Source organism: Cherax quadricarinatus, chromosome 8 (genome assembly GCF_038502225.1).
Source record: "Cherax quadricarinatus isolate ZL_2023a chromosome 8, ASM3850222v1, whole genome shotgun sequence".
In the NCBI taxonomy this organism is placed as follows: Eukaryota; Metazoa; Arthropoda; class Malacostraca; order Decapoda; family Parastacidae; genus Cherax; species Cherax quadricarinatus.
The window spans coordinates 46,453,275-46,576,737 of NC_091299.1; the positions used below are offsets into that span (position 1 = coordinate 46,453,275).

Sequence of the window (123,463 nt, forward strand, 5' to 3'; positions counted from 1 at the left end):
TGTTCTCAAAGAGCTGTCGTAATCATTGTGCCACACCTGATTCCATTTGTCCAGGAAGCTCACCAGTCTATTGTAACTCTTGTGTAGTTCTTCCTTGATGGGGGGACCATCTGGCCCATAATAATCCTACTCCTTGGAAAACTGGCTCAAAATTGCGGGGAAGGGCTCAATCCTCCTTCCAAACAGCATGTGATTGGGGGTGAGAGCTTCCTGCTCATCAGTCCCCTTTTGCACGTAGATCAGGGGCCTGTTATTGACTCTTGCCTCTATCTCGGCTAACACTGTCCTCAATTCATCAATGCTCACTCTCTTGCCGTGCAAGACCTTCCAAATGCACCTTTTGACTGTGCCCACCATGCGTTCATAGAAACCCCCTTGCCAAGGCATTCTGGGAACTATGAGCTTCCACTCGCACTCTGTTCTCTTCAGATATTCTTGTACCTCTCCGTTGTCCATAAGATTCCTGAAGACTTTATCGGCCGCTCTGAAGCTCGTGCCATTGTCTGAGATAATCAATCGCGGGCATGAGAATCTGGCTATAAACCTCCTGAACAACTTCACAAAAGTCTCTGTCGACATATCTTCTGCCAACTCCAAATGTACGGCTCGAGTAGTTGTACAAGTAAACAGGCAGACATATACCTTCTGTGGGCCTACCCTATCGTCTCCTGGGTTCTTCAATGTGATAGCCCAGGTATAGTCTATTCCCACAGTCTCAAAGGGCCTCTCACTATGTACCCGCTCCTGAGGCAGCGGTGAGGGACCTGGGTATGGTAGGGTCCTCCCATCGTACCGCCGGCAGATGGTGCAACTCTTTATCACCCTTTTGACGGCAGCTCGGCCTTTCAGCACCCAGTAATTCTGACAAAGGCTGGTAAGGGTATCTCCAAACCCCCCATGCATGGTCCTCTGATGAGCATCATGTATCAATAACTCTGACACCCACCCCTCCTTTCCTAGTAACACAGGATGCTTGGCCCCATAACTGAGCTCAGAGTTTTGTAGCCTTCCCCTGCATCTTATCAGCCTGGCATGATCTAGGAACAGTCCCAATGAGCGGACCAATTTACTGTTCCTGGAGCCGCAGTTGGGCCCCAGACCCGACGACATATCCTGCTGCCCTGCCACCAGTACCTTCAGAACTCCTGGAAACCTCTCCCTTTGGTACTGACGTATCCAATACTCTCTTGAAGGCTCTTGACTCATATAATGACTCCAATAACATGCTCATTGGAGAATCCAGGTATAGATACTCAAAAATAAGGGACAAAGGAATTAATGTACAGTTGCTATGGATCCCATCACACATTGGATTACTCCTTCATGATAAAGTTGATATGGTAGCCAAGAAGAGTACCCAGAAGGAGAATGTAGAATATAACTTTGGTATAACTGTGTCTAGCATTAGGAATAATATTAGGAGAGAATTAAATAATGAAAATGATTGTTATAGGACTGCAATTAGAAGCCTGAGTAGATCTATAACCCACTATGATAACATGAACGTAGATAAGTATGTTTATGGAGCAACGTGCAATGAGAACAGACTGACTGATGTTGTAGTAGCCAGGCTTAGGCTTGGTTACAAGTGCTTCTGGCGGTTTGGGAGACACACAGATGATGATCAAACTAAATGTAAATTATGTGATCAGGTATATAGTCACTGTCTTGAACACTATGCGCTTAATTGTCCACTTATTGAGGAATACAGAGACAGACAGTATAATAACCTATGTGACATGTCAAGATATCTTATTAATGAAAATAAGATACCAGATATACTAAGCAAATTTCCTAAATTTGCTTGTAACAGATAAGTGAACTATAAATATGTAGATATAAATCCATATGTATTCCTGTTAACCCTTTGGGGCCTAGTTCCTGAGCCGTTTGTGTATCCATATGCTCTTGCGCTACCGTCCACAGGATGGATATGGGGTGCACAATAAACTAGCCACTTCGGTGGCAAAATCTAAAAATCTATATCTTACCATCCTCAACAGAACACATGACCATAACACAAGGCACAGATCACTCTTTGATGTTCCTCGTGTCCATCTCACTCTATGCAAAAACTCAATGCACATAAAAGGCCCTAAAATCTGGAATTCATTACCTGTGAATATAAAAGAAACACTGTCTGTTTATAAATTCAAGTCTCTTCTCAAAAATCACTTACTCTCCCACAACTAAATAAATACTGAATAATTGTATCTCATAAATTGTATCTCATAAATGTTTCTCATTATTGTATCTCATAAATGTCTAACCTGTGACCCAATCAAACTTTTTTTTTTAAATACATTACCTAACAGAATACTCCATTCTATTGAATACTCAGCAACACAGTAAATGACCACATGACCTGTCTTTGTAATATTCATTTGTGCTTAATTGTTATCTGTTTACAATAATGTTTTTACCACTGAATATATCATTGCTTAGTTAATCTTAAGTTAATTTTAAGCCTGCCCATAATGCTCTGCATACAAGGGGCTTCGGCATGTTGCACTGTAATAACTTGTATTCCTTTGTACTTCACTGTATCATGTTCAAATTAATAAATATATAAATAAATAAAAAATAAATAGTTTGTTCTTCCTTAGCCACTGATATAAATAGGTATTTAATCCTTGCCCAAACTAATGTAACAAAGTTGGTGTTTAAATTTCTAAACAAAATGAATATCTCATATAATTTTCTGCATCCTCTGAAATACTGGCTATAGAGGGTACAGGAAAAAATCTATGGAGATTATATTAAATTAATGATGGAAGGAAAAATTGTGAAGGGCTCAATAATAGAGAAACTGGGGTTGTATTTAGAGGATGATGTAATTAGGTGCAGACGTAGGTTACAAAATGCTGAATTGGGTGAATATGCTAAACACCGTATCTTACTGCCCAAAACTCATCATCTGACAATTCTGATTGTTTTAAATACCCACATAAAATGTAATGCATGGTGGGATACAAGATACTTTAAATTATATTAGGGAAACTTTCTGGATTCTCCAGGTAAACTCCAGGATTCCACAAGGACGGCGAAGTGTAAAAAGGGTTATTAAATCTTGTGTAATATGTCGCCGTGTGGACGCCAGATCCTATATGTACGCAGGTTCTCCACCATCGCCAAAGGAGTGTGTACAATTGGTAAAACTATTTGATGTAACAGTTGTGGACTATAGTGGTCCAATCAATTTTAACGGGTACTTCAGATGGTGTTCCCCTGAAAGTGTATGTATGCTTGTTCACTGCTACCAGGGCAGTTCATTTAGAAGTGCCTCAGGACTTGTCTGCAGAACAGTTCATACAGCTGTTTTGGAAGTATGCAGCTAGGAGATCCTGTCCGAAATTGATGATTTCAGATAATGCCACCAATTTTGTAGTGGGTGCTCAACACTTTATGGAATTAAATAAGAGTAATGATGTACAATCTCTGTTAACCCAGTGAGGGTGTACCTGGAAGTTTATTACTCCCAGAGCCCCTTGGCAGGGGGAGGGGCTGTATGAAAGACTGATAGGCACAGTGAAGAGGTGTCTCTGTAAAGTGCGACACAAGAAAATAATTAATTTGGAGGAATTCCACGCATTGTTGGTGGAGGCGGAGAATCGGATAAATAATCGCCCTCTCTCATACATGAGTGATACTCTGGATGCAGATGTATTAACACCTCACCTAATATGTGGACGGAAATTGGAAGCTACACCTATCTATAGAGATAATCCTGAGGAAAGTGATGAAGATTACAGGGATGCGGCGGTATTGGGTGATAAATTCAATGCACCATAAATAAATTCAATGCACCATAAATATGTTCACTATGTGAACATATTTATGGTGCATCAGAGGCAGTAAATCGACAGAACATTCAACCAGGTGACACTGTGTTAATTAATGCTGAACAACATCGAACATTGTGGCCTCTGGGCAAGGTATTAACATTATACCCAGATGCAGAAGGTGTTATCAGGAATGTCAGTGTTGTGTCGTCGTCAGGAAAGTTTGCGCACAATTAGTAAATTAATTCCCTTGGAATTAAATGGCATTCAGTCAAATGTAAATGAAAATGTAAGGGAAAGTGACAGGAGTGATATTGAAGATAGCACTGACGAAGTGATACAAGAGGATGAAATTGTAATAAGGCCTAGTAGGAGAACAGCCACTCAAGCTAGAGCTGGCTGGACTTGTCTCCTGGAGGAAGGAGCAATTTAAGTCGTTTAGCAATGAACTCTGCCCAGATGCAGTGTAGAAAATTTTGAATTTTCTACAACCATAAAGCATAAATTTAGCAGGTAATTCAATGAAATGCAATGTTGTTGGTTAAAATTAATTTGGGAATTAAAAAGGGAACCAGCAAACATCTAGCGTCGGGTAGAGAGAGGATGCCATATTTGAATTTGAGGAACAAGACGACACTGAATTCGAAGGAATTCTTCAGAGGCTCCAGAGGCTAAATGGGGTTAAAGCCTTCCAAATAGGAGCAAGAAGAATCAGAGTTACAGTCCTGCAGAATGTGTGAAACCAGTGACTTGGCAGGACTTGGAAATTAGATGGTAAAAGGGGATTATTAGGAGCCATCAGCATCCACAGCTAAGTATATTTCACTTTATATGTTGAACTTCTGGCCAGTTAGGTTCCTCATATCTAGGCAGGGGTTGTGGGTGATCTACCTGCACCAGGCGACCCCCAGACAAATTTGGTGAGTGGTGGTAACGTATAAACATTTTTCTCATATGATGTATAAACATGTTTCCCCCCCCCCTCCCCCTTCCTTCCGTCAGTCTACCTAATGATACAGTCCACATAATTTTAATGTAAATATTATTACCAGAATTACGGGTTGTGTTTATTAAATTTGAGGTTAATATTTATAGGTCCAGAGTAGATGTGAAAATATATGAGTGTAGTGGGTGTCGAAGGGAGACATTCTCCTGGTGACCTAGGGTGTCTCAAAATGTTCCTACATGCCTCAGAGTTGTAACAATTGGTAGGAAATAGTTATCTTTGTTGCCTTCCTTAAATTACTGGTATGAATGTAATGAGGTTCATGCAGGTAATTTAATCCCCACATATAGTGTGATATGTAAACTATTGTTTGGGGACCATGAAATTGACTCGTGTGAGGGGTGTGCAGCAGGGGGGCCCTCACCCCCTTTCTGTTCTGTCTGGTCATCAAGGAAGTCACAGAAGCACTCTCCAGTGAGCTCAATATCTGGTTCTTGGATGACGGTATCCTAGCTGGCATTACAGAATCTCTCTTAGAGGACATCAGAAAAAATTAAAGACATGGGAGAGAGCTTGGGCCTATCTTTAAATTCCACCAAATGTGAAATAGTTTCTACCAATCGACAGTTGATCCAGAATATTAGTGCTGTTTTACCAAGTGCACGAGCCACTGATCCAGCCAACAGCACTCTCCTTGGTGCTCCTCTTAGGCCCAGTGCCATCAATCTGATCCTAGAAAAAAAAAATTGCAGACCTCAGGATAATGGAAGGCAGAATGAAAGACATCAATATACATGATGCCTTCTACCTACTCACCAGGTGCCTGTCAATTCCAAAACTTGCCTACTTCCTGAGACCATGCTAGAGAGTGTATTGAATCTTTCCCTCGAAGATGGACAGTGGTCGCAAGCCTCATTTTCAGTCAGGCTTGGGGGGCTGGGAGTACACAAATCCTCCCAGATTGCCCTACCAGCTTTCCTATCCTCTTCCATACCTGGAGTTTACCTGCATCAAATGAGTTAATAAAACAAATTCTTCTGGACAACCTCAGTGACTCAGCAGGAATACAAGATCCTAGCTATGCCAGTGTCATCACTGAATAGGAGACTCTTGCTGCTCCAGCACCAAAACCTAGTGCAGCACTGGCCTACAAACACTCAATTTGGGATGGCCCCATCACTGAAAAGGTGCTTGCCAACACGTTTAGGGCTATAATATCAGACAGGGAGATTGCCCCTCTCCAAGTTGTGAATGCACCTCACTCAAGGGACTTCCTCCAAACAGTTCCCATTTCGGCAATGGGAACACGCCTCAACCCTAAGACTCTCCGTATTGCAGTGGCTCTGTGCCTTGCTGCCCCAGTTCACACAGAATATATGTGTATTTGCAGCGATGCACAAGCTGACCAATATGGTCTACATGGTTTTAACTGTTCCAAAACCAAGGGCTGGCATGTAAAACACATTCAAGTCAAAGACATCATAAAGAGAATGCTTGCTACAGCTGGATGCCCAGCCGAGAGCCCCAATCACTGGCAGCCAACACTACCCACAACCCAGCAAACCACCCTGATGGGATCACCATCTATCTCTGGAAGAATGGCAAGCTCTTAGCATGAGACTATACCTGTATGTCAACGCTGGTTGACACCTACATCTATCACAGTGTTGGGCGACAGGGAGGAGCTGCTGATCACAGGGAGGAGTACAAGATCAGCAAGTACAGGAACATAAGCCAACAGTATCAATTTGTCCCAGTGGGATCAGAGACCTTGGGATCATGGGGAAAAAATACCACACGTTTCCTTAAAGAACTGGGTTCCAGACTCATCGACACCACCAGGGACCCAAGGGCAGCCACTTTTATGTTCCAACACCTCGGCATGGCCATCCAGAGGGGAAATGCTTGCTGCATACTTGGCTTGCATCTGGCGTCGGAGAAGCTGGAGGAGATTCATAATCTTTGATATATTGTACCAATGTATTCATGTTTGTGTTTTCTGTCAATGTATTCTGACAACGAAATATGGATCCCAGGTTACAACCTATATAGATGTGACAGAGTGAACAGGCAAAAGGGGGGGGGGGTTGGCCTGTACATTACAGAGTCACTTGTTTGCACAGAACTGCTTAATGCCTCAAATGACGTAGTGGAAGTTTTAGCAGTAAAGGTCGAGAACCAAAACCTAGTCATTGTGGTAGCTGCCTCCGGATGCAACATCCCAGCAATTCCAGGAACAGCTGTTAAAAATTGACCACTGTCTGGAAAATCTTCCAGCTCCTGCACCCAACATCTTGCTCCTGGGGGATTTCAACTTAAGGCACCTAAAATGGAGGAATATAGCAAATAATATTGTTGCAGTAATAACACCAGGAGGCAGCTCTGATGAAAACTCACACTCACACGAGCTTTTAAATCTCTGCACAAAATTCAATTTAAACCAGCAAATAATAGAGCCTACTAGACTGGAGAATACACTAGACCTCATCTTCACTAACAATGATGATCTGATAAGAAATGTCACCATATCAAAAACAATATACTCAGATCACAACATAATTGAGGTTCAGACATGTATGCGTGGAGCCCCAGACCGACAAAATGAGACTAGTCACGAGGGAGCATTCACCAAATTCAACTTCAATAACAAAAACATAAAGTGGGACCAAGTAAACCAAGTCCTAACCGATATAAGCTGGGAAGATATACTAAGCAACACAGACCCAAACTTATGCCTAGAACAGATTAACTCGGTGGCACTCGATGTATGCACAAGACTTATTCCTCTAAGAAAAAGGAGGAGTAGATGTAAAATAGAAAGAGACAGGCGCTCCCTTTACAGGCGACGGAAAAGAATAACAGAGCGGCTAAAAGAGGTCAATATATCTGAAATGCGCAGGGAGACACTGGTCAGAGAAATAGCAAGCATCGAACTTAAGCTAAAAGAATCCTATAGGAGTCAGGAATCGCGGGAAGAACTAAAAGCTATAAATGAAATCGAAACAAACCCAAAGTATTTCTTCTCCTATGCCAAATCAAAATCGAGAACAACGTCCAGTATTGGGCCCCTACTTAAACAAGATGGGTCCTACACAGATGACAGCAAGGAAATGAGTGAGCTACTCAAGTCCCAATATGACTCAGTTTTTAGCAAGCCGCTAACCAGACTGAGAGTCGAAGATCAAAATGAATTTTTTATGAGAGAGCCACAAAATTTGATTAACACAAGCCTATCCGATGTTATCCTGACGCCAAATGACTTCGAACAGGCGATAAATGACATGCCCATGCACTCATGGAACTCTGTGTTCATCAAGAACTGCAAGAAGCCCCTATCACGAGCCTTTTCCATCCTATGGAGAGGGAGCATGGACACGGGGGTCGTCCCTCAGTTACTAAAAACAACAGACATAGCCCCACTCCACAAAGGGGGCAGTAAAGCAACAGCAAAGAACTACAGACCAATAGCACTAACATCCCATATCATAAAAATCTTTGAAAGGGTCCTAAGAAGCAAGATCACCACCCATCTAGAATCCCATCAGTTACACAACCCAGGGCAACATGGGTTTAGAACAGGTCGCTCCTGTCTGTCTCAACTACTGGATCACTACGACAAGGTCCTAAATGCACTAGAAGACAAAAAGAATGCAGATGTAATATATACAGACTTTGCAAAAGCCTTCGACAAGTGTGACCATGGCGTAATAGCGCACAAAATGCGCGCTAAAGGAATAACAGGAAAAGTCGGTCGATGGATCTATAATTTCCTCACTAACAGAACACAGAGAGTAGTCGTCAACAGAGTAAAGTCCGAGGCAGCTACGGTGAAAAGCTCTGTTCCACAAGGCACAGTACTAGCTCCCATTTTGTTCCTCATCCTCATATCCGACATAGACAAGGATGTCAGCCACAGCACCGTGTCTTCCTTTGCGGATGACACCCGAATCTGCATGACAGTGTCTTCCATTGCAGACACTGCAAGGCTCCAGGCGGACATCAACCAAATCTTTCAGTGGGCTGCAGAAAACAATATGAAGTTCAACGATGAGAAATTTCAATTACTCAGATATGGTAAACATGAGGAAATTAAATCTTCATCAGAGTACAAAACAAATTCTGGCCACAAAATAGAGCGAAACACCAACGTCAAAGACCTGGGAGTGATTATGTCGGAGGATCTCACCTTCAAGGACCATAACATTGTATCAATCGCATCTGCTAGAAAAATGACAGGATGGATAATGAGAACCTTCAAAACTAGGGAGGCCAAGCCCATGATGACACTCTTCAGGTCACTTGTTCTATCTAGGCTGGAATATTGCTGCACTCTAACAGCACCTTTCAAGGCAGGTGAAATTGCCGACCTAGAAAATGTACAGAGAACTTTCACGGCGCGCATAACGGAGATAAAACACCTCAATTACTGGGAGCGCTTGAGGTTCCTAAACCTGTATTCCCTGGAACGCAGGAGGGAGAGATACATGATTATATACACCTGGAAAATCCTAGAGGGACTAGTACCGAACTTGCACACGAAAATCACTCACTACGAAAGCAAAAGACTTGGCAGACGATGCACCATCCCCCCAATGAAAAGCAGGGGTGTCACTAGCACGTTAAGAGACCATACAATAAGTGTCAGGGGCCCGAGACTGTTCAACTGCCTCCCAGCACACATAAGGGGGATTACCAACAGACCCCTGCCAGTCTTCAAGCTGGCACTGGACAAGCACCTAAAGTCAGTTCCTGATCAGCCGGGCTGTGGCTCGTACGTTGGTTTGCGTGCAGCCAGCAGCAACAGCCTGGTTGATCAGGCGCTGATCCACCAGGAGGCCTGGTCACAGACCGGGCCGCGGGGGCGTTGACCCCCGAAACTCTCTCCAGGTAAACTCCAGGTATGTATTCTGTCTATTAATAAAATTTCATATAGAATATAAAATATAGAGGGTGGTAGGAGAAGAAAATATTCAAACAGTTCCGGAGAGAACCTTGAGTTTTCCCTGAGGTTTACGTATTTGTAGTCTAGAGTTCATAGATGAAGAAATATCCAAAATTTATGAAATAACTAATGATCTAAAATACCCAAGAAATGTAATTGATAAATCTTTTAAATTTGCTAGAAATACTTTTTATGATCCAAAAAGGGACAGTCAACCTCATTCAACTAAAAATATATTGGTTCTCCCTTACTATGAAAACTTGGTTGATATGCCTTCTCTTCTTAAGACTTTTAATATCAAAGTTGTATTTAAAAATCTTGATAGTTATAAAACTTTTGATAAGGAATTCCCCCCAAAATGCTGATGGATGTGTCTATAAGATTCCTTGTAAAATTTGTGATGAAGTTTATTACAGTCAAACTGGTAAAAATCTCGAACTAAGATTAAAACAACATAAATATAACATTAGAACTGGACAAGATTCCAATGCTCTATTTATTTACATGAGAGATTTTTAACCATCCAATTGATTTTTAAAAGGCTGAGAAAGTTGTATCAAGCAAGTCCATGGTTGACAGGAATATAATTGATTCATGTTTCATAAAAAGCAGTTTTGAAAATAATATGAATATTTCCGTTGGTTTATATAAATTGGATTCATTTATAATTAATATAATTTATAAGAATTTAATAATACATTGGACAAATAATAAATTTTATAATTCTTAATTCTTGGGTAGAATAATTTGTTGGTGGGCTGTGTGAAAGACCTGTATAGTTGGGCCAGCAGGCCTGCTGCAGTGTTCCCTTTCTTATGAGTCGCGTGACAGGTGTTGCTTTGTTGTGGGATGTGATAGTGAGGTGTGGGCTAGACCCTTTATATGCCTTCCTTTGATGCATTACTTTTATTGTTCCTTGATAATGTGAGTAGTCACGAAAGCGCTTGGAATTTCTCTATTCTTTCACAGTGGTTGTTTTGTATGTAAATATATATATATATATATATATATATATATATATATATATATATATATATATATATATATATATATATATATATATATATATATATCTAGATATATATATATCGTGCCGAATAAGTTAAACTTGCAATTTTGGCTTAAATAGCAATGCTCTTCTTGCCGAATAATACAAGCAAAAAATTTGCATTTGCAATAATTTAGCAAAAATAATTCATAACTTAATAAAAAAAAAGTATATTTAATTATGTGAACACTTAACTCCAAGACTGAGGGACTGATTACCTCATCTTTTGTATATAGTTCTACTGTCTTCTAATTATGTTCTAGAATTTGTATTGATAAAGCCACTGGATGGCGAAACGTCTACAATAAAGATATCCAGATGTTGCACATGTGTCTTAACTTTCATGTTGTCGGTATTGTATACCTTTCTTGCACAAGACAGTGATGACAAAAGCTTTTCTTTTTCGAGCCACCCTGCCTTGGTGGGAGACCGCCGATGGGTTAATAATATATATTTATGCTTAACAATTTGCAAACAGGCAAAATTATTTACAAACATTATCTCTTAGTCCACAGCACTTTTTGAACCTACACACACTGCATCAGAGTACATAGTACCTTCTCCACTCATCCAGATCCCAGATCTGTGATACTGCTATATTTCTTAGCAAGGCTGAGCCGAGGTTCAATAGCGACTTCTAGCATGTAAATTAAATAATATAAAAAACGTAATGTTTCTATTATTGTAACTAGATGAGAAATGCTTCATCCAAGAGCTGGTTTAACAACTTTAACACTCACCCCATACCCATCCTGTGGGAACAATTTTGCAAAAGCTACAGAATTTTTACTTAGTTTTGGAGGTAAGACTAGCGAGTGCCTAATGATTCACGAAATCGTAATAACACGACTGCAAATGAACCACAGAATGGTGGCATTTGAACCTAAGGCAAGTACGTAATTAATGAAGCTTAAAAAAGGCAGGGCAGTTGTGTTTTATTTTCTTACAGGGAATGATACTTGTATAATGAAAGAGCCAAGAATGCAGTTGATAGTGTCAATGGCATGTCAAATATTTGGGCTATAATGTAGACCTACTGTCTTAATGACGGTTTATTTTCTCACAGAATAAAGTGATATAACAGCATACATTACCGACAAGTTGAAGAATTAGAGACGTTTGCAACATATAAGTATCTTCATTTTGTGAACGTTTCACCATCCAGTGGCTATTAATATAATACAGGGGCATAAACAGAAGACTGTGGAAGAGGTAATCAGTCCCTTAGCCTTGCAGAATTATCTACAGAAGAACAGTATAAGTTGAGGTAATCAGCCCTTCAGTCTAAGAGCAGGTGTCGAGCATCGCAGCAGGAAGATAGATGCTCCTAGGATGAGGGACTGATTATCTCTTCTATTATGTCATCCATTATGTCCCTGAAGTGTATTGATAAAATGCACTGAATGGCAAAACGTCTACAGACTATATATAAGATATACAGATATTGCACGTTTCTAGTTCATCATGACACATAGTGGCGCTGCCCAATAATATATGTTGGTATACTCACTCACAGGATGAATGACGCTGCCCAGTACTGTTTATGATGGTATGTTCACTAACTGGACCACTATGACAATGCAGATGTAGTATACAGAGACTTTGCAAAAGCCTTTGATAAGTGTGACCATGGTGTAACCATGGAATAACAGGAAAAGTAAGTATATGGATCTATAATTTCCCAACAAACAGAACACAAAGAGTAATAGTAAACAAAGTAAAGTCTGAGGCAGCTACGGTGAAAAGCTCTGTTCCACAAGGCACAGTACTCGCCCCCATCCTGTTCCTCATCCTCATATCTGACATAGACAAGGATGTAAACCACAGCACTGTGTCTTCCTCTGCAGGTGACACCCGAATTTGCATGACAGCGTCCTCCATTGAAGACACTGCAAGACTCCAGGTGGACATCAACCAAATCCTTAAATGGGCCACAGAAAACTATATGAAGTTCAGTGATGAGAAATTTCAATTACTCCGACATAGAAAATGTGAGGAAATTAAAACTATATTGGAGTATAAAACAAATACCATCTACACAATAGAGCGAAAAACTAATGTAAAAGACCAGGGAGTGATAATGTCAGAGGATCTCACCTTCAAAAACCACAACATTGTATCAATAGCATCTCCTAGAAAAATGACAGGATGGATAATGAGAACCTTCAAAACTAGGGATGCCAAGCCCATGATGACACTCTTCAGGTCGCTTGTTATATCTAGGCTGGAATATTGCTGCACACTAACAACACTTTTCAAGGCAGGTGAAATTGCTGACCTATAAAATGTACAGAGAACCTTCACGGCACATATAACTGCGATAAAACACCTCAATTACTGGGAACGCTTGAAGTCCATTAACCTGTACTTCCTAGAATGCAGGCAGGAGAGATACATGATTATACACACTTGGAAAATCCTAGAAGAGTTAGTACCAAACTTGCACATGACAATCACTCCCTATGAAAGCAAAAGATTCAGCAGACGATGCAACATCCCCCTAGTGAAAAGCAGGGGCGCCACCAGCACGATAAGAGAACACAATAAGTGTCAGGGACCCCAAGACTGTTCAACTGCCTCCCAGCATACATAAGGGAGATTACCAATAGACCCCTGGCTGTCTTCAAGAAGGCACTGGACAGGAACCTATATTCAGTTCCTGACCAGCTGGGCTGTCTTTCCTATGTTGGGTGCATGTGGCCAACAGTAACAGCCTGGATGATCAGGCCCTGATGCACCACGAGGCCTGGTCACAGACTGGGCCCCGGGGGCATTGACTCCCAAAACCCACTCCAGGTATACAGGATGAGGTTGCCCAGTGTTTATGATGATATGCTCACTCACAGGGTGAATGATGTTGCCTAGTACTGCTTTTGTTAGTATATTCACTCACAGGACGAATGGCGCTGCCCAGTACTGTTTATGATGGTACGTTCACTCACAGGGTGAATGATGCTGCCTAGTACTGCTTTTGTTGGTATATTCACTCACAGGACGAATGGTGCTGCCCAGTACTGTTTATGATGGTACGTTCACTCACATGATGAATGATGCTGCCTAGTACTGCTTTTGTTGGTATATTCACTTACAGGACGAATGGCGCTGCCCAGTACTGTTTATGATGGTACGTTCACTCACAGGAATGATGCTGGCTGGTTTTCATGGTGATATATTCATTTAGTGTAACTGGTGCTAACCGATAAAATTACCTAGCTGGGTAATTACCATAATCAAGTTAAGTGCTAACCCGACAGGGTCATACAGTATTGCAGGGAGGAATGTCAAAGTAGGAACATGCCAAGGGTAGGAATGAGCGAGGGGGCAGGGATGTGCGCGGGTAGAAATGAGTTTGGGGCAGGGATGTACGAGGGTAGAAATAAGTGAGGGGTAGGGATGTGCAAGGGTACAGGATGATGGAGGTAGGGGAGAGTAAAATTTGAATAAAAAATAAGATTTCATTCGGATTTTTAACCCTGGAAGGTTAGTCACCCAGGATAATCCAAGAAAGGCAGTGTGCCATTGATGGACTGTCTTACTTCCAGTGGAGTCCTTAATCTTGTTCCCCAAGATGCGACCCACACCAGTCGACTAACACCCAGGTACCTACTTGCTTGCTATGTGAATGGGACAACAGGTGTAACAAAACACACCCAATGTTTCCACCTTTGCCTGGAATCAAACGACTGACACTCAATGCCTACTAGACCACAGGCCACCATAGGTGGCCTGGTAGGCCAAAGTAAACAATAATAAACATTTCTTAACCTCGTAAAAATGGTATGTATATCATGGTAACTGATGACTTGAAGCCTCACAAGTTAGTTTTATTAAATTATGGTTAATAATAAAGTAATTTTGCTTCCATATGAGCAGGTTCCAATAAATCTAAAGTAAACACTGCTTGCACAGATAATTCAGTCTATGAGACGATTCATTATGTTACATATATCAGAGTTCACCATTAACATTGGCAACTGAGTACAGTATTATATTCAAGGCTTCGCCCCAAGAGTCCTCTTTGTGTGGACTGCCTAGTTTCACTGTCAGTCCGCCATGTCTTATCACATTGTCCTGTTGATCAGAGGGCTCATAGGATTCATTTCCAGCGTTTCGTCCTCTCGAAGCACTCTGACGTCCTCTCTGAAAGTACTACCTTTGATGCAGACTAACAGAAGCCGACCAGGCCATGGGCCACCATAGATGGCCCATGGCATGGTCGACTTCTGTCTCTTAGACTTCATAGTCTCTTCGACTATGAGTTATCTGGGCGGGCGGTGTTTACCTCATATTTATTTGAACCTGCTCATACCTGGAGTTTACCTGGAGAGAGTTCCGGGGGTCAACGCCCCCGCGGCCCGGTCTGTGACCAGGCCTCCTGGTGGATCAGAGCCTGATCAACCAGGCTGTTGCTGCTGGCTGCACGCAAACCAACGTACGAGCCACAGCCCGGCTGGTCAGGAACCGACTTTAGGTGCTTGTCCAGTGCCAGCTTGAAGGCTGCCAGGGGTCTGTTGGTAATCCCCCTTATGTATGCTGGGAGGCAGTTGAACAGTCTCGGGCCCCTGACACTTATTGTGTTGTCTCTTAACGTGCTAGTGACACCCCTGCTTTTCATTGGGGGGATGGTGCATCGTCTGCCAAGTCTTTTGCTTTTGTAGTGAGTGATTTTCGTGTGCAAGTTCGGTACTAGTCCCTCTAGGATTTTCCAGGTGTATATAATCATGTATCTCTCCCGCCTGCGTTCCAGGGAATACACGTTTAGGAACCTCAAGCGCTCCCAGTAATTGAGGTGTTTTATCTCCGTTATGCGCGCTGTGAAGGTTCTCTGTACATTTTCTAGGTCAGCAATTTCACCTGCCTTGAAAGGTGCTGTTAGTGTGCAGCAATATTCCAGCCTAGATAGAACAAGTGACCTGAAGAGTGTCATCATGGGCTTGGCCTCCCTAGTTTTGAAGGTTCTCATTATCCATCCTGTCATTTTTCTAGCAGATGCGATTGATACAATGTTATGGTCCTTGAAGGTGAGATCCTCCGACATGATCACTCCCAGGTCTTTGACGTTGGTGTTTCGCTCTATTTCGTGGCCAGAATTTGTTTTGTACTCTGATGAAGATTTAATTTCCTCGTGTTTACCATATCTGAGTAATTGAAATTTCTCATCGTTGAACTTCATATTGTTTTCTGCAGCCCACTGAAAGATTTGGTTGATGTCCGCCTGGAGCCTTGCAGTGTCTGCAATGGAAGACACTGTCATGCAGATTCGGGTGTCACTTGCAAAGGAAGACACGGTGCTGTGGCTGACGTCCTTGTCTATGTCGGATATGAGGATGAGGAACAAGATGGGAGCGAGTACTGTGCCTTGTGGAACAGAGCTTTTCACCGTAGCTGCCTCGGACTTTACTCTGTTGATGACTACTCTCTGTGTTCTGTTAGTGAGGAAATTATAGATCCATCGACCGACTTTTCCTGTTATTCCTTTAGCACGCATTTTGTGCGCTATTACGCCATGGTCACACTTGTCGAAGGCTTTTGCAAAGTCTGTATATATTACATCTACATTCTTTTTGTCTTCTAGTGCATTTAGGACCTTGTCGTAGTGATCCAATAGTTGAGACAGACAGGAGCGACCTGTTCTAAACCCATGTTGCCCTGGGTTGTGTAACTGATGGGTTTCTAGATGGGTGGTGATCTTGCTTCTTAGGACCCTTTCAAAGATTTTTATGATATGGGATGTTAGTGCTATCGGTCTGTAGTTCTTTGCTGTTGCTTTAAGAACATAAGAACATAAGAACGAAGGAACACTGCAGAAGGCCTACTGGCCCATGCGAGGCAGGTCCAAGTCTCCTACCGGCTTAAGCCAATGCACCCAACCTAGTCAGGTCAGGTCACATTGACTTAAGGGAGGAACACGGCAACCGACCTGTTAGCACAAGCTATCAGGTCTAACTCACACCCACCCACATCTACTCATGTATTTATCCAACCTATTTTTAAAGCTACACAACGTTCTGGCCTCTATAACGGTACTTGGGAGTTTGTTCCACTCATCCACAACTCTATTACCAAACCAGTACTTTCCTATATCCTTCCTGAATCTGAATTTTTCCAACTTAAAACCATTGCTGCGAGTCCTGTCTAGGCTAGATATTTTCAGCACACTATTTACATCCCCTTTATTTATTCCTGTCTTCCATTTATACACCTCAATCATATCCCCCCTAATTCTACGTCTTTCTAGAGAGTGCAGTTTCAGGGCCCTTAGTCTATCCTCATAGGGAAGGTTTCTGATACATGGGATCATCTTTGTCATCCTCCTTTGTACATTTTCCAGAGAATTTATATCCATTCTGTAATACGGTGACCAAAACTGTGCAGCATAATCTAAATGAGGCCTAACCAAGGATGTATAGAGTTGAAGAACAACCTGAGGACTCCTATTATTTATGCTTCTTGATACGAAGCCAAGGATTCTATTAGCTTTATTGCGAACACTTATGCACTGTTGTCTTGGTTTCAGATTACTGCTAACCAGAACTCCTAAATCTTTTTCGCAATCCGTAATATTAAGATCTACATTATTTAGTTTATATGTGGCATGGTTATTGTCCTGTCCAACATTTAGAACTTTGCATTTGTCTATATTAAACTGCATCTGCCACTTCTCCGACCACTGCATCAGTCTATTCAAATCTTCCTGGAGTGCTCGAATGTCCTCGTCAGAATGAATTCGACGGCCTATTTTGGTGTCATCGGCAAACTTGCCGATGTCGCTCTTTATGCCCTCATCTATGTCGTTTATGTAGATTGTGAACAGCAGGGGGCCCAACACTGACCCCTGTGGAACACCGCTCGTGACGCTTCCCCACTCTGATTTCTCCCCATTTATGCAAACTCTCTGCTGCCTATTTGTCAACCATGCCTCTATCCAGGAAAAAATTTCTCCTCCTATTCCATGTGCTTTAATTTTCCTCAATAGTCTCTGATGTGGGACCCTGTCAAAAGCCTTACTGAAGTCCATATACACAATATCATATTCATTACCATGATCTACCTCCTCAAATACCTTAGTGAAAAAAGTTAATAAATTCGTAAGGCAGGAACGCCCCTTTGTAAAACCATGCTGAGATTCGTTGATTAATTTATGCTTTTCAAGATGGCTACGAACTGCCTCGGCAATTATTGATTCCATAAATTTTCCCACTATGGAGGTTAGGCTTATTGGTCTATAGTTCGAAGCTAAGGACCTGTCACCTGTTTTGAAAATAGGTATCACATCTGCCATTTTCCACTTATCTGGCACCATGCCAGTTTGTAGTGATATGTTGAAAAGATTAGCCAAAGGTGTGCTAAGCTCCTCTTTACATTCCTTTAGAACCCTTGCATACAGTTCATCAGGGCCTGGGGATTTGTTAGGTTTTAATTTATCTATTTGCCTAAGGACCATGTCACTTGTGACCCTAATAGTGCACAGTTTATTATCGTCCTGTTCTACATAATTTATCATTACTGGAATATCGCTGGTATCCTCCTGTGTAAAAACTGAGAGGAAGTATGTGTTAAAAATTCTACACATTTCCTTATCACTGTCAGTGAGCTGACCCGAGGAACTTTTGAGTGGGCCTATCTTGTCCCTGATCTTACTTCTGTATACCTGAAAGAATCCTTTTGGGTTAGTCTTCGATTCTTTTGCAACTTTAACCTCATAATCTCTTTTTGCTTTTCTAATTCCCTTTTTTATTTCTCTCTTTAACTGAATATATCGATTTCTCAATTGCCCCTCTCCTCTTTTGATTTGCCTATATATGCCTCTCTTTTGACCAATCAGATATTTTAATCTATTGTTCATCCATTTAGGATCATTTTTGTTTGATCTGATTTCCCTATTTGGAACATAATTTGACTGAGCAGCTAGAACTATGCCCTGGAAAGCATCATATCGGCAACCATCACCACCTACCTGACCCTTAGTCAGGTCATTCCAGTTCAGCCCACCTAAGTAATTTTTCAGTCCTATGAAATCAGCCAAGCGAAAGTCAGGGATGGAGGCTTGATTGCCATTATTAGGGGAATTCCATGATATATTAAAACTGAGTGATTTGTGATCACTCTCCCCAAGCTCATCATTAACCTCAAGATTATTAATTAGTGTTTCCCTACTGGCAAGAACCAAGTCAAGGAGGTTATTTCCCCTAGTTGGGTCTGTCACAAACTGTTTTAAAAAACAATCCTGGATCGTATCAAGAAAGTCACCCGACTCTAAATTTCCTGTCAAATTGCTCCAGTCAATCTGTCTATAGTTGAAATCTCCCATTAGCACAACATTTTCGTATGTAGATGCCTTACGAATTTCGTCCCATAGAAGTTTACTGCACTCCCTATCAAGATTTGGGGCCCTGTAAATCACACCCAAAATTAGTTTTTCTCGGCCCTCGAGAAGCTGTAACCAAACAGATTCAGTGGCTGACGCTTCTAATTTAATATCTTGTCTAACACAACAATTTAAATTGTCTCTGACATACATCGCTACTCCACCACCTTTCCTGTTGACCCTGTCAGTGTGGAATAATTTATAGCCTTGTATGTGACATTCAGAGGGCATCTCTCTATCTTTCAGATTGAGCCAGGTCTCTGTTATAGCAATAATATCTATGTTTCCTGCACTTGCAATTAATCTTAGCTCATCTATCTTATTTCTAACACTCCTGCTATTAGTATAGTAAACCTTAAGGGAGCTAGTCCCTTGCTGCCCTCTGCTGTCCCCCTTTGTTTGCTGACCTGTTCTATTGTCTTTATTTATAACTTCATGCTGAATGCCTTTTATACATTTACTGTTTCCAACCCTAGTGTTGCAACCTGCTTGTTTCCCACACACACCCATACCTCTATCTTCCATCAGTTTAAAATCATAGGCATTTCACCAATGGCCTTCTCAATCGAGTCTGCAAGTGCTACCACCCCTGACCCAGAGAGATGTACCCCATCCCTTGCATACATATCATGTTTGCCATAAAAGTTGTTCCAGTTGTCAATGAATGGGATTGCAAGTTCCTTGCAGTATCTGTCTAGCCAGCAATTTACACCAATTGCCCTAGACAACCATTCATTTCCTACTCCCCTTCTAGGCAAGATGCTACATATGATTGGGATCCCTCCCTTAGACTTAATGAAATCTATAGCTGACCTGTACTTATCTAGCAGCTCTTCTCTCCTACCCTTCCCAATATCATTTCCACCAGCACTGAGACAGATAATGGGCTTGTTCCCATTACCTGACATGATATTATCCAGCCTGTTGACAATGTCCCCAACACCAGCTCCAGGGAAGCACACTCTATCTCTCATCTTCTTATTCCTATTACAAAAAGCACGGTCAATATATCTTACCTGAGAGTCACCAACCACAAGAATGCGCTTACCTTCATTAGCAGGGGCAGTAGTACCCTTACCTTCACTGGCCACTGAAGTACATTCATCCTGGAGAACAGAGAAGCGATTTCCTACCTTCAGATCTTCACTCTTAACTTTCCTTATTCTGATGCGCCTCCCATTACTGTGAACAACTCGCCACTTGTAGCAGGTGCTGGGCTGCACCTCACTGCTGGTAGCCATTGCTACCTCCCCAACTACAGCCTCCTTACAGCGAGAGACAGACTGCACCTCACTGCTAGAAGTCTCATTCCCCACAACTCCAGCCACCTCACACTCTCTCCCAGACCCATTGAGGTGGACCTTCAGCCTCCTAATCTCCTCCTGGAGAAGCAAGACCTCCTCCTTCAACTCTCCAACCTCAGTTTTTAAAACACTGCAGAAGCAAGCCATGCTTTGTAACCGTCCACGCTAATCCCCAAAGCAGCTCAGGGTCTGTGATCTCACGTGACGACTGACCACTGACCACTGACGACTGACCACTGACCACTCAACGACTGACCACTGACCACTGACGACTGACCACTGACCACTGTCGACTGACCACTGACCACCCCCTTTGTGGAGTGGGGCTATGTCTGTTGTTTTTAGTAACTGTCGGACGACCCCCGTGTCCATGCTCCCTCTCCATAGGATGGAAAAGGCTCGTGATAGGGGCTTCTTGCAGTTCTTGATGAACACGGAGTTCTATGAGTCTGGCCCTGGGGCAGAGTGCATGGGCATGTCATTTATCGCCTGTTCGAAGTCATTTGGCGTCATATGAAAGCAAAATTATATTAACCATAACTTAATAAAGCTTCATTGTGAAGCTACCAGTCATCAGCTAACCATGATCTACATGACATTTTTACAATGTTAAGAGTCGTTTACCTAACATCCTGTGACACAGGATGGTTTTCCTTACTCCATACAGGAAAACTTTCCTCTCACGCTTCACACAGGCAGACTTTCTCTCAGACTCCATCCAACAGGAAGACCTTCCTCTACCACACAGTATGGTTTCCCTGTCTCATGCCATCATATAGGAAGGATTTCATCTATGTGAAAATGTCAACCAGAACTGTGATTATAATCAAAACCAAGCACTAAACCCATCCGGGACTGTGAACCATCAGTAGGGCAATAAGAGTATTATCAAACATTCCTTTATAGGGTCATAGCACCAGCAGCTTTAAAGCTTTCTTTCTAGTATAGAGGGGAGCGCTAAACCCATATTATCAAAATCAAAACTAGGCACTAAACCCGCAGAGGACATGCAGCAGGATGGTCTAACTACAGGCTCATAAGCACTAATACTAGGTTACTAGAATGACAGTGTTACAGTAGAGTGAGAATCCAACTCCATGACCATTCTGTTCTGTTGTAGATTCGCTGGTACTGTCAGCCTAGGTCTCTTCCAGATGGTGACCCGGCCTCAGCTCCCAGGAATGGTTGTGTCTTGAAGGGCATGCCAGCTGCACAGCAGCTGGAGATGCGAGGAAAGCTGTACTAGCTGCACAGCAGCAGGCAGTGTCAGGCAGGGCCGAGAAAGCAGCAATTACAGGGTCCCTTGGAGCCACGCCCCAGCTTTAGACTGCAGCCTGAGTGCTAGGGACACTCACTTCATGCTGATTGGTGGATGAATTTATGGCTGGCCATGGATGGAGCCATTTTTAATGGATTTTAATTTTGTTCTGGAGACTCGGATCACCTGGATCTTTCTGACTGTGTTGTTTACATGCTTTTCCGTGTCTTCCATCAGTATTTGATTTGTCAGGGTTGTCAACACCAGTGGTAAACTTTACAGCCCCATCTTGTAGTCGAGAGCGTAATTCTCTGCAGTACATTACATTACTGTGAGGGGCAGTTGTGTAGAGCAACACACCTGGCCAACTTGTGTAGCCAGGCCTGCTGAACTTTTCGTCGTCGGACTGTTCTTCAACTGGTTGTGTTGTTTTGGGTATGGTGCCTGTTGATTGGTTATCTTGTGGTGAGGTTGTTGATCAGTCCGTTACCATGGTGGCTTCTCATTGATGGGCTTGGGAGTTGCCTCAACACCCGTAAGTGGTGGTGGTGGCAGCAGCGGTGGAGCTGCTAGGGACGAACTTTCTTGTGGTATGACAATAATGCTGTTGGAGGTGAGCTTGAGTATGTCAGCAGAAGGTGGACAATCCGGGAATGCGAAACTAGGCATGTTGTTTAGCCTGAAGATTTCGTTGATAACTGTTGAAGTATCCTGGTTTTGCTATGTTGTGCATGTGGGCATACATCATGCAGTAGTGGTTTTTTGTGGGTTCACCGTCTGGTATGGGAGGTAGCACCTTGCTGGTGGAGGGTAAGGATTGTGTGGTCTTAAGTATTTTAGTGGTGTCTGCTTGCAGTTTCATGATTGCAGCATATGTTGGAGACCTTGTAGTTGTTTTCTGTTGTTCTCCTTGGGTTTTCTTGAGTACTTCTCTTTTTGTAGGACACTTGGCAGCTAGGATGTGGTGCTGATTCTTGCAGTTTCGGCATTTTGGTGGTGGTGGAGGTACAGGCCATAAAATAATGTCCTTCACTGCTGCAGGTCGAGCAAAATATTTTATCCTTGGTAGGGCAATCCTTGGTGGTATGCAAGTAACAGTAGCAATTGCAACGTTGCGTGATGTGGTGGAACCTTTCAGCTTCAGTGAAATTTGGGTTGATGTGGAAGTAGTGGATTGCCATTCCATCAGCAAGAGCTTGGCTAGCCATGTTGACATCAGTGAAGGTGATCTTAAGCATAGAAGCATTGGAGATCTTGGTAATATATTCCAGAGTAGCCCAGGGGTTCTGGTCTTCTATTGACTTCTTGATGTCTTCGATGGGTTGGGTAGTGATGAGTTTGTCCAGTCATTTAAGGAACACAGTTATCTTGGCCCTCAAAGCTGGGGAAGATGAGACTTGAAATTGTCGTGCAGCAAGAGTGGTTATAGCTGTAGTCGTGATCAGTTTATCAACCTCAATGTCGTCTGTGCAGACTACAATAAAAGCATCCTTGGGCGATAGAATCACATTGAATTTACCATGCAAGCTGCTGCTAACAATAGCTTCATGGGCTAGTTTGGACGAGTCATTTACTGTCCCATTTCTCAGCTTGATTTTCACACGATTTGAATAGTGCATCGTGGAAGAGCGTTTACAATGATAGTGCAGAAGTAAAAGTTTCCCCTCCCCAATGGGGATTGCAGGGATACGAGGTCACTCCAGGACTATGATTACTACAGAGCAGAGACGTGTTTTGTACGTGTCATGCCCCACAGCCAACTCCACAGTATGGGATGCATCAGTCTGCCTCTGGGCTATAGCTGTCACATTGTGTCTCTAACACTACCCTTCACAATGAGCAGAGGCAAAGAAAGTAAGTTTGAGGTGAACAGTGTGTTTAATATGAAACGGGAGGAAGAAATTATTTTCAGAGAAAATAATGGAAAACCATTGTGTCTCGTGTGTCAACAGTTTCTGTGATGAAAGAACATAATGTTAGGTGGCACTGAGACACATTGCACAGCACACAGTCAGGGCCGGATTAAGAAGTCTCCGGGCCCTAGGCTATTCAGATTGGCGGGGCCCCTTTGACTTACGGGTAAGCGAAGCGACCCCTTCCAGCTTGGGGGTGGGGGGGTCGGTGTGAGCCTGTTTAAGGTCTAATTAAATACATTCTGGCTATTTAGATTAAATTTAATAGGGAAAGTACATCAAGACAACCAAAACCATTTACCAACAGCCATTATAACTATCTTGTTAAATCATACATTTTAAAGAGAATAAACTCAAGACAACATAGTATTACTAGATTAGGCTATTAAAGTAGTGACATCATGTACCTATTATATTCAGCATAACCACTACAGCACTATTATTCCCTTTATAAATCACTGACCATTATTGTTATCATTGCATCATGCATAAGAAAGTAAAGAATTGTTTATATTCCCAGGCACTTCTTAAATAAACTTTTTTCTGGATTTCATATTGGCAAAATCATCAATTATATTCTGAAAATCAATATTTCTTGTTAGATCAGACTCAATGGTCAACAAGGCTAGGTTACACAATTTGTCTTGGCTCATTGTTGAACGGCGCTGGATTTTCATTCTTTTCAAAACAGAAAATGAACGTTCTCCTTCACAGTTAGTAGCTGGAAGTGTTAGGTAAAGGCGATACACTATGTCAACATTAGGGAAGGTTTCTGAGATACCTGCATTTCTTAAATGTTTCAAAGCAGCTGAGGGCGCACATTTTTTCAGGTGGAGCTTTAATCTGATTCATATACCCAGAAAAATAAACTATTTCTTCAACAAATGTGTCCTGAACATCTGCTGAAAGGTGTTGTTGCAACTTTAATGCAGATTCTCTTAATTCTGCATCTGGCATAGTAGTAATTTTGAACAGAAATCCAAACTTGTCATTGAGATTCTGGTAGATTCTTTTCTTTTCACCAATTCTGTAATCAGTGAATCCAGAATGACGAAGTATGTAGCTGTCTTACATTTCTGCCTTGGTAGCAACACAATTTCATTGTCTAGCTCTTCAAAATTACGTTTCCTCTTCCTTGACCGCTGATGATCAGCCCGGTAACTGTAGTCTTTCACCAGCAGTTTAGCTTTCTCTTCAAACATTTCAAAAGCTTCATCATTGCGAAGTGAGCTTACAAATTCCACTAAGCCTGCATAGAGGTTAGCACAAGTAGCCATTTCAATTTCAATTTTCTGAAGTGTCTTGTTCGTGGCATTTAACCGTTCCAGTATACAGTCCCAAAGCACACAGAGTAAGGAGATTAGATTTTAGATTTTGCCACCGAAGTGGCTAGTTTATTGTGCACCCCATATCCATCCTGTGGACGGTAGCGCGAGAGCATATGGATACACAAAAGGCCTAGGAACTAGGCCCCAAAGGGTTAACAGGAATACATATGGATTTATATCTACATATCTATAGTTCACTTATCTGTTGCAAGCAAATTTAGGAAATTAGCTTAGTATGTCTGGTATCTTATTTTCATTAATAAGATATCTTGACATGTCACATAGGTTATTATACTGTCTGTCTCTGTATTCCTCAATAAGTGGACAATTAAGCACATAGTGTTCAAGAGAGTGACCATATGCCTGATCACATAATTTACATTTAGTTTGATCATCATCTGTGTGTCTCCCAAACTGCCAGAAGTACTTGTAACCAAGCCTAAGCCTGGCCACTACAACATCAGTCAGTCTGCTCACATTGCAAGTTGCTCCATAAACATACTTATTTACGTTCATGTTATCATAGTGGGTTATAGATCTACTCAGGCTTCTAACTGCATTCCTATAACAATCATTTTCATTATTTGCTTCTCTCCTAATATTATTCCTAATGCTAGACACAGTTATACCAAAGTTATATTCTACATTCTCCTTCTGGGTACTCTTCTTGGCTAACATATCAACTTTATCATGAAGGAGTAATCCAATGTGTGATGGGATCCATAGCAATTGTACATTAATTCCTTTGTCCCTAATTTTTGAGTATCTATACCTGGCTTCTCCAATGAGCATGTTGTTGGAGTCATTATATGAGTCAAGAGTCTTCAATGATGGCATAGAATCAGTAATGATGATAGAGTCAAGCTCAGTGTCATAGGTTAGCTTTAGCGCCATTAGGATTGCAAACAATTCAGTTTGCAGTGTAGACGCCCAGTTGTTAATTCTTATGCCTAACTCAACAAATTTATTATCGTTCTTAACTAGGGAGGTGGCAACAAGAGCAGATGCAGCCCTGCCAGAAGACTCCTGTTTAGATCCATCAGTGTATATAACTTGTGATAACTTATTACTACCAGCTAGGTGAGAAATTTTCTTCTTGAGCAGTTGCTCTAACAAGATTTAAGGAAGGGATTACTAGCAATAAGCTTCTTGGGAGGGATGAACATCAAAATGGTATACAATACCGACAGGTTGTTAGGTAAGACACACATGCAACAGTTAGACAACTTTATTCCGAAACGTTTCGCCTACACAGTAGGCTTCTTCAGTCGAATACAGAAAGTAGGCAGGAACAGTAGAGATGTGAAGACGATGTAATCAGTCCATCACCCTTAAAGTCGTAGAATTTGAGGTTGTCAGTCCCTCGGCCTGGAGAAGTTCAGTTCCATAGTCAGGAACTATCTGAAGATCAAGCGACAGTGCGGAGACTTAAATACTGTCGGAAGGAGAGGTGCAGGGTAGTAGTAGTAGTAGTAGTAGTAGTGATAGGCCACTGAGAGGTCATGTTCCTCTCAGATCCAACACTTCTCACTTGAAAAGCTTGTCCAAGGTGTTTTCTGTACCAAGATGCCACGTGTTGCAGTGTCTGACAAGATGAACATCAAAATGGTATACAATACCGACAGGTTGTTAGGTAAGACACATATGCAACAGTTAGACAACTTTATTCCGAAACGTTTCGTCTACACAGTAGGCTTCTTCAGTCGAATACAGAAAGTAGGCAGGAACAGTAGAGATGTGAAGACGATGTAATCAGTCCATCACCCTTAAAGTCGTAGAATTTGAGGTTGTCAGTCCCTCGGCCTGGAGAAGTTCAGTTCCATAGTCAGGAACTATCTGAAGATCAAGCGACAGTGCGGAGACTTAAATACTGTCGGAAGGAGAGGTGCAGGGTAGTAGTAGTAGTAGTAGTAGTAGTAGTGAGAGGCCACTGAGAGGTCATGTCCCTCTCAGATCCAACACTTCTCACTTGAAAAGCTTGTCCAAGGTGTTTTCTGTACCAAGATGCCACGTGTTGCAGTGTCTGACAAGATGAACATCAAAATGGTATACAATACCGACAGGTTGTTAGGTAAGACACACATGCAACAGTTAGACAACTTTATTCCGAAACGTTTCGCCTACACAGTAGGCTTCTTCAGTCGAATACAGAAAGTAGCCAGGAACAGTAGAGATGTGAAGATGATGTAATCAGTCCATCACCCTTAAAGTCGTAGAATTTGAGGTTGTCAGTCCCTCGGCCTGGAGAAGTTCAGTTCCATAGTCAGGAACTATCTGAAGATCAAGCGACAGTGCGGAGACTTAAATACTGTCGGAAGGAGAGGTGCAGGGTAGTAGTAGTAGTAGTAGTAGTAGTAGTAGTAGTAGTAGTAGTGAGAGGCCACTGAGAGGTCATGTCCCTCTCAGATCCAACACTTCTCACTTGAAAAGCTTGTCCAAGGTGTTTTCTGTACCAAGATGCCACGTGTTGCAGTGTCTGACAAGATGAACATCAAAATAGTATACAATACCGACAGGTTGTTAGGTAAGACACATATGCAACAGTTAGACAACTTTATTCCGAAACGTTTCGCCTACACAGTAGGCTTCTTCAGTCGAATACAGAAAGTAGGCAGGAACAGTAGAGATGTGAAGACGATGTAATCAGTCCATCACCCTTAAAGTCGTATTCGACTGAAGAAGCCTACTGTGTAGGCGAAACGTTTCGGAATAAAGTTGTCTAACTGTTGCATATGTGTCTTACCTAACAACCTGTCGGTATTGTATACCATTTTGATGTTCATCTTGTCAGACACTGCAACACGTGGCATCTTGGTACAGAAAACACCTTGGACAAGCTTTTCAAGTGAGAAGTGTTGGATCTGAGAGGGACATGAACTCTCAGTGGCCTCTCACTACTACTACTACTACTACCCTGCACCTCTCCTTCCGACAGTATTTAAGTCTCCGCACTGTCGCTTGATCTTCAGATAGTTCCTGACTATGGAACTGAACTTCTCCAGGCCGAGGGACTGACAACCTCAAATTCTACGACTTTAAGGGTGATGGACTGATTACATCGTCTTCACATCTCTACTGTTCCTGCCTACTTTCTGTATTCGACTGAAGAAGCCTACTGTGTAGACGAAACGTTTCGGAATAAAGTTGTCTAACTGTTGCATATGTGTCTTACCTAACAACCTGTCGGTATTGTATACCATTTTGATGTTCATCTTGTCAGACACTGCAACACGTGGCATCTTGGTACAGAAAACACCTTGGACAAGCTTTTCAAGTGAGAAGTGTTGGATCTGAGAGGGACATGACCTCTCAGTGGCCTCTCACTACTACTACTACTACTACTACCCTGCACCTCTCCTTCCGACAGTATTTAAGTCTCCGCACTGTCGCTTGATCTTCAGATAGTTCCTGACTATGGAACTGAACTTCTCCAGGCCAAGGGACTGACAACCTCAAATTCTACGACTTTAAGGGTAATGGACTGATTACATCTTCACATCTCTACTGTTCCTGCCTACTTTCTGTATTCGACTGAAGAAGCCTACTGTGTAGGCGAAACGTTTCGGAATAAAGTTGTCTAACTGTTGCATATGTGTCTTACCTAACAACCTGTCGGTATTGTATACCATTTTGATGTTCATCTTGTCAGACACTGCAACACGTGGCATCTTGGTACAGAAAACACCTTGGACAAGCTTTTCAAGTGAGAAGTGTTGGATCTGAGAGGGACATGACCTCTCAGTGGCCTCTCACTACTACTACTACTACTACCCTGCACCTCTCCTTCCGACAGTATTTAAGTCTCCGCACTGTCGCTTGATCTTCAGATAATTCCTGACTATGGAACTGAACTTCTCCAGGCCGAGGGACTGACAACCTCAAATTCTACGACTTTAAGGGTGATGGACTGATTACATCGTCTTCACATCTCTACTGTTCCTGCCTACTTTCTGTATTCGACTGAAGAAGCCTACTGTGTAGGCGAAACGTTTTGGAATAAAGTTGTCTAACTGTTGCATATGTGTCTTACCTTCTTGGGAGGGACTTGTAGGTATGTGATATTAAATGAACACATCTTCCATGGAGGGGTAAAATGCTCTTGTTGCCTACAGTGATACAGTTCATGCAGGTTATAAAACTTAATGCAATTGCACGTTTTCACAATCCATTTAGATTTGTGTATTTACCTCTAGACACTTGGTAAGATTCACTGTGACAGTGTCTGGTTCGTTTCTCAACATTCTAATACCGAGTACAGTGTTAATTTCAACAATCCTATCACTGATACTAGAAATACCAAGCTCCTTCCTCATGTTAAGAACTTTTGTAGATCTGGGACAGCCAAGAATAATCCTGAGAGCTTCATTTTGCATTAACTCCAAGGGTCGGAGAGAACTTTCTCTAGCTAATATCAACATGGGAGCAGCATAATCAATTAAGGACCTAACATAGGCTATGTACATCATTCTCACGATTCTCACATTAGCACCATAGTTGGGATTGTAGCCAGCAACAGCTTTGAGATCATTTAGCCTAGCTTTGCATTTCTTGTTTAGTTGTGGTATAGTGGATTTGTTAAAGGGTACATCTACACCAAGATATCTGTAAGTTTTAACGTAGCTAATGATTTCACCCTGCAAATAGATGGGTGGGGGATGTCGTTTGCTTGTTAATATCTTTGTTTTAGAGGAAGATATTATGAGGCCTAGTCGATTACAAATTGCTTGAACTTCATTAAGAATGGTATTCATCTTCTTATGCCCTGTTGTATGGATCATGATATCATCAGCATAGCTTATAGCTATATGTTTAGGTGAGGCAGGTAGAGCATTTAGGAGAGCATTAATCAGAATATTAAATAGCATGGGACTAAGAACTCCTCCCTGCGGTGTACCTAAAGACGTTTCTTTAGAATCACTTCTGAAGCCTTGGTAAAGGACAGAGGATACTCTATTTGACAGGTATCCTATTATCCAGCAGAGTAAGCTACCACCAATATTCATTTTGGCTAGTTCATGTAGTATAACGGTTCTGTTCGCAATATCAAATGCAGATTTTAGATCAAGAAAAGTGGTACAACTAGTAGAGGTGTGTGCAGTGAGAAAGGTGGAAATACAGTTCTGCACACTTTTACCTTTCATGAACCCATAGAGGTAGGGGGAAAGTTGGTGTCTGATTCTGTAGTACAGTCTGTTAAGCATCATTCTTTCAAAAGTTTTACAAAGACTATTAAAATAGGTCCACCCCTTTGAGTTTGGCTTGGAAAGGTATAAATAAAATAACCAGGAAAAAGACTGGCAATGTTGCTCATCCCTTTCCTCTTGAAAAAGCAAATGACCTCATAAATGACTGGTTCAAAACATCCAGGCATGAAAACCTTCCATCTCATATTAGAAAAAATTTAGAGAGTACTTCTGAAGAAATGTTGAAACTGATTAATTTTATGAGCCAAAATACTGATGAGAGTGATTGCCTCTTTACCAAGTATGAATTAGATAATGCATTAACCAAAGATCGATCAACTGCTCCTGGAGAGGATGGTATAACCTATGATATTCTCAGAACTCTAAGGCACAGAGTAAGGCCAATTCAAAATCTTCCAATTTTGATGCTAAGCTGGCTGCTTCGCTTCTTGTAGTTGCTGTCTGGTCTTCATCCTCTGCTATTTGGATCAAAGCAGAACGTATTTCAGCAAAGCTCTCTTTCAAAGCATGTGTTGCATCATGCTGCACTGACCACCTTGTTGTTGATAATGATTTGATGACATCTCCATGAATGGTTGACTTGAGTATACTCCACCGATGCGTTGAAGCAGAGAAAAAATTAAAGAGTGCTTGTAAAAGTCCAAAAAATGAAACTGCAGCGACACAACACTCCGCAGCACATGACCCAACAAGATTAAGAGAATGTGCTGAGCAGGGCACATATTCAGCAAGTGGGTTGATTTGCTTGATACGGGCTTGCAATCCATTATATTTACCCGACATGTTACTCGCATTGTCGTAGCTCTGGCCACGGCAATCCATAATAGAGAGATCATGTTCAAGCAGAGTATCCAGTACTACATTCATCATTGTTTCTCCATCATGGCTTGAAAGAGGAATGAATTTTATAAAGCGCTCTACAGGCTTACCACTGGAGTCGACAAAGCGAACAATGAATGTCAATTGATCTGTATGTGAAATATCTGGTGTTGAATCTACACTTATTGCAAAGTATTTTGCAGTTTTCACAGCTGCTATGATGTTATTGAGGACCTTCTTAGTCATCAGTTCAATAAATTCATTGCATATAGTAGATGACATGTAAGATACAGTGCCTCTTCCTGCATTCCCAAGGCGTGACACATGATTTGCTAAGAATGGATCGAATTGTGCTAACAGTTCTATGATCCCTAGGAAATTGCCATTGTTTTCTGAACCAAAAACCTCATTTTCTCCACGGAAAGCAAGTCCTCTTACCTGGAGAGAGTTCCGGGGGTCAACGCCCCCGCGGCCCGGTCTGTGACCAGGCCTCCTTAGGTCAGTGTCCCAGGATGCGACCCACACCAGTCGACTAACACCCAGGTACCCATTTTACTGATGGGGAACATAGACAACAGGTGGAAAGAAACACGTCCAATGTTTCTACTCTGGCTGGGAATCGAACCCAGGCCCTCACCGTGTGAAGCGAGAGCGTTAACCACCAGGCCACCAGAGCTAAGAATTTTACAACAGCAACAACTCTTTCTAGAACTTTTCTCCAATAAGTGCACTCTTTTTCAGTTTGATTTTCCAAATGAGAATCCAATAAGCCTTTTTTCTGTGCACGAAATACACTGGCTAAAATGCAGCTTCTGTGAGTGGTACTGTTTTCATGTTCCTCGAAACGCTTGGAATTTTTCCAGTCATTGAACCCCTGTGTGAAGGTATTTTCTTCGGTAGAAAATAGCTTGCATGCTAAACAGTACACTTTTCCTGAGCTTTCAGAGTATACCATCCATGATCTTTTCACAGTTTCTGAATTTGCAAGCTTCCTATAAAACATAGATGACTTTAAACGACGACAACTTCCATTATCATAAATCCTTGCTGATTTCCTAAAGTCAATGTTCAGAGTTTGACTGAAGTTTTCTGCAATGAAAGCATTACGTAGAGAATCTGGGATTACATTTGGCCATGAGGCAGGATCTTTTAAGACAAATCCTGTGGATGAAATGTCCATCGAGACATTGAGAGGAGACACAAAAGAAGTAGATGCTGGCTGAGAAATAATGGAGGGAGGGCTTCCTGTATGATCTGACGTATCTGCAGATTCAACTGTACTGGTAACATCAGAAACTGTTTTCGTGAGCATGTCTGTGATCTTTCTGCAGCTTCCTACATCTTTCTTTTTCTGTTCTTCTCTTGAATTTTCTTCTTTCTTTTCTGTGACCCACTCGCATAAGAACGTCCAACATCACATTCACGAGATGCCATAATGAGGATGTATCACTGTCTGTAATCATGCAAATACAAATTTTTCATTATCAATTATTAATTTTTTAATTAAATTTTTTTTGTCAATTGGGGGGATATGGCCCTTGTAGCCCCCTTTCCTCTGGCTGCGCATCTAAAAATTCAAAACGTTACCAGAAAGGAGTCATATACAGAACTTTTACCATAGATTAGGTTAGTGATTTGGGCTACGAATATTTTACTAATTCATCCTCCTTGATCTCCAATTTACTTAAACAGAAATCATACCAAGTCCAAGAACAATGCACAATGGTATTTATATTACCATTTTCATAACTAAACTAATCATTATGTTTTGCATGATATATGGCCTACCACCATAGATAAGGACATGAGAATTAAAGAATGCAGGGACAATTTTCAGTTTCACCCAACCAACGATTTTCTTATGTTCTACATCACTTCTGTCGCAACTTGAAAACTAAGCATTTGCGACGGAAGTGACGTAGAACATCAATCAATTGAGATCTGTAATTGAAATGATAAAGACTTAAAGACTGGACAAAGTGCTTTTAAAACCTACAAACGGAAGTCAATTTGCGTTTTTAGGTTTTTCTTTATAGTATTTTTACCAAAAATGCATCTTTACTGGTCCATGTGTCTTTACTGGTCAAGTAACCCTATCAGGTACCTCCCTTAACATTTAGAGGTGAAAACAAACATTTATCCATACACATCAATGTCTATCAACAACACTTCAGTTAATTTGTCACAGTACAAGTCTAGATAACGTGTAATTACTACAGAAAATTGGAGAGGAATCTCCCATACTCACCCATTAGCGGGAAAACACAGCTGTTCTGATGTAAACAAAGGCGTGTTGAGTGTTGCCATCTATGGTTAGGTTTATTTATTTTTTTATTTTATTTTATTTCATTATTTATTTTTGTTTTGATTAATTTTTAAAAATCAATTTTACTCTCCAAACACTTGAACTTTTTAAGGGGTCCCCCCTTTGCACTTGCACCATGTGTGCAGTCTTGGATGAGCCCCTGAACCCCTTGGACCGCGGGGCCCCCAAATGCGCGGGGCCCTAGGCAAATGCCTAGTTTGCCTATGCGGTAATCCGGCCCTGCACACAGTATGTCCAGTATATGGGAAAATCCCAGTGATAGTGTCATGAACCTAAAGAGCAAACATCATAAATAGGAGATACAAAATAATTTTGGGAAACCTCAGAGAGTCTTGCAGCATCATATGAAGTTATGATTCTTGTGAAAAATGGGAAATCATAGAGGAATGAAGAATTTATAAAACAGTGTGCAGTGAAAACAGCACAAGAATTTGAGGAAGAATTATTATAATCAAAACTAAGCACTAAACCCACAAGTCATACAGCCCAGGTACTCAAGGCCTGTTCTCTTGGGTGTAAAGGGAGCAAAATAAACACAGCAGAAAAACTGAATATTATCCTTCAAGTATAAACAGAAGTATGTACACTATATACATTATGTACAGCAATAGGTATTAGTGCACGCCACGGTAATCAAGGCAAAACAGCGGCCAAGAGAGCAGACCACCGTGCTTCAACCAACGCTGGAATGAAAATGACAAGGGTGAAAAGGCGAGTGGTAACCACGTCACCTTCACAATAGCCAGATCCATATGTGATTGGCTGAACCTAGATACTGATCTGACGATGGGACCCCATTGGATCATCAGACCCTTAGCATCTGGTTCGCTGGTTGGTGATGTGGAAAATAATGTATTTTCCAGAAAAAAAAGTGTATTTTTTATGTAAATTAGTGTAATACATTGTATTTAATAAAATTTGTTATAAAAAATGGGAAACTCTGCGCCTGCGCAGAAGAGACTTGCCATGTTTGAACTAGTCAACACAAACGTTAGTGAATAATTGGAAGAATTTTCGTTGCACTGAAGGTTAAATTGGGCTTAAAACTTCTCAAATAGGAGCCAAAATTGTTGGATGTGCATTCCTGCATAACTTGAGACATCAGACAACTGGACAAGACATCTCCAGGAACCTCAGATAAGCTATCTAGATTTGTTATAATTCTGGCCAGCATTTTCATAAATTTAGTTAGAATGTGTTTTTTTTTTTTTTTTTTTTTTTTTTTTTTGAGTATGACACACATTAATCTCCAGTCAAATTGGTGAGTGATATTAAGATATACTCTCCTTCTGTTATATAAATGTGTATGTTAATCATTTATTAATTTTAATATACAGTCCACAAATTTATATATTTACCAGAATTCCTGGTGATGCATATTTCATTTGTAATTAATAGGTCTAGAGCAACTTGTGGATATGACAGTGGTAGGTATCGAAGGAGGACATTTTTTGTGACCTAGGTGTCCCAAATTCCTACTTGTCTATGTAACTTTGATAAATAATAATTATCTTTGTTACCATTTACTGGTATGTACCTTACGAGTTACATCCAGATAAATGCAATTTTCCACAGGCGAGGCAGCCTGTGTGTTAACATGCACCGAATAAAGATTACATACTCTTTGCATGCAACACAGTACATCAGTGTGGGGTGGGCAAACTGTGTAATATGCTTGATCTGAAACTAGCAAGGGCAGAGAGCATAACAAAGGTACAGTTAGTAAGGGTAGTAAGAAGTGCTAAAGGAAGTACAATTAAAAGCTGTGTAATAAATCTGTTGTCAAAAAGTCACAATGTGTGTCAAAGGTGAAGCCGTCAGCTAGGAGGGAAGGTAAAGTAGGGTGGAAAAGTTTGAAGAAAAACTCGCTAACAGATTTGAAATGGTTGCAAGAAGAGTAAATGAATTTAATGAACAAGTTTCTTTAAAACTGAAATTATACTCCTAACTAAGCGTTAAACCCACAAGTCATACAACGCAGCAGGGTAGGGCCTCTTTAAAGAGGACAAGAGGTCCATTATTATTATAATAAAAAAAGAAGCGCTAAACCACAAGGGCTATACAGCGCTGCAGGGCAGGAAGGAAGCGAGGGTATCAGGTGGCAAAAGGGAGATGGAAGAGTAGTAGGTTACGGAGAACAACGGGGCAGTGGATAGTGAAAGGGTCGAGGGCAGCAAGAGATTCAGGTAGAACAGGCCGAGGAGAGTGCAAAAGATAGCATCATCAGAGTTTGTGGAGTAAATCAGTCGTTGTCAAGAAGTCAATGAGAGAGTCAGGATTAACCCTTAAACTGTCCAAACGTAGATTTACGTTTTTAACATTTGAAAACGTGTAAAAAAAAACTTTGATTTTTTTTTTTTTTGTTATATTTGAAAATATGTAAAAAACGTAGATCTACTTTTGGAGCACTACGCATGTGAATGTAGATCTGCTTGGACAGTTTAAGGGTTAAAGAAGGGTCCATCAGCAAGAAGGGAAGGTAAAGAGAGAGTAGTAGAGCGGAGACGATGACTGAGGCAAATTCTGCGCGCTCGTTGATAGAGAGAGCAGTCTAACAATGTGGCTAATCGATACTGGAACTTGACACTTCTCACAGAGAAGAACAGGGTGCCTCTCCACGAGATACCCATGAGTAAGACGAGTGTGGCCAATGCGAAGGCGGGAGAGAGTAGTCTCCCAACCTCGGCACTGATGACTAGAAGACGGCTAGTAACCTATGCTCGGTTTAATAGAATGAAGTTTGTTACCGAGTAGAGTTGACCAACGTTGTTGCCAACGGGTGTGAAGGTGGGTAGCTATTACAGCAAAATAGTCCAGAAATGGAACCTCTATATGAAATTGGTAGGTCATGTACTGCTGACCTCACAGCAGTGTCTGCCTGTTCATTGCCTTGTACGTCAACATGACCAGGGACCCAACAAAAAACAATATCTTTATGCTTGGTAGAGATATGGCATAGCCAAAGTTGGATACGGAGAACTAGGGGGAAAGGTGTATAAAATTTCCGTATAGCCTGTAGAGCACTAAGGGAGTCTGAGACAACCACAAATGATGACACAGGCATAGATGTGATACGAATAAGTGCTGCAAGAATGGCATACAATTCAGCAGTAAGAATGACAGCCGAAGATAGCAAATGCCCTTGCACGACGCTGTCCGGAAACACTGCTGCGAATCCGACGCCGTCATAAGACTTAGAGCCATCTATGTACACTGTGATGGCATGAGAAAGAGTGGAAGTGGTCAAGAAAAAGAGCGGGAAGCCACTGTAGGCAGTTGGGCTTTCGAGCAAAGGAGTGAGAAAGAACAGACCCGAACACAGCTGGAGCTTCCCAGGGGGGCAGGGAAAAGTGAGATGCTACATGTACATATAAAGGTGGTAACTGAAGAGAAGACGAGCGAATGTAGGTGAAGAGAGAAGGGACTGAGTAAATAGGGGCGGCAAACAAATAAAGAATGTCTACCAATATCGGTGACCATTCTATAAATGGAAGGATTGCGGAGATCGTGAGAGCGTATATAGTAGCGAAGGCAATAGGCATCACGGCGATCAGACAAGGATGGAACATTCGCTTCAGCATAGAGGCTCTCAACAGGGAAAGAGCTTAAAACACCAAGGTATAAACTTAATCCTTGGTGATGGATGGGGTTAAGGCTAGAGAGAGTAGGAAGAGAGGCCGCCGAATAGATCTGGTCACCATAATCGAGCTTTGACAAAATGAATGAGGGCTGAATGTAGGCGAAGGAGAGTTCAACGATCAGCTCCCCATGAAAGATGAGCAAGGGTTTTAAAGGTCCCATCTGAGAAAGGATCTGAAGAATACAATAAATTATAGCCTGAGATAGGTTGGAAAACAGCCGAGTGTAATTTTGGTTCTTGTAAGCAAACACCAACAGGGGGAAAACCTGGAAAGGAACATCTGAAGCTCACCTCGATTACCCCGGAGGCTGCGGATATTCCAAGGAAAATAGGCCGTGATTGGCAATGAGGAAAATACCAGGAATCTGTAGGGAAGGGCACCTACGGACTAGAGGGGTTAGAAAAGTCTACGTGCAGTGGCATCGAAAGACGTTCAAGCAGCGAAGGAACGGAGCATTGCAAAGAATGGAGTTGTGGAGATGAAGGAGAGGGAAGAGAAGGAAGAAGGAAGAGGTGGATGATCAGTGTCCATTGAAGGTTTAGTCTCTGCAATATATTCTGAAACAGCGTCAAGTGTTTCTGAATTCAAAGACGTTGTATGGGAGACAATATTGGGGATAGGAGGAGGAAGGCGAGTGAAGATTGGGACAGTAATGGACTGTACTAAAGTAGGGGGGAGACGAAAGCGTGTTGGGAACTGGAGAAGTGTGGGAGGGGGACAGAAGAGGCAAAAACCTGGGAGGTGGCAGAATAGGGAGAGACTTGGGAGGGGGCAGGGGAGGGAGTCACAGAACAAAGAGGGGGGCGAACCTCCACACTTGTAATAGAGCCAGCGAGAGGGAAAGAACCAGGTACAGAGACTGGAAAGGTAAAATGTGGGGGCAGAAGAAGGGAAGGAGGGGGCAAGGAAGATTTGAGCAAAGGGGATTTTTTGGACTTCTGAGAAGTAGAGGTGCGATTGGTAGGCGTCGTACGAGATCTTGTCGATACCAGGGCTTGTGAGCGAGAACTCGAAGATGTCAGAACAGACTGAGGTGTTGAAGTAGGGATGTCCGAGCCCAGGACAGCAAAAGAATTAGATACAGGAGTGACTATGGCAGGGGTAACAACAGAGGCTGCAGAAGATGGGACCCCAGAAGTGGGGGGACATTTTGAAACACGAGAATAAGAAACACGGGGTAGTCTCCCTTGGAGGCGGAGATGAGAAACTGCCATAGCATAAGGGAGACCTGCTTCTTTGAGGCAACGGATTTCACGCTAATTTAAGTAGACCTGGCAACGGCGAGAGTATGAAGGGCGAGCCTCATGACAATTAAGGCAAGAGGGAGGTTGACTGCAAGACGTATTAGAATGGTTGTTGGCAGCACAGACTGGGCATTCAGCTTTAGATCTGCAATATTTCGCTGGGTGACCAAAACGCCAGCAATTTCTACACTGTTGCGGTGTAGGGATCACCTTTCGAACTTGTAACCAATGTCCTGTGACATACAGAGGACGGGAGTTCATGGATGTCGAAAATTAATTGAGCCACACTGCAAGAGTATCTATCGTCTTTGCCCGCGAGCAGGAAGGACAAGTGTCTACTTTGAGGATTGGGAGATCCTGGAGTTCCAGCTGTTCAAGAATGTCATTGCCACATGTCTGGAAATTCTGTTGGACTATGATATGGGGGCAGAATGACAGTACCACTACAAGAATTGAGAGAATGATGTTTTTCAATAGTGATAGGAATAGTAACGATATGCGAAAGGAGAGAGAGAGATCATGAGCTTGGGTAGCATTCTGGACAGTGACGATGTGCGTACTGCTCTCGAGAGCATGAAATGAAATATCTCTACCAACATGGCATAGGAGCGCTTTGCCAATACTATGGTCGGAAAGATAGGCAATAGAAGAAGTCAGTCTTAAAGTAAAGAATTTAGTCCATTGTGTGGTGAGAAACTGAGCGTGGAGAGGGAGTGCATGTCGTGTCTGTCTTTTCCGAGTAGAATGGGAAGGTAACGAAGTAACATCATCAGGAGATTGTCGCTGGCATTTAGAAGTGGGACCAGAGTTAGTCCGATGTGGGACGGGCTGGCGATTCGAAAATTGCCACACCGTAGAGGGAGAGGCCGGAAGCATAGTCAAAGGAGGGCGGAGCTCAGACAAATCGGAGGAGTCAGTCGAGACCCCGGTACCTGAAGCTGGTGACGAAACAGCATCAGGAGTGTCCCAAGAGTGGTCAAAAAACGAGGCAGGGTCAGAACGGGGTGCGGTATCAGCAAGGGGCCCAGGGGTAGCAGGTTCATGGACTAGGGCTTCCATGGTTAAGTTACTTTTCTTTTTGTTTTTAAGAAAAAAAGAGAAAGGAAATAAAAAAAGAAAAAAGGGGGAACGAGGAGGAATAGTTCCTAGGAGGAACGAAAGGGCCGGAAATCACCCTCCACGCCCAAGAGGACCGCAACACTGCAAGTAGTGCAGATGCGGCATGGAACCTGTGCCATACCCTACCCTTCATGTCAGTAAACCAACAATCCAGGATAGCAACCTCACATCTGCCGAGCTACCTCGGTGGACAAGAGGGCAGCCGGATATCCGCCACAAAGCATACCTCCTTTGGCCACCACCCCCGGAATCCGAAAGGCGGCCTCCAGAGATGCACCTCCCGGAGAGGAAACGGGATATTCCCAGGCAATCCAGATTCCACAGCAAACTACACCACTGCCAAGAACTTCAACGGAATAGGATTGACCCCAGTACCCTTTCCCCTACCCAGGAACCAGTAGACCTGTGGGAAGAATCCCAAAGGCCAAAAAGAGGAAGGGAATAAGAGAGGGACGGGGCAGAGGAGGAGGAAAGGAAAAAGGGAGGATGGGATAGGAAAGGGGGGATTGGGGGGTAATTAGGTTCGGTCTGTTGAAGGAGACCAACAGGTCTAATTCCTCAGACCAAGAGCCTTTTCACCACGCCAAGGAGCCCCCCTTGAAGAGGACAAGAGGTCCAGGTCCTTGGATTGAGAGCCCCTTTGAGTGGGCTCTCCACCCAAGAGTTTGAAGGGAATAACCTGCTAATAACCTAATCCCAATCAGTGTTTAATAATAATATCACTACAAATACCAGGTACCAATTCTTTCTTTGCTAATTTCATTTTCAGATCACTCGTCTGCTAGGAATTAAAGAAAAATCTTTACTCATCTTCCTTAAACTTTTATTTCTAAAAACAGTACAGTGACAGACTAGGATTGATATGCAAATTGAACTAAAATCTTTTATGTATAGAGTACTTACCAGTATTTATACTATTACATTAGCACACCCAAAAAATCATCCAAAAAGGTTATTAATTCTTTCAGTGTCTAATGAAATACTCTCCCGAATCTTAAAATATTGAAAGCGATATAATCAAAAGGTGCTTTGTACAAAAGGTATAAAAATATATATGTATATATATGCACTTCATAGTACAGGTTCACATCCTTTTATCCTATCCGAAATTCTGAAATTCGAAAAGTTTCAAAAAACAAAATTTTTTCATGGAGTGTGGAGCGTCGGTCATCTCCGTGCTGGGTCATGCCGCCACGTGGTGGCATTGAGAATCATTCCGAAATTCGAAACAATATAGGCTCCAAGGGTTTCAGATAAAGAGATGTGCACCTGTATACTTAAATATAAAGCTGTTACTGCTTTTCAGTTATACGAGAGCAGATACAAATGAACTGAACATGAATATCCAAATCTATAATACAATTTTAACAATTTGGAAGGAGGTTTTTATCTAAAGGATATTACAGTTTTTTTAAATAATTTTGATGCGTTTATAAGTAATTTGTGACAAATCTACACCATGGACTTGGTTCTGGAAGGTTCTAGACAACTGGTATCTTATCCTAAACATTACTTGACAACAGTAAACCTTTGACATAACTAATAGGAGAGAGAGAGAGAAGAAAAAAAAAAAAAAAACAAAAAAAAAAAAAAAAAAAAAAAAAAAAAAAAAAAAAAAAAAAAAAAAAAACCTGTGCTTGGTAATATCAAAAGTGGTGGATAGAGAAAGGACTATTTTGCAGTGATAGTAAAATAAATGATAATTCTGAAACAAACAGACTGTGTTCATGATTTCCAAATTAACTGACCTAGTGAATTCTGTCATGCATTTCCTCAAGTTGTTTATAGTCTCTCCTTGCATCATGTTTATTGTAAAAGATGATGCATAATGAAGAGTGGCACAGTGGTACAAAATCTAAACAAGAGTCAAAAATTCTCATATTACAGCCATGAACTTTAAGTACAGCCATGAAAAGGATTAAACTTAGGTAATAAAGAGTACATGGTTCACAAAGTTTATCAAGTTCTCATTTTAATTTGTTAGCAAATTTCCTTAGCAAAAGCATACAATAAATTAATAAAAAAATAATCATTAATCTCTGAAGACAATCTGAATGGGTGGAACAATGTGGAAATTTTCAGAAAAAGGTACCTAAAGAAATTGTGAATATATGATAGAATGGAAATAATTTCCCTAGGAGTAAAAAATAATTAGGCAAGAGATAATTCATGTACTTTGGAAGGATAAAACAAATGCATTTAAAAGAGATGCCACGTAATCCAATACAATAACTGATAGAGAGATGTGACTATGTATGTATATGTAGATTATGCATATTTTTACAACTTTTATACATTAAAATCCTCTGAATTTTTTCTTTAAATTACTTAATACTGTAACAATATACTGTATAATTTGATTTTAAATAAAAGTTTTTCTGACAAAACAAAAATTATCATTCGCATATTTGTGTATTTTATATTCATAAAACATCATTAACAAAAGAAAGGTTACAGTAAGGTGAATTAGCAACCAAAATTTACCAGAAATATCTATTGAAAAGTCTGGAGAGAGTTGTCTTCTGTGTTATTAAAATTAAGTCATGTTTAATAACAGAATACCATCCACATTAAGAACAGTTTGATATAAAGTACATTATTATATTTTCACACAAGTACAATATCACCCAGTAATAGGAGATATTCATTACGTGAAAGTGGAGGTAGCTTCTTGTGGTAGTATTTAACCCTTTCAGGGTCCGTCCCGTAGATCTACGGCTTTACGGTGTGTCCAAACCGTAGATCTACGCCATGAGCTCAGCTCACTCTGATAAACTGTGAGTGGTACATTTGGGCCTAGATATGAGAGAATACATCTATGTGGTATGTGTGCACCACATAAAACATATCCTGCAGCACACTGTGTATAATGAGAGAAAAAAACTGAAATCATGATTTTTCGATTAAAACAGCGACTTTGCAGTGTTTTTTCGTATGTTTTTTATAGTTGTATTTGCGATTTCTTGGTCTCATTGATAGAATGGAAGACATATTACAGAAATAGAGATGATTTTGATTGGTTTTAGCACTGGAAATGGCTTGAAACTGAGCTCAAAGTAGTGGAAATGTTGAATTTTTGCCGATATTCAAGAGTAAACAAATGACCTCACACATCTAATACACGTCAGCTGGTGGGTCTAATATACATTCACAAATATGGTGATGATATTTATACAATTATTACAGTATTGCATAACAGTAAATCTTCTATTTTTTGGTGTGAATAAAAATTCATTATGTGAATAAAAAATCAAAATGGAATTTATTTGTAAAGCCTCAAAATGTAACTAATGAACAGAGGAAATGTTAGTTTAGTTCCAGGAATACCTACATTATTTATTCTGGACCCTATTTTGAAATTGGAATATTTTGAACTTTGTGTTAAATTGGCCAAATTAACAATTTCCGATCACTTTATTTTGTAGTTGAAACAGTTGACTTGGCGATTTCTTGTGCTCAATCGATAGAATAGAAGTAATACTAGTGAAATAGCTAAGAATTTGGTTGATTGGAATAATGTAATTGGCCTAAAATGGGAGTCAAAGTCGGCAAAATCGCCGATTCGTAAATATCGCTGACACATCAAAATTTGAGAGAGCATAATTTCGTCAATTTTCCACGAAATTTCGTACTTTTTGTTTTATTACCTTCACAAAAAGATTCTCTACGATTTCATAAGAAAAAATAAAAATTTTTTTTTTTTTGAAAATTCTTGGACACTGGGGCACCACTTCAGATTTGGGCCTTGGACCCTGAAAGGGTTAACTGGGTTTCCAAATACGTACTATCAACACCACCTCACCAAACCTGACAGAATACAGAATTAAATTTTGTGTGTGTGTGTGTGTGTTACTACTGGTGTACATCATAAAACTCTTAAAGATTAGTTTTAACTGAGGCACTCAAATATAAAAATACCTGTTTAGTGCAATAAATTTATTTATACTGGGTCCTGGTTGCTTGTATCAAAAAATTAAGACAAGCATGCAACAGTGAAACGAGTATGAGAGTAGCAAGAGTTTTTTCCATATGTACATACCTTATTAATGGCCTTTACTTTAGTACATATGGCTAATGCAAGAAGTCTGGAAGAATTGCTATATATACTCTAGATCTTAAAAATTAGAGAGTCAATTTTCGGGAAGATACACCCTTTGCCTTCATTGATCTTGTAACACGAATGCAAGGAGAGTAGTCTTTATGAACAAATGGAGAATTGTTAAGTCGCTCCTTCAGAAGCGTTGAAGCCAACACCTTTTGATCTGGTTTTCCTGTCAAAAAATGTAAAAAAGTGAGGGGCACAGAATAAATTTTCAAAACATCAAGGTTACAAGATTTCAGAAAATTATTTTAACCATCACCAAAACCCTAGTATTAACCCTTGAGGGTCCATCCTGAAGTTCTACAACTCTGAAGCCAGGGTCCAAGCCGTAGTTCTATGCCATGAGCTCGGCTCACTCAGATAATATCTGAGTGGTAAATTTGGGCCTAGATACAAGAGAATACATCTATGTGGTAAGCATGCACTATATAAAACAAACCATGCAGCGCACAGTGCTTAATGAGAAAAACATTACCTTTGGATTAAAAAAGCAACTTTGCAGTTTTTTGTATTTTTTTTATGGGTGTATTCATGGTTTCTTTGTGTCATTTGACAGAATGGAAGATATATTACAGAAATAGAGATAATTTTGATTGGTTTTGATACTGAAAATGGCCTGAAACTGAGCTCAAAGTAGCGGAAATGTTAGATTTCTGCCGACGTTTGTGTAAACAAATTAAGTCGCGCATCCAATACACATTAGCTGGCGTCTAATGTGCATTCACAAATACACTGATATTATTTATACAAGTATTACAATATTGCATAACAGTAAATCTTCTGGTTTTTTGGTGTAAATAAAAATTATGTGAGCAAACAAAATGGAATTCATTTGCAAAGCCTGGAAATGTAAATAATAAAATGAGGAAATGTTATTTTAGTGCCAGGAATGCCTGCATTGTTTATTCTGGACAATATTTTGAAATTCGAATATTTTGAACTGTGAAATTGGCCAACTTAGCAATTTCCGATCACTTTATTGGGCGTTTTCTTGTGCTTAATTGATAAAGTAACACTAGCGAAATAGCTAAGAATTTGGTCAACTGGAATAATGCAATTAGCCTAAAATGGGAGTCAAAGTGGGCAAAAATCGCTGATGCATAAATATCGCTGACGCAGCAAAATTCATGAGCAAGTTTCATCAAATTTGCACTTAGTTTTACCTTCAGATAAAAATTCTTTACCATTTCACAAGAATTTTATTTTTTAATTCTTTGACACAGAGCAAGTGAGGGTTAAAAAAAAAAAAAAAAAAGCTTTTTGAAAGACCTTTTTTAAAAGTAATGCCTCCCCCCCCAAAAAAAAATATTCTTATGAAAAGACAGAGAATCTTTTCCTGATCATAATGACACCAAAAATATGAATTTTGATGGAAAATGTACGGAATTATGCTCTCGTGAAGTCAGCGGTCTCGACGATGTTTACACATCAGCGATTTTGCCCACTTTGAGCCCTATTTTCGGCCAATTCCAGTGTACTAGTCGACAAAAGTCACAACTATTTCGCTAGAACTCCATTTTTTCTATAAAATGAGTACATGAAACCACCCATTTACCGATTTCAACTATCCAATACAGTGGTCAGAATTTAACAATTTTACCAATTTCACACATTTCAAAAGATGCCAATTACCGAATAGAGTCCAGAATAAACAGACATTCCTGGCACTAAAATAACATTTCCTCTGTTCATTAGTAATGTCCCCAAGCCCCTCTTACAGTCTTTTGCTTTCCACTTTGAATTTTTATTCTCACAAAAAAATAGATTTACTGTTATGCAGACTACTGCATTAGTGTAGAAATGGTATAAATAATATCAGCGCACTTGTGAAAGAATATTAGACTCACCAGTTGACGTGTATTGGACGCTTGGCATGATGTTTCCTTTTGATCTTTGGTAAAAATCGAACATTTCTGCTACTTTGAGCTCAATTTCAAGGTACTTTTCATTGTAAAATCAGTCAAAATCATCTGAATTTCTGTAATATGTCTTCCATTCTATAAAATGAGATCAGGGAAAACTAGAATACAACAATAAATACCATATGAAAACAGTGCAAAGTCGCTGTTTTAATCCAAAAACACTGTCAAAGTTTTTTTTTCTCATTACACACTGTGCTGCAGGATTTTTTTTATGCTGTGCACACTGACCACAGACCCATTCTTTCATATGTAGGCCTACCAGCTTTCTCTCATTAGATTTGAGGGTGCTAGAATTTAGGCATATTAGTACGTCAAAAACACTGGTGCGTAAGCCGTACTAGTACGGCCAAAACCCTGAAAGGGTTAAGCGTAAGTAACCACCCATTCAACTGTCAGACTGACCCTATAAAATGCACAGAGGTCAGTAATTTTTAAACAAAATTCAACAAGTTTCAACTTAACCCTTTCAGGGTCCCCAGGCCCTCTCAGACTTCTCAGGGTGGCCAAAATTTCAAAAAAATTCTTATGAAAAGATTGTTTTTTTATTCCTAAACATTACAGGCTTAAAAATTTTTTACCATCAATACTTACCGAGATATGGAGGCGTGAATTCGACAGAAAATAACCTGTATATGGTAACATCGCTGACTGCCGTCACCTGGTTTTACTTTTCGCTTTATAGGTACTATTTTCTATTATTTTTTTTCCACGTAACTTTTATGGCCTGTGAGACCAATATGTGCACTATTTTACACGTTTTTTCTATATTTACTACACAATAACTGCACAAACACTGTTGTCCTTATATTGTTTATAATTGTTTACACACAAACGATATAAAATGTTGTTTATTACTATTTTTCCATATTTTATATACACATACGGTCACAGGGAATGTTTTTAGAAGTTCTGCAGCCTGTGGAACTCTTTGAAACATGGTGTCATGCACAGTGGTGTTTTACACTCCTCACACAAAACGAGTGTCTGCATTGTGGGCGTCTTTTTGTATGTGCACATACGTAACACCTCTTCTGAGCCTTTTTCTTGAAAGCAGTAGCAGGCAGTTTTACTAGGAAGTGATCACCATGTTTCAGACAAGAAGGTAGTTGTTGATAATTTAGTGGGCCGTCTATTGCAGGTGTTGTTCCTTGGTACTTGAATACTATTTGTCTAATGACAGAAACAGAATTCACAATATGGTGGTTTGTTTCTGGCCCTCATCTTATACATATTATAAGCATTGAGCATGGAAATGTCCAGAAGATAGAAAGAGTTATGTACCACTTAAAACTCTTGCGAACACAATCAGCAAACCCAATCTGCATGTCACATTTGTCCACTGAGCGCATATTGAGGGTGTAATCAATCACAGCTGCAGGTTTTAGAATGGGTTCATTGCTCTCTCTATGCTGCCTGCCAGTGTTTGTCATTTCGTTAGGGTGAACTGATGACAACAGTGTGACATCTCGTTTGTCATGACACCGTAATGTCATGATGTCATTGGCAGCAAACGCCTGCACTTCACTTCTACGAGTGCCAGCGTCAAACCTGGGCATATGTTTACGATTTGCACGCACTGTGCCACACACATCAGTCATGTTCACTCCCAAAAAATCACTGAGTGAGGGGCTTGTGTACCAGTTATCAGCATATGATACATGCCCCTTACCAAGGTATGGTTCTATCATTGTTCTAACCACATCACCAGAGATGCCCAATAACTTCCTGGTATTTTGCAATGTATAACTTCCAGTGTACACAATAATATTCAATACCAGACCACTAACAATCACAAAGCACAAACAACTTTATACCAACGCATTTCCTCTTACTTGGTATGTACTGCTTGAAAAAGTCTTCCTTTGAACAGAATCAAAGACTTGCCAATTACAAGCTTCCTGAAGGGATAACTGGAGTTTACCTGTAGCGAGTTCCGGGGGTCAACACCCCCGTGGCCCGGTCTGTGACCAGGCCTCCTGGTGGATCAGAGCCTGATCAACCAGGCTGTTACTGCTGGCTGCACGCAAACCAACGTACGAGCCACAGCCAGGCTGGTCAGGACCAGACTTTAGGTGCTTGTCCAGTGCCAGCTTGAAGACTGCCAGGGGTCTGTTGGTAATCCCCCTTATGTATGCTGGGAGGCAGTTGAACAGTCTTGGGCCCCTGACACTTATTGTATGGTCTCTTAACGTGCTAGTGACACCCCTGCTTTTCATTGGGGGGATGTTGCATCGTCTGCCAAGTCTTTTGCTTTCATAGTGAGTGATTTTCGTGTGCAAGTTCGGTACTAGTCCCTCTAGGATTTTCCAGGTGTATATAATCATGTATCTCTCCCGCCTGCATTCCAGGGAATACAGGTTTAGGAACCTCAAGCGCTCCCAGTAATTGAGGCGTTTTATCTCCGTTATGCGCGCCGTGAAGGTTCTCTGTACATTTTCTAGGTCAGCAATTTCACCTGCCTTGAAAGGCGCTGTTAGTGTGCAGCAATATTCCAGCCTAGATAGAACAAGTGACCTGAAGAGTGTCATCATGGGCTTGGCCTCCCTAGTTTTGAAGGTTCTCATTATCCATCCTGTCATTTTTCTAGCAGATGCGATTGATACAATGTTATGGTCCTTGAAGGTGACATCCTCCGCCATGATCACTCCCAGGTCTTTGACATTGGTGTTTCATATTGTTTTCTGCAGCCCACTGAAAGATTTGGTTGATGTCTGCCTGGAGCCTTGCAGTGTCTGCAATGGAAGACACTGTCATGCAGATTCGGGTGTCATCTGCAAAGGAAGACACGGTGCTGTGGCTGACATCCTTGTCTGTGATGAATGGTTTGAAAAACCGACAAGTTGAAGATTGAGACACTTATGCAGCATATGGGAATCTTTATGCTGTACATTCTACAAGATTGATGGACTCAACACATCGACTCCAGGTTGAGGGACTGATTACCTCATTCTCCTCCTCTCCTTACGCCTTCTTTGTATTGGACTGATGAAGCCACTGTGTGGCGATACGTTTCCTGAATAAAGATTCCCATATGCTGCATAAGTGTCTCAACATCCTTGTCTATGTCAGATATGAGGATGAGGAACAAGATGGGAGCAAGTACTGTGCCTTGTGGAACAGAGCTTTTCACCGTAGCTGCCTCGGACTTTACTCTGTTGACTACTACTCTGTGTTCTGTTAGGAAATTTTAGATCCATCGACCGACTTTTCCTGTTATTCCTTCAGCACGCATTTTGTGCGCTATTACGTCATGGTCACACTTGTCGAAGGCTTTTGCAAAGTCTGTATATATTACATCTGCATTCTTTTTGTCTTCTAGTGCATCTAGGACCTTGTCGTAGTGATTCAATAGTTGAGACAGACAGGAGCGACCTGTTCTAAACCCATGTTGCCCTGGGTTGTGTAATTGATGGGTTTCTAGATGGGTGGTGATCTTGCTTCTTAGGACCCTTTCAAAGATTTTTATGATATGGGATGTTAGTGCTATCGGTCTGTAGTTCTTTGCTGTTGCTTTACTGCCCCCCTTTGTGGAGTGGGGCTATGTCTGTTGTTTTTAGTAACTGTGGGACGGCCCCCGTGTCCATGCTCCCTCTCCATAGGATGGTAAAGGCTCGTGATAGGGGCTTCTAGCAGTTCTTGATGAACACGGAGTTCCACGAGTCTGGCCCTGGGGCAGAGTGCATGGGCATGTCATTTAACGCCTGTTCGAAGTCATTTGGCGTCAGGGTAACATCGGATAGGCTTGTGTTAACCAAGTTCTGTGGCTCTCTCATAAAAAAATTAATTTTGATCTTCGACTCTCAGTCTGGTTAGCGGCTTGCTAAAAACCGAGTCATATTGGGACTTGAGTAGCTCACTCATTTCCTTGCTGTCATCTGTGTAGGACCCATCTTGTTTAAGTAAGGGCCCAATACTGGACGTTGTTCTCGACTTTGATCTGGCATAGGAGAAGAAATACTTTGGGTTTCTTTCGATTTCATTTATGGCTTTTAGTTCTTCCCGCGATTCCTGACTCCTACAAGATTCCTTTAGCTTAAGTTCGATGCTTGCTATTTCTCTGACCAGTGTCTCCCTACGCATTTCAGATATATTGACCTCTTTTAGCCGCTCTGTTATTCTTTTCCGTCGCCTGTAAAGGGAGCGCCTGTCTCTTTCTATTTTACATCTACTCCTCCGTTTTCTTAGAGGAATAAGTCTTGTGCATACATCAAGTGCCACCAAGTTAATCTGTTCTAGGCATAAGTTGGGGTCTGTGTTGCTTAGTATATCTTCCCAGCTTATATCGGTTAGGACTTGGTTTACTTGGTCCCACTGTTTTTGTTACTGAAGTTGAATTTGGTGAATGCTCCCTCGTGACTATTCTCATTATGTCGGTCAGGGGCTCCGCGCATACATGTCAACCTCAATTATGTTGTGATCTGAGTATATTGTTTTTGATATGGTGACATTTCTTATCAGATCATCATTGTTAGTGAAGATGAGGTCTAGTGTATTCTCCAGTCTAGTAGGCTCTATTATTTGCTGGTTTAAATTGAATTTTGTGCAGAGATTTAAAAGCTCGTGTGAGTTTTCATCAGAGCTGCCTCCTGGTGTTATTACTGCAACAATATTATTTGCTATATTCCTCCATTTTAGGTGCCTTAAGTTGAAATCCCCCAGGAGCAAGATGTTGGGTGCAGGAGCTGGAAGATTTTCCAGACAGTGGTCAATTTTTAACAGCTGTTCCTGGAATTGCTGGGATGTTGCATCCGGAGGCTTGTAGACTACCACAATGACTAGGTTTTGGTTCTCGATCTTTACAGCTAAAACTTCCACTACATTTGAGGCATTACGCAGTTCTGTGCAAACAAGTGACTCTGCTATGTACAGGCCAACCTCCCCCTTTTGCCTGTTCACTCTGTCACATCTGTATAGGTTGTAACGTGGGATCCATATTTCGTTGTCCAAGTGATCCTTTATGTGGGTCTCAGTGAAAGCCGCGAACATTGCCTTTGCCTCTGCAAGCAGTCCACGGATGAAAGGTATTTTGTTGTTTGTTGCTGGCTTTAGACCCTGTATATTTGCAAAGAAGAATGTCATCGGACTGGTGGTATTGTTGGTACTGAAGGGGGGGGGGGGATTTTTTCCCCGGCGTTAGTATCTGTATCTGTTGCTTTGGAGTGGAAGCCATCGACTGTGGTTCCACTCCAGGAATGACTGGATTTGGTGTACAATTTCTGCCATTTCCTACCAGTTTTTTTTCTTTCCTGGCACTAAAAAACCTCTCCCTCTTGAGTGGTTGTGGCTACCCAGGTTTTCCCATGGCCTGGATGTTTTGTATTTTTTTGTCCCCTTTAGATGGTGTGCCTGGCAATTTAAGTTATAGCACAGTCTTTCCTGTACTGAAGAGGTACACATTTCAGGGTGAAAAAGCTTACAGGAAGGGAGTTTGCATTTTCCTGTTGTCATATGGGCACGACATTTTCTAGGGTGGTCATAGTTGCACGTCCAGTCTGTTTTTCCAGATTTCCAGAGTTACAATGTGGGGTTTACAGGTTTTGGGTATTGTGTGGTTTACATGTTATAAAATACTAATTACAGAGGGGGCCACTAGGACACCTAGCATGGCTAGGCATTTCGAGCAGACTTAGATTAATTCTTAACATTAAATCCTTACAGATTATGGTATTAAGGCTAAGTGACACAATCATAATTTGTGAGTTTAGCAATGTGAATGCTTTTGTTTTGGCACAATACAAAGTGTATATTGGAGTATCACAGGCAAACTTATGACTAGTTAGGATTTAATATTTTAAGATTAAGATTAGTATTTCTGGGTTTATAGTCAGTGGGTGAGTGTAATTGTGAACCACCAGGTGGTTATCATGTAGTTAGTTGTCGGGGTGGATCAGGGAGATAAGATGTATTCTAACTGTAGTTTTGAAAGTGATGAATGTGTCTGCAGTTCTAGAGTCTTCAGGTGGGGTGTTCCAGATTTTAGGTCCTTGGAAATACATTGAATATTTGTTAAGATTTAGTCGAACACGGGGAATGCCAGAGATGTTTGTGTCTAGTGTTATGCCTGTGGATCCTGTCACAACTATCAAGAAAGCATTTTAGGTCAAGGTTAATATTGGAATTTATGGTCCTGTAGATATAGATTGCACAGTAGTAAGTGTGGATGTTCTGAGCAGGGAGTAAGTTCAGATCTATGAAGAGTGGGGTGAGGGGGGGGGGGGTGTTGCCAGGGATGGGATTTAGTGATTATTCTTAACCTGTAACTGTTTTGCATGATTGCTGGTTTCTTTTTCTGTCTCATAAACACGCTAGATAACAGGGATATCTTGCTACTCCTACTTACACTTTGGTCACACTTCACAGACACACACATGCATATATACAGGAGGGCCCCACTTATACGGCAGGTTAGGTTCCAGGCTACCGCCGTAAAGCGGAAACCGCCGTAAAGTGGAACACCCTTTTTTTCCACTTATAAATGCATACAAACACTAGATAACAAGTTTACACTAACATATATTAAGTTAGCAATAGAACCAGGCATCAAAAAACAATAAAAAAGTACAATACGCACATAGTGCACTCATTACTTACCTTAAAATATTTATAGTCTTAATCTAGGGTGAGACAAGTAGTATTTATTGTAAGAAATCAAGTGTGGTATGTATGGTAATAGCCAGGCTACCTTACCAGGCCACCCCACCCACACATACTATTCTATGATATTTAAGCATCCCAGAGCGATAAAATGTATATACAGTTCACTCATTACTTACCTTAAAATATTTGTAGTCTTAATGTAGGGTCAGGAGTAAGTAAATGAGATAAAACGAATAAATGAGAGAGAGAAAGAATGAGTACATGAGAGGGGACAGGCGCAGAGTTATGTAAACAAACCAGGCGAACGTAAGTTTTGTAAACAAACGAAGTGTACACGTCTGGTTTGTGTACAAGTTACATTGTGTACAGGTTGTCTCTACATTGATACGGTAGAATTAATAAAGAAGAACACTCCCATTCTCATGTAACATCATTTTGAGAAGAAATGAAGCTCTGAGTGAAGGCAATGGAAATAAGTCACACTGACTTTTTTGGGTTATCCTAGGTTCTCTACACGTATGTTATGTATGATAATCTATGTAACTGTATTTGTGTATACCTGAATAAACTTACATACATACGAAAGGAATAATTTTCTACAGCTACCCCCAGTAACACATTTTCTCTTATGTTAGATTAGAGAAAATGTTATTCTTGGCATCACTTGTACAAGTTATCTGGCTACCACATCTTATATTTATGTTTATTTATTCTATTGTGGGGTGTATTTATCATCTTTTTATGTTATGTATCGTGTTTATTATATAATTGAAAAAAAATATCATGGATGGATTAATGAAAATGTGTATATTAACGTAATATACGACATTTAACGAGACTCGGTGAGTATTGTTATTATTATCATTTCTAATATGGCGTTACTTGTGCAAGTCGTCTGCTACCACATCTCACATTTATGTTTATTTATTCTACTGTGGGGTGTATTTATCTTATTTATATGTTATGCATCGTGTTTATTATATAATTTTGAAAAAAATATCATGGATGGATTAATGAAAATGTGTATATTACCGTAATATACGACATTTAACCCTTTGAGGGTTTTCGTCGTACTAGTACGTCTTACGCGTAGGGGTTTTTGACGTACTAGTACTCATAAATTCTAGCGACCTCAAATCTAGTGGGAGAAAGCTGGTAGGCCTTCATATGAAAGAATGGGTCTATGTGGTCAGTGTGCACAGTCTAAAAAAAATCCTGCAGCACACGGTGCATAATGAGAAAAAAAAAACTTTTTCCATTTTTTTTTAATAAATCAGCGACTTTGCAGTGTATTTTCGTATAGTATTTATTGTTGTATTCTAGTTTTCTTGGTCTCATTTTATAGAATGGAAGACATATTACTGAAATTGAGATGATTTTGACTGGTTTTACAATGAAAGGTGCCTTGAAATTGAGCTCAAAGTAGCAGAAATGTTCGATTTTTACCAAACTTCAAAAGTAAACAAATCGTGCCAAGCGTGCAATACACGTCAACTGGTGAGTCTAATATTCTTTCACAAGTGCACCAATAATATTTATACCATTTTTTACACTAATGCAGTAGTCTGCATAACAGTAAATCTTATATTTTTTGTGAGAATAAAAATTCAAAGTGGAAAGCAAAAGAATATAAGAGGGGCCTTGAGACGTGACTAATGACTAGAGGAAATGTCATTTTAGTGCCAGGAATGTCTTTCTTGTTTATTCTGGACCCTATTCCGAAATTGGCATCTTTTGAAATTTGTGTGAAATTGGCAAAATTGCTAAATTCTGACCACTGTACTGGATAGTTGAATTTATAAATGGGTGGTTTCTTGCACCCATTCGATAGAAAAAATGGAGTTCTAGCGAAATATTCATGTTTTTTGTCGACTAGTACAGTGAAATTGGCGGAAAATGGGGCTCAAAGTGGGCAAAATCGCCGATCCGTAAACATCGCCGAGACCGCTAACTTTGCGAGAGCATAATTCCGTAAGTTTTCTATCAAATTTCAAACTTTTGGTGTCGTTATGATCGGGAAAAGATTCTCTATCTTTTCATAAGAGAAAATAATTTTTTTTTTTTTTTTAAATTTGGCCGACCCTGAGAACGAGTTTCGGAGAGGGCCTGTCGACCCTCAAAGGGTTAATGAGACTCGGTGAGTATTGTTATTATTATTATTTCTAATATGGCGTCATTTGTGCAAGTCGTCTGCTACCACATCTCACATTTATGTCTATTTATTCTACTGTGGGGTGTATTTATCTTATTTATATGTTATGCATCGTGTTTATTATATAATTTTGAAAAAAATATCATGGATGGATTAATGAAAATGTGTATATTAACGTAATATACGACATTTAAATGACTCGATGATTATTATTATCATTACTAATATGACGTCTGGAGACATAAGACACTTACCAATTTTAATGTGTACCTGCATGCCAGCACAGTATGTAAGTTTATTTAGGTACAGGTATACATAAGTATAATTATCAGAGTATATATAAAATATGAAATAACTTTTAAAAACATTTGAAATTTTGGAGTTTCCAGACAAAATGGAGAGACTTAGTGCTTACTGAGCTCATGGAGAATGTAAACAAACAGGGTGGGGCACGGTGACCGTATTAGAAAGTCAGGTGGGGGGAGCCGTATAGCGAGTTTTGGTCATAATTTGAAATGCCCATATTAGCGGAACGCCGTAAAGTGAAACGCCGTAAAGCGGGGCCTTCCTGTATATACAAACATCTAGGTTTTTCTCCTTTTTCTAAATAGCTCTTGTTCTTCTTTATTTCTTCTATTGTCCATGGGGAAGTGGAAAAGAATCTTTCCTCCGTAAGCCATGCGTGTCGTATGAGGCGACTAAAATGCCGAGAGCAATGGGCTAGTAACCCCTTCTCCTGTAGACATTTACTAAACAAGAGAAGAAGAAAAACTTTATAAAACTGGGATGCTTAAATGTGCGTGGATGTAGTGCGGATGACAAGAAACAGATGATTGCTGATGTTATGAATGAAAAGAAGTTGGATGTCCTGGCCCTAAGCGAAACAAAGCTGAAGGGCGTAGGAGAGTTTCAGTGGGGGGAAATAAATGGGATTAAATCTGGAGTATCTGAGAGAGAGCAAAGGAAGGGGTAGCAGTAATGTTAAATGATCAGTTATGGAAGGAGAAAAGAGAATATGAATGTGTAAATTCAAGAATTATGTGGATTAAAGTAAAGGTTGGATGCGAGAAGTGGGTCATAATAAGCGTGTATGCACCTGGAGAAGAGAGGAATGCAGAGGAGAGAGAGAGATTTTGGGAGATGTTAAGTGAATGTATAGGAGCCTTTGAACCAAGTGAGAGAGTAATTGTGGTAGGGGACCTGAATGCTAAAGCAGGAGAAACTTTTAGAGAGGGTGTGGTAGGTAAGTTTGGGGTGCCAGGTGTAAATGATAATGGGAGCCCTTTGATTGAACTTTGTATAGAAAGGGGTTTAGTTATAGGTAATACATATTTTAAGAAAAAGAGGATAAATAAGTATACAAGATATGATGTAGGGCAAAATGACAGTAGTTTGTTGGATTATGTATTGGTAGATAAAAGACTGTTGAGTAGACTTCAGGATGTACATGTTTATAGAGGGGCCACAGATATATCAGATCACTTTCTAGTTGTAGCTACACTGAGAGTAAAAGGTAGATGGGATACAAGGAGAATAGAAGCATCAGGGAAGAGAGAGGTGAAGGTTTATAAACTAAAAGAGGAGGCAGTTAGGGTAAGATATAAACAGCTATTGGAGGATAGATGGGCTAATGAGAGCATAGGCAATGGGGTCGAAGAGGTATGGGGTAGGTTTAAAAATGTAGTGTTAAAGTGTTCAGCAGAAGTTTGTGGTTACAGGAAAGTGGGTGCAGGAGGGAAGAGGAGCGATTGGTGGAATGATGATGTAAAGAGAGTAGTAAGGGAGAAAAAGTTAGCATATGAGAAGTTTTTACAAAGTAGAAGTGATGCAAGGAGGGAAGAGTATATGGAGAAAAAGAGAGGTTAAGAGAGTGGTGAAGCAATGTAAAAAGAGAGCAAATGAGAGAGTGGGTGAGATGTTATCAACAAATTTTGTTGAAAATAAGAAAAACTTTTGGACTGAGATTAACAAGTTAAGAAAGCCTAGAGAACAAATGGATTTGTCAGTTAAAAATAGGAGAGGAGAGTTATTAAATGGAGAGTTAGAGGTATTGGGAAGATGGAGGGAATATTTTGAGGAATTGTTAAATGTTGATGAAGATAGGGAAGCTGTGATTTCGTGTATAGGGCAAGGAGGAATAACATCTTGTAGGAGTAAGGAAGAGCCAGTTGTGAGTGTGGGGGAAGTTCGTGAGGCAGTAGGTAAAATGAAAGGGGGTAAGGCAGCCGGGATTGATGGGATAAAGATAGAAATGTTAAAAGCAGGTGGGGATATAGTTTTGGAGTGGTTGGTGCAATTATTTAATAAATGTATGGAAGAGGGTAAGGTACCTAGGGATTGGCAGAGAGCATGCATAGTTCCTTTGTATAAAGGCAAAGTGGATAAAAGAGTGCAAAAATTATAGGGGGATAAGTCTGTTGAGTATACCTGGTAAAGTGTATGGTAGAGTTATAATTGAAAGAATTAAGAGTAAGACGGAGAATAGGATAGCAGATGAACAAGGAGGCTTTAGGAAAGGTAGGGGTTGTGTGGACCAGGTGTTTACAGTGAAACATATAATTATTATTTTTTTTTTTTATCATCACACTGGCCGATTCCCACCAAGGCAGGGTGGCCCGAAAAAGAAAAACTTTCACCATCATTCACTCCATCACTGTCTTGCCAGAAGGGTGCTTTACACTACAGTTTTTAAACTGCAACATTAACACCCCTCCTTCAGAGTGCAGGCACTGTACTTCCCATCTCCAGGACTCAAGTCCGGCCTGCCGGTTTCCCTGAATCCCTTCATAAATGTTACTTTGCTCACACTCCAACAGCACGTCAAGTATTAAAAACCATTTGTCTCCATTCACTCCTATCAAACACGCTCACGCATGCCTGCTGGAAGTCCAAGCCCCTCGCACACAAAACCTCCTTTACCCCCTCCCTCCAACCCTTCCTAGGCCGACCCCTACCCCGCCTTCCTTCCACTACAGACTGATACACTCTTGAAGTCATTCTGTTTCGCTCCATTCTCTCTACATGTCCGAACCACCTCAACAACCCTTCCTCAGCCCTCTGGACAACAGTTTTGGTAATCCCGCACCTCCTCCTAACTTCCAAACTACGAATTCTCTGCATTATATTCACACCACACATTGCCCTCAGACATGACATCTCCACTGCCTCCAGCCTTCTCGCTGCAACATTCATCACCCACGCTTCACACCCATATAAGAGCGTTGGTAAAACTATACTCTCATACATTCCCCTCTTTGCCTCCAAGGACAAAGTTCTTTGTCTCCACAGACTCCTAAGTGCACCACTCACTCTTTTTCCCTCATCAATTCTATGATTCACCTCATCTTTCATAGACCCATCCGCTGACACGTCCACTCCCAAATATCTGAATACATTCACCTCCTCCATACTCTCTCCCTCCAATCTGATATTCAATCTTTCATCACCTAATCTTTTTGTTATCCTCATAACCTTACTCTTTCCTGTATTCACCTTTAATTTTCTTCTTTTGCACACCCTACCAAATTCATCCACCAATCTCTGCAGCTTCTCTTCAGAATCTCCCAAGAGCACAGTGTCATCAGCAAAGAGCAGCTGTGACAACTCCCACTTTGTGTGTGATTCTTTATCTTTTAACTCCACGCCTCTTGCCAAGACCCTCGCATTTACTTCTCTTACAACCCCATCTATAAATATATTAAACAACCACGGTGACATCACACATCCTTGTCTAAGGCCTACTTTTACTGGGAAAAAATTTCCCTCTTTCCTACATACTCTAACTTGAGCCTCACTATCCTCGTAAAAACTCTTCACTGCTTTCAGTAACCTACCTCCTACACCATACACTTGCAACATCTGCCACATTGCCCCCCTATCCACCCTGTCATACGCCTTTTCCAAATCCATAAATGCCACAAAGACCTCTTTAGCCTTATCTAAATACTGTTCACTTATATGTTTCACTGTAAACACCTGGTCCACACACCCCCTACCTTTCCTAAAGCCTCCTTGTTCATCTGCTATCCTATTCTCCATCTTACTCTTAATTCTTTCAATTATAACTACCATACACTTTACCAGGTACACTCAACAGACTTATCCCCCTATAATTTTTGCACTCTCTTTTATCCCCTTTGCCTTTATACAAAGGAATTATGCATGCTCTCTGCCAATCCCTAGGTACCTTACCCTCTTCCATACATTTATTAAATAATTGCACCAACCACTCCAAAACTATATCCCCACCTGCTTTTAACATTTCTATCTTTATCCCATCAATCCCGGCTGCCTTACCCCCTTTCATTTTACCTACTGCCTCACGAACTTCCCCCACACTCACAACTGGCTCTTCCTCACTCCTACAAGATGTTATTCCTCCTTGCCCTATGCACGAAATCACAGCTTCCCTATCTTCATCAACATTTAACAATTCCTCAAAATATTCCCTCCATCTTCCCAATACCTCTAACTCTCCATTTAATAACTCTCCTCTCCTATTTTTAACTGACAAATCCATTTGTTCTCTAGGCTTTCTTAACTTGTTAATCTCACTCCAAAACTTTTTCTTATTTTCAACAAAATTTGTTGATAACATCTCACCCACTCTCTCATTTGCTCTCTTTTTACATTGCTTCACCACTCTCTTAACCTCTCTCTTTTTCTCCATATACTCTTCCCTCCTTGCATCACTTCTACTTGTAAAAACTTCTCATATGCTAACTTTTTCTCCCTTACTACTCTCTTTACATCATCATTCCACCAATCACTCCTCCTCCCTCCTGCACCTACTTTCCTGTAACCACAAACTTCTGCTGAACACTCTAACACTACATTTTTAAAACTACCCCATACCTCTTCGACCCCATTGCCTATGCTCTCATTAGCCCATCTATCCTCCAATAGCTGTTTATATCTTACCCTAACTGCCTCCTCTTTTAGTTTATAAACCTTCACCTCTCTCTTCCCTGATGCTTCTATTCTCCTTGTATCCCATCTACCTTTTACTCTCAGTGTAGCTACAACTAGAAAGTGATCTGATATATCTGTGGCCCCTCTATAAACATGTACATCCTGAAGTCTACTCAACAGTCTTTTATCTACCAATACATAATCCAACAAACTACTGTCATTTCGCCCTACATCATATCGTGTATACTTATTTATCCTCTTTTTCTTAAAATATGTATTACCTATAACTAAACCCCTTTCTATACAAAGTTCAATCAAAGGGCTCCCATTATCATTTACACCTGGCACCCCAAACTTACCTACCACACCCTCTCTAAAAGTTTCTCCTACTTTAGCATTCAGGTCCCCTACCACAATTACTCTCTCACTTGGTTCAAAGGCTCCTATACATTCACTTAACATCTCCCAAAATCTCTCTCTCTCCTCTGCATTCCTCTCTTCTCCAGGTGCATACACGCTTATTATGACCCACTTCTCGCATCCAACCTTTACTTTAATCCACATATAAGTGAACAGTATTTAGATAAGGCTAAAGAGGTCTTTGTGGCATTTATGGATTTGGAAAAGGCGTATGACAGGGTGGATAGGGGGGCAATGTGGCAGATGTTGCAAGTGTATGGTGTAGGAGGTAGGTTACTGAAAGCAGTGAAGAGTTTTTACGAGGATAGTGAGGCTCAAGTTAGAGTATGTAGGAAAGAGGGAAATTTTTTCCCAGTAAAAGTAGGCCTTAGACAGGGATGTGTGATGTCACCGTGGTTGTTCAATATATTTATAGATGGGGTTGTAAGAGAAGTAAATGCGAGGGTCTTGGCAAGAGGCGTGGAGTTAAAAGATAAAGAATCACACACAAAGTGGGAGTTGTCACAGCTGCTCTTTGCTGATGACACTGTGCTCTTGGGAGATTCTGAAGAGAAGTTGCAGAGATTGGTGGATGAATTTGGTAGGGTGTGCAAAAGAAGAAAATTGAAGGTGAATACAGGAAAGAGTAAGGTTATGAGGATAACAAAAATATTAGGTGATGAAAGATTGAATATCAGATTGGAGGGAGAGAGTATGGAGGAGGTGAACGTATTCAGATATTTGGGAGTGGACGTGTCAGCGGATGGGTCTATGAAAGATGAGGTGAATCATAGAATTGATGAGGGAAAAAGAGTGAGTGGTGCACTTAGGAGTCTGTGGAGACAAAGAACTTTGTCCTTGTAGGCAAAGAGGGGAATGTATTAGAGTATAGTTTTACCAACGCTCTTATATGGGTGTGAAGCGTGGGTGATGAATGTTGCAGCGAGGAGAAGGCTGGAGGCAGTGGATATGTCATGTTTGAGGGCAATGTGTGGTGTGAATATAATGCAGAGAATTCGTAGTTTGGAAGTTAGGAGGAGGTGCGGGATTACCAAAACTGTTGTCCAGAGGGCTGAGGAAGGGTTGTTGAGGTGGTTCGGACATGTAGAGAGAATGGAGCAAAACAGAATGACTTCAAGAGTGTATCAGTCTGTAGTGGAAGGAAGGTGGGGTAGGGGTCGGCCTAGGAAAGGTTGGAGGGAGGGGGTAAAGGAGGTTTTGTGTGCGAGGGGCTTGGACTTCCATGCGTGAGCGTGTTTGATAGGAGTGAATGGAGACAAATGGTTTTTAATACTTGACGTGCTGTTGGAGTGTGAGCAAAGTAACATTTATGAAGGGATTCAGGGAAACCGGCAGGCCGGACTTGAGTCCTGGAGATGGTAAGTACAGTGCCTGCACTCTGAAGGAGGGGTGTTAATGTTGCAGTTTAAAAACTGTAGTGTAAAGCACCCTTCTGGCAAGACAGTGATGGAGTGAATGATGGTGAAAGTTTCTTTTTCGGGCCACCCTGCCTTGGTGGGAATCGGCCAGTGTGATAATAAAATAATATCTTAATGCGGCTTTTTGTTGGGTTATTATTGGCTTTAGGTGTGTTGCTGCAGTTGAACCCCCAAGCACAGATAGCATAGGTGAGGTATGGATATACAAGTGAACGGTATAGTGTGATAAGGGCAGCTTGTGCTACGTAGTATCGTATCTTGGAGAGGATCCCCACCGTTTTGGATACTTTTATCGTTGTGTGTTGGATATGGGTACTGAAATTTAGGTTGTTGTCGAGGTATAGGCCAAGGAATTTGCCCTCATTATGTCTGGCAATTAGAGTGTTGTCGATCTTAATGTTAAGTTGCGCAACACCTGCTCTGCTACCAAACATAATATAGTAGGTTTTGCCAGTGTTAAGTGTAAGTTTACTGGCTGTCATACAAGTTGATATTTTGAGCAGCTCCTTTCATTTCAGATAAACACATTCCTAATCTTATATAACCTGTTATTTCTGTCAGGCCTGGTTTTGTCTGAGAAGTGAAGCATACGTAATAGTAGCACAAATCAATTCACTCCCATTATATCACTGAAACGTGGAGCTGCAATCAGGCGGTATGGTGATCAGTATGATTTCACGCTGTGCTTATACACATGTGGCATAAGCATTATTGTGGCAAAGAAAAGATACACCTCAGCCACAGTTGTCTAATTCCACTTGTGTAGCCGTGAGCTTGGTGAAAGTACTGTTTGCCATGATGTACTAGTAGTATCTGTTGCTTTCCCTGATAATTTCCATCAGGGGTTCATCAAAGAATAACTAAACATTCCAGTTCACTGACATTGTTCCCCAGTGTACAACATGGGCGTATTCCACTTTGGCTTTCATCAAACTGGTAGGGATTTGCAACAAAACTGACAGCTTCCTGCCAATCCCAGGTGCAGTCTGCTGGTGGGTACTGGACATTGACAGGTGGTTGTGGAGGCTGGTGTGGTGGGTGGGTGGGGGATGGTGGCCTTTGTTGTAGATCAGCCGAAGCAGTGGCGTGGGTGGCAGCATGGCCCACTGCTGGTGTTTAACGGCCGGCACCACCACTGCCATGCACATTTTCCATCCCAATTTGAACACTATCATCGTTATTTTCACTGTGTTCCTGTTGTACAACCACAGGATGTACTCCGAGATGTACTCCTTCGCCTTGGAATAGCATATGGCACACTACCTGAGCGCATATATCGTCGTATATACTGACGCTTCACTGGAGAATATTCCACTTCACTATCACTACTGGAACTGGTTTCAAGAGCTTGTAGTTCATATTCACTATCATCACTAATGCTCACATCTGAGTCTGGGATTTGGGGAAAATAGGAGTTTCCTCTTTGATTCTGGTACAACTGTATGTGAACAAGACGGCCCAACAGCAGAGGTGGAAGGCTGAGGGTCGTCTGGGTTTTCCTCACTATTACCGATATTATGGTCATTAGTTTGGGTCAAAACCTCACCAAAACCTTGAAACTCATCTTCACTGGTACTTCCATCTGTATCAGAACTGTCACTGGGAAACAAAAGTGTCCCAATTCACCAAGGAGTGAGGAGCTTCTTACCGCGAGGCATGGCGAACAAGGTCTACTAAAATGGCGTTCCCACAATGCGCCACTGGGTCCCAGATTTTTTTTCTACCGCGCACACCAACCCCACACACCATTCTCTCACATCTAGGCCTACCAGCCTTTTCCCGCGAGATTTGAAGGCGCTAGAATTTATGCGTACTAGTACATCAAAAACCCTGGCGCGTAAGCCATACTAGTATGGCCGAAACCCCAAAAGGGTTAATAACTGTCCAAAACAAGCACTGTATACATTTCAGCCATTAATCCCTTCAGGGTCCATGCCATAGTTCTACAGCTTTGAGTTGTGGGTCCAAACCGTAAAACTATGCCAAAATTCCAGCGGCCTCAAATTTAGCTCGAGAAGGCTGGTAGGCCTGCATCTAAGAGCATTCTGCATGGTCAGTATGTGCAGTATACAAAAAAATCTGGGCGCCCACATGGCACTGTGCGAATGCCACAAAAGTAGCTTTGTTCTTCATGCCTGGCGGCAGGGATCCTCTCACTCCCCGGGCGAATTCCGACTCCTCTTCCCAAGTTATAGTTCTAAGACTGATGAAAGTGGATCTCAAGAGGAATTCTATGGTTTTGAACCACATGGTACAGTGGTACCACATGGTACATTGGTACCATATGTTACAGGGACTAATGGTATTAAGTGCAACTTTTTGGGGTTATCCTAGGTTCTCCAAACATATGCTGCTATGTATGATAATCTATGTAAATGTATGTGTATTTTACCTGAATAAACTTACTCAAGCGCATGTGGAGTCATGAGTAAGTTTATTCAGGTGTACACAAATACTGTTACATAGATCATCATACATAACAGCATATGTATAAAATCCGAGGATAACCTAAAAAAGTCAGGGTGTCTCGTTTCCATAGGGATCCCTGTATCTGTACCATATGGTGTCCTGCACCGTATGGTACTCTGTACCAGATGGTACTCTGGTACAGAGTACCATCTGGTAATCGTCCGGCTCAATAGTCGTCCTTTTCAGAAACCGTCACATTATTCTTGTCCAAACATTGGCTCGCAAATGGTCAGTTTACTCGCTAATCGTCCTTCATCCGAGACACGTATTCACACTCTGAGCCGCCTCGGCTTCCCTTCCCAGCCAGTGTGCCATTGTTTACCAGTGAGCAACGGTCCCTTCACTTGTTCATACGAAATATTTCATATTCCATTCATTTCAGTGCTTGCAAGTGCTAAATAAGCTACCATGGCTCCAAAGAAAGCTCCTAGTGCCAAGCCTTTGGTAAAAAAGTGAGAAATACGATTGAATTTAAGAAAAACATCACTGAACAATATGAAAGTGGTGTACGTGTGGCCGAACTGGCCAGCTGAGGACCTGCAAGAGCTTCGGCATGAACAGGAACAGATCGCAGCTCAATCTTGCTGCAGAGGAGGAAGAAAGATGGAAGAAGGTCCCTTCTTCAGAAATCAAGGAGATTTTTGAAATGTGGGGTAGGATGGAAAGATTTATGGAGAAACATCACCCTGAGAAGGATGTTGCAAGCCATATCAGCAACTTGTAGAGTGACAGTCTTGGCCCATTTTAGGGAAGTTTAAAAGAGATGCCAGAAACAGAGCTCCCTGGACACTTTTTGTGAGACAGGACTCCAGTGACTCAAGCTGGTCCTAGTGGCATTAAGAAACAGAGAAGAGAAGTAACCCCAGAAAAGCACTTGGTACCTAAGGTGTTGATGGAAGGGGATTCCCCTTCCAAACAGTAACTAATCCAACGTCTCTCTTCCTCCAGTCTTCCATACACTAAGAAGAATCGCCAATAAAGGTAATTGTTATGCTGTTAATGTTTCATTCATCATGTCCCATTGTACTGTTTATGTACTACATCTATATTTCATGTAAAAAATTTTTTTTTTGTTTTAATACTTCTGGGTGTCAGGAACGGATTAATTGTATTTACATTATTTCTTATGGGGAAAATTGATTCGAAAATAGTTTTTCGATAATCGTCACACTTCCAGGAACGGATTAACGACGATAAATGAGGGACCACTGTACCACATAGTCAGTAGGTGTTGGTGCTACGAGGCACCAGCCCAGAGTGGGACCCAATTATTATTATAATAAAAAAGAAGCACGAAACCACAAGGGCTATACAGCGCTGCAGGGCAAGGATGAAGGGTATCAGGTATCAAGAGGGAGAGGAACGATTAGTAGGTTATGGAGGACAGTGGGGAAGTGGATAGTGCAGGGGTAGAGGGTAGCAAGAGATTGAGGTATAAAGAACTGAGGTGAGTGCTAAAGGTATCAGTTTGGGGAGTAAATCAGTTGCTGTCAAAAAGTCAATGAGAGAGTCCAGATTAAAGGAGGGTCCATCAGCAAGAAGGGAAGGTAAAGAAAGATCAGCAAAACAGAGACTATGTTGGAGGTAAATTCCGTGTGCTCGTTGATAGAGTGGGCAGTCCAACAGAATGTGGCTAACAGATACTGTAACTTGACAATTCTCAGAGGAACAGGGAGCCTCTCCATGAGATACCTGTGAGTAAGACGAGTGTGGCTGATGCAAAGACGGGAGAGAGTAGTCTCCCAACCTCGACATTGATGACAAGAAGACTGCCAGTAACCTATACACAGTTTAACAGAATGAAGATTGTTATAGAGCAGATCAGACTAATGTTGTTGCCAATGGGTGCGAAGGTGGGTAGCAATTATAGCAAAATAGTCTGTGAATGGAAGACCTCCATATGAAACTGCAAGGTCATGTACTGCTGACCGCGCAGCAGTGTCTGCCTGGCCAATTTGCTTGATCAAATTGCCAGCGTGGGCTACGAAGAGGTGGTGAATATGAAGAAGTAAGAATGATTGGAAAATGATCACTGTCATATAAGTCTGGGAGGACAGACCAGGTGAAGTCTATTGCAGTGGAGGAAGAGCAGACAGAGATCAATGCAAGAGAGAGTATGAGTACAAGGATCAAAATGGGTGGGAGCACCCATATTTAAAACATGGAGGGGGGTGAGAAGCAAGAGAAGCCTCTAACTGAATGCCACAGGAGTCACTGAGACCTCCCCCCAGAGAAAATGGTGGGCATTAAAATCGCTAAGTAACAGAAGTGGTGGAGGTAAGGACAAAACAAGAAAGGCAACATCTGGGATAGATAATGCCCAAGGAGAGAGAGAGAGAGAGAGATAAAGAACAGATTGTATACCACTTATTCAAGTGGATATGGGCTGCAGTGTAATGCAGCGAAGTATGAACAAATAGCTGACAGTATGGAATACCTGTGTGTATAAGAAGGGCACTTTCATTAAAGGTTCTATCAGAAAAAGGATCCAAAGAATACAATAAATCATAGCCTGAGATGGGAAGGATAACAGCAGTGTAATTTTGGTTCCTATAAGCAAACACCAACAGGGGAAAACCGGGAGAGCAACCTCCGAGGCTGCAGATATTCCACTGTGAATAGGCCATGATTGGTAACGAGAAAGATACAAGAAATCTGCAGGTAAAGGTATCTATGAACTAGAGAGGTTAGAAAAGTCCACGTGGCTGCATCAGAAAACGGTCAAGCAGCGAAGGAATTGGATGCAGCATACATAGGAGTTGTGCAGATGGAGGAACAGGTGGAGGATCAGTGTCCATCGATGGTCTAGCCTCTTCAATATACATATTCAGATAGCTTCAAGTGTTTCGAAAGACAAAGACGAATGGGAGAAATATCGGAGATGAAAGGAGGAGGGCGAGTAAAGATTGGGACAGCAATGGACTGTACCAAAGTAGGGGGAGGGGGACAAGAGGAAGAAACCTGGGAGGGGGCAGAAGAGGAAGAAACTTGGGAGGAAGGTACAGTACGAGGAGGAGGGTGAACCTCCACACTTGTAACAGAGCCAGTAAGAGGTGAAGAACCAGGTACAGAGACTGGAAAGGTAAAATGTGGAGGTAGAAGAGAAGTAGGGGTTAAAGGAGATTTGAGCAATGGTTTTTTTTTGGATTTCTGAGAAGTAGAGGGGTGATTGGGAGGAGGTGTTGTACGAGGTCTTGTCAATAACGGAACTTGTGAGGGAGAACATGAAGTGAGAACAGACCGAGGTGTTGAGGTAGGGATTTCAGAGTCCAGGACTGCAAAAGAATTAGAGAATGGAGTGACTATGGAAGGGGTAACCACAGAGAAGGCTGCAGAAGATGGGACCCCAGAGGTGGGGAGACGTTTAGAAACACAAGAACAAGAAATACGGGGTAGTCTCCCTTTGGAGTCATAGCATAGGGGAAACCTGCCTCTGAGGCAATGGATTCCTCACTCATTTAAGTAAACTTCGCAACGGTAAGAGTAAGATGGGCGAGCCTCATTACAATTAAGGCAAGAGGGAGGTAGACCACAAGACATTTTGGAGTGGTCATCGGCACCAGACTGGGCATTCGGCTATAGACCTGCAATATATCGCTGGATGACCAAAACGCCAGCAATTTCTACACTGTTGCGGTGTAGGGATCACCTTTCCAACTTGCAAACGATGTCCCGCTATATAAACAGAGGATGGGAGTTCACGGCAGTCGAAAGTTAATCAAGCTACATTGCAAGGGTATCATCTCTGCCCACGGGCAGAGGACATACTGTAAGTGCCTACTTTGAGGATTGGGAGGTCTTGGAGTTACAGCTGTTCTAGAATGTCATCGCCACATGTCTGGAAATTCTGTTGGACAATGGCATGGGGCAGAATGTTTTTCGATTGTGACAAGAATAATAACAATATTTGCAAGAGAAAGGTCAAGAGCTTGGTTAGCATTCTGGACAGTGATGATGCGTGTACCACTCTTGAGAGCGTGAAAGGATATATCTCTAACATGGCATAGGAGCACCTTGCCAATACTATAGTTGGAAAGATAGGCAGTAGAGGAAGTCAGCTGTAAAGTAAAGAATTTAGTGCATTGTGCATTCTGAAACTGAGCGTGCAAAGGGAGTGCATGAAGCGGCGGTCTTTTTTGAGTAGAATGAGAAGGAAGTGAAGAAGTATCATCAGGCAATTGTCGTGGGCATTTAGAAGTGGAACTGGAGTTGGTCCAACATCGGACAAACTGGCAATTCGAAAATTGCCATACCGTAGAGGGAAAGGCCGCAAACATGGTCAAAGAAGAGCAGAGGTCAGAGGCATCGAAAGGGTCAGTCAAAACACCATTACCTGAAGCGAGCGAGGAAACGGCACCAGCAAGAGGTACAGGGGCATTATAAGTGTCTGAAGAGAGGTCAAAAAATGAGGCAGTGTAAGAATGGGGTGTAGTATCAAGAAGGGGCCCAGGATGAGTAGGTTCACAGATTGGGAACTCCATGGTTAGATCACTTCTTTGTTTGCTTTTTAGAAGAAAGAAGGGGGAAACCATGGAGGAATAGCTCCTAGGAGGCAAAAAAGGGCCATAAATCCCCCTCCGCGCCCAAGAGGACCTCAGCACCACAAGTAGTGCAGATGCGACATGGAACCCGTGCCATTCCCTACCTTTCATGCCAGTAAACCAGCAATCCAAGATAGCAACCTCACATCCACCAAGCCACCTCGGTGGACAAAAGAGAGGGCAGCCAGACATCCGCCACGAAGCATACATCCTTTGCCCACGACCCCCTGGAATCTGACAGGCAGCCTCCAGAGATACACCCGTCACCCAAAAGACACCTAAAGCCACCCCCCCGGGAGACAGAGGGATCGGGATATCCCCAAGTGATCCAGATTCCACAGTAAACTACACCACCGCCAAGAACCTCAACGGAATGGAAGGGACCCCGGTACCCTTTCCCCTACCTAGGAACTAGATTGTGGGAAGAATCCCAAAGGCCGAAAAGAGGAAGGTAATAGGGGAAGGATGTGGAGGAGGAAAGGGAAAAAAGGAAGGATGGGATAGGGTAGGGAGGAATTGGGGGTAATTAGGTTTGGTCTGAGGAAGGAGACCAAAAGGTCTAATTCTTCAGACCAAGAGCCTCTTCACCACACCATGGAGCCCCCCTTGAAGAGGGGGACAGTTACTAGAAGGCATGAGAGGGCCATAAGTTCCCCCTCCCATCCAAGAGGACCTTGACAACCAGCAGTGCAGATATGAAGAACTAGGGGGCGAGGTGTATCAAATTTTTTTTATAGCCTGTAACGCACCGAGTGTGAAACAACCACAAATGGTGACAGGCATAGGTGCTATATGGATAAGTACTACTAGAATGGCGTATAATTTAGCCATAAAAATGCTAGCCAAGGATAATACATGTCCTCGCACGACACTATCCAGAAACACTGCTGCGAATCTAACGCCGTCAGAAGACTTAGAACCATTGGTGTACACTGTGATGGCAGGAGAACTAGAGCGGAAGTGGTCAAAATAAAGAGAGCGGGAAGCCACCATAGGTAGTTGGGCTTTCGAGCATGGCAGTGGGAAAAACAGCTGGAACTTCCCATGGGGGTAGGGAAAAGTGAGATGATACATGAACACAGAGGTAGTAACTGAAGAGAAGACAAGAGTGAATGGAAGGGGAAAGAAAAGGGGCAAAGTAAACAGGGGCGACAAACAAATAATGTCTACTAACATCAGTGACCATCCTATACACGGAAGGACTGTGGAGGTCATGAGACTGTGCATAATAGCGAAAACAATGAGCATCATGGCGATTGAACAAGGATGGAATATTTGCTTCTGCATAGAGGCTCTCAACAGGGGATGAACAAAAGGCACCAAGGCAAAGACGGAGTCCTTAGTGATGAATGGGATCTAACTTAAAGTTGTGGGAGAAGCTGCAGAATAGATTTGGTCATCATAATCCAGCTTGGACAAGACTAGGGTGGAATGCAAACAGAGGAAAGTGCAACGATCTGCTCCCCATGAATGATGCGCGAGAACTAAGGAAATTTAGTCGACCATGGCAAGCTGTCTTTAAAGAAATGTGTGGTCTTCAGGTCAGCCGGCGATCAAAGAGCAGGCCCAGAAAATTGACCATATCACGTGCCGGAATACGTCAACCGTGTAAGTACAAGGGAGTATCCGGAATTAGAGGATGTCTAGCGTAGGTAATGAACGGGGTTTTCGTACTATAAAATTTGAAGTCGTGAGAAGTGGTCCAGTGGGAGTGTATCACAACCTGAAGGGAGGCTGCTACTATTCGATAGTCATTGCCTGAGTAAGCTATAGCGAAGTCATCAACAAAGTGACCACTAAATATGCGAAGGAAGAATGGAAGGTAGGTCATTTATAGCTAAGAGAAAAAAAGTAGTGCTGAGGACAACCCCGTGGAACTCCCTCGGCTTGTACAAAGTCCGAGTAAAGTGAGGCGCCAATATAGACCCAAAAATGTCTATCAGACAAGAAAGCAGCGATGAAGTTTGGTAGATTACCATGGAGGCCTAAGGAGTGGGTTTGGGCTAGGATGTTATACCTCCTTGTCATATGCCTTCTCTAGATCAAGAAAGACCACTAGGACAGAGTGGGTGTTAGCAAAGGCATTTCAAATACACGTATCTAAGTGAAGCATGGGACACTGAAAAAGTACAGTACGACAAACAGGGTTTTCCAGTGGGCAGTGGAAGACATGACGTTCAATGGTGATAAGTTCCAGCTGCTTAGGTATGGAAAGAATGAAGAACTCAAAAGGAGCACTATATACAAAACTCAAGAGGGTCATCAAATAGAACGTAAGGAACGCGTAAAAGACCTAGGAATAACTAGGTCAGTGGACCTTTCTTTTAAAAACCATAACAAGACAAAGATCATGACAGCCAGGAAGATGATTGGGTGGGTATTGAGAACTTTCAAAACAAGGGAAACAATGCCGATGGTGACACTCTTCAAATCGCTAGTGCTCCCTCACTTAGAATATTGCTCAGTGCCGACGGCCCCGTTCAGGGCAGGAGAAATATCGGAGCTGGAACAAATACAGACATCGTTTACGGCTCACACTGAGCCAGTAATGCACCTAAACTATTGGGAACGCCTGCAAGTCTTGAACATGTACTCATTGGAGCGAAGGAGAGAGAGGTACATGATAATATATACCTGGAAGATACTCGAGGGCTTGGTCCCAAATCTGCACACTGCCATAACATACTGGAGTGAGAGATATGGGAAGAAGTGTAAAATAAACCCAGTGAGGAGCAGGGGTGCGGTGGGGACAATAAGCGAACACTGTATGAACATCCGGGGTCCCAGACTTTCCAACATCTTACCAGAAGATATCAGAAACACTGCTGGAACAAGTGTTGAAGCCTTCAAGAGGAAACTAGACAAGTATCTTCACCAGGTGCCAGATCAACCAGGCTGTGATGGATATGTGGGGCAGTGGGCCTCCAGCAGCAACAGCCTGGTTGACCAGGCGAGCACGAGACGAGCCTGGCCCATGGCCAGGCTCAGTAGATATACTCTCAAAATTCTTCAAAGGTATATCAAAGGTAAGGGGTCTACAGTAGAGCGGCCTTTGCGAAAGCCATATTGGCGAGGGAAAACGCTATTGTCTCCCCAAGAACCACATCAGACATCTATTCACCAATTGTTCCATCACCATGCAGACCACACTGGTCAGGGCAATGGGATGATAGTGAGAGGTGTCAAATCCAGAGGTGCCCACCTTGCAAAACGTTAATACAATAGCCGATTTCCAGTACTGAGGGAGAACCCCTCTTTCCAAACTAGATTGAAAAGACGTAAAAGAATGGGTAGGGATGTAGAATGGAGATGTTGAACCATACTGATGTGGATATCATCAGGTCCCAGTGCCGACGGCCGGCAAATGAAAAGTGTGGACACCAGTTCCTGAAGAGTACAAGGTATGTTATACGGCTCCAACCCATCAGAGAAATCTAAGGGCAACTGCTCTTTAGTAGGTTTAGACGTAAGGAATGAGGGACAGAGGTGAAGCCCTTGGGAGATACGGACAAGATAGTTCCCTATTGCTGTGGCAACTTCTAAAGGTTCCGCGAAGTCAACTCTAGCAACCCGCAAAACGGGAGCTGGGTCCGGAGTGTACCTACCACACAATTTTTGCACCTTTTTCCAAATTGTGCACATACGGGAAGACAAGTTAATGGGAAATACGTAGTCTTGCCAACAAGTGTGTTTAGCATCGTGGATGACTCAGTGAGCAACCGCCCTTGCCCGCTTGAAATCCAACATACGCTCCACAGTATTGATTATATCAATAACGGCCCCATGCAGCATGTTTTAAATGCACTGCACAGGTGCATGCAGGAGACCAAGGTACACATGCCTGAGAATGCATACCTGAGGTTTGGAGGATAGAACACGTCGCCGCAGTTAGAACTAAGGTCGAAAAGTAGTGTGCCAGTTCATCAATAGAGGACGAAAGGGGGTCCTCACAACAGGTGGCAAGATGGGAGCACAAATCCTGATCTACTCGAACAAATTGCCAACGAGAGCTATGAAAAAGTTGGGCATACGTAGAAGTAAGAAGGATGGGAAGTGATCACTGTCGTGTAAATCTGGAAGAACAGACCATGCAAATTCAAGTGCAACGGGTGAGGAACAGATAGAAAGATCAATGCAGGAAAGAGACTGAGTGCGAGAGTCAAAATGGGTAGGAGCACCAGTGTTTAAAACGAAGAGGATGAGAAGCGAGAAGTCTCGCCAACTGATCACCACGAGTCGCAGTGGGACCCTCCCCACGGTGATGGCGAGCATTAAAATCACCCAACAAAAATATGGGCGTTAGCAGAGAAGAAATTAAAAATTTGATATCAGATACCGATTGCACAGGAGGGGGAGAGAGAGAGAGAGAGAGCAAACTGTAAACCATCATTGTAAATAAATACGAGCTGCAGTATAATGCAGTGGGGAACGAATAAAAACTTGCTGATACGGCATATCAATGCATAAAAGAAGTGAGCTTTCATTAAAAGATTCGTCAGGTAAAGGATCGGAAGAATGTATCAGCAAGTAGCCCAAAACGGGGGGTAATGAGAGCAGAACGAATTTTGGGCTCTTGCAACCCAACACATACAGTGGACCCCCGGTATTCGATATTAATCCGTTCCCGAGAGCTCATCGAATACCGATATCGAAAACCGAATCAATTTTCCTCATAAGAAATAATGGAAATCAAATTAATCTGTGCAAGACACCCAAAAGTATGAAAAAAAAAAATTTTACTACATGAAATATTAAGTTTAATGCAATAGAATGATTACAATAACAATAAAATAATTGACACTTACCTTTAACGAAGATCTGGTGATGATTGATGGGATGGGAGGAGGGGAGAGGTGTTAATGTTTGAGGTAGCAAGTCCTTTTCCAGGGTTACTTCCCTTCTTTTAATGCCACTAGGACCAGCTTGAGTTACTGGACCTCTGTCACACAACAAATCTGTCCATAGAGCTCTGTACCTCCCGTTCCTTTATGATTTGTCTAAAATGGGCCACAACATTGTCATTGTAATAGTCACCAGCACGGCTTGCAATAGCTGTGTTAGGGTGATTTTCATCCATAAAGGTTTGCACTTCAACCCACTGTGCACACATTTCCTTAATTTTTTAAGTAGACAATGGATTCCACAACTGGCATAGGCTTCTCAGGGTTAGCCCCAAACCTTTCAAAATCTTTCTTAATTTCCATACTAATTCTCACCCTTTTTACCACAGGGTTGGCACTAGAAGCTTTCTTGGGGCCCATGGTGACTTATTTTGCAGAAACAAGCACCAAACACAGTGATAATATGGAATGTACCGAACGTATCCTTAGATGCACGCGCACTGGCTGGCTTGTAAACACTGGCAAACACGGGGCAGTTCTGGCCACACATGGACAGGTCTCGTACGAATCGTATCGAATACAGGGTTTTCAATCGAATACCAAGGAAACTTTTTTGCGATATAATGCATTGAATACCGGATTTATCGAATACCGATGCCATCGAATACCGGGGGTCCACTGTATTGGGGATAACTGGGAAAGCAACAACTGAAGTTCTCCTCAGTTGCCCTTAAGGCCACGAATGTTCCAGTGTAAAAAAGACATTATGTACAAAAATAAAATGACAACAATAAGAAACGATAAAACCTATGGGCTTTTAGGGTCAGTAAAGTTTGTGTGTGGGGTTAATGGTAAGCGTGTAAGAAAGGAAGAATTAGGATATTGTGGAGGAATAGATTGTTGCATGGGTCGTGAAATAGAAGGGGTAAATGGAGGTGTGTTGGTTTTCATCAGGGGTATCGTCTCCGCTATAAAGCTGGAGATAGTGTAACGTCTCGGTTGATAAGGAAGCCAACAATGCCATGATGTCAGATAGGAGAGGCATTGCAAGTAAAGGTCGGAATAACTATGGAGGCAACCAGAGGTCTGAGGAGGGTGAGGAGGAAGAGCCTGGAGAGATGCGTTAGCTGGGGGAGAAGAGTCCTGCAATGTAACAGGAGAGGAAGGCGATAGGAGGGTAGCTATGGAAGATGGGGGGGAGGGGGAACAGGGAAACTACCCTAGGAGGTGGGGGGTGAACCTCCACCTTTGTGCGAGAGCTGGAAAGGGGGCGAGAACTAATCTCTGAGGTAGAAGATAGATTCTGTACTGGAGATGGACATGAAGAAAGTGTAGGTCTGCAAGCTCTAGAAAACCGACAAGTGAGCGAGCGAGATGTAGTAGTAGAAAGTGGTGCGGAGGTAGGAGTGTCAGAGGATAAAAAGGCAAAACCTTAAAAACTGGGGTGACCCTGGGACCCACGGACGCAGAGGGATTGGGTGATGGGAGGAATGTTGAGGCTGGAGGTCTACGGGCTACTTGAGCATACGGGACACGAAGTTTTCCTTGAAGGCGGAACTGAGAGACTGACAGTGTAAGGCCCTCAAGCTCTTTAAGGTAACGGATCTCTCGTTCATTACGATAGACCCGGCAACGCCAGGAAAAGGAAGGATGAGGTTCCTTGAAATTAAGACAAGAGGGGGCAAAACTACAAGACGTACTGGAATGATCCGCTGCACCGGAGACCGGGCATTCCGCCGCAGGTCTGCAGTGTTTAGCGATTTGCCCAAAACGCCAGCACTTACGACACTGTTGAGGAGTGGGAACTACTTGACAGACCTCTAAATGATGGTCTGCAATATAGACAGAGGATGGAAGTTCACAGCATTTGAAGGTTAAACGAGCGATGTTACTAGGAAAGTGCTTCTGCCCACGAGCGGGCAGGATGTACGTACCTCCCTTAAGAATAGGAAGGTTTTGAAGGACTAATTGTTCCAAAATATCGCTGCAAGACAAAAAAAAATCACACTGTACAATGGTACGCAGTAAGCCCACAGTACCAGTGCAAGAATGAAGAGTAGAGTGGTTACGGACGATGACCTGTACGTTATCAATGGAAGTGATGTGGGAGAGAGCATGTGCTTGCTCTGAATTCTGTACAGTTACGACACTCGCACCGCTTCGGAGAGTGGAAAGATATTTTGGTCAAAGTGCCTTAAAAAACAATCCATCCGAGATGTCGTTTGTTAAGAAAAGAATTTTGTCCATTGTGCACTTGCTAGCCCGGTATGCAAAGGTAGCGAGTGTTGTGTAGGTTGTTTTTGAGCAATCATTGATGAACTGTCATCAGTAGGCTATCTTGAATGCTTAGGAGTAGTACCGCGGGCTGTCTAACCAGAGGGAGGCAGGCGATCCGAAAACTGTAGCACAGTATTCGGGGAAGGTAGATACGTTGTGAAAGGCATACTAGAAGTAGCAGTATGGACCAAAACGGGTGATGCTGCAGCACCTGAAGGTGACAAAGCATCACCAGCAGAAGGTACAGGGGTAATAGAAGTCAAGAGAATGGACTGATAACGAAGGTGAGTCACAACAGGGAGTGGGGAGGAGGAAGGGTTTCATTAGGTGAAGACTCCATGATAAAAGTGATTCTTCCATGATATCTCCTTTGTTATTTTTAGAAAAAAAAAGGAGAAAAAAAAAAAAAAAAAAAAAAAAAAAAAAGGAGGGACAGTGGAGGGACAGTCACTAGGAGGCACAGAAGGGCTGGACGTTAACCCACTTATCCGAGAGGTCCTTGAGCCCACTGGCATTAAAGATGCAGCGTGGAACCAGTGCCATACCCTACCCTTCACGTCAATCAACCTGCGCTCCGGGATAGCAGCCTCCCATCTACCGAGCCACCTTGGCAGACAAAAGAAAGGGCGGTCAGAAACCCGCCACAAAGCATATCTCATTTGGCTGTCACCTCCCAGAACCGACAGGCAGCTTCCAGAGATACACTCATTATCCAAAGGGCACCCCACTCACTTCTTGTAAATCCGGGAAGGGAGCAGGGCATCTTCAAACAATTCAGATTCCACAGCAAACCACACCACCCCCGAGGGACCCCACGGAGTGGGATGAACCCTGGCACACCTCCCCCACCTAGAAACCGTAATGCCCGAGGGGAGGACCCCAGAGACTACAAATTCGACGAGAAACAAGGGGAGGGTAGGGAGAGGGGAGGAAAAGGGAAAAAAGGGGAGCACATAGGGAGGGTAGGATAGGGAAGGGGGGGATTGGGGGTTAATTAGGTTCGGTCTGAGGAAGGAGACCAAAAGGTCTAATGCCACAGATCAAAAGCCTCTTCACCATGCCAAGGAGCCCCCCTGGAGGTCGATATACAGTGGACCCCCGCATAGCGACTTTAATCCGTGCAAGAGGGCTGGTTGTTATGCGAAATGTTCGGTATGCGAATGAATTTTCCCCATAAGAAATAATGGAAATCAAATTAATCGGTGCAAGACACCCAAAAGTATGAAAAAAATTTTTTACCACATGAAATATACATTTTCCTACACACAAAGAGAAGGATACATGCACAATAGTAGACTAGTACATGCACAATATATATTGTGCATGTACTACTCTACTAAATGAAGAATAAATGACACTTACCTTTATTGAAGATGCAGCAATGACTGATGAGACACTGTGTCCTGGGAGTGCCTTTTCCTCCTGAGTACTGTAGGTCCTGTTTGGCATTTTCTTCCAAAACAGGCCTTATCACACTGTGAATGCCACTACGATTCTTAAATCCCTCAAACCAACCTTTGCTGGCATTAAATTCACCTATATGAGCACTAGTTCCAGGCATTTTTCCCTGTTCATCTGGGTGTTAGTCGACTGGTGTGGGTTGCATCCTGGGAGACAAGATTAAGGACCCCAATGGAAATAAGTCGGACAGTCTTCGATGACACTGACTTTTTTGGGTTATCCTGGGTGGCAAATCCTCTGGGGTTAATTGTTTCTTGGTATTCTCAATAAGCCACACCAACAACGGTGGTACAGCAGCAGCTGACGGTGGTACAGCAGCAACAGACGATGCTACAGCAGCAACAGACGATGCTACAGCAGCAGCAGACTATGCTACAGCAGCAGCAGACTATGCTACAGCAGCAGCAGACTATGCTACAGCAGCAGCAGACTATGCTACAGCAGCAGCAGACTATGCTACAGCAGCAGCAGACTATGCTACAGCAGCAGCAGACTATGCTACAGCAGCAGCAGACTATGCTACAGCAGCAGCAGACTATGCTACAGCAGCAGCAGACTATGCTACAGCAGCAGCAGACTATGCTACAGCAGCAGCAGACTATGCTACAGCAGCAGCAGCAGACTATGCTACAGCAGCAGCAGCAGACTATGCTACAGCAGCAGCAGCAGACTATGCTACAGCAGCAGCAGCAGACTATGCTACAGCAGCAGCAGCAGACTATGCTACAGCAGCAGCAGCAGACTATGCTACAGCAGCAGCAGCAGACTATGCTACAGCAGCAGCAGCAGACTATGCTACAGCAGCAGCAGCAGACTATGCTACAGCAGCAGCAGCAGACTATGCTACAGCAGCAGCAGCAGACTATGCTACAGCAGCAGCAGCAGACTATGCTACAGCAGCAGCAGCAGACTATGCTACAGCAGCAGCAGCAGACGATGCTACAGCAGCAGCAGACGATGCTACAGCAGCAGCAGACGATGCTACAGCAGCAGCAGACGATGCTACAGCAGCAGCAGACGATGCTACAGCAGCAGCAGACGATGCTACAGCAGCAGCAGACGATGCTACAGCAGCAGCAGCAGCTGATGGTGGTACAGCAGCAGCTGTACCACCAATAGTAGCGATGGTTGATTGGGGTTTATTATACAACTTGGCCAGCTCGGAGACACGCACTCCACTTTCATACTTATCAATGATCGTTTTCTTCATCTCTATAGTAATTCTCACCCTTATTGCTGTAGGGTTGGCACTAGAAGCTTTCTTGGGGCCCATGGTCACTTATTTTCCAGAAAAAAATCACCAAAAACACTGTAATAATACGAAATGTTCCGATTGTATGCTTGGATGTTACCGCGGAGGCTGGCTGGTAAACAATGCCACCGGTGGAACATGTGAGCGTGGCTCAGGCCGCACATTGGACGCGTATCGGACGAAGGGCGGTGAGCGGGTTTTTGGGCGGTATGCGAGGCAAAATTTTTGCAAAAAAAGCGAGTGGATTGTACGGTATGCGATGCGTGCGGTATGCGGGGGTCCACTGTATTACACCTAGAACCAGTTTTTCTCGACCTTGTACAAACTCTATCCAAACAGATTGTTACTATTCCATCTATTTTTATACCTGTTTTTATGCAACAATTAATATTTTCTTGTTGGTTTTCTGAGAGCATAGGCAATGGGGTCGAAGAGGTATTGGGTAGGTTTAAAAAATGTAGTGTTAGAGTGTTCAGCAGAAGTTTGTGTTACAGGAAAGTGGGTGCAGGAGGGAAGAGGAGCGATTGGTGCAATGATGATGTAAAGAGTAGCAAGGGAGAAAAAGTTAGCATATGAGAAGTTTTTACAAAGTAGAAGTGATGCAAGGAGGGAAGAGTATATGGAGAAAAAGAGAGGTTAAGAGAGTGGTGAAGCAATGTAAAATGAGAGCAAATGAGAGAGTGGGCGAGATGTTATCGACAAATTTTGTTGAAAATAAGAAAAAGTTTTGGAGTGAGATTAACAAGTTAAGGAAGCCTAGAGAACAAATGGATTTGTCAGTTAAAAATAGGAGAGGAGAGTTATTAAGTGGAGAGTTAGAGGTATTGAGAAGATGGAGGGAATATTTTGACGATTTGTTAAATGTTGATGAAGATAGGGAAGCTGTGATTTTGTATATAGGGCAAGGAGGAATAACATCTTGTAGGAGTGAGGAAGAGCCAGTTGTGAGTGTGGGGGAAGTAAGTGAGGCAGTAGGTAAAATGAAAGGGGGTAAAGCAGCCGTGATTGATGGGATAAAAATAGAAATGTTAAAAGCAGGTGGGGATATAGTTTTGAAATGGTTGGTGCAATTATTTAATAAATGTATGGAAGAGGGTAAGGTTCCTAGGGATTAGCAGAGAGCATGCATAGTTCCTTTGTATAAAGGCAAAGGGGACAAAAGAGTGCAAAAATTATAGGGGGATAAGTCTGTTGAGTATACCTGGTAAAGTGTATGGTAGAGTTAATATTGAAAGAATTAAGAGTAAGACGGAGAATAGAATAGCAGATGAACAAGGAGGCTTTAGGAAAGGTAGGGGTGTGTGGACCAGGTGTTTACAGTGAAACCTAAGTGAACAGTATTTAGATAAGGCTAAAGAGGTTTTTGTGGCATTCATGGATTTGGAAAAGGTGTATGACAGGGTGAATAGGGGGACAATGTGGCAGATGTTGCAGGTGTATGGTGGAGGTAGGTTACTGAAATCAGTGAAGAGTTTTTACGAGGACAGTGAGGCTAAAGTTAGAGTATGTAGGAAAGAGGGAGATTATTTCCCAGAAAAAGTAGGCCTTAGACAAGGATGTGTGATGTCACCGTGGTTGTTTAATATATTTATAGATGGAGTTGTAAGAGAAGTAAATGCGAGGGTCTTGGCAAGAGGCGTGGAGTTAAAAGATAAAGAATCACACACAAAGTGGGAGTTGTCACAGTTGCTCTTTGCTGATGACACTGTGCTCTTGGGAGATTCTGAAGAGAAGTTGCAGAGGTTGGTGGATGAATTTGGTAGGGTGTGCAAAAGAAAATTAAAAGTGAATACAGGAAAGAGTAAGGTTATGAGGATAAGAAAAAGATTAGGTGATGAAAGATTGGATATCAGATTGGAGGGAGAGAGTATGGAGGAGGTGAATGAATTCAGATATTTGGGCGTGGACGTGTCAGCGGATGGGTCTATGAAAGATGAGGTGAATCATAGAATTGATGAGGGGGAAAAGGGTGAGCGGTGCACTTAGGAGTCTGTGGAGACAAAGAACTTTGTCCTTGGAGGCAAAGAGGGGAATGTATGAGAGTAGAGTTTTACCAACGCTCTTATATGGGTGTGAAGCATGGGTGATGAATGTTGCAGCGAGAAGGCTGGAGGCAGTGGAGATGTCATGTCTGAGGGCAATGTGTGGTGTGAATATAATGCAGAGAATTCGTAGTTTGGCAGTTAGGAGGAGGTGCAGGATTGCCAAAACTTGTCCAGAGGGCTGAGGAAGGGTTGTTGAGGTGGTTCGGACATGTAGAGAGAATGGAGCGAAACAGAATGACTTCAAGAGTGTATCGGTCTGTAGTGGAAGGAAGGCAGGGTAGGGGTTGGCCTAGGAAAGGTTGGAGGGAGGTGGTAAAGGAGGTTTTGTGTGCGAGGGGATTGGACTTCCAGCAGGCATGCGCGAGCGTGTTTGATAGAAGTGAATGGAGACAAATGGTTTTTAATACAGTGGACCCCCGCATACCGCACGCATCGCATACCATACAATCCGCATACCGCTGGCTTTTTTTGCAAAAATTTTGCCTCGCATACCGCCCAAAAACCCGCTCACCGCCCTTCGTCCGAGACGCGTCCAATGTGCGGCCTGAGCCACGCTCGCATGTTCCGCCGGTGGCATTGTTTACCAGCCAGCCTCCGCGGTAACATCCAAGCATACAATCGGAAGATTTCGTATTATTACAGTGTTTTTGGCGATTTTTTCTGGAAAATAAGTGACCATGGGCCCCAAGAAAGCTTCTAGTGCTAACCCTACAGCAATAAGGGTGAGAATTACTATAGAGATGAAGAAAAAGATCATTGATAAGTATGAAAGTGGAGTGCGTGTCTCCGAGCTGGCCAGGTTGTATAATAAACCCCAATCAACCATCGCTATTATTGGTGGTACAGCTGCTGCTGTACCACCGTCAGCTGCTGCTGCTGCTGCTGCTGTTGTACCACCGTCAGCTGCTGCTGTACCACCGTCTGCTGCTGCCGTACCACCGTCTGCTGCTGCCGTACCACCGTCTGCTGCTGCCGTACCACCGTCTGCTGCTGCCGTACCACCGTCTGCTGCTGCCGTACCACCGTCTGCTGCTGCCGTACCACCGTCTGCTGCTGCCGTACCACCGTCTGCTGCTGCCGTACCACCGTCTGCTGCTGCCGTACCACCGTCTGCTGCTGCCGTACCACCGTCTGCTGCTGCCGTACCACCGTCTGCTGCTGCCGTACCACCGTCTGCTGCTGCCGTACCACCGTCTGCTGCTGCCGTACCACCGTCTGCTGCTGCCGTACCACCGTACCACCGTCTGCTGCTGCCGTACCACCGTCAGCTGCTGCCGTACCACCGTCAGCTGCTGCCGTACCACCGTCAGCTGCTGCCGTACCACCGTCAGCTGCTGCCGTACCACCGTCAGCTGCTGCCGTACCACCGTCAGCTGCTGCCGTACCACCGTCAGCTGCTGCCGTACCACCGTCAGCTGCTGCCGTACCACCGTCAGCTGCTGCCGTACCACCGTCAGCTGCTGCCGTACCACCGTCAGCTGCTGCCGTACCACCGTCAGCTGCTGCCGTACCACCGTCAGCTGCTGCCGTAGCACCGTCAGCTGCTGCCGTAGCACCGTCAGCTGCTGCCGTAGCACCGTCAGCTGCTGCCGTAGCACCGTCAGCTGCTGCCGTAGCACCGTCAGCTGCTGCCGTAGCACCGTCAGCTGCTGCCGTAGCATCGTCTGCTGCTGCTGTACCACCGTCTGCTGCTGCCGTAGCATCGTCTGCTGCTGCCGTAGCATCGTCTGCTGCTGCTGTAGCATCGTCTGCTGCTGCTGTACCACCGTCTGCTGCTGCTGTACCACCGTCAGCTGCTGCTGTACCACCGTCAGCTGCTGCTGTACCACCGTCAGCTGCTGCTGTACCACCGTCAGCTGCTGCTGCTGCTGCTGTAGCACCGTTGTTGGTGTGGCTTATTGAGAATACCAAGAAACAATTAACCCCAGAGGATTTGCCACCCAGGATGACCCAAAAAAGTCAGTGTCATCCAAGACTGTCTAACTTATTTCCATTGGGGTCCTTAATCTTGTCTCCCAGGATGCAACCCACACCAGTCGACTAACACCCAGGTGAACAGGGAAAAATGCCTGGAACTAGTGCTCATATTGGTGAATTTAAAGCCAGCAAAGGTTGGTTTGAGAGATTTAAGAATCGTAGTGGCATACACAGTGTGATAAGGCCTGTTCTGGAAGAAAATGCCAAACAGGACCTACAGTACTCAGGAGGAAAAGGCACTCCCAGGACACAGTGTCTCATCAGTCATTGCTGCATCTTCAATAAAGGTAAGTGTCATTTATTATTCACTTAGTAGAGTAGTACATGCACAATATATAGTGCATGTACTACTATACTATTGTGCATGTATCCTTCTCTTTATGTGTAGGAAAATGTATATTTCATGTGGTAAAATTTTTTTTTTCATACTTTTGGGTGCCTTGCACGGATTAATTTGATTTCCATTATTTCTTATGGGGAAAAGCCATTCGCATACCGAACATTTCGCATAACAATCAGCCCTCTTGCACGGATTAAAGTTGCTATGCGGGGGTCCACTGTACTTGACGTGCTGTTGGAGTGTGAGCAAAGTAATATTTATGAAGAGATTCAGGGAAACCAGCAGGCCGGACTCGAGTTCTAGAGATGGGAAGTACAGTGCCTGCACTCTGAAGGAGGGCTGTTAATGTTGCAGTTTAAAAACTGTAGTGTAAAGCACCCTTCTGGCAAGACAGTGATGGAGTGAATGATGGTGAAAGTTTTTGTTTTTCGGGCCACCCTGCCTTGGTAGGAATCGGCCAGTGTGTTAATAAAAAAAAAATTCTTCGTGTTCTTTTTAGTAGGCTATACAGGAAAAGGGGTTACTAGCCCATTGTTCCCGGCATCTTAGTTGACTTTACAACATGCATTGCTCATTGAGGAAAGATTCTTATTCCACTTCCCCATGGATATAAAAGGAAAAGCAATAAGAACAAGAATTTTTTTTTTCTCTTTCTCAACAAGTCGGCCGTCTCCCACCGAGGCAGGGTGACCCAAAAAAGAAAAAATCCCCAAAAAGAAAATACTTTCATCATCATTCAACACTTTCACCACACTCGCACATTATCACTGTTTTAACAGAGGTGCTCAGAATACAACAGTTTAGAAGCATACACATATAAAGATACACAACATATCCCTCCAAACTGCCAATATCCCAAACCCCTCCTTTAAAGCGCAGGCATTGTACTTCCCATTTCCAGGACTCAAGTCCGACTATATGAAAATAACCGGTTTCCCTGAATCCCTTCACTAAATATTACGCTGCTCACACTCCAACAGATCGTCTGGTTCCAAGTACCATTCGTCTCTATTCACTCCTATCTAACACGCTCACGCACGCTTGCTGGAAGTCCAAGCCCCTCGCCCACAAAACCTCCTTTACCCCCTCTCTCCAACCCTTTCGAGGACGACCCCTACCCCGCCTTCCTTCCCCTATAGATTTATATGCTTTCCATGTCATTCTACTTTGATCCATTCTCTCTAAATGACCAAACCACCTCAACCCCTCTTCTGCCCTCTGACTAATACTTTTATTAACTCCACACCTTTTCCTAATTTCCACTCCGAATTTTCTGCATAATATTTACACCACACATTGCCCTTAGACAGGACATCTCCACTGCCTCCAACCGTCTCTTCGCTGCTGCATTTACCACCCAAGCTTCACACCCATATAAGAGTGTTGGTACTACTATACTTTCATACATTCCCTTCTTTGCCTCCATAGATAACGTTTTTTGACTCCACATATACCTCAACGCACCACTCACCTTTCTTCCCTCATCAATTCTTTGATTAACCTCATCCTTCATAAATCCATCCGCCGACATGTCAACTCCCAAGTATCTGAAAACATTCACTTCTTCCATACTACTACTCCCCAATTTGATATCCAATTTTTCTTTATGTAAATCATTTGATACCCTCATCACCTTACTCTTTTCTATGTTCACTTTCAACTTTCTACCTTTACACATTCCCAAACTCATCCACTAAGCTTTGCAATTTTTCTTTAGAATCTCCCATAAGCACAGTATCATCAGCAAAAAGTAACTGTCAATTCCCATTTTGAATTTATTATTATTAACACACTGGCCAATTCCCACCAAGGCAGGGTGGCCCGAAAAATAAAAACTTTCACCATCATTCACTCCATCACTGTCTTGCCAGAAGGGTGGTTTACACTACAGTTTTTAAACTGCAACATTACCACCCCTCCTTCAGAGTGCAGGCACTGTACTTCCCATCTCCAAGACTCAAGTCCAGCCAGCCAGTTTCCCTGAATCCCTTCATAAATGTTACTTTGCTCACACTCCAACAGCATGTCGAGTATTAAAAACCATTTGTCTCCATTCACTCCTATCAAACACGCTCACGCATGGCTGCTTTAAGTCCAAGCCCCACGCACACAAAACCTCCTTTACCCCCTCCCTCCAACCTTTTCTAGGCTGACCCCTACCCCGCCTTCTTCCACTACAGACTGATACATTCTCTCTACATGTCCGAACCACCTCAACAACCCTTCCTCAGCCCTCTGGACAACAGTTTTGGTAATCCCGCACCTCCTCCCAACTTCCTAATTTGATTCCCTATAATTTAATCCCACCCCTCTCCCCAACACCCTAGCATTTACTTCCTTTACAACCCCATCTATAAATATATTAAACAACCATGGTGACATTACACATCCCTGTCTAAGACCTACTATTAAGATGAAATCAATGAAAACTCTGATGAGTGTGTATATATAAACATATATATGTATGTGCTGTGTGACCTAAGTGTAATTAGAAGTAACAAGAAGTACCTGAAATCTTGCATGTTTATGAGACAGAAAACAAGACACCAGCAATCCTACCATTATGTAAAACAATTGTGTAGAGGCTTTCGTTTTACACTCGCTTGGCAGGACAGTAGTACCTCCCTGGGTGGTTGCTGTCTACCAACCTACTACCTACTTGGTACTTTAATATTATTTGTCTGATGACTAACAAACAAAATTCACCATATTTGGGTTTGTTGTGGGTCTTCAACTCGTACATATAAGCATTCAACATGGAAATGTTAAGATTGAAAAAGTTTTATATACCACTTATAACCCTTGTGAACACAATCAGCAAACCCAATCTGCGTATCACATTTGTCCACTAAGCACATATTGAGGTTGTAGTCCATCACAGCTGCAGGTTTTAGAATGGGTACATTGGTCTCTATTCTGCCTGCCAGTGTCTGCCATTTTGTGTTGGTGAACTGATGTCAACAATGTGACATCACATTAGTCATGCCACCGAAATGCCATAATGTCATTGGCAGCAAACGCCTGCACCTCACCTCTGAGTGCCTGCGTCGAACCTAGGCAGTGCCACACACGTCTGTCATGTTCACTCAAGAAATCACTGAGTAAGGGGCCTGTGTGCCAGTTATCAATATACAGTGGTCCCTCGCCCAACAAACGCATCGCATAACATTAAATTCGCCTAACAATACATTTTAACGCTAACATTTTGCCTCGGCTAACGCTAAAAAACTCGCCTAACGATATTCGTTCTCGGGTACCAATTAATATCGTTAGGCGAGGGTTCACTGTATAATATATGCCCCTTACCAATATATGGTTCCATCATTGTTCTAACCACATCACAAGAGATACCAAATAACTTCCTGTTATCTCTCAATGTATTACTGCCAGTGTACACAATTACATATATCCAAAACCAGACCACTTTTGCAACCACACAGTACAAATAACTTTATACCAAAGCGCTTCCTCTTGCTTGGTATATACTGCTTGAACGAGAGTCTGCTTTTGAACAAAATCAAAGACTCGTCAATAACAAGTTTCCTGAAGGGATAAAAATACATACAGCACTTTTGTTTCAGATACATAAACATATTCCTGATCTTATATAACTTCTTGTTACTGTCAGGCCCGTTTTGTCTGAAGTGTAGCATACGTAACAGTAGCAGAAATTGATTCACTGGTATATCACTAAAACCTGGGGTTGAAGTCAAGCTGCCTGTTGACTAGTATGTGGTGACAGTGTGCTTATACACATGTGGCATAAGCATTATTGTGGCAAAGAACAGGTACATCTCTGCCACAGTTGTGTCCTTCCACTGGTGAAGCCATGACCTTGGTGAAAGAATTGTTTTTGCCACGGTGTACTCGTAGTATGTGTTGCTTTCCTTGACAATTTCAATAAGGAGTTCATCAAAGAATAATTTAAAGCATTTCAGTTCAGTGGCATTCTTCCTAAGTGTACACGATGGTTTTACTCCACTGTTTCATCCAAGTCATGGGGACTGGGAACAAAACTGGCACCTTTCTGCCAATTCTAGATGCAGTCTGTTGGTGGGTATTGGATGTTCACAGGTGGTTGTGGGAGTGGTTGAGGCTGGTTGTGGTTGTGCTGAATTAGCAACGTGGGTGGCAGCATGGCCCGCTGCTGGTGCCACACGACTCGTGCCACTGCCAACACCACCACCTGCTTCCCCATGCACATTACCCATCCCCATTGTAAGAATATCATCTTCAGTATCAGTTCATGGTGTAGGGCCACAGGATGTACTCCGAGATTTACTCCTTTTCCTTAGAATGGTATATGGCACACTACCAGAATGCATGCTGCGTCGTACATACTGCCACTTCACTGGAGAATATTCCCCCTCACTGTCAACTTGATCTGCTTTCAATAGCTTGCATATCACTATCACTTTCACATCCGAGTCCTGTACATGGGAAAAGAGTTTCCTCTTTTGTCCTGTCACAAGTGAACGTGAATGAGACGGCCCAGCACCAGAGGTGGAAAGTTGTGGGTCAGTTGGGTTTTCATCACTAATTATGTTATCCTGGGCACTGCTTTCGGTCACACCCTCCTGAAAACTATGGAATTCACTTTCACTGGCACTTCCATCGTTGTTATAACTATCACTTTGGAACAGAAGACCTCCAATTCGGAGATGAGTAAGGTATTCCTTACCGTGAGGCATAGTGAACAAGGACTACTAAAATGGTGTTCTCACAATGCACCACCGAGTCCCCGATTTTTCTCATACTGCGCACACCCATCACGCAGACTCATTCTCTCACACGTAGGCTTACTAGCTTTCTCCCACTTGATTTGAAGCCGCTAGAATTTATACACATTAATACGTCAGAAACATTTGCTCGTAAGACGTATGTATGTGTATATATGTGTATATATGTGTTTTTTTTTTTGTTTTTTTTTTTTCAACAAGTCGGCCGTCTCCCACCGAGGCAGGGTGACCCAAAAAAGAAAGAAAATCCCCAAAAAGAAAATACTTTCATCATCATTCAACACTTTCACCACACTCGCACATTATCACTGTTTTTGCAGAGGTGCTCAGAATACAACAGTCTAGAAGCATAAACATATAAAGATACACAACATATCCCTCCAAACTGCCAATATCCCAAACCCCTCCTTTAAAGTGCAGGCATTGTACTTCCCATTTCCAGGACTCAAGTCCGACTATATGAAAATAACCGGTTTCCCTGAATCCCTTCACTAAATATTACCCTGCTCACACTCCAACAGATCGTCAGGTCCCAAGTACCATTCGTCTCCATTCACTCCTATCTAACACGCTCACGCACGCTTGCTGGAAGTCCAAGCCCCTTACCCACAAAACCTCCTTTACCCCCTCTCTCCAACCCTTTCGAGGACGACCCCTACCCCGCCTTCCTTCCCCTATAGATTTATATGCTTTCCATGTCATTCTACTGTGATCCATTCTCTCTAAATGACCAAACCACCTCAACAACCCCTCTTCTGCCCTCTGACTAATACTTTTATTAACTCCACACCTTCTCCTAATTTCCACACTCCGAATTTTCTGCATAATATTTACACCACACATTGCCCTTAAACAGGACATCTCCGCTGCCTCCAACCGTCTCCTCGCTGCTGCAATTACCACCCAAGCTTCACATCCATATAAGAGTGTTGGTACTACTATACTTTCATACATTCCCTTCTTTGCCTCCATAGATAACGTTTTTTGACTCCACATATACCTCAACGCACCACTCACCTTTTTTCCCTCATCAATTCTATGATTAACCTCATCCTTCATAAATCCATCCGCCGACACGTCAACTCCCAAGTATCTGAAAACATTCACTTCTTCCATACTCCTCCTCCCCAATTTGATATCCAATTTTTCTTTATCTAAATCATTTGACACCCTCATCACCTTACTCTTTTCTATGTTCACTTTCAACTTTCTACCTTTACACACATTCCCAAACTCATCCACTAACCTTTGCAATTTTTCTTTAGAATCTCCCATAAGCACAGTATCATCAGCAAAAAGTAACTGTGTCAATTCCCATTTTGAATTTGATTCCCCATAATTTAATCCCACCCCTCTCCCAAACACCCTAGCATTTACTTCCTTTACAACCCCATCTATAAATATATTAAACAACCATGGTGACATTACACATCCCTGTCTAAGACCTACTTTTACCGGGAAGTAGTCTCCCTCTCTTCTACACACCCTAACCTGAGCCTCACTATCCTCATAAAAACTCTTTACAGCATTTAATAACTTACCACCTATTCCATATACTTGCAACATCTGCCACATTGCTCCTCTATCCACTCTATCATATGCCTTTTCTAAATCCATAAATGCAATAAAAACTTCCCTATCTTTATCTAAATACTGTTCACATATATGCTTCAATGTAAACACCTGATCTACACATCCCCTACCCACTCTAAAACCTCCTTGCTCATCTGCAATCCTACATTCTGTCTTACCTCTAATTCTTTCAATTATAACCCTACCGTACACTTTTCCTGGTATACTCAGTAAGCTTATTCCTCTATAATTTTTACAGTCTCTTTTGTCCCCTTTCCCTTTATATAAAGGGACTATACATGCTCTCTGCCAATCCCTAGGTACCTTCCCCTCTTTCATACATTTATTAAACAAAAGTACCAACCACTCCAACACTATATCCCCCCCTGCTTTTAACATTTCTGTCATGATCCCATCAGTTCCAGCTGCTTTACCCCCTTTCATTTTACGTAATGCCTCACGTACCTCCCCCACACTTACATTCTGCTCTTCTTCACTCCTAAACGATGGTATACCTCCCTGACCAGTGCATGAAATTACTGCCTCTGTTTCTTCCTTAACATTTAAAAGTTCCTCAAAATATTCTCGCCATCTACCCAATATATATATATATATATATATATATATATATATATATATATATATATATATATATATATATATATATTGGCAGTTTGGAGGGATATGTTGTGTATCCTCACATATGTGTGTGTGTGTATATATATATATATATATATATATATATATATATATATATATATATATATATATATATATATATATATATATATATATATATATATATATATATATATATATATATCCTAGGTAGTAGGTTGGTAGACAGCAACCGCCCAGGGAGGTACTACCGTCCTGCCAAGTGAGTGTAAAACGAAAGCCTGTAATTGTTTTACATGATGGTAGGATTGCTGGTGTCCTTTTTTCTGTCTCATGAACATGCAAGATTTCAGGTACGTCTTGCTACTTCTACTTACACTTAGGTCACACTACACATACATGTACAAGCACATATATACACACCCCTCTGGGTTTTCTTCTATTTTCTTTCTAGTTCTTATTCTTGTTTATTTCCTCTTATCTCCATGGGGAAGTGGAACAGAATTCTTCCTCCGTAAGCCATGCGTGTTGTAAGAGGCAACTAAAATGCCGGGAGCAAGGGGCTAGTAACCTCTTCTCCTGTATATATTACTAAATGTAAAAGGAGAAACTTTCGTTTTTCCTTTTGGGCCACCCCGCCTCGGTGGGATACGGCCGGTGTGTTGAAAGAAAGAAAATATATATATATATATATATATATATATATATATATATATATATATATATATATATCCTAGGTAGTAGGTTGGTAGACAGCAACCGCCCAGGGAGGTACTACCGTCCTGCCAAGTGAGTGTAAAACGAAAGCCTGTGATTGTTTTACATGATGGTAGGATTGCTGGTGTCCTTTTTTCTGTCTCATGAACATGCAAGATTTCAGGTACATCTTGCTACTTCTACTTACACTTAGGTCACACTACACATACATGTACAAGCGTATATATACATACCCCTCTGGGTTTTCTTTTATTTTCTTTCTAGTTCTTGTTCTTGTTTATTTCCTCTTATCTCCATGGGGAAGTGGAACAGAATTCTTCCTCCGTACGCCATGCGTGTTGTAAGAGGCAACTAAAATGCCGGGAGCAAGGGGCTAGTAACCCCTTCTCCTGTATATATTACTAAATGTAAAAGGAGAAACTTTTGTTTTTCCTTTTGGGCCACCCCGCCTCGGTGGGATACGGCTGATGTGTTGAAAGAAAGAGATATATATATATATATATATATATATATATATATATATATATATATATATATATATATATATATATATATATAGGTAGTAGGTTGGTAGACAGCAACCACCCAGGGAGGTACTACCGTCCTGCCAAGTGAGTGTAAAACGAAAGCCTGTAATTGTTTTACATGATGGTAGGATTGCTGATGTCTTTTGTCTGTCTCATAAATATGCAAGATTACAGGCATGTCTTGCTACTTCTACTTACACTTAGGTCACACTACACATACATATACACATTTATTCATACACACTCATCTGAGTTTTCTTTGATTTTATCTTAATAGTTCTTGGTCTTATTAATTTTCCTTTTATATCCATGGGGAAGTGGAATAAGAATCTTTCCTCCGTAAGCCATGCGTGTTGTAAAAGTCAACTAAAATGCCGGGAACAATGGGCTAGTAACCCCTTTTCCTGTAAAGATTACTAAAAAGAATAAGAAGAAAATTGTCAAAGTGGGAAGTCTGAATGTGCGTGGATGTTGTGCAGATGATAAGAAAGAGATGATTGTGGATGTTATGAATGAAAAGAAGCTGGATGTCCTGGCTTTAAGTGAAACAAAGCTGAAGGGGGTGGGAGAGTTTCAATGGAGAGGAATAAATGGGATTAGGTCAGGGGTTTCAAATAGAGTTAGAGCTAAAGAAGGAGTAGCAATAATGTTGAAGGATAAGCTATGGCAGGAAAAGAGGGACTATAAATGTATTAATTCAAGGATTATGTGGAGTAAAATAAAGATTGGATGTGAAAAGTGGGTTATAATAAGCGTGTATGCACCTGGAGAAGAGAGAAGTGTAGAGGAGAGAGAGAGATTTTGGGAAATGTTGAGTGAATGCGTGGGGAGTTTTGAATCAAGTGTGAGAGTAATGGTGGTTGGGGATTTCAATGCTAAAGTGGGTAAAAATGTTATGGAGGGAGTAGTAGGTAAATTTGGGGTGCCAGGGGTAAATGTAAATGGGGAGCCTTTAATTGAGCTATGTGTAGAAAGAAATTTGGTAATAAGTAATACATATTTTATGAAAAAGAGGATAAATAAATATACAAGGTATGATGTAGCACGTAATGAAAGTAGTTTATTAGATTATGTATTGGTGGATAAAAGGTTGATGGGTAGGCTCCAGGATGTACATGTTTATAGAGGGGCAACTGATATATCGGATCATTATTTAGTTGTAGCTACAGTTAGAGTAAGAGGTAGATGGGAAAAGAGGAAGGTGGCAACAACAAGTAAGAGGGAGGTGAAAGTGTATAAACTAAGGGAGGAGGAAGTTCGGGCGAGATATAAGCGACTATTGGCAGAAAGGTGGGATAGTGCAAAGATGAGTAATGGGGGGGTTGAAGAGGGTTGGAATAGTTTTAAAAATGCAGTATTAGAATGTGGGGCAGAAGTTTGTGGTTATAGGAGGGTGGGTGCAGGAGGAAAGAGGAGTGATTGGTGGAATGATGAAGTAAAGGGTGTGATAAAAGAGAAAAAGGTAGCTTATGAGAGGTTTTTACAAAGCAGAAGTGTTATAAGAAGAGCAGAATATATGGAGAGTAAAAGAAAGGTAAAGAGAGTGGTAAGAGAGTGCAAAAGGAGAGCAGATGATAGAGTGGGAGAGGCACTGTCAAGAAATTTTAATGAAAATAAGAAAAAATTTTGGAGTGAGTTAAACAAGTTAAGAAAGCCAAGGGAAAATATGGATTTGTCAGTTAAAAACAGAGTAGGGGAGTTAGTAGATGGGGAGATGGAGGTATTAGGTAGATGGCGAGAATATTTTGAGGAACTTTTAAATGTTAAGGAAGAAACAGAGGCAGTAATTTCATGCACTGGTCAGGGAGGTATACCATCTTTTAGGAGTGAAGAAGAGCAGAATGTAAGTGTGGGGGAGGTACGTGAGGCATTACGTAAAATGAAAGGGGGTAAAGCAGCTGGTACTGATGGGATCATGACAGAAATGTTAAAAGCAGGGGGGGATATAGTGTTGGAGTGGTTGGTACTTTTGTTCAATAAATGTATGAAAGAGGGGAAGGTACCTAGGGATTGGCGGAGAGCATGTATAGTCCCTTTATATAAAGGGAAAGGGGACAAAAGAGACTGTAAAAATTATAGAGGAATAAGCTTACTGAGTATACCAGGAAAAGTGTACGGTAGGGTTATAATTGAAAGAATTAGAGGTAAGACAGAATGTAGGATTGCGGATGAGCAAGGAGGTTTCAGAGTGGGTAGGGGATGTGTAGATCAAGTGTTTACATTGAAGCATATATGTGAACAGTATTTAGATAAAGGTAGGGAAGTTTTTTATTGCATTTATGGATTTAGAAAAGGCATATGATAGAGTGGATAGAGGAGCAATGTGGCAGATGTTGCAAGTATATGGAATAGGTGGTAAGTTATTAAATGCTGTAAAGAGTTTTTATGAAGATAGTGAGGCTCAGGTTAGGGTGTGTAGAAGAGAGGGAGACTATTTCCCGGTAAAAGTAGGTCTTAGACAGGGATGTGTAATGTCACCATGGTTGTTTAATATATTTATAGATGGGGTTGTTAAGGAAGTAAATGCTAGGGTGTTTGGGAGAGGGGTGGGATTAAATTATGGGGAATCAAATTCAAAATGGGAATTGACACAGTTACTTTTTGCTGATGATACTGTGCTTATGGGAGATTCTAAAGAAAAATTGCAAAGGTTAGTGGATGAGTTTGGGAATGTGTGTAAAGGTAGAAAGTTGAAAGTGAACATAGAAAAGAGTAAGGTGATGAGGGTGTCAAATGATTTAGATAAAGAAAAATTGGATATCAAATTGGGGAGGAGGAGTATGGAAGAAGTGAATGTTTTCAGATACTTGGGAGTTGACGTGTCGGTGGATGGATTTATGAAGGATGAGGTTAATCATAGAATTGATGAGGGAAAAAAGGTGAGTGGTGCGTTGAGGTATATGTGGAGTCAAAAAACGTTATCTATGGAGGCAAAGAAGGGAATGTATGAAAGTATAGTAGTACCAACACTCTTATATGGGTGTGAAGCTTGGGTGGTAAATGCAGCAGCGAGGAGACGGTTGGAGGCAGTGGAGATGTCCTGTTTAAGGGCAATGTGTGGTGTAAATATTATGCAGAAAATTCGGAGTGTGGAAATTAGGAGAAGGTGTGGAGTTAATAAAAGTATTAGTCAGAGGGCAGAAGAGGGGTTGTTGAGGTGGTTTGGTCATTTAGAGAGAATGGATCAAAGTAGAATGACATGGAAAGCATATAAATCTATAGGGGAAGGAAGGCGGGGTAGGGGTCGTCCTCGAAAGGGTTGGAGAGAGGGGGTAAAGGAGGTTTTGTGGGTAAGGGGCTTGGACTTCCAGCAAGCGTGCGTGAGCGTGTTAGATAGGAGTGAATGGAGACGAATGGTACTTGGGACCTGACGATCTGTTGGAGTGTGAGCAGGGTAATATTTAGTGAAGGGATTCAGGGAAACCGGTTATTTTCATATAGTCGGACTTGAGTCCTGGAAATGGGAAGTACAATGCCTGCACTTTAAAGGAGGGGTTTGGGATATTGGCAGTTTGGAGGGATATGTTGTGTATCTTTATATGTGTATGCTTCTAGACTGTTGTATTCTGAGCACCTCTGCAAAAACAGTGATAATGTGCGAGTGTGGTGAAAGTGTTGAATGATGATGAAAGTATTTTCTTTTTGGGGATTTTCTTTCTTTTTTGGGTCACCCTGCCTCGGTGGGAGACGGCCGACTTGTTGAAAAAAAAAAAAAAAAAAAAAAAAAAAAAAAAAAAAAAAAAAAATATATATATATATATATATATATATATATATATATATATATATATATATATATATATATATATATATATATATATATATATATATATATATATACACACACACCACCGAAACAGTCAAAGGGTTAAATACAATCATATGAACTGACAAGCCGAAGTTATAACACTGTGCTTGATTATACAAACTACACGTGATAGCCTAAGTCAAGACCATCCAGCTAAGTGCATCAGTGTTGGATTTTTGCTTTTATATCTAGTTCAACAGAACCTATATCAGTATCCTATGATTAAAAATAGCAAAAGTAAAATCAGACTAGCTTTTGTAAATCGATTTAAAAAATGCACATTTCTTTGAAAAATGTACTAAACAAATCTACACCACCTTCACAAAAATACTACTATAATGTATACCAAATTTCAATAAATCTGTTTAAGTGAATTTGTATAAATTTTTTTTTATAAAATCAGTTTCCTTACCTTGTACAAGCAGCAGTGGTGATCCAGGCATTACCTTCGAGAAGAATGTAAACTTTCTTTTATGATGAACTGGAAACTTAGTCTTACTCCTAGACATTTGTGCTATAAATGCACGAAATTCATAGGCAAGTCATGAGATATTCAACCGAGAACATTTACCTCATAACAGTACATAGTTCAAGATGCCAAGTACTATGCATGGCATTTGCAAAAAGACCAAGACAATGGACTCAAAATTTGCACAGATTATGGTCTTAAAATTGCTGTTACTTGTGAAATTGGGACCTACGCTGTGGAAAAATAAGGTTTGTAGTTTTGACACCTTATTAAAAAAAAATAAAAAAAAAAACAAGTAAAAGTTTTATCTTTAATTCTGATGTACTATCACTACCACCACCACCTACCACCATTACCTAAAAACATCAACCACCATTTCAAAGGTTCTAGAGGACACCAGATGAATTGTTGTGCATATTCCTTCCATAAAAAACTGGGAAGTAGGGCTCAGTATGGTATGAGTTGTGACAACCATCAAAACCACCACTACCAATATCATCACTTCACTACGTAACTTTCTCATATGACAAGCTAAAATGTTACAAGAATTTTATTCTACTTTAAATTCATTGTTGCTCCTGCTTGTTGCTACAGAAATGGGTAGAGATGATTGATGTAACCCTTCTGGACCATAAATCTGCCTGGGAAATTTCCTTTAGACTATTGATCATCCTGCCTGCCTGCCCTCCCCTCCCCCTCTATCTCACTCACTCCCTCCTCCCTCTCTATAATTTCACACATTCTTATGTAAAGAGAGGAAAAAAAAATTATCTTCAATTCCTTGATCCTCATCCTTGTTGGTACAGAATTATGGCAATGCTTGAAGAGTTTCTAGAGTTTCATTACTCTGAGCCTGGCCATGTGCCAGGCTCCTCTGGTTCTTGCCTGGTCAACCAGGCTGTTGCTGCTGGAGGCCTGCTGCCCCACATATCCATCATAGCCTGGTTGATCTGGCACCTGTGAAGGCTTCTACACTTGTTCCAGCCGTGTTTCTGGTATCTTCTGGTAAGATGTTGAATAGTCTGGGAGCCCAGATGTTAATACAGTGTTCCCTTATTGTTCCAACCGCACCCCTGCTCCTCGCTGGGTTTATTTTACACTTCCTCCCATATCTCTCACTCCAGCATGTTGGTATGGCAGTGTGCAGATTTGGGACCAGGTCCTCAAGTACTTTCCAGGTATGTATTATCATGCATCTTTCTCTCCTCTGCTCCAGTGAGTACATGTTCAAGACTTAAAGGCATTCCCAGTAATTTAGGTGCTTTACTGGCTCAATATGAGCTGTAAACTATCTCTGCATATGTTCCAGCTCTGATATTTCTCCTGCTTTGAACAGGGCTGTCAGCACTGAGCATTATTCTAAGTGAGGAAGCACTAGTGATTTGAAGTGTGTCCCATCAGCATTATTTCCCTTGTTTTGAAAGTTCTCAGTACCCACCCCATCATCTTCCTAGCTGTCATGATCTTTGTCTTGTTATGGTCTTGAAAAGAAAGGAATAATTGTTAGTGGACCTAGGTCTTTTACGTGTTCCTTACGTTTTATTTGGTGACACTCTTGAGTTTTGTTTATAGTGTTCCTTTTGAGCTCTTCATTCTTTCCATACCAAAGCAGCTGGAACTTATCACCACTGAACGTCATGCTGTTCTCCACTGCCCACTGGAAAACCCTGCTCGAGTATGCTGGCACTATTTCCCACCTCCAAGATCCAAGCCCAGCTAACCAGTTTGCCCTGAATACCTTCAAAAAAATGTTACCGTGCTTACACTCCAAAAGCAAATCAAATCTTAAAATTCACTTGCTTCCACTCATTTCTATCTCTAACTCACATTAGCCTGTTGAAGCCCCTCAAACATCCAACATTTTTATAAATGCAGCTGGGGTAGGTAAACGACTTAAAGGTACAAGAAAGTGCATTTACAGTGCAATTATAGGTTACTAGCCTTTGAGCATATCTCTCACCACTATACACCTTCAAGTACATTTACCTAAATCGTCTTAAAAACCATCAGTTTCATACTTAATTTTCTTGTTGGGTGGTGGGGTGTGTGGGGCAAGAGATATAGGACAACACGAGAGATTGAATAGTAGGAGGGTACCATAAGGAAGGTATGTATAGGAAGAATTCCATACTAATGAAAGGAAGGGACAGTAGGTGGTAGCATTCATGAGTGGCTATTTAGGAAATTGGGGAGCCTAGTAACAGGAGACTTACTGGGGAAGGTATCTGTATGAAGGTTGCAATTATGTGGGTGGAATGGCACCCTGATGGTATATTCCCTGAGGGTGAGTGGTTGATAGGATATCCTTCTTTGAGGATAAAAATTGCTCCTTTGTCTGGTCTGCTCTTCATCTAAAGGTAAAGGAAGTGTGGCACAAGTACAATTTTCATCCGGAATTACATTAAAAAATGTAACCGTTTTACAAACTATAAATATAAATGAATGTAAAGATACAAACTAATTCAAGATCAGTGTGTAGTTAATAGTGACCATTCCTAATTTACCATAAATACACATTCAGTAAGGTTAGTGCTCACGAGTAGAGAATTTTTTTGCCAACTGTATATACGTATCTTAAAATTAAATGATACAAATGAAGAAATAGTTACGTATTAGTACTCTGAGAGGTCAGCCTTTTCAAATTACTGCTATCCCTTTTCTAATCCATTTTTTTTTTCTTAGAACCCAATAAGAAAAAATGGTCCATTATACTAATGGCAGCAATTTACAGCACAAATATCAAAATTTATTTAAAATGTCATCTTAGACTGCATATATTTTACAAAAATGAAAATTAAATGATCAATTATGTTTACTTTCATATTTCACAGTATCAAAAGAGTATTTGCATACACTTGGTAATGGATCATTAGTTTGAAGTCAACTTGAAACTGGCAGTATGGCAATATCAAGTTTGCCATCACACACCATTGCTACGATCCACTATATTAGCTAAATTAACCTTCATTCCTTAACAAAGAATTAGTTTGGTGTATATAACAGCTGTACACTTTACTTACAGAACTGCCCCAATAAAAGAAATCCTTTATGCTTTAAGGATTACCGTAAGATCTTCACCACCTGCAGAAGAGATGGCCAGTAATCTAAGGAGTCAGCAAGAACTTTGTGAATATCCACAAAGCAATGTAAAATTGAAGTAAATATACACAGGATCTAAGATTATCTTACCTGGAGTAAACTGTTTTTCAACAACCTTTTTCTTAACTGGAGTCTCAACTTTGAAGAAACCAGCATCAAATACAGCCTTTTCTGGACTTTTTGAAAGTTTCTCTATTTCACTATCTGTAGAAACAAAATAAGGATTTCATCATCAATGTTTTAGTTCTTAGCTCAACCTACAAAGAATCTCTGGTCTTTTATATAAAGAACTCAAAATATGGAACAGTTTATCATTAACATTTCAAGGATGTTTAAATTCAATTAATTTTTTTTTTTTTTTTAAGGAACACTGCCCAAACTTTTAAATATCCCACTCCAGCATATGTACATGTTTAAAACACAGCCTACATTACCAATGTACAGGGAATCATCGCATATTGCATGGGTCACATTCCTGAAATTGACACTACATGCAAATTTCATGACAAAAGCTGAATAACATGGGAAAGATGGGGTTCATGGATAAATAAAGTAAAAAAAATAAAGTTTGATGCCTTACGTTGTAGAGGTCACTGCTTGCCGAGCTTCAAAAGTGATGAGGTCATGGATTCAGATATAGAAATATTTAGCTGGTACCACCACCCACCTGTACTATCCCTGCCATTACCACCACCACTGCCCACCTGCACTATCTCTACCATTACCACCACCACTGCCCACCTGCACTATCTCTACCATTACCACCACCACTGCCCACCTGCACTATCTCTACCATTACCACCACCACTGCCCACCTGCACTATCTCTACCATTACCACCACCACTGCCCACCTGCACTACCTCTACCATTACCCGCCTGTACTACCTCTACCACCACCCGCCTGTACTACCTCTACCACCACCCGCCTGTACTACCTCTACCACCACTGCCCACCTGCACTACCTCTACCATTACCCGCCTGTACTACCTCTACCACCACCCGCCTGTACTACCTCTACCACCACCCGCCTGTACTACCTCTACCACCACCCGCCTGTACTACCTCTACCACCACCCGCCTGTACTACCTCTACCACCACCCGCCTGTACTACCTCTACCACCACCCGCCTGTACTACCTCTACCACCACCCGCCTGTACTACCTCTACCACCACCCGCCTGTACTACCTCTACCACCACCCGCCTGTACTACCTCTACCACCACCCGCCTGTACTACCTCTACCACCACCCGCCTGTACTACCTCTACCACCACCCGCCTGTACTACCTCTACCACCACCCGCCTGTACTACCTCTACCACCACCCGCCTGTACTACCTCTACCACCACCCGCCTGTACTACCTCTACCACCACCCGCCTGTACTACCTCTACCACCACCCGCCTGTACTACCTCTACCACCACCCGCCTGTACTACCTCTACCACCACCCGCCTGTACTACCTCTACCACCACCCGCCTGTACTACCTCTACCACCACCCGCCTGTACTACCTCTACCACCACCCGCCTGTACTACCTCTACCACCACCCGCCTGTACTACCTCTACCACCACCCGCCTGTACTACCTCTACCACCACCCGCCTGTACTACCTCTACCACCACCCGCCTGTACTACCTCTACCACCACCCGCCTGTACTACCTCTACCACCACCCGCCTGTACTACCTCTACCACCACCCGCCTGTACTACCTCTACCACCACCCGCCTGTACTACCTCTACCACCACCCGCCTGTACTACCTCTACCACCACCCGCCTGTACTACCTCTACCACCACCCGCCTGTACTACCTCTACCACCACCCGCCTGTACTACCTCTACCACCACCCGCCTGTACTACCTCTACCACCACCCGCCTGTACTACCTCTACCACCACCCGCCTGTACTACCTCTACCACCACCCGCCTGTACTACCTCTACCACCACCCGCCTGTACTACCTCTACCACCACCCGCCTGTACTACCTCTACCACCACCCACCTGTACTACCTCTACCACCACCCACCTGTACTACCTCTACCACCACCCACCTGTACTACCTCTACCACCACCCACCTGTACTACCTCTACCACCACCCACCTGTACTACCTCTACCACCACCCACCTGTACTACCTCTACCACCACCCACCTGTACTACCTCTACCACCACCCACCTGTACTACCTCTACCACCACCCACCTGTACTACCTCTACCACCACCCACCTGTACTACCTCTACCACCACCCACCTGTACTACCTCTACCACCACCCACCTGTACTACCTCTACCACCACCCACCTGTACTACCTCTACCACCACCCACCTGTACTACCTCTACCACCACCCACCTGTACTACCTCTACCACCACCCACCTGTACTACCTCTACCACCACCCACCTGTACTACCTCTACCACCACCCACCTGTACTACCTCTACCACCACCCACCTGTACTACCTCTACCACCACCCACCTGTACTACCTCTACCACCACCCACCTGTACTACCTCTACCACCACCCACCTGTACTACCTCTACCACCACCCACCTGTACTACCTCTACCACCACCCACCTGTACTACCTCTACCACCACCCACCTGTACTACCTCTACCACCACCCACCTGTACTACCTCTACCACCACCCACCTGTACTACCTCTACCACCACCCACCTGTACTACCTCTACCACCACCCACCTGTACTACCTCTACCACCACCCACCTGTACTACCTCTACCACCACCCACCTGTACTACCTCTACCACCACCCACCTGTACTACCTCTACCACCACCCACCTGTACTACCTCTACCACCACCCACCTGTACTACCTCTACCACCACCCACCTGTACTACCTCTACCATTACCACCACCCACCTGTACAATCTCTACCATTACCACCACCACCCACCTGAGCTATCTGCACCATTTTTCACCACCTCCAGGTAGTAGAGCACTAGCTAAAAATTACAGACCAGTAGCCCTAACCTCGCACATCATAAAAATCTTCAAAAGAGTGATGAGACGGAAGATTACAAATTTCATGGAGCAGCATCATGTCATCAACAAGGAGTGTTAGCAAACTTAGACAAAAGGGGAATTTTTTTTTTTTTTTTTTTTTCAACAAGTCGGCCGTCTCCTACCGAGGCAGGGTGACCCAAAAAAGAAAGAAAATCCCCAAAAAGAAAATACTTTCATCATCATTCAACACTTTCACCACACTCGCACATTATCACTGTTTTTGCAGAGGTGCTCAGAATACAACAGTCTAGAAGCATACACACAACGATACACAACATATCCCTCCAAACTGCCAATATCCCAAACCCCTCCTTTAAAGTGCAGGCATTGTACTTCCTATTTCCTGGACTCAAGTCCGACTATATGAAAATAACCGGTTTCCCCGAATCCCTTCACTAAATATTACCCTGCTCACACTCCAACAGATCGTCAGGTCCCAAGTACCATTCGTCTCCATTCACTCCTATCTAACACGCTCACGCACGCTTGCTGGAAGTCCAAGCCCCTTACCCACAAAACCTCCTTTACCCCCTCTCTCCAACCCTTTCGAGGACGACCCCTACCCCGCCTTCCTTCCCCTATAGATTTATATGCTTTCCATGTCATTCTACTTTGATCCATTCTCTCTAAATGACCAAACCACCTCAACAACCCCTCTTCTGCCCTCTGACTAATACTTTTATTAACTCCACACCTTCTCCTAATTTCCACACTCCGAATTTTCTGCATAATATTTACACCACACATTGCCCTTAAACAGGACATCTCCACTGCCTCCAACCGTCTCCTCGCTGCTGCATTTACCACCCAAGCTTCACACCCATATAAGAGTGTTGGTACTACTATACTTTCATACATTCCCTTCTTTGCCTCCATAGATAACGTTTTTTGACTCCACATATACCTCAACGCACCACTCACCTTTTTTACCTCATCAATTCTATGATTAACCTCATCCTTCATAAATCCATCCGCCGACACGTCAACTCCCAAGTATCTGAAAACATTCACTTCTTCCATACTCCTCCTCCCCAATTTGATATCCAATTTTTCTTTATCTAAATCATTTGACACCCTCATCACCTTACTCTTTTCTATGTTCACTTTCAACTTTCTACCTTTACACACATTCCCAAACTCATCCACTAACCTTTGCAATTTTTCTTTAGAATCTCCCATAAGCACAGTATCATCAGCAAAAAGTAACTGTGTCAATTCCCATTTTGAATTTGATTCCCCATAATTTAATCCCACCCCTCTTCCAAACACCCTAGCATTTACTTCCTTTACAACCCCATCTATAAATATATTAAACAACCATGGTGACATTACACATCCCTGTCTAAGACCTACTTTTACCGGGAAGTAGTCTCCCTCTCTTCTACACACCCTAACCTGAGCCTCACTATCCTCATAAAAACTCTTTACAGCATTTAATAACTTACCACCTATTCCATATACTTGCAACATCTGCCACATTGCTCCTCTATCCACTATCATATGCCTTTTCTAAATCCATAAATGCAATAAAAACTTCCCTATCTTTATCTAAATACTGTTCACATATATGCTTCAATGTAAACACCTGATCTACACATCCCCTACCCACTCCAAAACCTCCCTGCTCATCCGCAATCCTACATTCTGTCTTACCTCTAATTCTTTCAATTATAACCCTACCGTACACTTTTCCTGGTATACTCGGTAAGGGGAAATATTCACTATTTATGCCAAAAATGATACTGGGTTTTTAGGCAAGTACCAATCAAAGAGCAGCACCCCTCCCCATGAAGTGACCTCCCTCTACCCCTAGGCACAAACCACAAATCCCACCACTGCATTACGGTGACCCAGCATTACAAGTATCAACATAAGTGAGCATATATGTACGAGCACATGTATAGAACGTTCTGTCAGATACAATGGGAGAGAAGGAAGCAATCACTGTTGCTAATGCCCATGTAGACTTACCCAATACGATTAGAGTGGGAGAGAGAGAAGTAAAGGAATAATGAATGGGAAGAACAGGGAATAGAAGGAACTAATGTCACTGAAAAATACAATAAAATTGAATACAGAATATCATCATGGAACACATCTCGGGCTATAACACGAGTGATAGTGCAGAAGAACAGTTTTTAAGATCTGAACACTAGCAATTATTGTCAAGAACACATCAGGTTCGTAAGTAGGGGCAAAGTGTACATAATAACAAAACGGATTGATGTTTCTCTACACTACATTCATGTACCCATCATCTGAAAGGAAGAATGGGCTGTAATAAAGTTCTATAATAATAATTATTGGATGAACCTCGACTTAACTTACCATCTTGAGGGAGATGCTTTGTGATCTTTTTAGATGGCTCATTCTCTTTCTGCTGGCAATTGTCAACGATGATACAGAACTTGTTCCGATGTGCAGATTCCTAAAAATAAAATAAAGTTCTACCTAATCAAAAAGATTTACACATCTAAAACTACCTTACATTTATGTTTCCTCCTGGAAACTGACACTATATGAATCTAATCAATAATAGCATTTTCTTAATCTAGTCATTCATACCTTGGAGTGCCAAAGTAAAATGACTAGCTATTAACAACTGTATCTTGAAAGTAGAGGTACATGTATTAACAATTCTCTAATGCAAAAAGATTAATTTTTTTTCCTTTTTCACAGAAATTTCAATGCATGAAAATTAGTCTAAGAACTTTTCTGACGGAGGAATTGATATTTGTTTATATCCTTATAGTGAAACAATCATTTTAATTGCACATTATATAAATTCACCATTGCATTGCTCATGTAACAACAGTCTTGTCAGAAATGCACAGACAATTAAAATGATCCTCTCAAGTACAACAACCCCACCCCTCCTTCAGAGTGAAGGTACTGTATTTCCCACTTCCGGGACTTGCGTCCAGCTAACTGGCTTCCCTAAATAAAGATCGGCCATCATTAATCCAGCAATCAGTTATCAGGTTAGATCAGTAATCCGGTACTAATTTCGGATAGAATAATTTCAGATGTCATGACTAAGCCGGCTCCAATGTCATGACTAAGCCGGCTCCAATGTCATGACTAAGCCGGCTCCAATGTCATGACTAAGCCGGCTCCAATGTCATCACTAAGCCGGCTCCAATGTCATCACTAAGCCGACTCCAATGTCATCACTAAGCCGACTCCAATGTCATCACTAAGCCGACTCCAATGTCATCACTAAGCCGACTCCAATGTCATCACTAAGCCGACTCCAATGTCATCACTAAGCCGACTCCAATGTCATCACTAAGCCGACTCCAATGTCATCACTAAGCCGACTCCAATGTCATCACTAAGCCGACTCCAATGTCATCACTAAGCCGACTCCAATGTCATCACTAAGCCGACTCCAATGTCATCACTAAGCCGACTCCAATGTCATCACTAAGCCGACTCCAATGTCATCACTAAGCCGACTCCAATGTCATCACTAAGCCGACTCCAATGTCATCACTAAGCCGACTCCAATGTCATCACTAAGCCGACTCCAATGTCATCACTAAGCCGACTCCAATGTCATCACTAAGCCGACTCCAATGTCATCACTAAGCCGACTCCAATGTCATCACTAAGCCGACTCCAATGTCATCACTAAGCCGACTCCAATGTCATCACTAAGCCGACTCCAATGTCATCACTAAGCCGACTCCAATGTCATCACTAAGCCGACTCCAATGTCATCACTAAGCCGACTCCAATGTCATCACTAAGCCGACTCCAATGTCATCACTAAGCCGACTCCAATGTCATCACTAAGCCGACTCCAATGTCATCACTAAGCCGACTCCAATGTCATCACTAAGCCGACTCCAATGTCATCACTAAGCCGACTCCAATGTCATCACTAAGCCGACTCCAATGTCATCACTAAGCCGACTCCAATGTCATCACTAAGCCGACTCCAATGTCATCACTAAGCCGACTCCAATGTCATCACTAAGCCGACTCCAATGTCATCACTAAGCCGACTCCAATGTCATCACTAAGCCGACTCCAATGTCATCACTAAGCCGACTCCAATGTCATCACTAAGCCGACTCCAATGTCATCACTAAGCCGACTCCAATGTCATCACTAAGCCGACTCCAATGTCATCACTAAGCCGACTCCAATGTCATCACTAAGCCGACTCCAATGTCATCACTAAGCCGACTCCAATGTCATCACTAAGCCGACTCCAATGTCATCACTAAGCCGACTCCAATGTCATCACTAAGCCGACTCCAATGTCATCACTAAGCCGACTCCAATGTCATCACTAAGCCGACTCCAATGTCATCACTAAGCCGACTCCAATGTCATCACTAAGCCGACTCCAATGTCATCACTAAGCCGACTCCAATGCCATCACTGTACCGACAAATGCCATCACTATACCGACACAAATGCCATCACTATACCGACACAAATGCCATCACTATACCGACTCAGAAATTGTGCAGATGGTTGTAAATCCACAGCTGCAAGCCAGTGGAGGAGAAAGCAGTGATGAAAATGAGGAAGATGTAGCAGACTCTTTTGACAGGTTAATTAAGTGTATTCTAACCTAATCACTCCGAAATCCATCAAACTCACTAATCCGGCAAATCACAGGTCCCAATGATGGATTAGTGATGGCCGACCTGTACCTTCATAAATGTTATGCTCACCCCAACACTACATCAAGACATACAAACCACTTTCTCTATTCCCTTCCTCCACCCTTCCCCTCCTCTCTCTCCCCCCTTCTTTATTTTGTTTCCACAAGGGTTTTACCGAGTTAGGTTAAGAGTTACTACCTTTATTTACAAACTAAGAGTTAACTACCTCAGCTCATTTGATAGTCTTTTTGTTATTATGAGACATCTGTAGGCCAGCAATTTCATTTAGTTAAATGACTACAGTAGTGCCCTGCTTTACGGCATTTCGCCTTATGGCATTCCGCTAGTACAGACATTTCAAATTATGATCAAAACTCACTATACAGCTCCCCCCATCTGAAACTAACAGTCACAATGCACCAAGCAGTTCATTTACATTCTTGGTGAGCTCCCTGTCTCCATTATGTCTGGAAACTATCCAAAATGTCAAGTTTTAAAGTAATATATTTTATTTCTTTCTCAACATGTCAGCCGTCTCCCAGCGAAGAAGGGTGACCTGAAGGAAAAAAAAAACTTTCATCATTCAACACTTTCACCATCATTCATACATAATCACTCTTTGCAGAGGTGCTCAGATACGACAGGTTAGATGTCCCTTCAAACTGCCAATATCCCAAAGCCCTACTTTAAAGTGCAGGCACTGTACTTCCCACCTCTAGGACTCAAGTCTGGTTAACAGATTTCCCTGAATCCCTTCACAAAATATTACCCTGCTCACACTCCAACAGCTCGTCAGGTCCCAAAAACCACTCTCCTCCATCCACTCTTATCTAACATGCTCACGAACACTTGCTGGAAGTCCAAGCCCTTCACCCACAAAACCTCCTTTACCCTCTACCTCAAACCTTTTCGAGGACAACCCCCCACCCCACGCTTTCCAAGTCATTCTACTTTTTTCCATTCTCTCTAAATGATCAAATCACCTCAACAACCCCTCCTCAGCCCTCTGACTAATACTTTTAACTCCACACCTTCTAATGTCCACACAACAAATTCTCTGCATAGTATTTACACCACACACTGCCCTTAGACATGACATCTCCACTGCCTCCAGCTGCCTCCTCACTGCAGAAATTACAACCCATACTTCACACCCATGTACATTCCCTTCTTTGCCTTCATGGATAACGTTTCTAGTTTCCACAGATACCTCAATGCACCACTTGCCTTTTTTCCTTCATCAGTTCTATGGTTAACCTAATCCTTCATAAACCCATCCATTGACAAGTCAACTCCCAAATATCTGAAAACATTCACTTCTATACTTCCTCTCTCCAACGTGATATCCAATTTTTCTTTATATCATTTGATGCCCTCATCACCTTACTCTTATCTATGTTTACTTTCAACTTTCTACATTTACACACCCTCCCAAACTCGTCCACTAACCTTTGCAACTTTTCTTTAGAATCTCCCTGAAGCACAGAATCATTAGCAAAAAGTAACTGTCAACTCATATTTTGTATTGGATTCCCCATAATTTAATCCGAACCTTCCCTAACACCCTAGCACTTACTTCTTTTACAACCCCCATCTATAAATATATTAAACCACCATGGTGACATTACACATCCATATCCAAGACCTACTTTTACTGGGAAGTAATCATCCTCTTTTATGCATCCTAACCTGAGCCTCACTATCCTTAAAAACTTTACAGCATTTAATAACTTACCACCTATTCCATATACTTGCAACATCTGCCACATTGCTCCTCTATCCACTATCATATGCCTTTCCCAAATCCATAAATGTAATGAAAACTTCCCTACCTTTATCTAAATACTGTTCACATACATGCTTTAATGTAAAAATGATCTACACATTCCCTACCCATTTTAAAGCAGACTTGTTTATCTGCAATCCTGCTGTCCTACCTCTCATTCTTTCAATAATAACCCTACCATACACTTTACTTGGTACACTCGGTAAACTTATCCCTTTATACTTTTAATCCCATCCCCATTCTCTCTACAAAAAGGAACTATACACACTCCCTGCCAATCCTTAGGTACCTTCCCCTCTTTCATACATTTATTAAACAAAAATACCAACGGCTCCAACACTATATCGCCCCCTACTTTTAACATTTCTGTCACGATCCCATCAGTTCCAGCTGCTTTACCTCCTTACATTCTATGTAAGGCCTCATGCACCTTTCCCACACTCGCATCCAGGTCTTTACTCCTGGAACATGTTATACCTCCCTGGCCAGCACATGAAATTACTGCCTCCCTATCTTCATCATCATTTAACCCTTTCAGGGTCCGTCCCGTAGATCTACGGCTGGTCGGTGAGTGTCCAAACCGTAGATCTACGCCAAAATTCTAGCGCCGTCAAATTTAGCGCGAAAGCGCTCATAGGCCTACATATGAGAGAATGGGTCTGCGCGGTAGGTGTGCGCCATAAACAAAAAATCTAGGCGCCTGCATAGCATTGTGGGAACGCCGGCTCAGTCACCCTTGTTCACCATGTCTCGTCGCAAGTCAGCTCTCACTCCCCGGAAAATTGGGACTCTCCTCTTCCTGTCTGATAGTTCTGACACTGATGGAAGTGGAAATGAAGACGAATTCTACGGCTTTGATGAGTTAGTGACCGAAAATAATGACCAGGATATCGATAATAGTGCAGAAAACCCCGACGATCCTCGACCTTCTACCTCTGGTGTGGGCACTCGTGACTCACGGTCGGTTGTTCCTAAACGTAAGAGAAAACTAATATTTTCCCGTGGCCTGGCCTCTGACTTCAGTAATGACGATGATTCTGACGTGGATTGTGATTTTATTGCGCTCGACGATCATTCGAGTAGTGATAGTGAGGAAACATATTCACCAGTGAAGCGTCGGTATGTGCGCCGCCACATGCGCTCGGGTAGTGTACCCTATGCTATGCCCAGGGGACGGAGTACATCCCGTAGTACATCTCGGAGTACATCCCGTGGCCCTACACCCGTTTTAGGTAGTGATAGTGAGGATGATGTGGCTACACTTGGCATGGATGGGCCACAGACATCAGTGGATGGTGTTAGTGGGGCTGGTGGTGGTAGTGGCACCGCCATGCGTGACTCGCTGTGCCACGCGGGAACCCACGCTGCTGACTCATCAGTTCAAGGACAAAGCGGAGCGTCACCCACCAGCCCGCCACAACCACCCGTACAACCAGCCTATGATGTCCAGTATCCACCAGCAAACCGTATCTGGGATTGGCAGCAAAATCCCAATTTTGTTCCCAGCCCTCACCACTTTGATGACTCGCAAAGTGGAATTCTACCTACCTGTCCCCTTGGAACCACGGCCAATGAACTGGAATTCTTTGAATTATTCTTTGACCAGCCATTGATGGAAACTATTGTCAGGGAAAGTAATAAGTATTTTCAGTACACCATGGCAAATACGATCTTATCACCACAGTCAAGACTACACAGGTGGAAAGAGACGACTGTTGCAGAAATGTATTTGCTTTTTGCAACAATAATGCTTATGCCTCACGTCTATAAGCATAATATAAAAGCATACTGGTCCACAGATCGGCTAATTTGTACCCCATCCTTCAGTGAAATAATACCAGTGAACAGGTTTATCTTACTCTTACGTATGTTGCACTTCTCTGACAAAACCAGGCCTGACAGAAGTGACAGGTTATACAAGATTAGAAATGTTTTCATGTATCTCAAACAAAAGTTCAGGATATACTTTTATCCATTCAAGAATCTTGTAATTGACGAGTCTTTGATTTTGTTCAAAGGTAGACTGTCATTCAAGCAGTATATACCGAGCAAGAGGAACCGCTTTGGTATAAAATTGTTTGTACTCTGTGATTGTGACAGTGGCCTGGTGTTGGATATTGTTGTATACACGGGTAGTAAAACATTGAAAGATACCAAGATGTTATTGGGTATATCAGGTGACGTAGTGAGAAACATGATGGCACCTTATCTTGGTAAGGGCCATACATTATATACCGATAACTGGTACACAAGCCCATTACTCAGTGATTTCATGCGAGTGAACAAGACAGATGTGTGTGGCACAGTGCGTTCTAATCGTAAACATATGCCCAGGCTCAACGCAGGTGTTCGTGGTGATGACGTGCAGGTGTTTACTGCCAATGACATCATGGCATTACGGTGGCATGACAAACGAGATGTCACATTGTTGACAACCATTCACCGTAATGAAATGCAAGACAGTGGCAAAGTTGATCGAGTGACTAATGAACGTATTCGAAAACCAGTGACAGTGATTGATTATACACAAAACATGCGCTTGGTTGACAAGTGTGACATGCAGATTGGTTTTGTTGACTGTGTTCGTAAGAGTTACAAGTGGTACATGAAACTTTTCTTCCATCTCATGGACATTTCAATGCTGAATGCATATAATATGTACCAAATAAAGACTGGTAACAGACCACCGTATGGTGAATTTTGTTTGTCTGTTGTCAGACAACTCATAATGAAGTACCAGGTAACAACACCTGCAATACAACATGGTCCTCGAATTCATCACAATATACCCAAGCGTTTGAGAAGAGAAGGTGATCATTTCATAATACAGCTTCCTTCAACTCAAAAGAAATTTGCTCAGAAGAGATGCATTGTCTGTGCACAAACAAAACGACGGCAACAAAGACGCAAAGACACTCGGTTTATGTGTGAGGAATGTAAGGTGCCTCTGTGCATGGTGCCTTGTTTCAAGGAGTTCCACAAGCTCCAGCAGTTCTAAAACCATGTCCAGTGATTGTAAATATGTAAATATATGATAGAACATTAGTATTATACAATATTTGTGCATGTTTATTGTAATAAACAACAGTGGTAAACAATAATATGATAATAACTTTAGTGCGGTTATTGTGTTCAATACAGTGAGTTTATATATATAAATTATATACAGTATTGGTCTCTCAGGCCCCAAATGTTAGTAGGAATAGAAAAAAATTGGAAAAGAAAAGAAAAAACAACTAAAACAACAAAATAATATAATACGCGTATGTGGAATTCGTCGATGTTGCCGCCACCACATCATTTTCTACAAACTTCTTGGCACTGTATCTCGGTAAGTACTGATCAGATTCTAATTTTTTTTGTTTTATTACCTTCACAAAAATATGCTCTTTAATTCTGTAAGAAAAAATAATTTTTTTTTTTTTCAAAATTTCTTGGACACTGGTGCGTGACTTCAGATTTTGGCCTTGGACCCTGAAAGGGTTAAAAAAAAAAAAAAAAAAAAAAGTTATTTTTACCTATGAAATGGTAGAGAATCTTTTTGTGAATGTAATAAAACAAAAAGTACGAAATTTGATGGAAAATTGACGAAATAATGCTCTCGTGAATTTTGATGTGTCAGCGATATTTACGAATAGGTGATTTTGCCAACTTTGACTCCCATTTTAGGCCAATTACATTATTCCAGTCGACCAAATTCTTAGCTATTTCACTAGTATTACTTCTATTCTATCGATTGAGCACAAGAAATAGCCAAGTCAACTGTTTCAACTACAAAATAAACTGACCGGAAATTGGTAATTTGGAAAATTTAACACAAAGTTCAAAATATTCCAACTTCAAAATAGGGTCCAGAATAAACAATGTAGGTATTCCTGGCACTAAACTAACATTTCCTCTGTTCATTAGTTATGTTTTGAGGCTTTACAAATAAATTCCATTTTTATTTTTTACTCACACCAAAAAATAGAAGATTTACTATTATGCAATATTGTAATAATTGTATAAATATCATCACCACATTTGTGAATGTAGACGTGCAAGGTCGTTTGTTTACTCTTGAACATCGGCAAAAATTTAACATTTCCGCCACTTTGAGCTCAGTTTCAAGCCATTTCCAGTGCTAAAGCCAATCAAAATTATCTCTATTTCTGTAATGTCTTCCATTCTATCAAATGAGACCAAGAAATCACAAATACAACTATAAAAAAAACATACGAAAAAACACTGCAAACTCTGTTTTAATAAAAAATCACGGTCTCGTTTTTTTTGTCTCATTATACACAATGTGATGCAGGATTTGTTTTATGTGGTGCACACATACCACAGACATATTATCTCATATCTGGGCCCAAATTTACCACTCACAGTTTATCAGAGTGAGCTGAGCTCATGACGTAGATCTACGGTTTGGACCCTGAACGTAAAGCCGTAGATCTACGGGACGGACCCTGAAAGGGTTAAAAGCTCCTCAAAATATTCCTGCCATCTACCCAATACCTCCAGCTCCCCATCTACTAAGTCCTCTACTCTCTTTTTAACTGACAAATCCATTCATTCCCTAGGCTTTCCTAACCTATTTATCTCACTCCAAAATTTATTCTTATTCTCAGTAAAATTGCTTGACAATGCCTCTCCCACTATCATTTAATGTCCTTTTGCACTCCCACCCCACCCCTCTCTTCACCTTTCATTAACTCTCCATATACTCTGCCCTTCTTTTATCACTTCTGCTTTGTAAAAACTTCTCATAAGCTACCTTTTTCTCTCTAATCACACCCTTCACCTCATCATTCTGCCAATCAATCCTCTTTCCTCCTACACCCACCCTCCTATAGCCACAAACTTCTGCCCTGCATTCTAACACTGCATTTTTAACCCTTTCACTGTCCAAACATAGATCTATGTTCTCTCGCCCAGCACTTTGAATATTTTGAGGAAAAAAAAAAAAATTTTTTAGGGTCAGTACTTACCGAAATAAAGACCGCGAATTTGGCACTGGATGTTCGCCTCACAGCAACATGGAGTCCTGCTGCTTGCAGAAATGTTGCCGATGTACCTTGTTTTTTCTCTTTTTAATTTATATAATTTTTATGTTCTGATAATTACAATTTGTAATAGTTCTTGTGATTTCATAGCCAATGTTTGTTCTGACAATATTAAGTTCTGAAATAGTGCTCAAATAGCCACAGATACACCAACAGGTCAACATTTTCACCTGCCTTGGTCACATACTATTGTCTAGAAATATATACAACGGTGCAAGATGAGTGTCGCTCCAATGCTGAGAGCGCAGCAGTGGAGTGACATCTGATGATCGTGCACTGCCTTGGCTTCATTTGTTTACAATGTTACACAAACACGTGTCACTGTATCTGCCTGTCAGTCTGTCTAGCTCTGTCTCTGCTTATCTGTCTGTGTCTGTCTCTCTCAGTCTCAGAGCCACTCATGAACCAACAGCAATTACACACGATGCAAAGTCGTCATGTCTGATTCCTGAAGAAATGAAAATGTTTATTACTTTCCAGGCATGCTCATTATGCCTTATATCTACAAGCACAGTACAGACTCTCCTCACTCAGCAACGTACTCATTTACTGACGACTCAGACTTACAACGGGCTCTCTGACCAGGATGCATGCCTAAATACAGTGGACCCTTGGCTAACAAACGCATCGCATAACGTTAAATCCGCCCAACGAAGAGTTTGAGCATAAAAATATTGGCCAGGCTAACGATAAACTCGCCCAACATGATTCGTCCCGAACCCGACCGTCCAGCCTGAGTGCCCTGCCGTCAATGTTTACAAGCCAGAGTGGTCGGTTTCATGCATACATTCGATACATTTTGTATTATTCCATTGTTTATAGCGCTTGTAACTGCTAAGCCACCACGGGCCCAAAGAAAGCTTCTAGTGCCAACCATATGGTAAAATGGGTGAGAAATACAATTGAAATACTATCGTACCACGGTCAGCTGCTGCTACTGCTGCACTACCATCAGCTGTTGCTGCACCGTCAGCTGAACTACTCAAAGATGTGGAGAGTGTTGTTGGTGTGGCTTAACGAGAAACAATTAACCCAAAAGGGTTAGCCACCCAGGATAACCCAAGAAAGTCAGCGAGTCATTGAGGACTCTCCAACTTATTTCCATTGGGGTCCTTAATCTTGTCCCCCAGGATGCGACCCACACCAGTTGACTATTATTATAATCAAAAAGAAGCGCTAAGCCACAAGGGCTATACAGCGCTGCAGGGTAGGGAAGGAAGCAAGGGTATTGGATGGCAGAAGGGAGGGGGGATGATCAGCAGGTTACAGAAAACAGCGGGGCAGGGCATAGTACGGGGGTAGAGGGTAGCAAGAGATTGAAGTAGAAAGGGCTGAAGGTATCAGAATTTGTGAAGTCAGTCAGTTGTTGTCAAAAAGTCAATGAGAGAGTCCGGATGAAAGGTGGGTCCATCAGCGAGAAGGGAAGGTAAAGAGAGCAGCGGAGCGAAGACGATGACAGAGGTAAATTCTGCGTGCTCGTTGATAAAGTGGGCAGTCCAACAGAATGTGGCTGACTGATAATGGAGCTTGGCAATTCTCACAGAGAGGAGCAAGACGCCTCTCCATGAGATATCCATGAGTAAGACGAGTATGGCCAATGCGAAGATGGGAGAGAGTAGTCTCCCAACCTCGACACTGGTGATAAGGAGACGGCCAGTAACCTATACTCGGTTTAATAGATTGAAGTTTGTTGCTGAGCATAGTAGACCAACGTTGTTGCCAACGGGTGTGAAGGTGGGAAGATATTGCAGCAAAATAGTCCGTAAATGGAATACCTCTATAAGAAACTGGTAGGTCATGTACTGCTGACCGCGCAGCAGTGTCTGCCTGTTCATTGCCCTGTACGTCAACATGACCAGGGACCCAACAAAAAACAATATCTTTATGCTTGGTAAAGATGCGGCGTAGCCAAAGTTGGATATGGAGGACTAAGGGGTGAGGTGTATCAAATTTTTGTATAGCCTGTAAAGCACTAAGGGAGTCTGAGACAACCACAAATGATGACACAGGCATAGATGCAATACGGATAAGTGCTGTAAGGATGGCATATAATTCAGCAGTAAAAATACTAGCCGAAGATAGTAAATGCCCTTGTACGACGCTGTCCGGAAACACTGCTGCGAATCCTACGCTGTCAGAAGACTTAGAGCCATCTGTGTACAGCAATGGCATGAGAGTGAAAGTGGTCAAGAAAAAGAGAGCGGGAAGCGACTGTAGACAGTTGGGCTTTTGAGCAAGGGAGGGAGAAAGAACAGCAATGGCTCAAGAAAAAGAGAGCGGGAAGCGACTGTAGACAGTTGGGCTTTTGAGCAAGGGAGGGAGAAAGAACAGACTCGAACAGCTGGAACTTCCCAGGGGGGTAGGGAAAAGTGAGATGCTACATGTACATAGAAAGGTGGTAGTTGAAGAGAAGACAAGAGCGAATGAAGGCGAAGAGAGAAGGGACGGAGTAAACAGGGGCGGCGAACAAATAAAGAATGTCTACTAATATCAGTGACCATTCTATAAATGGAAGGATTGCGGAGATCATGAGAGCGTACATAGTAGCGCAGGCAATGGGCATCACGGCGATCGGATAAGGATGGAACGTTCGCTTCTGCATAGAGGCTCTCAACAGGGGAAGAGCGAAAAGCACCAAGGCATAAACGTAATCCTTGGTGATGAATGGGGTTAAGGCTAGAGAGAGTAGCAGGAGATGCCGCTGAATAGATCTGGTCACCATAATCAAGTTTCGATAAAATAAGGGTGGAATGAAGGCGAAGGAGGGTTCGACGATCAGCTCCCCATGAAAGATGAGCAAGGGTTTTAAGAAGGTTCAGCCGGCTGTGACAAGTTGCCTTCAGAGAGGTAATGTGAGGTTTCCAGGATAACCTACGATCAAAGAGGAGGCCCAGAAACTTGACTATCACGTTCAGGGATACGGGAGCCATAGAGGTACAAAGGATGATCGGAGATGACAGAGCGTCTAGTGAAAGTGATTTGGTGGGTTTTAGCGCTGGAAAATTTAAACCCACGTGTGGTGGCCTAATTGGAAACACGGTCGACTGCATGTTGGAGAGAAACTGTAATGAGGTGACAGTCAGCGCCTGCACAGGCAATAGCGAAGTCATCAACATAGAGTGATGACCAAATATTTGATGGAAGACTAGAGGCCAAATCATTAATAGCAAGGAGAAAAAGTGTTGTGCTCAGAACACATCCCTGGGGGACACCTTCAGCTTGGATAAAGTCCGGGGAGAGCACATTATTAACCCAAACACGGAAATGCCTGTCAGTTAAAAAGTTCTTAAGGAAGGATGGTAGATTGCCTCGAGGCCTAAGGAGTGGGCTTGGGCTAAAATATTATACCTCCAAGTTGTGTCATATGCCTTCTCAACGTCAAAAAATATGGCAATAACTGAGTGGTTATTCGCAAAGGCATTATGAACATACGTATCCAAGCGTAGTAAGGGGTCTATGGTAGAACGTCCCTTACGAAAGCCATATTGACGAGTGGAGAGACTGTTGTGCGTCTCTAAATACCACACTAAACGTCTATTTACTAGGCGTTCCATTACTTTGCAAACTGCACTGGTAAGAGCAATGGGACGATAGTGGGAGGTTTCATGTCCCGTAGTGCCTGGTTAGCAGAAAGGGAGAACAATGGCGGATTTCCACAGCTGTGGAAGAACTCCTTGTGACCAAATAAGATTGTAAAGGCGTAATAGGACTGCAAGGGCTGACTGATGTAAATGTTGTAGCATACGAATATGAATGTCGTCGGGCCCAGCTGCCGATGATCGACAAGCTGAGAGTGTTGCCTCCAGTTCATGAAGTGTAAAAGGCACATTATACTGTTCTTCTCTGAGAGAAGAAAAGTCCAAGGGTGCTAACTCTCTGGCAGACTTTGAGGAAAGAAATGAGGGGCATAGATGGAGTCCCTGAGAAATACGGACCAGATGATTGCCAATTTCATTGGCAACATCTAGTGGGTTTGCTATATCAACACCGGCAACCCGCAGAACAGGAGCCGGGTCAGGAGAATATTTACCACTCAGTTTTCGTACTTTTTTCCAGACTGCACTCAGAGGAAGCAGAGGTGATGGTGGAGACAATCTCGCCAGCAAGTGCGTTTAGCATCATGGAGGACACGGCGAGCGATCGCACGCTTCTGTTTAAAATCAAGGAGTCGCTCTGTGGTTCTATTGTACCGGTACCTGCCCCATGCAGCGCGTTTCAAACGTACTGCACGAGCACAAGCAGGAGACCACCAAGGCACGCATTTCTGAGAATGCCTGCCCGAAATTTGGGGTATAGAATGAGAAGCTGCGGTGAAAACGGAGGACGAGAAGAGGTGTAAAAGCTCATCGATGGAGGACGAAGAAGGAACCTCTTTAAAAACAGTTAGGTGTGAGTGAAGGTTCCAATTTGCCCGATTAAATTGCCAGCATGGGGTGTGAAGAGGTGGCGAATATGAAGGGGAAGTAAGAATTATTGGGAAGTGATCACTGTCATGTAAGTCCGGGAGAACAGACCAAGTGAAGTCTAATGCGGCGGAGGAAGAGCAGACTGAGAGATCGATGCAAGAGAGAGTATGAGTCCGAGGATCAAAATGGGTGCGAGTACCTGTATTTAAAACATGGAGGGGGTGGGTGGCAAGAAAAGCCTCTAACTGAATTCCACGGGAATCACAGTGAGACCCCCCCAGAGGAAATGGTGGGCATTAAAATCACCAAGTAACAGAATCGGTGGCGGTAATGACGAAACAAGGAAGGCAATATCCGGAATAGATAATGCCCGAGAAGGAGAGAGATATAAAGAACAGAGCGTATACCACCTATGTAAGTGGATACGGGCTGCTGTGTAATGCAGTGAAGTATGAACAAATAGCTGATGGTACGGAATATCAGTGCGTAGAAGAAGGGCACTTTCATTAAAGGCCCCATCAGGAAAAGGATCTGAAGAATACAATAAATTATAGCCTGAGATGTGAGAAATAACAGCAGTGTAATTTTGGTTCCTGTAAGCAAACACCAACAGGGGCAAACTGGGAGAGTAACATCTGAAGCTCACCCCGATTACCCGAGGCCGCGTATATTCCACTATAAATAGGCCATGATTGGCAATGATAAAGATACTTGAAATCCGCAGGTAAGGGTTCCTACGGACTAGAGGGGTTAGAAAAGTCCACATGCGGAGGCAGTGGAAAATGTTCAAGCAGCGAAGGAACGGTGCGCTGTGAAGAAAGGAGTTGCGCAGATGGAGCAGAGGAGGGAGAAAGAGCGGAAGGTGGATCAGTGTCCATTGATGGTTTGGTCTCTGCAATATATTCAGAGATTGCTTCAAGTGTTTCGGAATTCAGAGACGTCGTATGGGAGACAATATTGGAAATGGTAGGGGGAGGATGAGTAAAGATTGGAACTGTATTGGACTGTACCAAGGGAGGGGGGGTCGAAAGGGTGGAGGGAACTGGAGAAGCGTGGCAGGGGACAGAAGAGGCAGGAACCTGGGAGGTGGCAGAAGAGGAAGAAACTTGGGAGGGAACAGGGGAGGAAGGTACAGTACGAGGAGGAGGGTGAACCTCTACACTTGTAACTGAGCCAGTGAGAGGGGAAGAACCAGGGACAAAGACAGGGAGGGTAAAATGAGGTGGAAGATGGGTAGGAGGTGTTAACGGACCTTTTTTTGACTTTTGAGAAGTAGAGGGACGATTGGGAGGAGGTGTCGTACGAGGTCTCGTCGATACCGAGGCTTGTGAGAGAGAACTCGAAGAAGCAAGATTAGACTGAGGCGTTGAAGTAGGGACGTCTGAGCCGAGGACAGCAAAAGGATTAGATACAGGAGTGACTATGGGAGAGGTAACCACAGAAGTGGGTGTAGAAGATGGGATACCAGAAGTGGGGGGACGTTTTGAAACACGGGATAAGAAACACGGAGTCTCCCTTGGAGGCGGAGATGAGAAACTGCCATGGCATAAGGGAGACCTTCTGTCTCTTTGAGGTAACGGATTTCCTGCTCGTTTAAATAGACTTGACAACGGCGAGAGTACGAAGGGTGAGCCTCATGACAGTTAAGGCAAGAGGGAGATCAATTGCAAGACGTATTAGAATGGTCATCGGCACCACAGACTGGGCATTCGGCGATAGATCTGCAATATTTCACTGGATGGCCAAATCGCCAGCAATTTCTACACTGTTGTGGTGTAGGGATCACCTTTCGAACTTGTAACCGACGTCCTGCTATATAAACTGAGGATGGGAGTTCTCGGCTGTCAAAAGTTAAACGAGTCACATTGCTAGGGTATCGTCTCCGCCCGCGGGCAGGAAGAACGTAAGTGTCTACCTTGAGGATTGGGAGATCTTGGAGTTCCAGCTGTTCAAGAATGTCAGTGCCACATGTCTGGAAATTTTGTTGAACTATGGTATGGGGCAGAATGACGGTACCACTACAAGAATTGAGGGAATGATGTTTTTCAAGAGTGACAGGAACAGTATCGATATGGGAAAGACGAGAGAGCTCATGAGCCTGGGTAGCATTCTGTACGGTAATGATGCACGTACCGCTCTTAAGAGCATGAAAAGAAATATCTTTACCAACATGGCGTAGGAGTGCCTTGCCAATACTATGGTCAGAAAGATAGGCAGTAGAGGAAGTCGGTCGTAAAGTGAAGAATTTAGTCCATTGTTCAGTCTGAAACTGAGCGTGGAAAGGTAGTGAAGGACGTGTCGATCATTTCTGAGAAGAACGAGAAGGTGGAGAAGTATCATCAGCAGGTAATTGTCATTGGCGTTTAGGCGTGGGACCAGAGTTGGTCCGACGTGGAACGGGTCGGCGATTTGAAAATTGCCGCACCGTAGAGGGAGAGGCCGGAAGCATAGTCAGAGGAGAGCGAAGGTCCGATAAATCAAAGGAGTCAGTCGAGGCCTCAGTACCTGAAGCAGGTGAGGAAACAGCGCCGGCAATAGGTACAGAGGCATTAGGAGTGTCTGAAGAGTGGTCCAAAGACGAGGCGGGGTCAGAACGGGGTGCGGTATCAAGAAGGGGCCCGGGGGTAGTAGGTTCATGGACTAGGGCTGCCATGGTTAGGTTACTTCTTTCTTTTCGTTTTTAAGAAAAAAAAAAGAAAATAAAAATAAAAAAGAATAAAAAAAGGGGGGACCGGGGAGGGATAGTTCCTAGGAGGAATGAAAGGGCCAGAAATCTCCCTCCGCGCCCAAGAGGACCTCAGCACCGCAAGTAGCGCAGATGCAGCATGGAACCCGTGCCATACCCTACCCATCATGCTAGTAAACTAACAATCCGGGATAGCAACCTCACATCTGCCGAGCTACCTCGGTGGACAAAAGAGAGGGTGGCCGGATATCCGCCACAAAGCATACCTCCTTCGGCCACCACCCCCGGAATCCGAAAGGTGGCTTCCAGAGATACACCCGTCGCCCGAAAGACACCCAAAGCTACTCCGGGATACCGGAGAGGGATCGGGACATCCCCAGGCGATCCTGATTCCACGGCAAACTACGCCACCGCCAAGAACCTCAACGGAATGGGATAGACCCCGGTATCCTTTCCCCTACCTAGGAACTAGCGTGCCTGTGGGAGAAATCCCAAAGGCCAAAAAGAGGAAGGGCAAAAGGGAGGGGTGAGGAGGAGGAGGAGGAAAGGAAAAAGGGGAGGATGGGATAGGGGAGGGGAGATTGGGGGGTAATTAGGTTCGGTCTGAGGAAGAAGACCGACAGGTCTAATTCCTCAGACCAAGAGCCGCTTCACCACGCCAAGGAGCCCCCCTTGAAGAGGACTTGTGCAAGCAGCAGGACTTGATGTTGCTGTCAGGTGAGCATTAAGTGCCAACTTTGCAGCTTCACATCTCAGTAAGTAATGACCCTAATTTTTTTTTTTAATCCTACAACACTTAGAAAAGTGTGCTCTTTATTTTCATTAAAAAAAATTATTTATTTATTTTTCAAAATATTCAGGGCACTGGGGTAGTGAACGTATATATATGTTGGACCATTTACCGGTTAAGTAGCTGTGCACTTCACCATTGGATAACAAGATGCCGTAGCAGTAAATTTAGAAAAAAAAAAAAAGCCAAACAGATAACATTCCTTTTATAAACAGATTGGTGGAATAATAAAATAAATTGAAACCGGTAATAGAAGATTAAATACAGCCTCTCCTCAGTGATGGAGTTCCATTCCTAAGAGCACATCAGTAAATGAATTCTTCACTAAGTGAGGAGTATGCTATAATTGTAGGAGGTTTGTGTCGACTATCTTTGATATTGTTTTATTGTCACCTTTGCACCACTTATAACATTGATATATTTTTAAATGGTTATACATCAGTGTTCTGTATATTGTAATAAACAACAGAGGAAATCAGCTCTAATATACATTATTTAGGCATGCATACTAGCCAAAGAGCCCATCGCAAGTCCAAGGCAGCGGTAAACGAGTAAGTTGCTAAGTGAGGAGAGGCTGTAACTAGAAATTTTGAAGGTGACAGAAGTCAAATCGACTCAAATTGCCATAATAAAATTTCATCAAGTAACTGTATAGAACAATGAACTTATTTACCAATGAAGTATTCTTGGATTCCTCTTTGGCTTTCCCTTCATCTGTCTCACTTTTCTGGGCCTGCATTTTTTGTCGAGCAGCCAGAATGTGAGCCCTTAAACTGCTGCTGCTTCCACCACCACACGTTTTACCCTTTCCAGAGATAAGTTTAGTCTGTGTAGTTCTCTTCTGAAATTAAAAAAATAAAAAGGAAAGCTATTAAAACTGTTTACTACACTGCCCCTTTACTCTGAAAGCTTTTCTCAGCACCCCTTCCCATTATTTCCCCATCAGTTAGAAACACTGTAGTCCCACACCACTACTTTAATCCCTTCACCTGACTAATCTTTCCAATTCTTACATCACTCCCTGCTACACCAATTGCCCCTCCTCTCCAAAATACTTACAACACCCTCTCCAAACCATCTGCCATTGCCTCCAAGTTTCCAGAAGTGGCCTGCTGATCAACTTGCCAGTACATGCAACTTGTCTACTCACGGAGTAAAGGGTCAAACATCATTAACCTACATTAACCATTGCAGTTACATTAAATCTACAGCTAGACCTAGATAAAAATTTGACATTAAAACAGGCCAATCATAAGTGGATAGAGTAGCAGGGTAATTAATTGCAGAAGACTCCAGACCTTTCATCAACAATCAGGAAGGACTCAGAACTGCCTCCACTGGTAGGCACTTTCCTGAGCCAACATGTCAAGGTGTCCAAAAGAATGATGGAACAAGATGAACCAGTGTAAGTTAAGACACATGTGTAACATTTGAATATCTTAATTACAGACGTTTTGCCATCCAGTGGCTTTATCAATACAGATTCTAAGACATACAGTCGACCCTCAACTAACGGTGGCATTAAGTAACGGTAATTTTGTCTAACGGCGCTTTTTGCCGTAGAAAAAATGCCTTAACCAACAGTGAAAAACTTAACCAACGACGTTTGTCCAGAACGTGTCAACGTGCCCGGAGCGCAGCCTGAGCAGGCCCAGCCACTCCACGAGTCAGTGTGGCATTGTTTACAAGCTCTTGCAGTTGGTTTCCAGGTGTGCCTCCCATACAGTTTGGATAATTCCACTATTTCTAGCGCTTATAACCACTAAATAAGCCAACATGGGTCCCAAGACAGCTTCTAGTGCCAAGCCTGTGTTAAAAAGGGCAAGAATTATGATGGAAATGAAGTCCTTCTGGAAGGGGATTCTCCTTCCAAGCATTAGACAATCCTGAATTTCCCCTGCTGCTGGCACATCACTCATCAACAACTCCACAATAAAGGTAAGTGGCATTTAATTATTGTTTATTTTTCATGTCCCATTCCTTTCCATATGAGGAAATGTATATTTCACGTAAATTTTTTTTTTTTTTCAGACTTTGGGGTGTGGGGAATGGATTAATTCTATTTTCATTATTTTTTATGGGGAAAATTAACTCTACCAACGACAAGCCCTCTTGAACGGATTAATGCTGTTGGTCGAGGGTCCACTGTAATTAGAAGCCAGTAGAACTACGTATATACAAAAGATGAGGTAATCAGTCCCTCAGCCTCTGAGTTAGTGTTTACATCATCGTGGTGGTAGATTCTCCACCACGATGGACCGATTACCTCATCTTTAGTATATAGTTCTACTGTCTTCTAATTATGTCCTAGAATCTGTATTGATAAAGCCACTGGATGGCAAAACGTCTATAATAAAGATATCCAAATGTTGCACGTGTGTCTTAATTTACATATTGTCAGTACTTTATACCTTTCTTGCACAAGATGAACCAGCAAAGTAACATTGTAGTCTCTCTCTACCAAGTCAAAGTGTCTGGAAGATAGTAACTAGAATCGATATTTGAAAATTTAGTAGAGGTTAAACTGCCAGAAAACTATAAAAAAAAAAAAATTATTAGGACGAGTGTTCCTGTTTGAGATGCAAGAGAAATTACTTCCTCTAGGTCCTAAACAGCAATTAAGAAATGTGATCAATTTTGAGATAAAAATTACAATTGCATGATAATCCACAGTTCAAAGAGGAAAGACCTATAACATTCACTGGGAAGTGGGGAGGAAGGAATTTTAAACTTCTGGAGTGGCGCTAGAGGAACATATAGGACAGATGTCCTGAGAAAGGAGGAGCAGAATGCAGAGAAGAATGTTGGGAAGCTGAACTCAGAGTAGAAGATGGCCCTGCAAGAACCTCTGCCTCAATCACAAGAGCAACAGAGACAACAGACTGTCTGGAATTTGATACAGAAGTAGGAGTTTCTGATGGAAGCCCTTCAAATTTGTTAAGTACAAAAGGTGAAGGAAAGGTGCCTATATAAAGTACAAAAAGTCATGAAAACATACCCTAGACAGAAGACCAGTTCTTTGAAGTCAGTCCATAACCTAACCATACAACATGCCCTTTCTCTCCTTTAGAGGCAGATTTCATGTACCACAATTAATAAAGTAACTCGTCCTCACAAATTCTACGAGGTTTTCTTACATATGGTTTGCAGCAAATTTCTCAATTTACTTCCATTAGGTCAGGTTAGATTGTTCTTTATTAATAAAACAATTATTCATAACATACCACAAGGACAATAAATTACATAAAAGATAATGATAAAAAGTCAACATGTAAACCCCAAAACCAGGACAATGTGGGCACTAGAAAAATTTAAGTCGGATAATCACAGTGTAAGGCTCATTCAATGGTCACCTACTAGTATCTTAATATTGAAATAACATTTGCTATTAACCTTTTCACTGTCTTCCACATACAGTGGTACCTCGGGATATGAACTTATTTCATACCAGAAGGCTGCTCGAGTGCTGATATCAAACGAATTTGTTTCCATAAGGAATAATGCAAGTTAGATTAATCCGCTTCAGACCCCCAAAAATACACTTACGAAAGCACTTACATAAATAAACTTACATAACTG

The 123,463-nt window shown here is 42.3% G+C and overlaps 1 protein-coding gene across 2 annotated transcripts; it reads right to left on the reverse strand.

Annotated features, from left to right (window-relative positions):
* Positions 1-40,048: 40,048 nt before the first annotated feature.
* Positions 40,049-120,748, reverse strand: LOC138852420 (uncharacterized). 2 transcript variants are annotated; one of them, XM_070083053.1, is made up of 4 exons: positions 120,558-120,748; positions 102,875-102,974; positions 97,607-97,720; positions 40,049-43,513 (listed from the first exon to the last, which is right to left on the reverse strand). In XM_070083053.1, the coding sequence occupies exons 1-4, from the start codon at positions 120,621-120,623 to the stop codon at positions 43,365-43,367; spliced, it is 429 nt and encodes a 142-aa protein (XP_069939154.1). In that variant the 5' UTR covers positions 120,624-120,748; the 3' UTR covers positions 40,049-43,364. The 2 variants fall into 2 exon arrangements, with proteins under 2 accessions (XP_069939154.1, XP_069939155.1); XM_070083054.1 differs by lacking the exon at positions 40,049-43,513 and adding an exon at positions 97,449-97,498.
* Positions 120,749-123,463: the final 2,715 nt, after the last annotated feature.

Bases quoted from the DNA above. Each gene is read 5' to 3' on its own strand.
- LOC138852420 (XM_070083053.1), bottom strand. From the start codon at position 120,623: ATGCAGGCCCAGAAAAGTGAGACAGATGAAGGGAAAGCCAAAGAGGAA. The intron at 97,721-102,874 runs GTAAGTTAAGTC...TTGTTTCTACAG, and splicing joins AAAGCATCTCCCTCAAGATG to ATAGTGAAATAGAGAAACTT. The intron at 43,514-97,606 runs GTAAGATAATCT...ATTTTTTGACAG, and splicing joins TGAAAAACAGTTTACTCCAG to GAAAACCAGATCAAAAGGTG.